Here is a 130,616-nt window from a genome sequence, read left to right on the forward strand (position 1 = left end):
TTTATATTCTACTAATAAAACTTTTTAATTTTGGATCTTATAATTATAAATATTATAATTATTTAATTATTAAATATAATTTTAAAATAATAATAATTTATTTTAAAATATATAAAATTAATTTAAATTAAATTATTATTAATAAATTCTAATAAAAATAATATTATCTAAATAAATAAAAAATTACTATCGGCTCTATCAAATTTTCTGAATAAAATTTTTTTACTGTGAAGTTGGTCCGTTTCATAATGTCTATGGTTTAAACCAATCAGGATTTTCTTCCTACATTCATCATCTTCTATTTACGAAGATCGGTGAAATTGACCCACTAAAATTAATGGTACTGCTACTTTCTTCAATTTTTGGTAGTCATGACTGGAGGTGAAGAAATTAAAACAGGATGGTGTAACAACTAACTAATATCAATGAGCTAATTTAATTATTCTTTTGATAGGTAAAATCAATGAGCTAATTTAAGACCAAGGAGTTAATAAAATCTTCACCTAATTAGAAAGGATTAAGTGAACAAAAGTAATTTCTCAAAATCTTTATAATTCTGCCTCGAATTTATATTTATTTCATTTGAGCTTTAGATTTAAAATATCAAATATAGTTACAAGTTGTACAAAACCTTCGCTGATCGGCCATTCAAACTCATTATAAATTTATTTTGAATTCTTATTTATACAAATTTCAAGGGGCTATCAAACAGAATAATTCTTTAATGTATTTCCAATACGCTTTTTATATAATATTAAAATTTTTATTTTAAAAAGTCATAATATAACAATTTAATGTACTTTTTATTTTTTAAATATAAATTAAAGAGTTGATTTGACTCTCTACAGATAGAGAATCAAACTTTATTTTATACAGATAGATAATCAAATTTTACTATAACTTTATATTTAATAGATGCACTACAATTCTCTATGCTCTTGATCAATTAATATTTATAATTTTTATTTTTTTATTAGTAAAAATTAAAAAATAATTTAAAATCATCAATACTTATAGAAATAAAAATAAAATAAAATAAAAAATATAAAGAACCTAACAGACTGAATAAATTTTTTAGTTTTTTATATCTAAATAAAAATTATGTTGTTTAATCACTGCAGATGTGGACTAAACTAAAATAGACCACTTATTATTGCATTAAACAGTAACTCCTACATACAAATTCTTACACATTAATAAACTCACACTTTAGGCGCTCACTTGCCTCTCCACAATACCATGAGCCATATTTATACGTGTCAATAGGCCGGGCTTCTTTTCCATTTTAGGGCAAATTAATAAATTGTTTTCTATTTTACTATAAAGCTGGCTTAATAACCAACATTGCAGTTCCCGTTAGTTGTAATAGTGGTAGACTTAAATATTTTGGAAAAAGAAAATACCTTGACCCAGCTTTGTTTTCTTGTAAAATATACCTTAACTCAGCTTAAATATTTTCTTTTTTACTGAAAAACAGGCTTATAAAGAGTCATTTCTTTAACCGACTCTACGAAGCACCCTTGCCTCGGTCGGCTATTGGAAAGACATATAATATTAAGTCCAATTGATAAAGAAAGAAACTTAAACTAATAAGTGGCTCATAGCACACTTAAAACACTCATCTCACTGGATAAAGTCACATGTCGTAAGGATCAATGGTTTTTGTCCACTTTTCATTAATACAAAATATCTCTTCCTTTCCTTAAAGAAAAGACTTTTGGACTTTTGGGGGATTTTTAACTTTTGACATTCTTAGAGATTTGAGAGCTTAGCGATATTGCATCTTATTTCCTAATTATGTAAGAAGGCTATTGGGCTCGTTAGGTAGTTCGCATTCTATGAGGTGGGGATCATTGTCCTTAATATAAGCTTTCACTGGATGGAAGAGACTGAAATAGAAAGAGATCTAACATGTGCGATGAAAAGTAACCAGTATCTAAAGACACATGTATATTGTAGTTATAGCCCTAAAAGGGGTAGCCCAAGTGACATATGAAAGCATCAGAGGTTGTGGTAGTATAAAGGGTAGTATAATATAATAGCAATAATAGGTGCAGTTAGGATGCAATATCGCTAAGCTCTCAAATTTCTAAGAATGTCAAAAGTTCAAAATCCCCAATAGTCCAAAAGTCTGTTTTTTTTTTTTTTAATGGAAATTGGACGAAAACCATTGATCTTTATGATATGATACTTCATCAAGTGAGATGAATGTTTTAAGTGGGCTATGAGCCACTTATTGGTTTGAGTTTCTTTCTTTATCACTTAGGCTTAATATTATATTTCTTTTCAAATAAAAGTTAAAAAAGCTAGACCTTGTCGTTAACAGGTCTTATCCAAAACTGTCAGATCACATCCACCGTGAATATTCGATAATAGATCTATCAACAGTCTGAAAACGTCCGACAAATATAAATGATGAAATATAAAATAATATTTATTTAATGCTGTTTAAAAAAATAAAATAATGATAAAATATCGACGATGTACACCATCGAAGTCTTAAAACAATTTATTAGTAAATGGTACGATTAAAAGAAAATTACTAGTGAATGGGAAGTGAATTTCCTTCCTAAATGTATCATGGGAGGTTATTTCCATTGAAGACGTGCATATTCTTAAAGCTGATCACTATGATCTTGTACTGTTGTACTATAGCTAAGTTGCTATTAAAAGTATTTTATTATGGCCAACACACTATAAAAATGTATGCGCTTCTGTCCATAAGCATATGTAATAAATAACTGATTTAATGGGTGAGCTGGGCTGCATTACCATTATCCACAAGACAAGATACAATTATAAAGGTAGTAACCTTAACTAGTGGTTTTGAGGGGTAGATTTTGGCCACCCTTTTCCACTTCAGTTTCTATTATATTTTCTTCTTGTGATTTTCATTGTTAATGTATCTCTATCAATAAATTCTTCGAGTTCCTTTGGTGGAGAAAATCTGTTGCTCCCATGGTGGAGCTTTAGAGGTTAGATCTGGACTTTGTCCCTTTTCTTACAAGATAAATCTATGGATTTATTCTTATTTCTGTGTTTCTTAGCCACCTTTTCTTTAATATCAATTGAAAATTTTGACGGTGGCTTAAAATGCATTAGTCCATTTCTTTGATATCCTTTTGGCTTAGTGTTCATATCCTTCAAGGGCTCAGTTCAATATTTTGGTAGCTTGAGGGTGCTTATCTCTATGAAAGACTAGATGATAGGGATTTCTCTCCTCCTTATTAGCTCTTTTAAACTCTTGTATTTATCTTTTGATTTTGGGTTGAGTTTCATCGAAGAAGTAGCATGCCTTGCAATTGAAGTTCCATCTCTACAAGCTCAACAGAAGGTTAAGAGTTTAGTTATGAGGTAATGGCTCTGCAGCAATGGTGGCGGTTGTGGCTCTGATGGCTGCATTTCTTCCGTTTCTTGTTAGGATTTGTGGAGTATATTGGGTTTTGAAATTTTATTTATTCTAGACTTTTTTGTCATATTTGATTTATTTTGCTTTTGAGGTTGATGGACTCTTGTACTTTATTTAAAGAGTGAATATCTCATTTTAATTGTTAAAAAAACAACTAATTTTGTGGCTAATTAATTTGAATAATTATAGTGATATCATATATTTTATTTATCGCATAATAGATTTGTAAAAAAAATTTAATATACTTTATATTGAACCTTGATAGTTATTAATCATATTTTGATGGTTATAAATAATTAAGAATGCTTTTTATGTTTGAGTGTTTATATGCAAGGAAGAAAAGTTGGTTCTTCTAAAACATTCATACCTGTGAATTTTTATTCACGGCTATAAAACATCAGTTTTCCAGCTATGAAGAATTCTCGCCTCAAACAACAAAAAGGGTAATGGCGTTCACGACATCCTTCCCAAACGTAGAAACGAGGATTCACGGCCGTGAAGAAATATTCATGCCCGTGAACCTTTATTCACGGCCGTGAAACATCAGTTTCTCAGCTATGAAGAATTCTCGCCTCAAACAGCAAAAAGGGCAGTAACTTTCATGGCATTCTTTCCAAACATGGAAATGAGGATTCACAGTCCTGAAGAAATATTCATGTCCGTGAAAAATGTCTTCCTTTCAAAACTTGAAGAAACCACAGAAGAAGTCATGGCCAACATTTCTAGCCATAAAGATGGAAATTTACGGTCGTGAACAAATCTTTCCAGTCGTGAAGAAAAAGTTCACATCCGTAAAAAATGACAACTCTCCAAAACTTCAAAACACCACAGTAGAGTTCACGGCCAAATTCTCCAGTGAAACCCAAAGTTTCTAGCCGTGAACAAATATTTCGAGCTATGAAAGAGGATCTTCCCAATCATGAAGAATTGTTCACGGCCACGAGGGTTTCCAGCTTTTCAAATCTATTTTTCACATTGATGCTTCACGGCCTTGAAGAATTCTTTCTAGTCGTGAAGCTGTATTTATGAAGGTTATTAAAATGATTATTTTTGCATTTAATGAGGGTATAATATCTCAATTTTATCTAAAAGTATTTAAACATAATTTCTAACTGTTTTAGATCTAGTATGAGCATTTATTTTAAGCCCTATTATGCATTAACTCTCAACCACTTCAAATCTTCATCTTTTTCATATTGTATTGAAGATTATAAGCTTAGGATTGAATCTGCAGGTAGTTGGATATTTAATTCTTGTATTCAAAGCTTAAAGAAAGAGATTGAGTGTTTGAATAAGAAATTAAAAGCTTTTGTACTAAAATTGAAAATCTCAGAGTGAGTTAGAGTGTGAATCTAGAAAAATACTTGGATTAGAGTGTGAACCTTTAGGAAAACACTTGGATTTATTCTTCGCCTTATAAAAGAGCACAAATAGAGCTAGGTTTGTAATTCTATTTAATAGTAAAAATCTCAAAAAAATTCTTGAAGAATAGATATAAGCATTATATATATATATATATATATATATCATAATTGATTATGATTAATTTATAACTTTTAACATATATCATTGACACTATATGACATTTGTACGTTAATATATTGTGCATATCAATTGTTCATTTATCTATAATTTATTTGAATGAAATTTTTAAAAAATGAATTTTTATATATCTCAAAAATATTGGTAGCTTTTAATAATTTTTAGCAGGGCCACTGAAATAAAAAATATTTTAAAATTATAAGAGGTTTTTATAATCTTAGAAATTCATGACCCACTGAAATGTATGTGGACATGCTCTTTCCTTTTACGATATTTTTCAAAATTTAGAGCAAAAACAATATTTAAAATGTGTTTTTGGAAACATCACACCCGAATCCCATTAGAAGAAAGAAAGGAATGGTATCCACGCACTTGGGCTGCCATATATATTTTTTATTATGAATAAAATATAAAACTTAAATCTCCTTTCATTTCTTATGGTTAAAGAAATAAATAAAAAAATCTATATTCAATGTATTGGAATAGGGCCGGTAATTTTGGCACGATAATGATTAAATGATATAATATAATACTTGTTTAATTGAATTTAGATTTAGAATAAACTGATTCGAATTATAAATGAGTCAATTTAATTTTAATAAAGAAATAAGTTATATTTAAACAGTTTAACTTGTATAGTCTGCGAGTAACATAAATAAATAATTTTATTTAAATGAGTTCATAGATTAACATATATATACAATATGTATAAATACATTTGAGCATATTTTTTTTATATTTTTATATAAATAATTTTATCATTTATAAAAATATGATTATATTTTAAAATAATAATTTAAATTTAATTTATTTTGTAATTAAATAAACATATTTTTAAAATGTAATGGTTAATTTTTATTTAAAAATTTATTTTAAAAATTAAATTTATTAAACAGTTATATGATTCAATCTATTTAATATAACTAATAAATATATTTTTATTTAGATTTGATACAATTAATCAAATAAATTATTTTTATATTATATACATATTTCCACGCCATATAAATTTTTATATATTAAATTGTGACATAAAAGCTTAGTTTCTATGCGACCCAATCAAGTGTGCCAGGCCGACCTTGCAAATCTTATCCCACACAATTTTTATCAACGAGGGACACATATTTTTAAGTTAAAAAGGTAAGACTAATTACTCGGTTACTCACACATTGTACATTTTATTCTTTCAATTTAATAAATAATAATTACAATAAATTTCATATTTTATAATTATTTTTATATATTAAAAAATAATAATAGTTAAATTATTTTAAGACATTTATAAATTGATTTAGTAATTGTTTACAAAATTGATACTACAAATATAATTGATATGCTACCTATTAGATGCTAGTTTCAGGTATTAGAATTTTTTTTAATTAAAAAATAATTTATTGGTGAATAAATTGATTATATAATAAACAATAATTATTATTTAAATCAACATAATATTCACATGTCAAATTAATTACACATGTTAAAAATATCTGATATATCAATACACATAAAAAAGTTATATCTTAATTTACTAATTATATATAATTAATATTAATAATATAACAATATGCTTTAGAATTCAAAATTAGTATATAATTAAGACACTAATTTATTAACTAATCTAATTAAAATACTATTTTCTAAATTCAAAATACTTATTTAATCAAAAAAATAACTTATTGATTCATTAATTAGTTATATAATAAATATAACAATTACATATTATTACATGTCAATATCACAATTTATATATATGTATAATTTAGTATTCATTTTATAATTTTAGTCTTATACATTAGTTGTCTCCTTGTCAGTTTTATTATATTAAGATTCTCTTGCATTTTTATTAGCTAACTCCTGTTATTCTTGTCTCCACAATTAAGTCAAATGACTAAATTGCTAAAATCATACTTGGTCATTAAATATCAACACATTTAGAATTAATTTATTAATTACATTAGAGTAAAATGATTGATTTCAATAAGAGATAGTAGTTAAGTTTGTAACAAATTAATTTCATTGTTTAACAAAAGTAACTTATTAATATTCTTTTACTTGCCCCTCAAAGCTTTTTTTCTTATGAATTAAGAACTATGATTCTTTTAATTATTCATACATGTATGAATATATCTAATAAACATTTGATGTTTGTAAATTAGTACTCGCAAGTGCACGAACCATTCTTATAGTAAAAGTGGTAAAATATCTTCCTCCAAAAACTTGAAGAAACCACAGAAGAAGTTATAGCCAATATTCCTAGTTGTGAACAAATCTTTCCAATCGTGAAAAAAAGTTCATGCCCGTCAAGAATGAAAACTGTCCAAAACTTTAAAAAATCATAATAGAATTCACAACCAAAGTCCCCAGCCATGAAAGCCAAAGTTCCCAACCATGAACAGAAAAAGTTCCCAACCATGAACAAAAAATTTCCAGCTATGAAAGATGATGACCTTTCCAACTGCGAAAAATTATTCATGACCATGACGGATTCCAGTTTTTAAAATATATTTTTTTTGCATTGATGCTTTACGGCCATGAATAATTCTTCCTACTCGTGACGTTGTATTTATAAAAGTTGTTGGAATAATTATTTTTATATTTAATGAGGGTGCAATATCTTAATTTTATCTAAAAGTATTTAAATATCATTTTTAAGTGTTTTAGGTCTAGCAGGAGCATTTATTTTGAAGCCAATTATGCATTTACTCTCAACCACTTCAAATCTTCATCTTTTTCATCTTGTATTAAAGATTCTAAGCTTAGGATTGAACCTTTGGGTAGTTGGATACCTAATTCTTGTATTCAAAGTTCAAAGGGAGAAACTGAATGTTTGGATAAGGGATTAAAAGCTCTTATAACTAAGATTGAAAATTTTAGAGTGGGTTAGAGTGTGAGCCTAGAAAAATATTTGGATTAGAGTGTGAGCCTTTGGAAAAACACTTGAGTTTATTCTTAGCCTTATAAAAGAGCACAAATAGAGCTAGGTTTGTAATTTTATTTGATAGTAGAAATTTCAAAAAAATTCTTGAAAAATGGATATAGGCAAGAGTTAGTCGAATCACTATAAATTCTTGATCCTTTGAGTTGTACTTGATTTTTCTTTTTTAATTTATTTTATTTTTAATTTTTAATTTCAATCAATTCACTATCTCTCAGTTGCTATTAAAATTACATTCTATATATATAAAAATACAACAAATTTAGGGCTAAAAATTATACTCACTTGTCACCATTAATAACTATTATTTTATATTTGAAACTACAAATGTAACAATGCATAAATACATATTAGATTTAATTGCTAATCAAATATTAAATTCCTACCAAGATTAAACAACTAATTATTGCTTCCAGTAAAAGTAAATATAACAGATATGTTTAGTTTTTGGTTGCACATGAACTAATTAATCCAGAAATTTATTTGCAATATGCTTATTCACCAAATGCCATGAGATGATTCCTTTTCTCCTTCTGTAACTGGACTTGGAGATATCTTATCATTTATAATTATTTTACAGAGTAATTATTCTTTATTCAATTTGAACCAAATCATAAAATAACTATTCCCTCGTCCAATCACACATGAAATTTAGTCATATTTTCCGCATAAGATTGTTATGGGTTGTAAATAAAAAGTGGATGGGTCACCTTTGAGCTGAAAGGATTCAAAACAATTGCAGGTGGTGACGTAGACAAGACATTAGTCCCAGTTATCCGGTTAGCTAGGCACCATATATACGTTCATTCTTTCTACATGGCCATTTGCAAGAACAGGTATACCCGCGATAACGACAACTGACTCCCTCGTCCCAATCATGTCCGTGAGCTTGTTCTCAAGATTGAAAAACTTATACAAAAAGAGATAATCTTAATTTTTGAAGAAAAAAATTATCGAATTTAACACTCTTAATTCTTTTTTGCACCAACAAATGTTCAATATTTGCATAAATTTTTTATTTTTTCCATCCCTCTTCATGAATTAATTTTCCTTTTTTGAATTTCCAAGAACAGGTTAATGGAAACTTCATATACAAATAATTTTAATTTATTTATTATTACTTTAGTACTCAAATTGCTAAATGTAAAAGTTTGAACTGTTAATGTATTTTCTATTAAGATTTATTTTTTTAGAAATGCTAAAATTTAAACTACACGAATTGTGCATTTAAGCTTATAATAGGTAATAATAAAAGTAAGACTCCAATGTAAAAATATAGAATGTCAGAAATTAAGTGAGATGCCAAAATGTAAAATTTAGTAAATAACTAAAAAGCTAAATAGGAATTCTATAATCTTTAACATATCTTGAATTATAGTTAATCTATAACTTTTAACATATAATGATGCTATATGACATTTCTATTTCAATATATTGGGCATACTAATTTTTCATTTATCTATAATTTTTTTTAAATGAATTTTTATATATTTCAAAAATATTGTTAGTCTTTAATAATTTTTAGCAGGGTCACAGAAATAAAATATATTTTATAATTACAAGAGGTTTTTATAATTTTAGAATTCCATGACCCACTGAAATGTATGTGGTCACGCTCTTTCCTTTAACGATATTTTTCAAAATTTAGAACAAAAACAATATTTAAAATGTGATTCTTTTCAACAGTTTAAAATGTGTTTTTGGAAACATCACATTCCAATCCCATTGGAAAAAAGAAAGGAATGGTATCCACCCACTTGGTCTGCCATATGTATTTTTTATTATCAACAAAATCTAAAATTTAAATCTCCTTCCATTTCTTATAGTTAAAGAAATAAAAATAATAATCTATGTTCAATGTATTGGAATAGAGCCGGTAATCTTGAAACGACCTGATTAAATGATATAACATAACACGTGGTTAATTGAATTTAAATTTAGGATAAATTGATTCGAGTTATAAACGGGTCAACTCGTTTCTAATAAAGAAATAAATTATATTTAAATAATTTGACTTGTTTAATTTGCGAGTAATCAAAATAAATACATTTAAATATATTTATTTTTTCTTCCTATATTTATACAATTAATTTTATAATTTATAATGATATAATTATATTTTAAAATAATAATTTAAATTTAATTAATTAAATATTTATATTATTTAAAATATGATGGTTAACTTTTATTTAAAAATATATTTTAAAAATTAAATTTATTAAATAGTTATATAATTCAATCTATTTAATATAATTAATAAATATATTTTTATTTGAATTCTGACACAATTAATTAAATAAATTATTTTTATATTATACATATTTTGGACGCTTTATATTCACTGTATATTTAAATTCTGACATAAAAGCTTAGTTTCTATGACCCAAATAACTGTGTCAGGCCCACCTTGCCAATCTTATCCCACACTATATTTATCAACGAGGGAAGAAAAAACTTCATTTTATTTCTCATATTTTTAAGTTAAAAGGTAAGACTAATTACTTCTTTTTTTCTCACAGATTTTAACTTCTCAAAGTGTTTCACTTAAGCTCTAGTTCCTCCCACAAATCAAGCCAGTAGACAGATAAAGAAGAAATCTTCTGCAAGTTCTATCCATCTAAAGGGTAAGCTTGGTTCTAGAGCTTGATATTAGAGACAATTTATTTATCAAAAGTAATCATCACACCGACAAGATTGAGCAATGATATTCTAGCCTAGTGCAGAGCACCTTCCCCCCAATGGCCCTCAAGTTGCCAAGATTTTTGTCATCTCAGCAACTCTTGTAACTGTCACAAGGCAAAAAAAATTTCACGGTGCTGATTTTTGAGGTCTCCTTGCATTGTAAAAAGAGGTTGGGGACTTCACTTGATTTCCCTGTATCAAGGTTAGAGGAAGTTGACGTGGAAAGTGGTGGTGGCCATCCAAGGGAAGCAAGATGGGCATGATGATTGCAATTGCTTGTGGTCTCAAAATGGCGAAAGCCCTATTGTTGAAGAAAAGAGAAAATAACAGCTCTTTTTTGTCTCAGCATCGCACAAGCTAGGTTGTTTGTGCAGACCTTTCATCCCTGACCAAGGAGAAAAAGAAACATTCTTTCCTGCAAGGCAGGAAAGGTTACTTCCACATTTTTCCCAATAAACTCAAAAGTATCCGTTAGTAAAAAGACTCAGAATTCCAACATATATATATTTCCATCACAAGATGTAATAAACTTAGAATTCTTGTAACACAAATATTCATCATTGTTATATAAAAATTCATACATATATACTTTGTAATCAACCGATATAAGTCGTGTCTATGCAACTATTTAGTAATCAAAGTTAAAGATACTATTTGTTGAAGAAGAAAGTCACAAAATGCTAGATTCTTCTTTTACAGGTATATGTTTATTCCAATTAAAGCGATACATGTTAGAGAATTGAAAATCGTTTTGAAATAGTAATAATTTTGAAAAATAAAAAATTCTTTAGTTTGGAAAAATTGTTGATTGCATTGAGTTATATTCCATTTCGTTTTGAGAATGTGATTCGAGGATTAAGGTTAAGGATTTTAACTTTTAAAATATAGTTGGTTAGATTTTTCTTTTTATTTTTTTTTAATTAAATATTTATGTGTCGATAATAAATATATTCAATAATTCTATATTTATCGGACAGTGTACACACCTTTATTTTCTGTCAAAAAGATCTTCAATAAAATAAAAAATAAAAGTTTAAAGGGTTTGATAAAACTCAATAGATGTATACAGTTTCAATGTAATAAACACAAAAAAAAATTGAGGTTGATACTATTAATTCCTATCATCTTTTTTAAAGAAAAATGGTTCTAATTCAGATTTAAACTCTAAATCACATTATATCGAAAAGAATTTGATTATCACAACTCATCGACCAAAATTACTTTTTTCTAAGTTACTATCAAATCTTTCTTTTCCTGAAAAAAGAAAAAGTTAAAACCAAAAGAAAACAAAAATTTCCCGAAACCCAACAAGTAATGATGCATTTTAGTCCACCTGCTATTGGTCACAGCGCCAATAATTCAACAATATCTACTACCAGGATTTCTATAAGAAGTACTTTGAGCAATAGCTTCAAGCGCGTTACAAAGCACAAAGCAAAACTATGGCACTCCAATACACTACTTTGCTTCTTCTTTTCACACTATTTCCCTACATCTGCAATGCTGCTGACAATTTAGGCTACTTATGCAATGAAGATAGAAGCGGCAACAGCAAAATATCAGCCAACATTGATAAGTTAATTCTAAACTCGTTTCAAAAGCTTCCTCTTCTGGTTATTTTGCTACTACCACCGGTAAAGGATATGACAAAGTGTACGGCCTAGCACAATGCCGGGGTGATGTGAGCAAGGCTAACTGCTCCCGTTGCCTCCATGAAGCAGCCAAGGATATCCGCCAAGCCTGTCGAAACCAACCTGATTCAAGAATTTGGTATGACTACTGCTTTCTGAGGTATAACCTGGACAATTTCATTGGAGAGGTTGACAACACTTTTGGTTTTCTATACATCAATGTTAAAAATGTCACAGGCTATCCTCATTTAACCAGAAAGTGAGTTCCGTGATGGATAAAATTAAATCACAAGCTGCTGTTCCAAAGAGTAAAGGGCTTGGCAAAATGGAGACTAAGTTGTCACCTTCTGTTACTCTTTATACTTTGGTGCATTGCACAGGGGATCTTACTGCAGCTAAATGTACTAAATGTATAACCAAAGCACTTGCCCATTTCCCAAAATACTGCACCAACAGGAAGGGATGCAAGGTTCTGTATAGCAACTGTTATGTTCGTTAGGAGTTGTATCCATTTTTCTTCCCTCTCTCGAGCAATTCTTCAGCATCCGCTGTTGGATCTACATATTTTGTAATACTTGAGGATTAGATTCTCAAGTACTATGCTGTATCAGAAATGAGTTTCTGTAAGAAATAAAAAGGAACTACAATGATAGTTCATAGCATTTTTCTAATTATGCTTTGTATTAATTATCCCCGCTTGTCACGATTGCAGAATCTGAGTTTTGCATGTCCGTGGGAATGAACGCCACTGTATAAAGTTGCAAAGATGGTGCTGCCTGATTTCTAATAGATAGAAAATTTGGACGCAAATAGATTAATTTTAATCGTGCTGTTAGTGACATAATAATGAGAAGGATAAGCTAATAAGAGAAGAAAGAGAGAATGACATCCTTTTATTGAATGTGAAAAACTGGCATTTTGATAGCCGTATAAAATAGAAACATCAGAAAATATGTAATGAAAAGCTAACCAATTTTAGACTACTTCAGACACTAACTCCCTAACTCCCTAAGAAATAGGAAATTATTTTCTTAACAGTCTAACTAAGATAACTAATAATAGAACAAAACTTTCTAACATATCCTCCCTTAAACCAAATGTTAATCATTTAGTTTATATCACTATCTGCACACTCCCAGCAGTCCACGTAACTTCAAGATAACATCCAATTTGAGAGGTTTAGTCATAATATCTGCCAATTGTTCTTGTGTCCTGCAGTGCACTAAGTCTACCGTACCATCCTTAGTGAGATTACGAAGAAAATGAAAACGAACATCAATGTGCTTGCTTCGACCATGCATCACTGGATTCTTTGAAAGCTTGATGGCTGAGCTGTTGTCACAGTGAATTAGTGTCAACTTATTTTGATTCTGGCCCAATTTTCCCAACACCCTTTTTAACCACAGCTTGACAAGCACATGAAGCTGCCGCAATGAATTCTGCTTCTGTAGTGGATAAACTCACTACAGGTTGTTTTTTGGATGACCACGATATAGCTCCTGAGCTCAGCAGAAAAATATAACCTGAGGTGCTCTTCCTATCTTCCAAGTCACCAGCATAATCACTATCTGAATAAACATGAAGTTCACCATCTCCTCCCTTCTTGTAGAAGATTCCAAACTCGATCGTTCCTTTCAAGTATTTTAGCACTCGTTTTGCAACTTGCAAGTGCATTTCTGTGGGGTTTTCCATATATCTACTGATTAAATTCACCATGAATATCATGTCAGGATGTGTTGCGGTGAGATACATCAGACTACCCACAACTTGCTTGTAATAGGTTTTGTCCACCTTAACTCCAGCTTCATCCTTTGTAAGCTTAACACCAAGAACAATTGGATTATGCACAAAATTGCTATTCTCCATCCCAAACCTTCGTAATATTTCTGCAACATACTTCTTTTGACTTATAAAAATTCCATTAGGCTTTTGCAACACTTCAAGACCAAGAAAATACCTCATTTTTTCGAAATCAGTCATATCAAATTAACGCTTCATTGAGTTCTTAAAATCTGCAATCATCAACTCATTATTTCCAATAAAAATGAGATCATCAACATACAAACTTACAATCAACATCCTGCCTTCTCCCTTAGATTTTATGAATAAGGTGTGCTCGTAATCACACTTCTCAAAGCCTTCCTTCAAAAAAAAAAGCTTCTATGCAACTGTACCATGCACGCAGTGCTTGCTTCAACCCGTAAAGTGCCTTTTTTAACTTGTAGACTTTCTGCTCCTTCCCCCGTTTCACATATCCACAAGGCTACTCTACGTATACATTTTCTTTCAGCTCACCATGTAAAAATGCAGACTTCACGTCTAGTTGATAAACTGTCCAATGTTTTTGAGCTGCAAGTGCAAGGACTAAACGGATTGTCTCCATGCGCGCCACTGGTGCAAAAACTTTATTGTAATCTACTCCATACTCTTGAGCATACCCCTTCACTACAAGTCTAGCCTTGTATTTGTTCACTTCTCCATTTCCATCATATTTAGTCTTATAAATCCACTTGACTCCCACTTTCTTTGACCCTTTAGGCAATTCCACCAAATCCCATGTACCATTCCTCTCTGTTGCCTCCATTTCAACATCCATGGCATGTTTCCATTTCTCAGTCTTCACAGCATCTTCAAAGTGAATAGGATCTGTTGTTGCAAACAGAAGAAAATAAGCTTCCTCGTCACCTTCAGAAAGTCCTTCTCCTGTAATATAGTCCCGCATCCATATTGGTGGCACTCTTCTTCTTTCTTCACTAGAACTTGTATACCCTTCCTCAACTGATGAATTGGAATCGTGATTTTCTTCATCATCAATATCAAAATTCATTCCAGCTTCATTCTGCTCCAGTGTTGTCTCTCCATCTAAGCGATTTTCCCATTCTAAATCACATGCAATTTCAGCATCATACTTTTTATCCCAGTCCCAACACTTGTCTTCTTCAAACACCACATCTCTACTGATTATAATCCTTTGTGAAATTGGATTATAAAATCTGTATGCCTTAGACTCGTCACTAACTCCAAGCAAAACACAACTGATGCTCTTATCATTTAACTTGCTTCTCGTACTATCAGGCACATGCACATGAGAAACACAACCAAAAACTCGAAAATGTGCAACTGAAGGCTTACTTCCACTCCATGCTTCCTCTGGAACTTGATTCTTTACCACCATTGTTGGACTCCGGTTTAAGACATGCACTGCCCAATTTACTGCTTCAGGCCAGAAAGTTTTAGGAATTTTCTTCTCTGAAAGCATGCTACGAACCATATTCATAATGGTTCTATTCTTTCGCTCCGCAATTCCGTTTTGTTGAGGTGTGTAGGCTGCTGTTAACTGTCTTTGTATGTCATTTTCATCACAAAAATTGTTGAATTCATGTGATGTAAATTCTCCACCTCTATCCGTTCGTAAGTTTTTAATAAAAAAAACTTGATTCATTTTCAACGTGAACTTTAAATTTTCTGAAAGTAGTGAAGGCTTCAGATTTTTCTATCAAAAAATAAACCCATGTTTTTCTACTAAAGTCATCAGTAAAGGTGATCAAATACCTTTCTTTGCTGTTGGAGATGCATGTTATTGGTCCACAGATGTCAGCATGTATCAACTGTAGAACTTGTGATGCTCTCCAATTGCTGCTTTTCGGAAACGAATTTTTGTGTTGCTTTCCTATCAGACAATCCTTGCACAACTTTGATGGAGACATGAGTTGTGGCAGGCCATGCACCATTTCTTTTTGTTGAAGAGTCCTCAAGCCTTTAAAGTTCAAATGCCCATATCTACAGTGCTAGAGCTGCACAAGATCTTCGGTGATTGCACTAAAACAAGTAGATGGTAAAGGCTGACACACTGCACTAAACATGAACATTCTATTTGTAGACTTCTTAATTTCTAAAATCAGGCCTCTTTCTGGATGATACACTTTGCACTTCTCATGTTGAAACAGGAAAGAAAGCCCTTTCTCCTGTAACTGCCCTACACTCAACAAGTTATTCCTCAGTTGCGGCACATAAAAAACTCCTGTAATGATTTGCACCACATCGTTCACTTTCAATCTCACATTACCTTTTCCTGCAACCACCACACTAGAATTGTCGCCTAACTTCACTGTATCTCTTAAATTTTCATCAATATCAGTGAATAGTCTTTCTTCCCGCACATATGGTTGCTGCAGCCTGAATCAAGAAACCATGTGTCTGTTTTGTTAGGTGCATCAACATCCACATAATCCATCAACAACATCTCTTCTTGCGACTCTACATAATTCAACTCCTTGGCAGAACATTCCCACTGAAAATGCCCCAACTTGTGACACTTGAAGCATTCAATGGTAGATCTGTGAGATGTTTGGCTGCCTTTTCCCCTTCCCCTTCCTCTTCCTCTGGAGCTTCCTCTACCACGACCTTTGCCTCTAAACTGTTCTCCAAAAGAAATCTTTAAAGCCTGAATTTGTTCTAGCGAAGACTTCTTTTTCATACGCTGCTCATGCACAAGCAAGCTACTTTGCAGTTCATCAATTGACAGGAGACTTGTATCGTTAGCCTCCTCAATAGCACACACCACATAGTTAAAATCTGGAGTCATTGATCTCAGAATTTTTGCTACCACTTCACCATCTCCCTTGCTCTCCCCATTTGCCTTCATCTTGTTGACGATGGTAAGAATTCTAGCAAAATAATCGCTGACAGATTCTCCTTCCTTCATTTCAAGAACTTCAAACTCTTTTCATAAAGCTTGCAAATGTGACTGCTTCACCCTTGTTGGGCCTTGATGTTTTTGCCTCATCGAATCCCATATGCTCTTAGATGTTTCTTTGTTTTGAATTGTCTCTAGAACAGAGCGATCTAGAGCCTGAAACAAGTAATTCTTTGCTTTTAAGTCTTTCAGCTTCTACTCTTCGATATTCTTCTTTTGCGCTTCTGTCAATGCACCTCCTTCTGCTGCTACAGGGATTCCTGTTTCCACCACACTCCAATATTCTTTTGATCTCAAGAAGTTCTCCATGAGCATTGCCCAATGATCATAATACCCATCAAACTTTGGTACAGCTGGTTGCACAAACGAACTTTCTGTAGCTATTTTTAATTAACATTCTCGTAGAAAACTGTTGTTTCTAATTCAATCAGGCCTCGTGTGAGGCTCTCATACCAAATGAGAAGGATAAGCGAATAATAGAAGAAAGAGAGAATAACATCCTTTTATTGAATGTGAAAAATTGGCCTTTTAATAGCCATACAAAACAGAAACATCACAAAATACGCAATGAAAAGCTAACCAATTTTAGACTACTTCAAACACTAACTCCCTAAGAAATAGAAGATTATTTTCTTAACAGTCTAACTAAGATAACTAATAATAGAACAGAACTTTCTAACAAATAATATAATATAAATTTTACACAAAGCTCATAAAAGAAGAAGATTATCGGGTTGAGTAGGGGCAAAACTAGGGATGAAGCCTAAATTCAGGTTTAGGTAGAGGCAAAAAGACATTATCTCCATTTGTCTCCGCTGAACTTTGCTGCAATGCACAATAAGAAACTTATCCTTGCTAGATAGTGCATAATGCTTGGCAATGGCAATATTATTGTCAAAAAAATTTTATTGGCTTCTTATAGTTGTGAAAATACATTTTCTATTTTTACTTTCTAATTTGTTTTTTTTTTTTTCACTTTTACTTGTATGGAAATGGAAAAAAAAATGGGTCAAATATCTCCTAAACTTGTAGCTTAGAGACAAATAATTTTAATTTTAACTGTTTTAACCAAAAGGCTTAGAATTTTTAATTAATGACTAAATAGATTTAAATTTTGAAAAAATTATAAGCATCTCTATTATACTCCTTATTTAAATTAATTAAATAAAATATAATTCCTATAAATATTGATTTTAATATTGAAAATTAAAATTTTTAATTTTTACATATTAAAAGATCTTTTTCTATATTATTGAAAAAATTAAAATTAACAATGGTTGCCTTTACTTCACTACCATTGTCGAATTTGTCAAACCATCATTAGAACCATTATCATCATTTTCATTAGTTTTAGTCAAACAATTATTGAATTGGTGGTTTCTATAAAAAGTTGCGTTAGAGATTAGACTTTAGAAACTTTCTAATAATATATATAGTTTGCCTATGAAAAATTCATATATCAATTCCGAAATTTATATTCTAAAACAATCTATGAATCTATTATATCATTAATTAACTTAACTTTCATATATCAATTCCGAAATTCATATTCTAAAACAATCTATGAATCTATTACATCATTAATTAACTTAACTTTCATATATCAATTCTGAAATTCATATTCTAAAACAATCTATGAATCTGTTATATCATTAATCAACTCAAACATTAAGTGCAACTTCAATTCTATTTGTTCTAACTCTCAAATCTATAATTTTAATATCTAATTAGTTTAAAACATCATAAATGACACTAATAAATATACAATATTATATCAGATTTTGTAAATATACTTAACTCATATAGAACCCTTTAAATATTTAATAGAATTCATATTAATCTCAAAATATATTCTTAAAGGAAATTTTAAATTATTTAATTAATTCTGATTGATGAGAGAATAAAATATATCTCCTTTGGATGCTCCTTCTTCATCTAGATGTTCCAAGATCTCAATTTCTTTAACTTGTAATATCTAGAGTTTTGTCTTCTAATATGTGATGTTATATATATCTTATATACACATATATTTAAAAAATTGTAATGAATCTTGGTGTAAGGCCCATTAAAACTCCAATCCAATTATTATATATTAACTATTAATTTTTTTTGGGGTGTTACATTCCATCCTTTTTATCCCCTAAACTTGACATATCCTTACCTTTCTGGAAAAATAATAATGGGTTCTCCTAATAACTTCATGGTACATAAAGATATATAAGAGAAACACTTAATAAAACCTAAATAATTTAAATAAGAATCTAATTATTCTTAACACATTCTATGTTTCAACTAATCATATAATCTTCCTAATTATCTTGCAACCTAAGCAAGTCTGCATGAATTACTAACCCAGTAATTAGAGACGGGGTTGGACCTGCCTACATTACCAAAAAGTCAATCCTTAAGTGTTAATTGTAATTCATTGGACTCTTATAAGCACATCAAACTATCAATCACTTTCCAACAACATTCACTATTAAACATACTTTGGTTTACCAAATTCATTGTCCATGAATCAATGAATTTTCTTTTAGATTTACTTAAAGTCAAAATATAAGTTTTAGCACTTAATGAGCGGTATAAGTAAATTTATAATTCAATTAACATTAAAGTTCTTTAAATCATGAAAATATTTGTACAATACGCATATATGTCAAGCTTCTAATCAATATTTTTCTCAAGCTTTTCTTAAAATAGAAATATAGGTTTGTTTTAACTTTTGCCGTTGTTTATTCATCATTATCTTGTTTTTAAATTGTTTTTCTTTTCTTCTTTTCTAATGAAAAGTTATCTATAATTTATAGAATAAAAATTTGAGAAGGAATATCATGAATTAGCTCATAAAGAAAAATGAAATCGATATCAATAAATAAAAAGCACGGATATAATTATGTAGCAACAGAATAAATCAATGAAAGATTGCATAAACATTTTACCTAATGTCAAAAGAAAATTGCACAAACAATTTTCTTTTGCTGTTGAGATAAAGAGGATATTAATTAAATAGAATGATGCATATCAGACATCAAATACTCCTCCAAAAAAGAAAAGGTAACATAAAAGAAACAAAAGACAAGATAAAAGAATGTGCTGCCCTAGCTAAACAATGAGCAGAAACATTAGCTTGTCTCTTTACATACGAAATAGAGAAGTCTCTATATTTTCCTTAACAACTAAGCATCCCGAAACTAATTTACCAAATTCGGAAAAATCCTTCCTAGGATTATTAACAGCAGTAACCACCAATTTGAGCATCCATTTCAAAGTCCACATAATCATACTGCAAAGTAATCATCCAAGGCATAGCATGCAAAAAGTTTTGAAAACCAAATAGAAAGAAATTTGAAAATGTATGGACAGTGAGAATAAATAAATAAACACATTAGATGTTCTTAAGAAATCATTGCATCATCTATAGATCGTTGGATTTTATCACAATTAAAAGTGGTACAATATGAAGTAGGTCGGTAACTGCATAGTAAACTTGAAAATTACCTGTAAATAAGATAGGTTATACGTTATAGTTATGGTACTTAGAATATCACTTTGATATTTAAATTAGTATTTAATTATATTATTTGGTAGATGGGACTCAATTGAATATTTATAGTGCTAGCTCGCAGGTGAAAACGGTAATGGATAGTGGTCTCTAAAGTAGGCGGAGTGGGGTTCATTCGTCCATTTCTTCAGACGTCGTAGCATCCGTACCGTATCTAAGATGGTGATCTGGACATGGACACGGGTAGCCGAATTACACAATAGGCGAGCCAGCAGTGCCTGGCTTAGGAGATTCTTGATTTGCTAGATATGTATCGAAAAGTATATAATTATAAAATATAATATCCACTGATACTTAATATCAAATGTGGAAGAGCAACTGGGCTTTAGCATATTAAATATTGAAAAATCGTATATATATCAAACATATAATGACTGCATATGTAAATTACTTTTTCTTTTTAGATTTTTGGGGTTGGGTTCCATCACTCTCTTAAGTTCATCGTTGCATTTTATTATTATTATTATTATTCTCAAAATTACACATATATTAAAAATAAATAAATATATTAACAAAATTATATTTTCATGAATATAGATATATAAATTCTCTTTCGTGTATGAATCATTTTAAAATTGATTATTTTTATTCATTGAAATTTCATGCCAAAGACCAGACATTAAGAATAAATTTTTTTTTATATTTATTATAAAATATATTTAACTTAACTATTAGAATATCTTAATCTTAAAAAGATGATTTATTTATATGTAGAAAAAAGCATTTGAATAGAAAAAACAATCTAGTTATTTGAGTTAGATGTGTAATTTTAATAAAAAAGATTTATCTAGACTTACACCACAACTAATAAAAAAGTGTTTAGTATTGAATGATTAATATATATTTTATTATTTAAAATTAATTAATATGTGTCAATTATCTATGAGTGTGATGTATAGATCTAATCCTACGACCAAGTCTAAACACGAATTTTCTTTTTAATAATTGTATTAGTGCTGTTTGGTTGTCTTCGTTTCAGATCTCCACATTCCACCCCCGAAAGAAGACTTTCTCGAAGCACACCGCATCTCTTTCCTCCACTTGCTACTTGGTCTACTTGTATGGTCTACTCCTCCACTTACTACTATTCAGTCTTTAGTGAGCCAAAGTCAATAATATCCACTATCACCTTCCTATACCAATGCTGATAATAAGAACTTCATGTTTCGACAATGGAGCTATGTATAACGGCTTCAGTTAAGTGTTTTAGAAGCCAAACCATGAAACTATTATACACCACTATTCTTCTTCTTCTTCTTCTTCTTCTTGTACTATTTCTGTGCACTTGCAATGCTGCTGACCCTTTAGGTAACTTATACAATGAAGGACATAGCAGCAACAGCACTGTATCAGCCAATATTGATCATCTTCTTTCACAAGTAGTTTCTAAATCTTCCTCTTCAGGTTACATTGCTACCTCCTTCGGAAAAGGCGAGGATAAAGTGTACGGCCTAGCACAATGTAGGGGTGATGTGAACACCACAGACTGCTCCAGTTGCCTCAAAGACGCGGTGAACGAAATCCGCCAGCGCTGTCCTGACCAAGCAGATGCAAGAATTTGGTATGACTTTTGTTTCCTGAGGTATAATACGGAGGAGTTCATTGGAAAACTTGACACTTCTTTTGCTATTTTTTACTACAATGTTGAGAATGTCACAGACCCACGTCCTGAAGATTTCAACAAAAAATTAGGTGCTTTGATGGATAACATTAGATCAGAAGCTGTCGTTCCAAAGAATCAAGGACTTGGCAAAGATGAAACTAAGTTGTCACCATTTAGTACACTATATGCTCTGGTGCAGTGCACAAGGGATCTTGCTGCAGTAGATTGTGCTCAGTGTTTAGCCATTGCAGTTGGGAATTTCCCAAACTTCTGCAGCAACAGGAAGGGCTGCAGGGCACTATATAGTAACTGTTATGTTCGATACGAGCTGTACCCATTTTTCTTCCCTCTCGATTCGAGCAATTCTTCATCGTCACCAGTTGGTTCTACATACGTCGTACCGGTTCATGCATAGATTTTCAAGCACCAGTTTGCTCTATCAGACATAAATTTCTGTAAGAAATAAAAATGAACTATCAACTAATGCTGATAGTACTATTCTAATTATGCATAGTGTTATTTGTCCCTGTCATGATTGCACAATTTTAGCCATCCATGGGTGTGGGACTGAGCCCCACTTCATAAAGTTGTCTATTGACACCTACTATATGGGTAATGAGATACAAGTCAGCCTTATCTTAGATGGTGGAGGGATGAAATGGATAAGAATTATCTCCGCTTCCAACTTCGGAGGGAGATGAAGCGAGATTAAGATTTATCTACTCTTCCAACTTAAGTTATTATTCCAGATTCTCTTCAGTTGAGTCAGTTTCATATTTTTTTTTTATGTTAATTTATTTGCTTACTTATTTTAGATATATTGAGTCGTTAGAGTTGACGAATTCGTTAAAATGATCAGAAAAAATGGCAATCATAGATATAACATGCATGTGGAGACAATGTTACGTAAAGCAATAACTTCAGCCTGATTAGGGTCAAGCAATAAAAGAAATAGAAGATAAAAGGTAAGCAATATAGGTAATGATATCATTTATGCATACCCCCCACCTAATAAAAAGGGTTCAAACTGAGGGCATTTCAAGGGAATCGATCACAAGACAGACCTTGAATTTGCTATTATACAATCTTTTTCTCTTACTAATTACTCTGTGCACTTCCAAGTGTAGATTCTGTAGGAAAGTTCTGCAATGCAGGAACTAAAATTCACAAGAGCCAGATATATCGGCAAACGTTGGCAGGTTAGTGCCTGTTTTAATTGTTTAGAACTGCCTTAATAGGTCTTCCTTCTGCCTCTAATAGCCAAGGCAAAGGCAAAGTGTATGGCCTCGGATATTGCAGAGGAGATGTTAGCACTAAAACCTGCTTCAATTGTATTCAAGAAGCTGCAGAATGAGCCCGTGAAATTTTATCCAAACCAAGCTGATGTTTAAATCCTTGTCTTGATGCCAGGAATTCAGTGGTTAATATAAGTGCCTATCACTAGATGTTCAAATCCTTGTCTCGCATGTCTATAATCATTTTTATAAAAGAAAATGCATGAACAAATAGTGGGATAATTTTATTTCAACAGTAATAACTTTCTCTGAGTACAACAGGTGTTATCAAGCATTTTAGCATGATCTTTTGGTCTAGCATGTACCTTGCCTTTATGTATCAGCATTAACAATTAATTGTTTACATGTATGATTTTTGTTCTTAAGTTTTAGGCATAAGTTCGTCCCAACCCCACTACCATGGCGGGTGGGAATTCCTAGTGGACTTCGGACTGGAATTGCCATCTCTATATTTAACAGCCTAAAGTAAACAAAGTCTTTTTCGAAACACGAAGTGTTTCTTATTTCTGCCACTTGCTACTATTTATGGCCTTTAGTGAACTCATAAGTCAATAATATCCGCCATGGTATCCCCACCAATGCTAATAAGAAGAAGAACCTTCAGCAATGAAGCCACAAATTGACCATGGCACTTCAATAAACAATCCACTACTCCTTAAGATATTTCTCAACTGCTGTTGAACCCTTAAGCAACTTATACAATGAAGGACTTATTAGCAGCTAACAGCCCTGTATCAGCCAATAATTATTACTTCCTGAACTTGTCTCAAAAGCTTCCTTCTCGGCAATAGCGAGGATAAGGGGAGAGGCCTAGCTCAATGAAGGGAAGATGTAAAAAGAACAGACTGATCCAGTTCCCTCCAGGCGGCAGAGAAAGAAATCCGGACCAAGCTGATGCAAGAATTTAGTATGACTTTTGTATAATTTAATGCATAAGACACTTTTTTCTTTTGCTCTTTTCTTTTCATCAATACGACACAAGGCCTAATCCTATTATTTTTGGCTCCTTTATCCCACATTGGAAAGCTAAGAAAATGAAGTAGTCCCAAGGCTATAAATAGTGGGTCTTCTCTCCTTTTCAAATTGTCAAGAAAAATAATGGACCTTATATTTTTATGGGCTAAATTATATTTCTTTTCTTTCTCTTCTTATTAATATTTCTTTGCAATTCTATTGAATTAAGAAATATTATTTTGATAATGCCCGAGGAAGTAAGCATAATTTTTGCTGAACCATGTTAAAGTTCTGGTGTTTCTTTTCTTATTGTTTATTTAATAGCTTATTTGTCGGTGGAAACTAACTTGATTTCCACAACAATTGGTATCAGAGCCAGGTTGCTGAGTGGTTGCAGTTTAAATTGATTTTCTATATCATAAAAGAATCTGGGTCATTCCGCATTGTATTTGAAAGCTATTAAATATAGATCGAAGCAGAAATGGCTGATGGTGAAAATACTTCTACACCAACCACAATAGTAGCACCAAATTCGTCAACTTCAGTGAGAAATGCAGTGGCGAGTTCCAGAATTATGGTGGAGATATTTGATGGTACTGGTCATTTCGATATGTGGCAAGGTGAAGTTCTAGATGCCTTATTCCAACAAGGTCTAGATGTTGTCATTGAAGATGAGAAACCAAACTGTGTGGAGGAGAAAGAGTGGAAAATAATCAATTGATTAGCATGTGGTACAATTCGATCGTGCTTGTCCAGAGCAGAAATATGCATTCTGCAAAGAAACTTCTGCTAGTAAATTGTGGAAAGCACTTAAGGAAAAATATCTAAAAAAGAGCAGTCAAAATAAACTCCATACAAAGAAAAGATTGTTCAGATTTACATATGTTCCTGGCACCACAATGAATAATCACATAATAAACTTCAATCAGCTTGTTGCTGACTTGATGAATTTAGATGTGACATTTAAAGATGAAGATTTGGCCTTGATGTTGTTAGGATCTTTTCCAGAAGAATTTGAATTACTTGAGACTACTTTACACAATGGGAAGGCTGAGGTGTCTCTCGGTGAGGTTTGTGCTACTTTATACAGTTATGAATTACGAAGAAAAGATAAAAAGGGTAGCTACAGTGGTGCAGCGGAAGCTTTGGTAGTGAGAGGCCATTTGGAGAAAAGAAGTAAAAGGAAGAACGGAAGATCGAAGTCCATAGTTGGCAATGTGCCTTTTGCCGGAAAAATGGGCACTGGAAGAAAGACTATCCGAAGCTAAAAGAAAAAGGCAAAGGGAAAGCTGTTGCAGATACAAATGTAGTTGAATGTGATTCTGATCTTTCATTAGTAATGATGCCATTAACCAACAATTTGGGAGCTTGGATTCTTGATTCAGGCTGTAGCCATCATATGTGTCCCAACCGGAAGTGTTTTTCTGATTTTAAAGAAATAAAGGGTGGAGTTATCTACACAGCAAATGACAACACTTGCAAAACTGTTGGAATTGATTCAGTTCAGTTGAAGAATCATGATGGATCAATTAGAACTTTGACTGATGTCAGATATGTGCCGAGTTTGACAAGAAACCTTATTTCTTTGGGAGTTCTGGCTAGAAAGGGCTTCACTACTGTCATTAAAAATGAAACTTTGAAGGTTATCTCTAGGGCACTTGTTGTGCTGAAAGGAGTTCAGCAAAGCAATAACTTGTATTACTATCTTGGTAATCCAGTTATTGGTACAGCAGTAGTAGTTTCTAGTTATAATCAGGAACTAGAAGCAACCAGTTTGTGGCATATGCGCTTGGGACATGCAGGCGAAAAATTCTTAAAACTTCTGGCAAATCAAGGATTATTGCAGGGAGTGAAAGTCTGCAAATTCAATTTCTGTGAACATTGTGTCAAGAGAAAACAAACAAGAGTGAAGTTTGGTACTGCAATCCATGATACTAAGGGTATTTTGGATTATATTCACTCAGATGTATAGGGACCCTCCAAGACAGCTTCAATGGGAGGCAAACATTATTATGTTTTCTTCGTTGATGATTTTTTCCGAAGAGTGTGGGTGTACATTACGAAGACAAAGGATGAAGTATTAGGAGTTTTCCTCACCTGGAAAAGGATGGTAGAAACTCAGACGGGCTGAAAGATCAAACGTCTCCGAATAGATAATAGAGGAGAGTATACAAGTGATCCTTTTATGAAAGTCTACCAAGATAAAGATATTATGAGACATTTCACTGTCAGAAATACACCACAAGAATGGGGTGGCAGAAAGGATGAACCGGACTCTACTGGAGAAAGCTTGGTATATGTTATCTAATGCTGGGTTGAACAGACAATTCTAGACTGAGGCTGTAACATACGCATGTCATCTCATTAATCATTTGCCATCAATTGCTATCAACGGTAAAAGACCTTTAGAGGTATGGTATGGAAAACCTGGTACAAATTATAATTCCTTACATGTTTTTGGTTCCACTACATATTATCATGTTAAGGGATCAAAGTTGGATCCAAGGGCAAGAAAAGTAATTTTTATGGGGATATCATCAGGTATAAAAGGATATCGCCTATGGTGCCCAGATTCAAAAAAGATAATCTTCAGCAGAGATGTTACCTTTGAAGAATCTACTATGGTGAAAAAGGTAGAACAGCAGGAGACAAATGGAGCTTCACAGCAAGTGGAGCATTCTCCCAAACAGGTGCAGTTTGATGGTAGTAGAAGTATTGGACCAACAATAGATCAGTCTGATAAATCTACTCCTATAGAAGAAGAGGAGTTAGAAGATGAATCAGGTGATGAAGTAGAAGTTCTAGCACAAGAACCTCCACGACAACATGAGTCAATTGCATTGAGTAAGCCAAAGAGGAACACTAGAAAACCTATTCATCTTGAAGATTTTGTAACCTTTGTATCTTCAAATGTTGATGTTCCGGCCACTTATATTAAAGCTGTACAGAGCTCTGAGGCAGATAAGTGGAAAATGGCTATGGAGGAAGAAATGCAATCCCTTGAGAAAAACCAGACGTGGAAGCTAGCTAGTCTGTCTAAAGGAAAGAAGGCAATTGGTTGCAAATGGGCATTTGCAAAGAAGGATTGATTTCCTAACAAGAATGATGTTCGCTACAAGGCAAGATTGGTAGCTAAGGGCTATGTTCAGAAGATCCCAACTGCTGAAAATCCTGCAGATATGACTATGAAAATAGTAACTGGTGTCAAGTTCTAACATTGCTTGGACTTGATGAATGTTTTGAAAATTTGAAGATGGGCGCTTCAAGCACATTTGGAGGCATTGCTAAATTTGTGATGAGAGAAAACAGAGAATGTTTGATTGGGTTAGGAAGTCACCAATATGGAGATTTGTTATTTTTTGGCTCTTTTATCCCACATTAGAAAGCTAACAAAATGAAGAAGTAGTCATAAGGCTATAAATAGTGGGTTTTCTCTCATTTTCAAAGTATCAAGAAAAACAATAAGCCTTATATTTTTATGGGCTAAATTATATTTTTCTTTTTTCTCTTTTTACTAATATTTCCTTGTAATTCTATTGAATTAAGAAGTATTATTTTGGTAGTGCCCGAGAAAATAAGCATAATTTTTGTTAAATTTCGTTAAAGTTCTGATATTTCTTTTTTTATTATTTATTTAATAGCTTATTTGTCGGTGAAACTAACCCGATTTTCACAACAAACAAAACATTAGGTGCTTTGATGGGTAAGATTAGATCAGAAGTTGTTCTTTCAAAGAGTCAGGGTCCTGGGAAAAGTGAGACCAAGTTGTCACTTTCTATTACACTTTATGCTTTGTTGCAGTGTATAGCCATTGGAGTTGGCCATTTCCCAAACAACCGCAGCAACAGGAAAGGCTGTAGAGCTCTGTATAGTAACCATTATCTTCGAGCTGTATCCATTTTTTTCCGTATCAGAAATAAGATTTTGTGCAAAGTCAAAATGAACGATGAATGGATGTTCATAAGCATTATTCTGATTATGCTTCCATTTGTCGGGCTTGTCATGATCCTACAATCTGAGCTATCCACGGGCGTGTATACAAGGTTCTAAGGAATTGTGATACCTACTAGGTAGGAAATGGAAGCTAGTCAGCTTTGGTGGGGATGAAATGGGGTCATAATTTATCTCCATTTCCAACTCACAATTTGTTCTGATTTTCTTAGTTGAGTTGTTTGAGTTTTATTTTCTTTTTCGGTGCTCGAATCCATAAGTCATTATTACAGCTATAATATTGCATTGAAAATAATTCGATGTCCCGCTGTCACTTCAGTCATTACACGCCACTGCTGTTGTATTGACTTATTTCACAATCTTCGAAATACTTCTAATTAAATTCTTTGTGTACAATGTGTCAACCAAGCATTTACATTTATGGTTTGTTAATCTAGCATACACCTGTATTGTATGTATCAGCATTTACAATTACATGTTTTTACATGTATAATTTTTCTTATATCATTTCATTTGACAAGGATTTGTTATGCATGATTACCCCATTAGCAAAGGTAAAATTCTTCTGGTAAGCCTATTAGCTGTTAACTTTGCCGCTGCTCCTGGGAAAGGGGATCGCATCTCTGACGTCAGGGATGCCAGTAGCAAAGAGAACCATCAGGTCAAACCCAAAACTAAAACCAGAGTGCTCGACTGTTCCATGCCCACGAAGATCTAAGCACCATTCATACTGCTCCTTGGGCAAGCCTAATTCATTTATCCTGCAGGAGGGATTTTACTAACAAATGTTAAATAGTCCTTATGTTAATAAAAAAAGAAAAAGAAAAATCATTGAGGTACCTGTTCTGCCATTAATTCGAGAATAAGATGAGATCAGAACATGGTTAACAACTTTTTATCTCAACTTTATATACCATGAAACAAGCAAATTAACCAACCTCTGATAATCATAGAGCTAGCAGTTTCACTCATTTATAAAGAGACTTTTATCAAGGTAAACAGGAAATTGATGGTGAGTTGTGTTTTTCTTAAGATTAAATCAGGAAAAATAAATCGGCATTACCTTTCATTCAGGACATTAATTCTTTCCTCATTCTGGCTACCTGTGATCAATGTTCCACCCTGGACAGAACAGAAAACAGTCCGAATTAAACATGTTTACTTTCAGGAGAGCAGTCACCTCTTCAAAGATACTTTGAGCATACCTTGGGTACAACCATATCAAATGCTGCAACTGTTTTCCCATCATCATTCAACCGTGTATAAAATGGCTTAACTTCTTTTGGATGGTTGTATATAATTACGGGACTCTTGTAAAACTCATCAGCCAAGTAACTGTCATTGCAGAAATATAGTTTTAGGTAAAAATACTTGCATGCGCACAAATAGCACTATAATATAAATACCTTAGTTGTTGAGCTGTTAGAGCAGTTCCCCATTCTGGTTGAGTTTCAACTTTTTTATCTACAGCCTGAATTTCACAAAATAATATACCATTATGAAGTAAAACCTGTTAGAGATTAATATGTCTGTCAATATTGTAAAGAACATGAAATCTACCTGCTTCAAAACATCCAATGCTTCCTTGTACGTGATCCTTTGATACGAACATGATAAGATTGTTTCAAGAAGATTGATTCTGCCTTTGTCGATACGTTTTGTAACAAATTTCATGTCCTCTGAACAATTCTCCAGGACCCATTTGCACAAGAACTTGAGATAGTCTTCTGCACAGTTCATTGCTCCCTGGGGGAACCACAAAATATTAGAATATTCTGCAAAAAAAAGCAAAAATAAAAAATAATAACCGCATATCTCCTTCAAACGCTTTTACTCAGATTTCTCAATAGTGCTACCAATTTATGCAGTATTTACTAACAAACAGAGGATTAATATCCATGCAAGTTTGAAATGGGAATCGGGTATCAATTAGCAATCACTAATCAGCATTAATTGTCATACCTCTAAGTCTGAAAAAGCCATTTCAGCCTCAACCATCCACATCTCTGGAACATGTTTGGCGAACACCCTTCTATCTGCTCGAAACCTTGGTCCAAATGAGTAAACATTTCCAAGAGCACAGGCGTAGCTCTCCAGATGAAGCCGACCAGAAACAGTTAGATAAGTCGGTTGAGAGAAGAAGTCTTCAGGAACATTAGCTTTATCAGCCTTCGTTGAAATTTCTAATTTCAATTTTTCTTTAGCTTCCAAATGTGATGCCAATTGATTTGTTTTGCGCAAATCCTGCTCTACAGCAAGCAGTGCCTCCCTGTTGCTTTCGCTTCTTTTGAGTTGTGCAGCTAAATTATTCTTCTCCCTTATTGCAGCCTTAATAGCTTCGAGGCTAATACCTTCCGTATCATCAGAAATTTTAGCCTCTGCCTTCTGGACTTCTTTTCCAGAAAGAGTTGTCACCCGGAACTTTTCGCTGAATCCTGCACCATCTGTTGTTGTTATGATGGGCACATGCACACTTAGAAATCCATGATCCTGGAAGAATGTGTAAGTTGCAAATGTCAGGGCACTGCGGATTCGCATAACAGATGCCACCTGTGTAAAACAATGTCAAAAATACATCAATCAAAGAGTGGTAGTGAGATCTGTTTTCTAAAATCTAAAAAGAAAGTAAATTTAAAGTTTAAAAGAAAATAAAAATCAAAGTCGTAACTTCTCGAGTTTGAACCGGGAGTAACATATTAATCCCCCCAAAGAGCATGACAGGATTGACGTTAGGCTATTAGAAGACCATGAACTTGAAATACAGCAATAGAATGAGCAACTTACGGTAGTTGTCCGTGGCCGAAAATGTGAACAGCTTCTCAACGTCTCCAATGGTACTCTCTTCCTTGACAATGGATACTTATCATCTTCTACTTTTCCTATATGAAGTATTTTCTCTACTTCAAGCCCAATTCTATGTTTATCCTGGGATGGTAACTGATTTAGGATGCCTTCTGCTAATATACAAGTTCCAATAGGCAATGGTTGGAACGGCAAAGCTTCAGAAGATTCTACTGTAACCTGAAAATTTTAAACACCACTCAGAATCATGATATTAGGAAACTGATGGTATCGTTTATTTTTCTTTCTCTTTTTTATTAGCTCTCAGATGGTATCCAATTTTTTGTATAGGACAAAATTTTAATCAACAACCATTTTAACGATATTGACATAAGTAAACAAAGATCTCCATGACTAAAAGAAAAGGTTATAAATTATAAAATATACCTGGAGACTAGCAACACAAGAACCATCACTAACAAGCAAGTTAATTGAAGGACGTTGAGCAGGTTTATTAGGACTGGCAGTCTGTCTAGATGTTGCAGGCTCCAACTTTGCACGAACGGGGTAATTCCCACCACTCCCAAAAATCTTAGCAATTGACCTAAATAAGGGTACTCTAGTATGAAGAATCTCCATGCAACTAACATCTTTATGCCCTGGAGAAATATCAGCAGCCCCATCATTATCTTGTGGCTGTGACAGTGCTGGTGCAGCATGTTTTTTCACCTCCTTGAAAGACTTAACCCACCCTCCTATCACCACTTTCTTACCCACAAATCCAACCCCTCCATCGCTTCGTTCTAATATTGTTTTCAGGACTACTCGGCTCGAGTAACTAGGTGGTAAAATCAGAGGAGCGGTGGTGGTGGTGGTGATTGGTTGTTGATGATCAGAGGTAGTTGTTGCTTTGGGTTCCTGAGAGAGGATTTTGGGATTTCGAGATTCCATAATAGGTTCTTGGGATGCCATGTTTCTTGTTTAAACAGAGAGATTAAAGAAAATTGAGATGAAAAATGAAGAGAGAAAATTGTGGGTTATTTCTTAAACTGGGAAATAAATGGATATATATATATTACATATGGAGAAGAAGATTGATATGCTTTGCTTTGGAAATGGATCGATTCATCAGATGGTGAAGGGAAGGGATGAATTGTATGGGAGATGTTTTGAAATAAAAGAAGAGCAACAGAGAAAGAGGAAGTGTAGGCGGCAAGGTTTGGTATTCTTCAAGGCTGGGTATTCGCGGGAGAGACCTGCAGTTTCAAACTGCCAACCGTTTTGTTTTAACTTTTAACCTAAAGGATAGGCCAATTTTCTTGAAAATGGGTTTTGTCTTAATGGACTCAACAAAGGAATTCATGGCCCAAGCTGACAAATCATCATACAGATTTACGATTCATCGGCAAATTATGCCCTGCTCCACCTTGCGCTGTGGTCCGGAGGCAGAGCATCCGTGCGGGAGGGAGTGATGCTTTTTTTTCTTATATTTAAATTTATAATAAAATAAATTATATAAATTAATATCATATATTTTTAAGTAAATGTTTTTATATTTATAAAATAAATTTTTATCTAAACATTGTCATAATTATTTTTATTTTAGAGTAGTGTAAATTGAATTTATTCATAAAATTAAATGAATATTTTAATATTTTATAAATATAATAGTATTTTTATAAATAATAATAAAATAAATGTCTTTAATATCTTTCTTAATTTTTTTATATATAAATTTAAAAAATTTGTGTGTTAAAAATAAATACATGTATTAAAATATAATACACATTAAAAAATTTTATATTTTAATATATATATATATATATATATATATATATATATATATTATAGGTAAATAAAATAAAATTTAAAAATTGATATTATTAATAACACTTTTTTATTTTTTTTAATTAGTCGTACTTCAGAGAATTAAAAATCAATATATTTTCGATAAATGATAAAATAAATTATCTATTAAAACTAATATAATATAATTTTTAGAAAATCTTCATATACAAAAATTTTATATTATTAGTGAATGAAGTTAATTTAAAACTAATATAATATGATACTTCCATAATCAAAAATATTACATTCTTATAATGAATATCAATATTCATCATTTATAGAATAATATTTATTATTTATTGTAACCATATTTATTATGTATTCCGTTAAAAATGTTCATTATTTTAGTGAAATATATTCATCATTAATGATTTATATATTCGTTATTAATATAGTAGTTATAGTTTTTATATATGTTTCTCAAATCATCAAACAATATTTATTTTCAAATGAAAATGATGTTGATTCTTTAGAAAAGTTAAATTTATTGTTTTTATCATTTATGAGCAATAATATTCATTAGTTTGTTAATGAATATCATGTTTATTAATTTATTCAAAGAGATATATATAATATAAATATAATATAAATCATCTTTACAGTTAGTAAATAAAAAAATGTCAAACTAAAATTATCTTATAAATATTTATATTATGGTATAACTATTTTAATAAAATAAAATAAAAAATAATAAATATTTAATATTAAAATAATAAATATTTCGATGCATGTGTTACACCTAACCGGACCGCATTACAATGTGGCATGAAGTGCATGATATAAGGCCCTTGATTCATCGTCTTAATTAAAATGCTAAACTAATAAAATTAATGGATAATGCGGAATGCGGTTGTGGTTTATTTTGTAATAAAATAATTAATTTTTTAGTTTACTTCATTAATAATATATTAATATCGTCTATTTATTTTGATGTAATTTCATATTTTTACAATTACATGCTGTATAATTCTTTTAGTAACATTTTTATATCCTATATTTTATTTTATTTACCTTTTATATATTTCAATCAATTTATAAATAAGTATTTACATTCATACTAATAAAATATAGATAATTAGTGATAAATTCTTCTATAATAAAAATATTATACAGTTATATATCTCAAAAAGTCATAAATATACTTAAAATTTATTCAAAAAATTATCTTTAAATTAAACTGTAAATTATAAAAATATATATTGTTATTATTTATTTTAAGCTCAAATAATCAGTATGTTTTCAAACTACTTGAAAATAATTATTGTATGACAATTATATTTAATTTGAGAGATATTTTATAAAATATTTAGGAAATTAATTGGATTTTTTCATTAAAATATTAAAAAATAAAGGTATAAAAAATTATAGAGTAAAAAATTATAAAAAAGATATAAAAGCACTTTAGAGCTAATAAATGCCATTAGCATATTTAACAGTAATTTGTTAACGAGCAAATCTTATGATATCTTTTTATCACAAAATAAGTCACAAGTCTAATTTTATAAATAAATGAAACTATAGAATTTCTTTTTATTTATCTCAAAAAATAAAACATTTACACTTATATAATCTCATCTCTTTCTGATTGCATTTTTGGATATGTGTCGTTTATTAGAGTTTGTATAATTGTATCTTAAATATATGTTTATTATTGGATTCTATCATATTTTGATTGCACTCATTTTCCTTTATGAGATTTTATTCCATTGCATTTTCTTTTCAATAATTTTCTAACGAAGCAATTTTAAATCATTTTTTTCTCTAAAAAAAGGTCTCATCCCTTTCTTTTTTTTCTTTCTTTTTTCATTTATTACATATTTTAAATATAACATTTTTAGTTTTTCTTTCAACGTTTAGTCCAAATGTGAAAACAAAGTTGATGTTTAATTTAGCAAATCACTGTTTTATGTTCAATGTAAATCAAATGTGTTTGATAAATAAATGTTTTTTTTTGTTTTTCATTAACAAGGCGAAGATATATCCTAGTTTATATATTACATACAAAAAGTAGTATTTTCTTTTCGCACTAATTTCTTATAGGAGTGATAATTTCACAAGGTAGTATATATGAATTTCATTTGCTATAAAAGCTATGATATTAGTATGAACACAAAATTTGAATTCTTTTTCTTATTCATAACTTTTGAAAATTGATATCAACGTATTCAAATAAAATGAATAAGAAGAAACTAAAAGGGACGAGAAGAGAGGACCACAACAGGTCTTTTCTCTTCAACCAGTATTAGTACAAATTTTTACGAGCCAGTGGGGGAGGCCTCAATTGAGCTCAATCATTTGAAATATTAATAAATTTCTTAAATAATTCTTTTAAGAAACTATAGTTTTTATTCTTCTTATAAAGATAATTTTTTGTCTGTTCTAAATTATAATCTGTTTTTATTTGTTAATTGTTAATTTAACATGTAACTACTAATTTTCTTATTTATATTTGTAACGTTTTAGAAAGTAAATGATAATAAACTTTAACGATAAAGATCTACAATTTAAAATTTTTTTGATTCACATGTAAATTAGAAGTGATCTTTGCGGCTGTAGAATGTAATTTTGGGATATAATATTATGATCTTTGTGACCTAATAACAGTTCTGTAAATTTAGAAATTTATTATCACAAGCTGAAATCATTAAATGTGCATGAAAACCAAGCTGAAATCATTATCACTGTACTGAAACCAAAGATTTGAGAATCGAGCCGAAGATAGATAGAGTTTCCATCAGGAAAAGAGAAGCTAGAAAATCACTGCCAAACCATTAAAATATTTCCTTATGCCTTGGAATCAGTTTGGGCAGTCTTTATCTTTGTTGGTTTCGGTACATATGAAGAATGGTCAGTATAATGAAAACAAATGAATGAATAAATAGATAGACTCGTTCCATTTAAAAAAAAAATATTTGTTCTAAGTTTACGTGTAAATTTCAGCTTATATAATTAATTATTATTATTATTATTATTTTCTAAAATGGCTTTATTAAATTGTTTATAAAAGCTAATTTAAAGTATAAAATATAAGAATTATTGTATGTAATAATGCTTATGTTAATAAATGCAAAGTATTATTAATAAATAATAATTAAAAACCTGTAGTATGAAATTAGAAAACAAAAAGAAAGATTATTATTTTTATAATGGAGAAAGTATATAGATTATTGGAAGCATGCGAGAGAAGAGAGAAGAGCATTCCCGATGCCTCTAAGGGAAAAAAGAAAAACAAATAAGAAAAGAACGATAAAGGACAAATTATACAGATCTAGAGCTGGAAACTTGGAGCATCTATTTGAAATATTGTGGCATATAAAAAATAATAAATATTCATATGCCAATGCATGCAAATATCCGTACTAAAGTCTCCATTTATTTCAGAAAGATTTTTTGAATGCTGACTCGGTTTTTTAGTTATTATCATCAAAATTATAATAATATCAGTAAAATTTAATTCATATGTCTGTCTAACAGTAATCTCAAAATTAATATTAAAAATAAAGTAAAATATTTAATTTAAGTTTTAACAATTAAGGTCATGTACATAATATATATATATATATATATATATATATATATATATATATATATATATATATATATAAGCAGTATCATGTATAGCTTTTAAAAATCACTTCAAAAAATTTAAAGTCTAAATTTAAAATTTTAATTGAGGTAAAAAAGAGTTTTTGAGTTTGGCATATGATTTACTGGGGGAGTGGGCGGATTCCTAGCGTGGAAACCCTGGATGCTTCATATGGTGGTTGAGATGTCTCTACTCACCCAAGAAGAGAATACAAAAATGATATATCAAAAATTTCCAAGTGAGACCAATATCTATAACATGAAATCCCACTTCAACCCCTTCAAACATATCCAGAAAATCCTATGCTTCGTGTCTGAAAATGTTTGAAAGAACACGGGGTATTTTTGTAATCCTCGTCTTACAGTCCAATGATGCCATGATTTAGCCCCAGCAGGCGATCTGTCGGTTTTAAAAATTTTCGGGACCCCTCTGAAAGTGTTTGCCAGTCTATCTTTTATGGTCTTTAATTGACCACAAAGTTCTACTCTCTCGTTCTCTTCTTCCATCTTTCCTATTTATCCTTCAAAATATATCCTCCCAAAGTTTACTCCGATACAAAAGAAAAAAGGGAAAAAGAAAATGGCTAACATTAAACTATGCAACTTCCTCTTCCTTTTCCTATGCTTTATCCTTCTTGCAGCTTATGTTATTCAAGGTTTTAATCCACCCATTTGCTATTTCTTCTTTCTCACTCTAATTTATATCTCTTTTCTCTCTGTCCCTCTCTCTCTCTCTCTGTCTCTCTCTTTGAAGTTACAATGTGCTCCTGTTTATGCATTAATGTGTTTCAACTTTACAATTATTAGTCTGGCCTAGTTTTTCTTTCTATATAGCTAGATGCTTTCTTTAACCCTCGGCTCTGCCAGGTAGCAAGCTTAATGTCTGCAGCAACTTGCATATTCATTGCCTTGGTTCTTTCTTGTAATATATGTCTTGTCGTAGCATAGATCTGATTATGTCATTGTGTTTGGTTGCCAAGAAAATAAATATTGTAATTCTTTTCTTTTCTGTGTAATTCTTGTCCACCAAAAGCTTAGATTCTTTATGATAATGCTACAATTACAATACATATCTAATGAGTAATTATTATACTTCCATTGCAGGATCCAGAACTCAAGAACTACTTCCTTCTCAACCAAGAACCAGTGCTCCACCAAATCTGCAGGTAAGAACTAACAAGCATTTTCCAGAAAGAACTGCCTAGCTACAGAGCAATTTTCTTTGATTATATGCTTTGTTTAATGATATTACTTTGTATAAAAAGGGGTGATTAATAATAATAATAAGAGAAGGTTGTATAGTTCTATATCTTTATAGTATTTTCACCAAAAACATATGGTGCTGGGGCATGTAGGGAGACAGTGAAGGAGGACAGACGTCCAAGAATTCAAAGAGATTGATGATAGGATCAACAGCTCCTACTTGCACTTACAATGAATGCAGAGGCTGCAAATACAAGTGTAGAGCTGAGCAAGTTCCAGTCGAAGGGAATGACCCAATAAATAGTGCATACCACTACAAATGTGTTTGTCATAGGTAATGGATATATATATATTATATATATATATATTAGATATATAATTAAATTGTTTTATCAAATTATATATTTTATCTGTAAGTGATCATTAGTTGAGTGATTATGGTTAATTATTTTTTCTTTTAGTAAAGAAAATACGCACTAGTATTTGCAAGAACTTCAAATACCTGTGTGGGCAACTTAGTGATGACATTTATATAGCCGTTTTGTAGTGTCCAATATAGATGCATGAATTTTTGCCTTTTCCAGATATCGTGTAATTTTCTGAGGAAGAAAAAAAAAACATGTTCTTCATTTCGTATTCTTGTGGTTCTCAATTTACTCAGCTCTCGATTTCTCTATAAAATAAAGCTGTAAGTTCATAAGCATCAAAGATTCATATGGGTTGTTTTGAATATTTATTTATATTAAAAAAAATGACAGCAGCAATGGAATTTCTAATTTTTAAAATTTTTTATCTAATTTAAATATATATTTCCATTTATATATCAAATTAATATATAAATGATTGACAAATATTTTATTTATTAATTTTAAAATAATTATGTGTTCATAGAATACTAAAATATAAAATATTTATACATATATATAATGTTACTTTTTTTATTCATTATAATATATATAATACAACGTAAATAAAATTTAGCCCTAGTATTTTACATGAAAAGATAGGCGCAAGAGGTGAAACTTTTTGTATAATGGAGGGGCCTTTTTGAAACATCTAATTCTCACCTATAATTTTTCAGATTTTTTAAATTATGTATGGGTATGCCATAAGAAAAAATTATATATTTTAATTTCAGACTTAAGTTTTTATAATGAAATTCATTTATATTATTTTTAACTAATAGAGATATAATACTAATTTTAAATTCTCAGCTAACAACCAAAAAAATTTAGTGAAATAATATCAAAACTTATAATAAACAAGACGAGTTTTAATCTTTAACATCTCGTATAATTAAATATATATTTCAGCATAAAATGAAGTTGGATTTATACACGCTTTACATTCACATGAGATATAAAATTAACCTTGAAACTTCATTTTACAGTTTAAGTTTTTTATTATGAAACCCTCTTTATCATGCAATTACAACAAGTATGTCAACAAGTGCTCTATATACTTGAGCACGAAACTACTATTTGCTTTTTACTGCAATAAGAAATAAGAGTCTCCCACAAAAAAATAAATAATAATAATAGGCAATTGTATTTGTGGTATGTATCACCTGCCCAATCGGCATACAAAAAATACATATGATAGTCGTGAGGACTAAGCAATGAAGTGAAGAGCATGAAATAAGATATGCTTGACCTAGTGAGTAAGAAGAACTACAGTGAAGTGAATATTGCGACGAAGTGCAGCCATGACTGGGCTAACAATATGAACTATATAAGCCATGTTTTTGGACGGTGGCAGTACGATTAACAAACCTTCCAATCAATTTCCTGTCAAGAGTAGAATCATTCATAATTGTTTACTCTATATGTGAGAGTTTAACATTAACCTCAAGTATATAGAGTGTTGGCAATTTTATTATCTATCAAGCTGGCGCTGTTTAAATGACACAAAAAGAAAATGAAAGAAATTGGCTCCCCATATTTTAATTTAACTCGACAGTAGATTTTCCTTTGATGGTTTTTCTTGGATAGAATGTGGATACAAATTCCAATCCCGAAGAACTAATGGCCCAAAGGAAACGCATCTCTTTGTCACTCATGAGAATGGATCAATCCAAGAAGAAGCACTCGAGCAATTGTGTCGCATATTGGTTCTTGCTGGTTGAGTAGGGTCAGCTAACACTATGCATTACACTATTTAATCCGTTTGATCATGTAAGCTTGGATTTGACAAAACAAAATCAAAGAAAAGAATGGCTGCTTGATTTGAGATTACTAGAAGTAATAATGATAAGCTTATGAAGGAGAGAAGGGACACTTTTTGGAAGGGAAGATGCACAATATAAGATTCTGCAAAGTTGGGTACATGAGAAGTGGTCCCACAATTAAGACATAAGCTAACAAGAGATCACATGGCCAACTTGTTTGAGCCCATTTATTGTATCTTTTTTTTTATATATATAAAAAATGAAAATTCTCCAAGTGGCAAAGCTGAATAACTCTAATAACGCCAGAAGTTCATTAATTAGGGCACTAAGGTCCCAATTTCACTACAAATATATACAAAAGCAATCGTGCTGCCATTGCATTTTCAATCTTGAATGCACCTTGCCGCCCCGAGGCATGACACAAATCTCTTTCTCTTGGGAAAATTCTAGTGCCCATTTCTTTTATGTGCACATGCTAACTCTGCATTGCTTGGACGGTTGGTAGGTCTTTTGTTTGTTGCATTGCTTATTGCTTAATGAGTGGCTGTACCGAATGTTCCATTAGGTTTTAGATTCAACCACAAGACTTCTCTCTATACTTAATTATATATATATACGCGCTATTTATCACGTAAATCCTTTGTTGATATCTCTTACAGTGTTGTTACTATCGTTTGTCATTATGCTGTGTTATAAAGGCAGCCTCGCAGCCTCATGTTATTCATTATCAATATATACGAACAACTCCTATTCCTTACAAATTTCATCACCTCTTCTAAAATTACTTTTGGTCACACTTTAAGCAATGAATCACAGAACAAATACATACCTGATTTTTAAAGAAAATGATAAATGAGTATTTTATAAAAATCGATGGAAATTAATTTTTTGTTTTGCTTTACTTATTATTTTACAAAAGACATGATAAGTTCGTGATAAATGTAAAAGCTTTTAGTTGTCTCCATTTTTTCTTTCTCATTTTTTATATTTTATTAAGATTTTATCTTTTAGTTACTTTTAAATCACAGTAGTTTTTTTATTTTATATTAATTAGTTTTACTAAATAAATTTTGATGTATTTTTAAGAGTTTTATTGTCTTCCGTTATAAGAGTATTGAATTCTTTCTCGATAGAATACAAGTGTTGAGTTTTCCCTCTATAGGAGCAGTAAAGAGAAAGAAGACGAGTTGAATATTTTCTTTCCATAAAATTTTAATATATTGTTATGTCGATACGATTAATGATTGTTAGAGTAAATTAGTTTATATATGTCTTTTAACTTTTTATATTTATTTTTATTTTTTATAATAGAATATATTTATTAATTTTCATTAATAAAATTTCCTTATTTCTTCTAAAAAAAGAGTTGGTGAGAAATCAATATGATAAAATAACATTCAAGTGAGTATAACGGTGGTAAAGGAATCCAAATTATCAATTGGTTACGATCACGCATTTGAAGCCTTTTGATCTCTTTTCCCTTATTTATGTATTGAAGGAAAAAAGAGTTCCTTATAAATCTATAGGAAAATGCGTTAAACTTTTAACGATCCTTTTTTTCTTATTTTTTTATAATTTTGAAAAAACGATTTTTTAATATATATGATTTTTTTTTAACTGTATTAAGATATTCTTTTAATATTTTATTAATATTCTTTTAGTATATTTATTTTACCGTTAAATATATATTTTTTATTTTATTTTAATTATAACTTTATATATTTTTAAACTGTATTTGGTATATTTTTTATATTTTATAGTATATTTTTTAAAACACACATTTTCATGTACTCAAAACACACTAGTTGTATAAAAAATATATAATATCATTTAATTTTATGAATATCAAATATAAAAATAATAAATTTAGCTAAAATATAAGTTAAAATCATATCATATCCATATCTCATAGGTATACTTTTAGTATTTTTTTTGGACGAAATTCTAAATAAATTCATAATAATACAACTTAAAATAAAAAAAAAAACTTTCAGTATCTTTTAAGTATACTTTTAGTATTTTTTTATGAGATTCTAAATAAATAAAAAGTTTTAAAATAAAAATTGAATTTATAATAATATAAATTAAAAATAATATCTTTTTGATATTTTATAGGCATACTTTTAGTATCTTTTTTCTGTATTTTTAGGTATATTTTTATTATATTTTTCTCACAAATTCTAAAAAAATAAAAAAGATATAAAATAAATACTGAAGTCACAATAATATAATTTTTAAAAAGAAATCCTTTGAATATCTTATAGGTATACGTTTGATATTTTCTTTGACAAAATTCTAGAAAAAGTAACTGTATAAATAAAATATTTTGATAAAAATTATAAAAAATTCAAAAAACAATCCACCATGAAAATTCTTCAAAAGAAAAGACTTATGGTCTATATTAGAGAGAGAACCTTCATCTACCTCTACAACATTTGTTTAAAATATTTCTCTCATCCTGTATATGAATATTGAGAGGAGAAAGAGTAAAGTAAAATTGAAGAACAAGAGATCATTTATGAAATTTTGCATGAAATTATTAGAAAAATGAAAATAGTATTGATTATGAAAAGTGTTAGAATTCTCATTTATAAAATTGTGGAAGTTTTTGAGTTGGAATATTTTTATTTAATTATATCAATATTAATAACTAAAGGGATGATTTTTTCAAGATGATATCTATTTGTAAGCTAATACACTCAAGCCAGCCAGCCAGGTTGCACCAACCCTTTCCTAGACCATGAGGGCCAGCAGAAATTAAATGGAGCCCAAATTTTGTTCAGTTAGAACCGAAGCTGAAGTCAATATGGGCCTAAAGGTCTAACCCAATCTAAAATTGTATTTCAGCCTTGGCATTTGCTTCTTTTCCCCTGGTCCAGACTACTTTCTTTAGAGTTGGATATTTTGACCGAGTTTCTTTTAAAAAACAAAAAAGAAAAGATTCTATTCTTATTAGTGAAAATGATTGACTGTACATAATCAATTTTTCCTTCTAAAAAACAAAAAGAGAAAAGGGAAAACACAATGCACTTTCACGAGTCATTACCATGTCTAGATGGACCATTTTTGGCCGACACCGACTAGTCTAAGATTCAATGAGTCTACTTGGCTAGTTGCCTTATGCTTTTTTTTTTTCCTTAATGGGAATAAAATTTAACCTAATACTTGGTTCCGTAGCCGAAATTTAGGGAGTCAGATTCCTGTGATCTTTTTCCCTTCAAGCGATCTGCTCAGAAATTTAGGTTGGTTCACATGTCTGATTAAAGAAACTCGCTTTCAGTCCCTGATAAAAAGATCTTTCAGCATTTTGCGATTGACTGTGATGCCATACCACCACAAATTAGAGGTGACCGTTCGATTTTTTTTTCTTTAATTTAGAAACTAAATTAAATATTCGATTTATTATTTCTTAATTATAACTGATCACTTAATTAAAATAACAACAACTCATTTGAAATAAGTTTTTATTAAAAATATATGTCAACCTAAATGTTTAAAAAATATCTTTCAAAAATTACATAAGATATTGTAGGAATTTATATTTATATTTATCTAATATAATATATAATATATTTATATGTAGTAAGAGTATGACTAATTAGTACAGTTAATCGTTATTTTTAAAAAAATAAAAATAAAAAAATCAATGATTAATTAAATATTTTAAAAATTAAAATTAAAATCAAATAATGTCATTTCGATTTGTTGGATTTGTTCGGTACAAATCATAAAATGATTAAAGAGGAAATCACGATAGGAAAATGAAAGACAACAGGTTTTATATTTCTCATTTACAAGAAATTTGGACGAAGTGTTAAAGGGAAATTTGTTATCATCAATATTTAAATAAAATCTTAAAAAATGAAATTGATGGATTATTTTCTTTTTTCAGATTTTACTTGCTGGACGATCACTTTCAATCCAAAAAGAAAAACCAGAAAGATCGAGTTCCGTGAAATAGGAATCTATATGGAAAGAAGAATTTATCATGTGAATCGTTCATCTCTAAAACCATAACATGTTCTCTTGCTTGGTAATGTGAAGAGCATAATAAATATTAAAATCTGCATAGATCTTTTTGATTTTCCCACTTTTAAAGGTCGTAATCATGCCCGTGAAACTCGGGTAATAAACAATGAGAAGGAAGAGGGTAGGTACCTCTCGAGTTTGGTAATGCTTTTGACAGCGATTGATATTCAGAGCAATGCAGATGGGGATGACGAAGATGATGTTTTTTTTTTAATTTTAATTCGAGATGAGATCATCTTCTACTACTCAGCTTCAGATTATTCCGTTGTAATCTCTATCTCTAGGTTTAAATTTTTTAGCCGTTTAATTTAAAAAATGTGAACAAAATCTTCCATACATAATCTTTAGATACTCTTTTATTTTCTCAGTAGATGTTTTTTGAAATCTTGAAACGGCCACTGCAGCATTGCTGCCTCATGACCATGTTACCATTGTTTTGTTTGTACTTTCTTTTAAATCATATTTATTCTTTACTTTCACCTTTTTTATTTTGTTATATAATAATGGAGGATATAAAACTTCTCAAAAAATATATTAATATTAATTTATCAAAATTAAATAATATAAAAATAAAAATATAGAGCACAATGCATTTAAAAATGATCTGCAATGAGTTAAAAAGATAAAATTTTAATAAAGAAACCAAAGTGACTGAGATTTTTCTTATTTCACATATTGGAATTCTTCAAGACTATTTCCAAGGAAAATGATAAAATTTACTATGGATAGTAAAGAAAAAGGTAGGTAAATAAGTGAAATTAAATATATATATGAAAAATGAATTGACAATTATATCAACATTTATCAAATATGGGAGATTATAGAGTTGAAATTGAAATATGACCATTGATTTTGAGACACTGGATAAATATATTAGTAGTTAGCATTCAATAGTTGAAAAAGATTATGTGACGTGTGTAAGTGGATCTCCACTCATAACTCTCATTTATTATTTATATATACATAATTAATTACTGATTCTTATAAATATATATGTTCAAAATCAAATTATTTAATTGACCATTTATATGAATAAAAAAACAATAATAAAATGAATGGCAAAGTTCATAGTGCACAGTAAATAATGTTAACCTTAAAAGAAAGAACAATAAAAACCTTCAGAAAAACTCTAAGCAAAGAACAGACAATCATCTCAGTTTTTCTTTATTTTATTTTTTCGTTCACAGTAATAGACAATTTATTCTACGTATTCTTTGTTTTATAATCATTTGATCAATTATTGAGATGTATTGAAAAATGTTAGAAATAGAATTGAAGTCGTTATGATAATTTTCCAATGATTTAAGAAAGTCAACTCAAATTTCAACATTTTAATTTTTCTTCCGTGATTCCTTGGACTTGTTATTTTCTTACAGCAAATAGTCTTAAAAAAAAGGTATACTCAAAAACACAATCGAAGAAATAGATTCGATCATATATTTCTCCGAGGATGTGAAGGATAGTGTTTGTTAATGATGTCTAACGTTGAGACCATTTATATCATTATAGTATTTCATTAATAATTGATTTGGTAAAATAAATAAAAAAGATAAATAGAATCCAAAAAATCTTAATAATTAATTGGAAAAGTTACGTGGCATGGGATATTGCCTTATATTGTCAACTTGCCATCATATTGACGTCATAAATTGAAGAAAATAAAAACAAATGTATTCGTTGGAAAAATATTAATAATTCAATATAATTAATTAAAAGCATATGTTAAAGGGAAAACGAAAGCAACCAACAAAATTGCAAGGGGAATAACAACCGCATCCCTGAAGTTTATTCCCAACAATTTGATTCCTTACTAAGATTGGCATTGTTTGAAACATGGGAGAAAACTTTAGGACATAACAGAAATAGATATGGAAACACAGGATCTCCTTGCATAACACTCCTATGTGGATTAAACAGAATTTAGGGCTAACTATTTAACAAAGATTAAAAAGAAATCTACATGTGTTGATACTAGGGCTGAGCACTTATCGGTCCAATTCGGTTATTTATAAATCATCAGTACCATACCAAACCTCGGTTATTTTAAAATTGAAGGTACTAGTACCGTACCAAACATAAAAGGATCTAATACCGTATTGTACCAATTTTACGGTTCAATACAGTTCGGTTCGGTGTTATTTTCGGTTCTAAAAAATTTAAAAAACACAACTTTAGTCTCATTTTTAATCAAATACATTTAGAGAAAATATGATTACCAACCTAAAAAAGTAGCATGAAAATCTGAATTAAAATTATAATCACATTCTTGAACAACCTGTTTCGCAATTCAATCACTTGCAAATACAATAATTCATTCAATATTCAAATAAAAACTATTAAAATATATATTACTGCTAGCATAAAAATATTTTACAGATAGCAATCATTAAAATAAATAAATTTACAAACTTTATGTAGTACTAAAATACATGTCCAAAATTAGCAAAGGAATGTTATTACCTCCCCTCAAAATTAGCACTCCACATTTAATCTTGGCATAAGGGACTCACTAATCTCAGGATCTTGAATAATTTCTACAATAAAAGTAAAAAATTACGTCAATAAGACTTAACAGTATCAACAATAAACAAACATATGTAAGAAGTAAAGAAATGTTACCTGACTCTATGCTTTCAATATCCTCTATTGATTCTTCTAGTTGGATAGGTTTATTTGAACTTCTAAGCCAATATTGACAACAAATGAGGACCTTTGCTGTTGTAGGAAGTAAAGAACTTCTGTATTGTTAAAAGATGTTTTGACAATTTTTTCTCAAGTTTTGTTTGATTCTTTTCAAAAAAAAAATTAAATTTATAAATATAATTTAATATTTTTTTATATTTTAATATTAATTTATAATATTTTAAAAGTTAATAAATTAATTATTTCTAAATATTTAATTTTTTAAGTTTTATTAGTATAATAATATAAAAATTATTTTCAAAATATTTATTTCTTAATTTTAATATTTATATAAATTAATACTTTTAGTATAATTAATATTATTATTCTTAAAATAAAAATATAATATAATTACAAATTAATTTATTAATAAATAAAGTGTAAATAATATTATATTTATATAATAATATCTTTTTATAATTTTTACTAATTTATATAGCTTTTTATTAAATTAAGTAATTTTTTAATTAACTTGTCAAAAATTTCTAGATAGTAAATAAATTTTAAATCTAGTATTATAGTATGTATACTAGATTACTAGCATCAATATACTATGTGACATATTAATATATATAACTTATATTTTTTACAGAGTATAAAGTATATTATAATATTATAGTTATTTTTAATATGTATTATTTTTTGTATTTCGATAACAATTGCTTGAATTATATAAATGATAAATATAAAAGATTTTTTATAGAGTATATGTATTATTTTTTAATATATGTATTATTTATGTAATATAAATAATTATTTATAAATATATGTAAAAATTCGGTTCTACGGTTTGGTCCGGATTAGTACAAGACGGATCGGTTCTGGTACGGTTACGGTACGGTTTTTACTAAAGAACCAGTACCATACCGTAATAGTAAAAAAATTCGGATCGGTTCAATTCGGTTATAAAAACTTTCGGTTTTTTCGATTCTGGTACTTTTCGGTACGATTATTCAGTTCGGGCGGAAATTACCGAGATCCATGCTCAGCATAGTTGATACACCTTACATGAGAGATATCCGGGAAGAAGCAAAACCTGATTTTATACTATTAATTTTAAAAATGACTATTGAATTCTGTTTTATATTTTGATTATTATTTTTTAAAACGAATACTAAATTTTAGGATTTTTAACTTTTAGAATAAGAAAAATAAAAATGGAATTAATCAAAGAAGGATGGATTACTATTATAATTTAAATATTTTAAGAATAACATTTACAGTATTATGGTGAATGATATGCCAAAAAAAATTGAAGAAAAGACTGGCATACATCAGGTCAAAACTTTAAGAGGGGTCGCTTTAACTAAAGGCCACCATAACTTCTTCTCTAGTGAACTCCTGAAAGAGAAAACTAAACACTAATTCCTCTTTCTTTATTATTAGATTTACTATGAAAAGAGTTGGTATTAAATAAAAATTTTATTTATATAATATGTTTACACTGCAATAAATAAAAATAATATATATATATATATATATATATTATATTTAAATATTAGATAATTAAAACATACAATATTATTTAAAATTAATGAATATATATTAATTATTTATTTATATAATGTATAAATTGGAATAATAGACTCATATCAACTCAGCAGCATCTGAAATATCCCTATTATCCTTCCTCCCATGCATTACTCACCACCATCCCTTAATTATATTTTCCTCAAATATATATTTTCTTCCATGATAAGGAAAAGACTTGGATAAGAACATGCGAGTAGGAGAATGATTAAAGCATGACATGCTATGATTAAACTACCTTGTACTCTGGATAAAGCATTATCCACCTCAAAGATCTTACAAATCTATCTCAGATAGTTGCACTCCTTGCTTCACCATTATTCCATCTGAAATTCAAATTAGTATAAGCAACATCGTCCAATCTGTAAGAGCCCCATAAAAAGCACGCGCAGCTTCCGAAGGTCTCATGTTCTCTCTTCACTAACGTTTCGTCCTTATTTTAGTATTATTGATATTGTCAACTCAAGCTCCATCCTCTTCACTCATCTCGCAATATATGAAAAATTAAAAATTAAAAAATACCATTAAAAATTAAATCCGAACGTCCATAAAAATTATAAAAAAAAAAAAGAAACTAAAAGGTGAATATCCTAAATAAAAGTGAGCTTAATATTAGAAAAATAGTCTTATTGTTGAATTATATGTTCATTTATTTAAAAGATATTGTTTTTAATTATGAGATAAGTTCTAATTTAATTCTTTTTTATTATTATTATCAAAACCGAACTACATGAATAATTTTTAAATGGTAATTTTGTTAAATATTAACATCAAAGTTTATTGTTAAAACTGAAAACAAAAGTTTAAATATAAGATTTATTTGATAACTAAAATTTTTAAAAATATACTAATTTAATATTTTGATTATATAAATTATATTTGTTATGAAGAAGGAGCACAGTTATGAATGCTGCCGCACCCAACCCGACCTCCCACTACCTATTTTCATTTTCAGTCCTGACAATGGACCTGAACACTGAATTGGGAAATGTCGTGAGAGTTTCAAATTACCACCTCTTGTTTGGTCTTTCCAAATGGCTGTCAAAATTGATTGCACCTTCTCATTACGTACCCCTAACACTCTCCATCCATGGGTTCCTACCCACACACCCAAGTCTCTTTTGTACCTTCCTTCTCTTTCTTTTTCTTTTTCTTTTTCTCCAAAAGACTGATATTTATATCTATGCAGCATTTCTGGCTCCAGCAAAACACATCCCATCTTTTAAAGGCTAATATTCACTTTTTTTTCTTCTTGCTATCAAGTAATTTGAAATATTATTTTTATCATGAGGTTATTAAAATAATATATTAGATATTTTTTCATTCAAACTTTAATACACAAGAATTAAAAATTTTATTTTTTTACAATTAATACGACTATGTTTTAATAGGGGTTTTGATGCATGCACAATAATTCTTTCAAAAGATACATGTTCAGGAAGTCAAAAATTAATAGATTTATCAATCTGTTTATAAATTTAAAAATTTAAAAATAAATAAATGAATAAAAATTAATTATAAGTGTTGGTATTTATATTAATTTATAAATAAACTTAAATATTTCGTATTAAACAGAAAATTAAAAAAATATATATATATATATATATATATATATATATATATAGAACTAAAAAATGATCTAAGGGAATATATTAACTACAAATAATTAAGACTTGCTATTAATATGAAACATTCCATAAATAATGTTGAGATGGTGTTGGGACGGAGAAGACGCGGCGGAGACAGTGGCAGCGACACTCTGACAGTAACGGACTCGACTCTGCCACTTCGTTTCGCGACACAATAAACATAGCAATGAATAGAAAAGAAAAAACTAATTTTATTATTATCCAATCCAATAACTGAGCAGCAGAGCAGAAATTTCAAAAGAAAAAAATGACCAGCATAAGAGAAGTAGAAGAAAAAACAGAGTGGTCCCCCCAAGACCACGAGGCTAGCAGGTGTTGTGGCACGAACCCAGTTGGACCGACACGTATCTTTCCCCCTTTAACCAGAGGTCCACTTGTCCCTCCCCATTGTGACCTGGCCCAACCGGCTATAGCCGGTTGCCCTCCTGCTTCTCTGCCATGCTCAAGAAAAAGCTTAAAAAAAGAATGTACTCTTTTCTTTATTACATAGAAACCATTTCTTTCTACAACAAAAAAGATAGAAACCATTTCTCTTCCATGCCAAGCTCCTCTCTCTCTCTCTCTCGATTTTATATCTATAAATATAACCACCTTTCTCTATAAATTTGCTTCAGTCTTTATCTTAGTATATTTGGGTACATACTCTTTTCTTTTTTCTCTCTGTTATAGCTAACCAGCTCTCTCTCTCTCTCATCTCTTGGAAGTGAAAAGACATAACAATATGACTGGTGTGTCATCAGAAGGTGGTGAAATTGTTTCTCTTGATCTTCTCAAGAAGAAGATGGCTGATTTTTCTAAAGAAAGAGACTGGGATCAGTTTCATAGCCCAAGAAACTTGCTTTTGGCTTTGGTATGTTTTTCCTTTTGCCCTCTAAATAAAAAGGTCTCGTTTTTCTTTTTCTTTCTATGTAATTGTTTTTATCAATTATCTTCTCTTCTCTGCCTTTCTCATTTCATCAATTTTATGGGTGTTCTTTTTCGTTTGTGGGCTTTTGTTTGTTTTCTGGTGAATCCAAGGAAGAATCAAGAATATGATGAGATAATGGAATTACTCTATAATTGCTGTACTTTTCTTTCGTTTTCTATGTGAGTTTTCTTTTTCTTTTTTCATTATTTGACTTGAACGGATACGACTAAAACCAGTTGGGATTATTTGAAAATGTTATTGATTTCTTGTTCTCAACTCATTTTGTTAATGAAAAGAACCGACTTCAAGTTGGCCTTTTTCTTTTGTTTTATCTTTCAATTACTTGCTTCAATATCAAGTTAGGGTTCTTAAGCTCTTTTTATCCATGTCTGATACCTTTCTTTCTAATCTCTAGTCAAACTTGACCAACTGTGCAAATATATCATTTTTTTTTTGTTCGTTTTATCGTAGAAAACCTTTTTCACTATCCTTTTAACTTATCTTTTGGTTTTTTGCTTTTCTGTCGTAAACCAGAAAATAAAACAATTTTCTATATGGTTTAAACTCATATTGATTGATTAAAACAGGTAGGTGAAGTTGGAGAACTATCAGAGATATTTCAATGGAAAGGAGAGGTACCAAAAGGGCTTCCTGATTGGAAAGAAGAAGAGAAAGTACATCTAGGGGAAGAGTTATCTGATGTTCTGCTCTATCTCATAAGGCTCTCTGATATATGCGGTATTGACTTGGGCAAAGCTGCTCTGAGGAAAGTTGAACTCAATGCTATCAAGTATCCTGTTGGCATGTCTAGAGGCTCTTCCAAGAAATACAACAGCATCAGTAATAATAATAATAATGGCACTGAAAGCATTTGATGACAAATCTTTAGCCTGCCCTGAAACATATTATCCATAGCTATAAGACCTTTTTCTTTTTCTTTCTTGACCTTTGTGTTCAGTTTGTGGTTATGCTTATGATATGGACAAGTGTTTAGCTATTTGTAAGGGTGTTGTTTTCTGATGGGTAGGGTTTAGAATTTAGAACAGAGCTAGTAAGTAGGAGGAGGAGGAGAGGAGGTTTCAGTGCATGGAGTGGGCATTTATCCTTCAGCAGATTTTGTTACTGTTTTAGCAGCTGAATCCGAATCAAATCCCTCTGACAGATATTGTAGTAATATCATAAGATGTTTCTGCTTTCTTCACTTTTGGCTTCTTGCTCTTTTATCTTTCCTATGCATTTTATTTATTTATTTATTTTCTCCGATCATGTTCTGCTATGCTTTTCAAATCCCTTATTGGATGTGAACATGGCAACAATGGGTTAAAAATTTGATAGTAACTTAAAAGAAGTAATGTTGGATTCTCAGAGAGTTTGGTTTTGGGATTGACAAAGGTTTTTGGAAAGTTTGAAAATATTTCTTCATTCCATTGTCATTCAGTTAAGAAAAGAAAAGAAAAAAGTTAAGAGAGAAAGAAAATCTATCAATATTCAAGAATAATTAATGGTTGAAGAATTTTTAAAGTGTAATATGGGTTACTTTCTTTTGTTAATTGAAATGTTAAAGGCACCAAGATTTTAATAAAAGAAGAGCTTTTGATGATCCTAGAGAGCATCCCAATAATCGATCTTATTTCATTCTTTATTAAATTATAAAAATAGTTGTTTTTTATTTTATTTTATCTCTAAATTTATCCATATTTTAATAACATTCTAATTCAATTTATTAATAAAAGCACATTGTTTCACTCTTTAAAAATAGGTGAATTTGTATTCTTCACAATTTTTTAGAAACAAGTGGTGAATTAAAAACCTAGTTGAAAGGTCGTATTTCAATAAATGAGGAAAAATTAAGAGTATTCAGTGTTGGAATACCCTTATCCTTAAAAAAAGAGAAACACACAACTCTAAAAAGAGTATTTTATTTTTAAAGAGGTTTAAATTTAAACTTTTTTGTCAAATTAATTTACATATTGCTCTATTTATTTTATACTATTTTTTTTGTTTTATAGTAATTATTTTTAGTATTATATTTGGAATAAAAAATAATTTAATAGACTTAATTATAGAAGAAAATAGTTAAATAAGACTAGACTATTCTTCTGTAAATATTGTCAAAATTTTATTAAATCTATCCAACACAAAAATAAAATAGCAAAAGAAATTACGTTGCATTGAATATAAAAAATGACAGATAATTATAATTTTTTTAATTTAAAAGAAGTCCATTAGTATAGAATGAAAGAGTAATTGATATGTTTTAGTATTTCACTCAAGAGAAAATTTTAGATATTATTTGTAAATAAATTGGTTAAATATTGAAAGTGTCGCATTACTTCTTAAATATGTGTTTGCAATGACTAGTTTATTGATTACTATTAACTACTCATAATTAAAAATCAATTAGTATAAATATAACAATTAATATATAATATCATATGTCATTATGCTATTAGTTTTATCATATATAGTATAATGAACTGAATTTATCTAAATTTTTTTATTTTAATTTAAAAAATATTTAATAAATTTAATTATAAAAAATAACTAAATTAAATTAAATTGTTTTTTGTAGATGATTTTTAAATTTATTATACTCTTTCATAGATTAATAAAATTTTGCAAAACTAATGTTAGATAAAGTTAATACAAGCATAAAATAAATAAAAAAATTAATATTATATTGAATGTATAAAGAGAAGTGCTAAGAAACCACTATCCTATATTATGTAATCTCTGATTTAAGTGCACTTTTATAAATTAAAGAAAATAATAAAAGTAAAACAAGTGATTCTTCTTCTTTAATACAAAATAAAATAGTAAAATCATATATGAATGTGCACAATTCTCTAGATGATCTTCAAAAAACATTTGGTCAAAATGAAAATTCAAAATCATTACTACGTAGAAAGTGAGCTAATAGTAATAATGCTTTAATCAATTCAAATTATGATGACCTCGTAAATTTATTTATTCCAATACTACTTAAGAAATAAATCATGCAAATTGACTTTGATGACCGAGTGGATACTCTTTTTATATATATATGAAATTTTTTATTTTAAAAAATTATATATATATAAAGTATCAACCTTCATTCTATACTTTATATTTAATAAATACATAACAAATTCTTATATATTTAATTAATTATTATTTATTAAAAAAATAAAATATAAAAAATTCGTTGGACTTAAATAAAATATTCTATATTTAATATTTTTTTAAAAAAAATTATTTTATAAAAATTATACTCTTTACAATAAATAATACTATTGAAAAAAATATAGTTAAATTTATACTAAATTATTATTTTAAATTGTCAATGTTGTATTAAACGAAAATCCTATTTCTATATATAATCAATACATTTTTATTAATTTTTATATAGACATCAAGTCAATATATAATTAATACATAATTAAATAAATATTAATTTTTTAATATTAAAAATATAAAACACTCATAGTGGATATATTATATAGTTCAAACATGGGTAAAATTTGTTAAGAATTCACAATTTATGACTTGCAAAGAAGGAAAAGATGCAGTGTGATTAGCCGTGACATTTTTCTATGAAATATAAAATACTTTTTGGTAGGAAAAAGGAAATGAACTCCATCCATTGAATCGATGGAATAGAATTAGTTAACTTTATTTTGCTTCAATTTGTCAAATCATGTCGGATGTTGCAAAAAGTTCCAAGTGTTGTTGAAAGTGTCAATTGACCAAATGGCTACTCATTTACAATCTTTTGAAGGTTTTCCCTTCCTTTAGTATTATGGACAAAATTTGGAAAAAGAATAAATAAATAAAAGACCTGAAAAGATGTTAATATATTTTGTCGGCAATATTTTAATATCGTACGTTTTCAAATAAGAAAATATTGACTTCTCTTCATTTAATGAAAATGAAAGTGAGACTTTTTATTATTATTATTTCAGATGTATTTCTTTTAATGATTATATGGATGATATATCAGTATATATATAGATAAAATTTAATTTATATACCACTCATTTATTAAATATAATAAAATAAAAATAACTCAAAGTCATTTTTCAAAAAAAATATAAAATTAATCAGTTCATATATATTTCTCTACTTGTATACCTTGAATGCTTTTTTTTTTTTTTTTCTTTATCTCTTCGACAAAATTAAGGCTCTTTATAAAATCCAAATTTCAAATTGTGGGTCTAATATAGTTATGTCTCATATTAAAAGCAAACTATATTGGCCCATTAATCCCAACTAAATACATAGGCCCATTGTTAATTGCAGTTCCTCCCTTACTTTTCTTCTTCTTCTTCTTCTTGTTTCTTTTTTTTTTTTTTTACTAGTTTTTGATGAAATTAAAATATTTTCAAACAGCTACTTATTACACAAGTTTTGGCAAGAATACGGATTGCAAAAAATAATATAAAATGAGTATGAGTATCGTTCTCATGAGGTGATTGATACCAAGAATCAGTTTTAATTGTATTTCCACAATCTAACAATATCAAATAATTGTAATTTAATAAATAACTAAAAAGACAAGATAATTTAAAGCTATTAATAATTTTATTTTTAAAAGTCTAATAAGTAAACTTAGAGCTTGGATTTGTTTTACTAACTATTATTTGGATTACAAGATCTTTCCACAATTCAAGTCATTAATCTTAATTAAGGATAAATTACTTAGAGTCTCTTTCGAGCTCATCCAAAAATATCAAAATTAATTACAGCGTATTTTCATGGTCACGTCAATTAACTAGGGTTCATTAAGTTTCTTAGTAATTTATTATTTTCCGAAAGATTTGTCTAATTTCGTAATCGAGGTTCCTAAGTTTTACGAGTCTATGAGCTGATAAATCATGCAACTTTCGTCGTTTCTAATTTATCCAAAAACATATATTAATCAGGTCTAAAATTAAATACAAGAACAAGTAAAAATATCTCATAAAACTGACTGGAAATTAATTCATTAAAAGAAAAGTAAGATTTAAACAAATAATAAAATAGCTACACAAATTCACACTCTAGAAAAAGTCTAGCCACACATAATTGTAGCAACGCACAATAACATAATTAAAAAATTAAAGAAAAAAAGAAATAATTTATTCAAACTCTTAAATTCTTATACAAATCTCCTTGATCTCTTTGAGTATATCTTCAAAAGATATTTCTTTGACAATTCTCAATCTTGAAATAGCTATTTATTCTCCTTTTTATAACTAAGACTCAAAAGGAAATCCTGTTTTGCTTTAAATTTTTGAGTTTTATATAAAAGAAAATTCATTTTTTATTCGACACAGTTTGTCTCACGGCCATATCACGTCCTTCACCTTATGGCATGGCTTGGCACACGCTCCTGTATCATTTCATGCTGAACTTTTACAACTTCTTTGAAATGAACATAAGCAAACATGGTTTGGAGCACGCACGTGTGATTTCGGTGTCATATTCTTCAGAATCCAGTAGTGGACATGGCTTATAGCAAGGTTGTGTGTCAAGCCATACTTCATGATTCTTCTTCCAGAGTGCTTAACAATGACATACATTTTCATGATCGTAAAAATAGAAAAATTTATCAAAATTTAATATAAATTTTTAAATAAATAAAAAATAAATAAAATACTAAAATAATGATAAACTTCTAATTAAATTTATTTTTTTTATAATTAACACTAACTATTTATACAAAATTTATTAAAATTCAACCTAAAAATATGTATAACCTAATTAATAAAAGGAATATATTACTCGTCAAACTCATTGAATGGTTCAGTTATTAGGTGTTTTAGGTTTAAATGTCTCTCTCTCTCTCTCTCTCTCTTTATGAATGTCTGGTGAGAGAGAATTACATTAATTGTGTGAGACCTGCAAGGGGGATATGAGCATTAATTGAAAAATAAGAGACATAGAACTTATGAAGAAAGACAACTACCCCTTCCATTTCATTTGCACTCTCAGATCTTTTATAGGCCTTTAATTCACATCCACAAGTAATTATGCTTTTAACATGACACTCTCAATGTCACTCAATATAACAACTTACCTCGTTGTTAGCAATTTGAAACAGAATCTGGAAGCTGCAAATTCTGATTTATTATTTTTCCATTCTTCAGACCTTCATATTAAATTATACGAACTTTAATTCTTCTTTTTCTTTTTTGTTGCATGATTTTTCTTTTTTCTTTTTAAATTATATATGAAAAATCCATTTATAGGATAATTTATGAATGTGATACATATTTAACCATTGAGCTTCTTGTTTTCTCTGTTTTCATTAGAAGCATCATTACCAGTTATAGTACCCCTCAGTTGAGTTTTACATTAGGGGCAGATTTTAATGGCCTTTGCGGCTGGAATTTTGCCCTAATCTGTCTTTTTTCTTTATGTCATTGTGTTTGTTTTATGAAAAATTGTGTTTCTTTTATTTTTGTTGTACTTAGCATATCTGTTATGGATGTTTTTGTGGTGGTTAATGGCCAGTCTTGGTTCAGTCCGGCTCGCCTGTTAGCTTGTGTTCTATGGAGCGTCGTCTGTTGATGGTGGTTGGCAGGAGAGAGAGATGAGGGCTGATTATGAAGGTTTTTATGCGGAGGAAGGAGCAGTCTTGGCCTTCCATCCATTCTTCTTGTTAGAAGACATTAAGGCTTGTTAACACTTCTTCCTTCTTCCTTATTGCCATTAGAGGGGGATGCAAGCTTTCTTGGCCATGGATGATTGTTGGCCTTCAATGAATAATTTATTTGCCCTCTTACTTGAGCTTTGCTAGATCTAATTATTTTTTTTGTGGCGACTAGTGATAGAGGTCGAAGGGTACACAATTCTTACTTGTGGGCTAGTTTCAAGTCCTTTGATCCTGTTGGCTGCTGCTGGGGTAGTCGTAACCCTCTGTTCTCCGGTGGTAGTAGTGAAGAAGATGACTCTAGAGACTTCTAGAACGGTGGTGATAGATCAGGGACATGACATAAATTTGTAATTATTGTAGGCCTATGGGCCGTGTTACTTTTAGGTTAGTGGCCTTTGTTGGTTTTCAAAGGCTTTAGGCCCATGTGTTTCACCCATTTAGGTTTTCATTTCTCTAGGGTTTTCAGTCATGTTTTTATGCTATTGACTAAGCCCTGGAACTTATTTTTCTTTGATGTACCTTTTGGACCTTGAGCTCCTATTAATACTAGCCTTTCATTTCTATTTGACAAAAAAATAAAAAAGAGATGTAGATTTTTAAAACATATTTGATAAGTTTTTCATTCTTTTCTTTTCCTATTCTTATTTTGTTTATTAAAAAAAAAAAGACTAATTATATATGAACTATAAGTTCATCATATATTAATAATTTTGATAACAGTTTCATTGTTGGAAAAGAATAGTTTATTATGTAGAATATTGAGTTTTATTATATTTGAATGACATGTTTATTATTATTTTTATAATTTGATACAATTTTATTGTTAAAGAATAGGTTTATTATGTAGTATCTAAATTTTATTAAATCTGAAGTAGAGATTTATTATTATTTTCACAATTTTGATAACAGTTTCATTGTTGAAAAATAATACACATTATATAGAAAATCGAGGTTCATTAAGTCTAAGGTAGAGGTTTATTATTATTTTTTATTAATTATTTTTAATAAATAAATATTAGGGCTTTTTTTTAGGGTTTTTACGGTCCTTCATTGTGAGAACTTTGAATTTTTCTTTCATAAGAGAGGTGTTGAATTTTTCATCTATAAGAATGGTGAAGAGAAAAAAAGATCAAATATGATATTTAAACAATTAGGTTTATCAAAATACATTTAAATTTTTATTTGATATTTATTTTTATCATATACTTGTTAATCCTTATGAATGAAACAGTATGACAAAAGTTTGGAATTCTCTTTGCTTCGTTTAGCATTTGGAGTCATCTCTCTACTCATCACATATATGTAACCATTGTTTTCTATTTCTTTAGATGTGCCACAATGATAATTTTAAATATTTTAAAATGATGTAAATTTTTTTAAAATGAATTATCTAAATTAAATATTCCTTTCAATTATTATTAGAACATTTTAAGATGAGTTATCTAAACCAAATATCCTTTTAATTATTATTAGAACACAAAAAATTAGATAACATGATAGTGTTTAATGAAGCTTGTACTCATAATTTTACAACCTTATCAAGACTCGTGAATTATAGAACATAATTAAACTAATCTTTAATATAGAAAATCTACTCATAAAATATTGAAGTTAAAAGGGGGAGACTACTTTAACTTTAAATCAAAAGAAAAATCTTTAAATTATATTGAAGTTAAAGAAAGCTACTTTAAGCTAAAATATTTGCAAGTTGGGATTTTCTCTTCTGATAACTTAACTTAACAAAGAAACCACCTATATCCCTTACTTCATATATAGATAAAAATTAAGAAAAGGGTGTCAAACAAAACCAAAATCAAGCACACTAGTACTAGAATCCCAGAACAATCATATGAGAAATGTCCCATGGCATAATTGGATTCCATAGTGATGAATACACCTCACCAACTAACTTCTTTTTAACTCACTTTTGAACTTCAGAAGAAGATAACCCCATCACTTCTAATCATGACTACCACAATGCCAAAAGTGAAAGAAACAGAAATGACCATGAGATAGGCAAATATTCAATTGGACACAAGCATCAGGCCTTAAAAATAAAACATAATAATTGTTATAATTGCTTCCATTATGACTATCATCATTACCATCTTGATCTACTTTCAGAGTGACCACTTTGTATATAAGTAATAACAATGAAAATTAACTACACATCGATTCAAATCACATCACTTCTGTAACATGCTCAAGGGAGGTGCTGCCATGTTTTCAAATTCCGCATTGTTAGTGGGGTGGTGCCGCCATCCACGTAGGCGGCTCCGGAGGCGGAGGGGAAGCACCATACGGCTAGGGAATAAGCGACGAGGATTCTGTTTAGGGTCAAGGCCAGTGGTTCAATGGGGAGTCGTGGTGGCTCCTCTTCGGATGCTAAAGAAGATTATCATGGATTTGGCACCTAATGGTCAATTTGTAGAGGCTTATTACCGCTCTTTACCATTTTTACGTCCTCAGATATTTCCTCTTTGTTGATTGCTAACGTTATCACTATCTTTTGGTTTTTTTCATTTCAGAAAATTCTTAACTATTATGGTATTATTATACTTAGCTGTTGGATGAGTTACACGTCACTAATATTAATTTTATATTTTATAATTTTTATAATTATTTTATATATGTAATTCATCCAATAGTAAGGTGTATTATATCTATGATAGCTAAGAAATACTTTTTGATTGTTTTTTAAATTGTAAAAATATATAAGGGTAATATCAACCCTTATAAATTGGAAAAGCAAACTGCTGCTTCCTACTTGTAGCATAAATCAGTAAAATTCAAAAAACTGCAATTCATTATCATAGGTGTACAAGTGTGTCAATTTTGGACCATAAGGAATTAAAATCCTTTGTCACCCCCCTTTAATTTTAAAATTAGAATGGCCCATGCTATTTCGACACTAAAGTTTAAGAGTTAACTATATATTGTATATGATTAAAATTTATTTAAAAACTCGGACATGAGATATGAATATAAATTGAAAGAAATATTTTAGTATTGTATACTTATTGATATGAAATTCATTTGAAAATTCTATTTATTTTGTAGAATTTAGTTTAACTATAATCAATTCTACAAATTTGATTATATAAATTAATTTTTATTTCAATCAAGACACAAAAACTTTAGATTTATAGAATTTAACCGAATACAATATTAATGTTGGGAACAATTATATTCAAATAATTACAAATCTTATACACTTAGGTTCAACTTGAGTAGCAACATGTGAAGTTAGATGAATTTCATTTATATTCTCATTTCCAATTATGAACGGATGATTTATTCTAAGAATGGAAGATTTTTTGGATTCAAATCTTCTTTTCACTTAGACATATTATCATCTTTATAATGAATATTAAAAAAAAATCTATTTTATAATTACAGTCCAAAAAAATAAGTGATTTTATTTTTCAATGTATATTAGACTTCATTTTAATTGAGACATCCATAGATTGTAATTCATAGATTGTAAAAGCAAACTCAACAAATTTTAAAACTCAATTGAATAATTTTTTTTGTGGAGTTGAAGATAACTTTACAATAAAAGAGAATTTATATATTAATTCATCATTAGAAATTTTAGAATATCTATCTCTTTAAGTGCGAAATTTAAAAGTAAAAATTTCAAAAAATGATAAATTTCCTAAAATCAATTTAAGTTTATAAATTTTGTAGCCTTCTTGTGACTTAGAATTAAGTCATATAACTAACCACATTCTTTTACACAATAAAAGACGCTGCAAATATTTCTATTTATAGTAAAATTAAAAAATAAACAATGAGTAAAAGATAGAGTAACATTTATACAAACTAATCGCTTATCCGTGAGTTGCATAACTGTTATTATTATTAAAATATTTTAAAAAATAATAGCAAACTAACTATTTTTAAATGTTATTCTTAACCTATTAAGATTTTAAAATTTTAATAGTGTAATAATATAAAAATTATCTTAAAGATATTAAATAATTGATTTTAATATTATATATATTAATAGTATCAAAATAAGTGATTTTATATTTTTTAAAGTAAATATTTATTGTATAATTAAAAAATAAATTTATAATTGAATATAATATTAAATATATAAGTGAAGATGTTATTTTTAGAATTAAAATTTTATCTAATTAGAAAACTAATTTATTAGTTAATATAATATTAAAATATAATTAATATACTATTTTTAAAAATAGAATTAGTATCATTATCTGATTAGAAAACTATTTATTAGTTAATGCAATATTAAAATATAATTAATATATAATTTTTTAGAATTAGAGTTAGTATTTAATTAAAAATATAAGTTATTAATTAATAAATTAATAAAAAAATTATAAGATTATATATAAGTTTGAATATCATGTGTCAAAAATAAGTATATATATCAAAAGAAAATCTTACGTGTCAAAAATTAAGCACGCGTATAAAAGAAATCTTATCTCAAAAATCAATATATATAAATTCTCAAAAAATTCTTAAATAAACTCAATTCATAATATTATCCATAAATAAATTGAATTAAATATTAATATAAAATATTATATTTATATTAATTAATTTATTCTTATTATCAATCACATATTATTAAAAATTAACCAATATAAATATGGCAACTGGTAAATAATACTAATGTCACTGCAGAGTTAGTTTTCTCCAAATTTTAAAATTTTGGGGAACTCTGTGACGGACCAAATTAGAGAATAAATATTATTGATTTATGGATGCAGTTGGTATTGGCTTTTGGGCTTCTGCCTCAATTTGATAAAGTCTGGACTTGGCCTCAATAGGTTCAAGTGAAATCTTTGATTTTCTTTGTCTAACTTATAAATTAAACATAATTAAATTTTAATAAAATGTTGGAACTTAAATTCTTATTTTCTTTTACAATAACAACTAATTGTGTAATTCAAAATTAAGTATAAGAAATTTATAATCCAATATCATTTTACAAATAGGCATTGTTTTATATATAAGACATGAGGCTTAAATTCTTTTATTAATGTGTAAAAGTACAAGTTAATAGTCCATGTTATTATATTTATTAAAATTGTTTATACATAATTCTTAGTTTTATTGTGTTTTTGCACTAATTTATATAAATATAATAATTTATATTTAACTAATAAAATAAAATAATTTTTTGTTTTAATTATTGATTTGCAATAATTAGTAATACCGAAAAGAAAAAAAAATCTAGTATGTTGGTTTTTATATCATCAATTACATCATTTATTCAATTTTTGCTGTTTTTCTTAAATTATTAATATAAATTGTCAAATATCAAACCAACCACATCATTCTGCTTTCCTTGTAGCACTTGACTATCATCCACGGCCATGTCTACTCTTCTCGCCTTCTACTTAATATGTCGATAGTTACTGAAATGTTTCAGTTAGGCAGCTCGGCGGAAAAGAGTTATTTACTTAAATTATATATATATATATATATATATATATATAGTATAAAATTATTATTCTAAGTTTTTTAAATTTTATAAAATTCTTATAATTAATGCAAGAATAACATTTCTCACACGCACATAATTCATTAATACTATAAAATAAAAATAGACTAAATGCAATTTACATATTTTTACAAAAAAAAAAATTATACTCCACCAAAAAAAATGAAAAATAAAAAGACTATATTATTATGTAATAAAAAATTAACTTGGAAACATTATGTTTTAATCACTTGAATTTGCCTTTTTACATTAGAAATAATTCTTTTATAGAAATAAAAATGTACCGATTTAATGATGAAAAATAAAACTAAAAACCCTAATAAACTGAGATTAAGAAATCAATAATAAACTAAGACTAAGACATAATAATAAAAGAAGAAAATCAGTAATAAGAAACGTCTTCTCAAAACCTTATCAAGTACTTTCCACCTTCACCTCCCCACAAGCAAACCACAAAATTTAATTTTTTCCATTTTTCTTAAAAAATGGCACTCATGCTCTCCTCTCAGGGCACCGCTCTGCTCCGGCTACCACTCCGCCTCTCGACTTCCAAATTTCCCAACTGTACTCCTCCTCTTTTCCTAATACAACAAAAACCCCCAAGATCTCTCTCTCTTTCTCTTTCTATTAAAACCCCTTCTTCTGGGGTTAGGGTTTCATCCTCGCAAATCCCCGTTCTACCCTCACACACCGAGTCACAACAATCACTACTCACTGATTCAACACGGACCGTCACAACAATCCTAGCCCTAGCTTTTTCTCTATCGCGCCTGTTCCTGAACCAAATTTCGTTTTTACCTAAATTAGCTCTCCAAAACACGACCAACCTGACCCACTCGGTGGGCCCTCTATTTTTCGCGGCGATTAGGGACCGTCCGAGCGGCTACTTGAACACTCCGTTGACGGTTGTAGCTGCCGGTTTGGCTAAGTGGCTTGATATTTATAGTGGGGTTTTAATGGTTAGGGTTTTGCTTAGCTGGTTTCCGAATATTCCTTGGGATCGGCAGCCTTTATCGGCTATAAGGGATCTTTGCGATCCGTATTTGAACTTGTTTCGGAATATAATTCCACCGATTTTTGATACTCTCGATGTTAGCCCGCTGCTTGCTTTCGCGGTTTTGGGTATGCTTGGGTCCATTCTCTCTAGCAGTGGCGCTGGTTATTGAGGATGCAAATTTGGTCTCACTGAGTAAGTAATAATTTTGAAGTTTATGTTATTCATTTTTTAGTAGTTGTAATACGCTTAATAGATTAGTTTCGTTTAGATTTGGGAACCTAAACTTGTTATGTTTATATACTCTTTGACAATGAAAAGAAAAATGCTTTTTTTACAATTTAAGTTTTGTTTCTGAGGTGAAAACTTGGAATGTGCTTCGTTCCTGAGAATGATAAAAGGAAGCATAATTCAGTTCGTTGTAATATCTATGTTTGCACGAGGATGTTTGCAGATAATAATTAGTGCAAGTTTTGGATTCCATGTTAATCATGAACTGAATATCATGTGATTGCGTCTGCTCTGGGTTGAACAATGACATGTTCTCATTGACAAGGCATTATCTCCAGTAATTTAAAAGTAGCCTACTGAGTAGGGATTTCGATAATTTGATTTGAATCCCTGTGTATTCAAAATGCAAGTTCAGCTGGTTCTGTTTTGATGCATTTGCTCATAATTTCACATGTCATTCACAAAGAAATTGCTTATATCATGATCTTCTAATTCTTATATTGCATATTGTGGGTAAAGTACAAAATTTTCAGCCAAGCTATTTTATCTATTTATGCTAAAGAGGAAGGGGATAGGATAAACAGGACATTGTCTTTATATATGATATATCTTATGTAAACTTTGCTATACACTCCATGAGATTAGCAAAGTAAGCTTTACGCCCACGCTCAGGGGTTGGTTCTTGCTGTTGATGTTGCAGTATTTTTACCCAAGAAAGCATCACGCCCTAGTATGCTATGTTAATTCGGTATACCAAATTTGTTACATCACTTGGGTAAAAAGGGACAAGGTTTGCCTTGGATATTTCTCCATTGTTTTACTTTCTGAGGTTGAGTGGTCATTTGCTCATCTGTATATAGCAACTCTGGTCTCTAAACTTTAAAGTAATGCTTCGGCTGTTTAACTGGAGCGACTGTTTGTTTAATGAAAGTTTCTTTATCAAACTTGGTGACGGAGAAGCAAGTTTTGATGCTAATATCTTTTAGGATGTGATTTTTTCGTGCACCTGACAAAGGAGTTAATTTAGAGAGGTTAACAGATTATCTTAGGAAATTGTTGTTAACTTGTTATAGATCCATGTCCCTATAGGAGCAGCTTGACAGCTGAAAACATCAGGTAGATTGACATCACATTCATGAGATTGGACAAAGAGTTCGTTGGAAATGGTTGGTTGATTGTGTTGGACATGGTTCTCAATGGACTTGCCAAGAGTATTAGAGTATGGACAGGAATACTGCCAGTGGATGATAAAAATGTAAAAAGGAAAAATATTGCTACCTTAGCATGTATCTGGTTAAGACGTTTATGACTTGAGTGAACATTCAAGTTATGTTTGTAAAAGTAAATGTACTCTTTAAGCATTCCACCAATTGCAATCTAACTTCAGCAGCACATGCGCATACAAGTTTGACTGCTAATCTTTGCCCCTGACATCCAAGATGTCTTTAATAGGTTGAGTGATTCTGGTTTCAACTATGAACTGCTACTGGTTGCAAGAAAGACAGTTTGAGAATGCCAAAAGATAGTAGTGAGTGGTGATGATTTCAGATGCGGCCACTGCAAGAAGATTGATATCCAAACAAAATGATAGTTGCTATAGTACATTCAATATTTACAGATCACAGTTGCTTGCTAAACATAAAGGAACACTACATAAACGAAAAGGGTTTAAGCTACCCCTGAATACGCATTGTAGAACTACAGGCAAAACTACACCTGGAAACATACTTCCAGATATACAGATCAACTGAGACTAGTCTACATATGCACATCACCAGCCCCTAATGAGATTATAGCATGCATAAACACTACTTTTTCCTAAAGTATGAAAGGAGTGTTGGCTGTTTATCGCCACCACTCTTAAGGTTCGCCTTCTTCCTTGCTGGATTCCGCCGAAGTTTTTCATTGCCATCTGGATTTAGCTCTCTATCAATTAAGGCCTCCTCATGGTGCCGCTTTGGTTGGCCCAACGTTGCATCCTCATGAGGCAATTTAGAAACATTGGATATTAAATCATGATCAGGAATCTGGCACTTTGTTTCGTCATGATCAGGAATCTGGCACTTTGTTTCGTCATGATCAGGAATCTGGCACTTTGTTTCGTCCTCGCATGGAATTGTAGAAACATTAGATTTTAAATCCTGATCATTGATTTGGTTCGACGGTGGAATATCCAGCTTTTCCTCGCTTTCATATTCTTCTTTCACACTTTCTGGAAGGTCCATCTTGACAGATTTGTCAAATGTGCTTTCCCGTGAGTTTAGTTCTTGTTCTCCTTTGATTTCCTTCCTTGAGAAAAATTTAGAGATAGTGCTTTTGCTCTCAGTCTTCACATGAATCTGCCAAATATTTCCAACAGTTATTAAAAAAAAAAAACGTAATGATACATCCTGACGCAAAAAGTGGCTCATCAACAAGTCTCCAATTTAGTGTTCATTTGCGAGGTAAATTCTGAAAATAACATTAAATTAGGGAAAAAAATGGCTAACCAACTGCACCTCTTTAACGCATTCTGGTCCATCAAAAGATGACTTGCCCATTGCAGGTGTCACCGGACACCATACCTAAAAGATTAAATAAAAGTTGCATAATAACATAATTTGATGATTGATAATCAAATAGAAGGTGCCGTGCCCCTCTTATATTTGCATCAGTTTGGCATTCTGTTTTTTATTATTATTTTTCCCGTTGTTCTTTTTCTTGAGAAAGAAAGAAAACTGAACTAGGGAGAATGAACAACTTAATTCTATCGAGCTCTTACCAAATCTGAACTTTCATAAGATTCAAGCACAACGTCATACTTAGAAGAGGAAGAACCATTAAGCCATGTGTCAGTTGATTCCTTGTCGCCCAAAATGACAGGCATCCTGTCTGCATTAACACATGCAGTTACTCAACTTTAGCAAGGATTAAGAAAGCTGAAACGCCTAAGATATTAAAAGGTACAATAAAAAAGGTCTGCAGTTTCAGTTCCTCTGTTCTAAGAAAAGATACGGTGCATATACAGCACAGCTGACAAGTTGAAACGACTATTATTTGTTAGACCTTTGTAGTTCACACACATTATCTGTGATTGTTCTATATAAATCAGTGCAAGTTACAAGAGATAAACTTGATAGACTTCCTATACATCTTCATAAGATAAGCTAATAACAAAGAGTAATCCTAAGAGGCAGAGAGGAAGGAAGGCAACTATTGACCAAGTAGATGACTTTTTCTTATCAAGCATTGTGGGGAATTTCACTCTCGCATCTGGTGTATTCCAACAAATATTCAGAAAGAAAATATGATTTAGGCATATAAAGATGCAGCGGCAGTATGTATGCTTTCTATAATTAAGTGATTCAAAATGTATCTAAAAATATAACAACATGAATCCAGAGAAACGCGCACACACACCCAAAAGAAAACTCACCATGTAACCACTCTAAAGCTGAAGATGAGGAAGTTGTGAGTATAGTGAAGGTGTAAAGTATCTCACCTGTAACGAAGTCCACATAATATGATCATTTAAAGTAAATTATTGCTGACAACTGAAACTACAATGAAAACCATCTCTCACAAGGAAATTTTTTAGCAGAACAGAAGTGCTGTATTCTGTTCGTAATCAGGTTCAGCTTCAAACTGATATATTAATGTACAGAAAAATGAACACCTAGTTAAGTTGAAGAAATGAGAATTAATAAACAGGATTTAAATACTATCGATGCAGTCTATATGCCATCTCAAAGATGTATACTTGAAAAAAAAAACATTCACCTTCAGAATTCTGCCAGGAATCATAAAGAGCAGCAAACACGAGAGGCCGACCATCCTTGAAATGAATGTAATAAGGCTGCTTTTTCGACCCATCTTTTTTCCACTCATAAAATCTGAAGAGTAGAAGAGAAAAAGGATCGAGATTATCTAATGTTCAATTTGAACATAAGCTATCATGTTTGTAATCTCTATCCTTCATTTTAAACTAAATGCTTAAAATTTTATTAAAAAGTTAAATTAAACTTTAGAAAATGGATGGATATTAGTTGGATAATAATTCTCAACTATTAATTTTAAATATAAACATGATAGGATGATGATCCAAAGAAAAAAAATATAATAATAATGACAGCAATATAAAGTTCTTATCAGAAAATAGTTATGAAGAAAAATTAAGACAGGGTTAAACGTTGTATCAATTAACTAGCAAAAGCATCTTGAGAACCAGAAAAAGATTGGAATTGTCCGAAACATCCACTTACAAAGAACCATGGGATATTTCCTGTCATTCTTTAGTATAAAATATTTGGTAACATCCAGAATGATGCAAATTTCTTATCACAGAACGGTTACCTTCGAGGCTCACCGCAAACAGTCATCTAAAACATTTGAAGAACAACATAGCTGTAATAAATAAAAATTAAGTGTAATTCAGCAAATAAAACACCACTTTGCCAGAGACATACATACCCTTCTGCTGCTACGAGACACCGGCTTTTAGGAAGTAGTCGGCGAAAAGAAGCCTTTTCACCCACCGACTCGGACCGAGCATTGAACTGGACAAACACCAAGTAGTTTACTAACATTACTATTGAAGACCGAAAATGTTAGCTTTATCGTTGTTCAATAATAAACCCTAGCTAACCGATAAAACTCTCACTTGATTCACCGAGTATAAACTTGAATAATAAATTAACTTAAATTAGTATCGTGTACCATTTTGTAAAAATCAGGTTTCTCAGTTTTCTTAGTGAAACTAGGAATTAACCCCCAAGTCATACACTGAACAAAAAAACCGTCGCCACCATCGGATCCATCTCCTTCTCTACAAACAACAGGCATATTCGATCCTGGTGAAACATTATAAGACGGCCGCCATCTGAAAAAACACAATCTGAATCCCTAAATAATCGTTAAGAATATATTCTTAAAGTTAAATCGAGTGTTGAAAGAAACAGAGAGTACCGATCCATGTTGACCGACCGGACTGGACCGGTAGTGCGGTGACAAGCCCTGGGGATGTCATCGGCTCTGAGAGTACAGCGAGCTCTGCCACACATCTTTCTCTCTTGCGTTGGCTGACCGTCGAGTTCCCTGCCTGTCGGGGCTGTCCCTGCTACAGTAGCGCTATCCTTTTTCTGAACCGAATAAGGGCGGGAAGAAAGTGCGAGGGCAGTTTTTTGGTAGTGCGACTGGTGTTGGCGAGTGAATGTTATAGAAACTAATTGAGGACCGTTGGATTAGAATTGAAACATTCTCGAGATTGTATTTACGGTGACTGATTTAGGCACGTCTATATGTGCGTCATGCTTAATAAAAATATTTGGAAAAACTACAGCAAACAACCCATAATTTCTTTTTATTTTTGGATTAAAATTCATTGTCGTTGAAATTGAAAATAATAGTTAATGTTTCTATTATTTAATCACTAATATAAAATTACTAATTAAAATTTATTATTTAACTAAAATATTATGAGAAAAATATCTTAAATTTAAAAATAAATTATATATATTTTTATAATCATTCATTTTTAAATTAAAAATAATTTATACTATAAAAATATAATTTAATAAATATTTTAATATTATATTTTTTAAAATTTTATATTTTGATATTATTAATGAAATAATATAAATTAAATATCAAAAATATAAATATATTTACCATAATAAATAATATTAACGTCACAAATATGAATACATATAAATTTTATTATATAAAAATATATATTCTGTTAAAAAGAATTTACAAATGATATAATTTATTATAGTAAAAATTTATTTTATTTCTAAATATTTTAAATTAGAATAATAATTTTTTATTATTATATAAAAATTAGTTTTATATAAAATATTAATATAAAAAGACTTTAATCTCTAAAAGCAGTTAAAGGTGTCGTGTTGAATTTTTCAATTAATTTAAATATTTAATAAAATAAAAATAATTTAAATACTAAAATATAAAGTTAAAATAATATTTATATAATTAAAATATAAAAATTATTTAATTACATAAATATTTATTTATGAAGTACAAATATAATACTGCTATATTATATTTGCAAAAATTATTGTATATAATAATATAATATAATTATATTAATAATTTATTTTTATAAATAAATATTTTTCTAATTCTGTAAAGTGATATATTATTTATATGTTAACCTCAATTTTTAATAAAAATATCAATTATATATTTAACATTATTTTATATAAATTAATTAACATGTAAATTAATAATTTTTTTATTTAATTATTATTTATATATTCAATATAGTATCAATTAAATTATACATATAAATAACTTAATAAATGATGGGTTTTAATTTATATTTTGTGAAATTAAAATTATTTATAATCAAAACATAGAAGCTTTAATTGTTTATTTGGGAAGAAAATAAAAAGTAAAATTGTTCGTAAATACCTGTGAATATTTATTTCCGGGTTTTAAAGTTTGAACCGTATCCCCGTTTGGTCTGGCCGTTTGAGGTATTCAACCTCTTTCTGAGTCCCGAGCTCTGCACTTGATTCCGCAGCTCTCGTCATGCTTTCCCGCATAAAATTAAAACTGCTTCAGACCTTAAGCCCTCGCCTCCGCCTCGCCGCCAAAGATTTTCGGACCGATTCCAGTCCAAACAGGAGGAGGTCTAAGTCGCCAGCATTTCAAGCTAAAAAGGCGGATGAGAAATCGGAGTGGTGGATAGTTGACGGAGAAATGCACGAAATCGGAGATCACGTGCCTCCACGCGAGCGTTTTGTTATTCCAAGAGATAATATCCCAAACAAGCGCCGAAAGCAGCTGAGGGAGCAGTTCATGCGCCGTACCCGCCTCGTTCTCAAGGAGTCGGTGCGTTATTAGAATTTTCCACTTGCAAATACCTTTTAGCTACTTCTGCTCAAGTTTATTGAACTTTTTTACTTTTTTTTTTTTTGGTTTCTTATGAAAAATTATATCACAATTGTCGCTAATTTTAATCGAGATGATAGATTGGTAGGGTAAGGTTTTAATTTTTGGGTGTAAGCACCATGGTATTAAGTGAAACAAAGAAGTGGATATGCATTGTGCTGGAGTCTCGAGTTTTTCAAATGGAATTGTAATTGCTTTCATGTCCTGATATGTTCATTATACTTTGAAGGAGCATGAGCCTTGGTGCAAAAGATATATGGAACTATATCAGGAACTGAGAGAAAATTGGGAAAGGTTGTACTGGGACGAGGGTTATTCTAAAAAAATTGCTCAAGATCATGCAAATTACGAGTCTGCTGAGGATGATGATCAAGATTTTAACCCATATAGGTTTGTCTTCCATAGCTGTTTTCCATTTGCGATTTGCTAGTTACTTTTACATCTTTTCAGGCATTTTTACAAGATTATACATATAATGCTCATTGATCTAGGAAATTACAGTGGATATAGTTCTTATAAAACAAGATATTTACAAGCAAGCAAAGCTATAGCTTTGGCTTTTAAACGTGCACATTTTCATCCTTTTGTTGGGTTTCTTTTTTTTTTTTTTTTCTTTTGGTGATAATACAGCAACAATCAGTGTAGCTGATAACATGTATATAGTGTTTTTAATCAACTACACTAAAACTCCTAACCCTACGAGGGAAGAGATCCTTAAGGCAGCAATAAGTATGGCATATGTTTAAGTACCAACGCTGCAATCATTCCCATTAAGCAAACAGACAATTGGGTAACTCTAAGAAATAATCCAATAATATTAGCTCAATTCCATTTTGAATGACATAAAGACAAAAGCATAGCTCCTTTATTAATTTTTTCTGTTCCTTTTGGATGATAGCAGCTGCAAGTCAAGTTTTCCCTACAAGATTAAGAAGTTCTTTGGATATAATTTCTTTTGTCTTGTGTTTGTGACCACTTAAGATTGATTAGGAAGATGATCAAATAAAAGTTGAATCACTGCAGTCTCACAAAAAGCATGCTATTTCTTATTCTATCATGTACTTTGGGGGGACAGCAAATAAAGCCTTGAAGCTTTTTCTGGATTACATACGTCATATCATAAATAGTGAACTTTTGAAAATTCTAGGCCTGCCATGCTCCACTGCTTTCACCACATCTCTTTGAAAGTCTCTGCCAGAGTGTTGGTTAGTACATTTATCCATTCATTTTAGGAAATTACTTGTTATATTAAGAGTTTTTAAAAAGATATTTTCCTCGTTTTGCTTGATATATGCCCATCAGGGTTCACATGTTATGGGTTTTGACTGGAAGAGCCTTAGTCATTTAAAGTTTTGCTTGTATTGCAGGAGCAGGCAATCTGAGCAGATGAAGGTATGAATTCAAATGACAAAATTTCTCTAAGGATTTGAACTGGTACTAGTTAAGACGTGTAGATTTATACTTTGATTTGTTTTAGCAGGTATAATCAATCCCAACTGGATTGGGATTGAGGTTGAACTGAGTTGATTTATTTTTCTTTCTAAATGATAAAATTAAAAATGATTAAATATCAGCATGAGGTATATATGCTTGTATCTTTTTCTTTCAGTTGACTTTTGTTCACTATGCTTGTTGATTGTTGAATTAACCTAATGTAATATTAGGCAAACTCTAGCAGTTCGCCAGTATTATTGAGATACTTGTAAACATGTCGTGGAAAATAATTTTTAGGTATGTCAATAATGAAATGGCTTGCAATTCTTGAGACCGTAACTCACTGTTATTATTTGCATGTCTAATGTTATGTGTTTTAAGATTTTTGAAACATTTTCATACTTTTTACTGTATATATGTTTGATATTCAATGTTATTGATTGAATTATGAATGCAGGATCAGGGTCCTAGGAGAAACAGACAAGGTGATACATGGGAAAAGGTCAGCCAAATTAGGGACAAATTTGAATACGATAGAGAGAAAAGAATGAGGGAGAAAGGTACGATGAATGCACATACCTTTTCTATGTGTTCTTATCTACTAAGATTCCTTGGGCTAAATTGATTGTGAATCCTGCTTATAAGGTTGAATAAAGAACCAAACACATTAGAAAATCAGTATCAAAATTGATTTCTTTATGCATTTATCTGTCAGTTTGTCAGACCAAGGCTGCATCTTGAAGCTTAGCTCATAAATCCAAATCCTTTACCTTACTAAACGTGGAACAAATACACCCACAGCTTTTAATTTACAATATATCCCAAATAGAGGGGACTTTCAATTTCAATTACAATTCTTCATGTTGGCAATTCATTGTGAATTTCACACTTGCACTTGAAAAGTATCACTTCTCAAAAGGAGGTTGTAGATTTTGCTGGAATTGATCAATGTGCTGAATAATTTGTTTTCTTTCATAGTTTCAAGATTTTATTGGTAGATATACTTGAAACAGGGATGGTGATCTTGAGTGCCTGAATAGTTTATTCAAGAGAAAATATATTCTTGATACTACGTAGTTCGGTAGTTTGTAAGAACCAAATTCTTTTATCAAGCAGTGTGGACTGGTTGTTTCAAGCACACAAGAAAATGAATCTTGAGTCTGGTTTTATAGTGTTGTTCAGCTTAAACAACTGGGCTAGCTAGTTTAATTTTAACTGAATTGTGTCTTGACTGCAAATTTTATGTTTTTGTAATCCCAGCATTTGCACCGATGAACAGAGGAATGGAACTACCTGACCCGAATTTCCAGAACCAGCCATTAGACGCCAGAAGATACTTTCCTGGTGAAAGGGACTGAAAAGAGGCGTTCCCCTCAAACTTTAATGCCAAAAGTCGTCCTCAAAACCTTGGGAAGAACCACAATGGAGATCTGACAGAAGAAGAGCATTAGTTTCTTTTTGTTTTTGCTCTTGAAAACTGCGGCCATCCATTGATTGAATATTGCCTCGCTAAACAGGAAGCAAAAAGGTCCTCGGTAATGCAAGGATGGTGCACCACTTTTAACCTGTCTGTCATGAGTTGAGTCAGTAGGTCGACTTACTAACGGCCTTGTCAAAAAATGAAAATGCTTGTTACAGCTAGTATAGGATTTATTTTATTCTTGGCACTTAATCATATGCTTGTAAGATTAATCTATCACTTATAATTTTATTCCAATTCAATGTGCATTGAGTGGCAAATGCAGAGGATGATATAAACAGAAATACAGGAACTGCATTGTATGCACAACTATTACAGCCTCTGATTGAGTGGAGGCTTTTCAGGGATTTATAAAGGTTTGGAACCGCCACTCCCTGATTGGGAAGAAAACTTCAATTATGAGATGAGCTTTTTGGAGGTTCTTAAAAACTTCTAAACCGTTGTAGTTTAAAAAATTATATTCTACCTTTAAAAACTTTTATTTACATCAATTTCTTTATAAAATCTTACATTACTTTATTCTCTTTCAAACAGTGTTAAAAGATTGTATTTTTGTGAGTTACTTCCGGAGTATTATAATTGAAACGGTTAAATAGACTATGCAGTTATGTAATAGCATTAAAGTTTAAATTTCTTTTACTATTTTTTATGGACAAAAGGGTCAATCTGCTTAATTTTTTCCAGCAAATAACGTTTGAAGTTGTGTGCAAGATCAAATACACCAAAATTTAAAAATAATATTAATTTTATTAATTTATTGATAGAATATCTAATGATGCTCTATCTAAGAGCGTGTTTGATAAAATTTAATATTCAGATCTAATTGATAAAAAAAATAATAAGTTATAGATTTATTTGTTAAGAAAATTAGAATTGGATTTATTTAATTTTTAGAAAATTAAAATTTGACTTATTTAATGTTTGTCATTTTTTAGTCAATTAAATCTAAATTTTAAATTTTATCAAATATACTATTGTTTAACGCGTCACTATATATTGTATCAATAAATTAATAAAATAAATATTATTTTTAAACTTTGTATTTTAATATAAAACCTAAAAATCTAATATTATTTCATTTCTTAAAAAAGTTTAAATTAAGTGTATCCTGTTCTTAGACATAATTTTAGGAAATTTTTGTTGAAAAAGTTTAGAGTGAATGTATTTGGCTATTTGTTTAAAAAATTTAAATTGGATATATTTAACCGTTGGAAATAAATTCAAGGTCAAATTGATCATTTGTCTATGTTTTAATTTTTTTTAAAAGATATTACTAAATGTATTTTTATTATTATTCAAAGACGAAAAATATAGACTAGTCTCAATTTTCAATTAAAGTGCAAGTGAATTCTTAAATTTTAAAAAAGTTTAATTATATTTTTAAAGTCTCGGGTATTTTTGGAGCTATTTCTGTTTATTTTACCATGTAATGCCATGACATTATTAGTTTTAGTACTAAAAAGTCGTTTTAACTCTTTTCAACTCCTACTTTTTTCATGTAAAGATGCATTAATGTTGCTTTTAATTAGTAAAAATTATAAAATATTTTTTTTTCTTTATTTTCGTTAAAACAATCAACATTATTATTATTAGGTAAAAGAAGTAGAAAGGATAGAGTTACCTCAAGTATATAATTCTTCTATTTTTTAAAGTTTATATGCTTAAAAGTTAAAAATTTAACTAGTCGTTTACTTGTTGCTCGGTCGTTATTATACTTCGATTATAAAATCAAGTTTATAAATACAACTTAATAAATATTTAATATTTAATATTAATTTTATAATATTTTAAAAAAATAATAATAAATTAATTATTTTTAGAAATTTTTAATTTCTTTTTAAAATTCTAAAATTTTATTAATACAATAATATAAAAATTATCTTAAGAATATTTATAATTTAATTCTAAATTATATAAATTAATATTATGAATATAATTGATATTGTTATTTTTTAGAATTAGAAATTATTATATAATTAAAAATATTAATTTATTAGTGGACATAATATTTAAAGATATTATTTTCTATAATTAGAATCATTAATCATTATCTAATTAAGAATTTAATTAATTATTAATATATTATTTCTTAAAATTATAATTAGTGTTCAATTAAAAATATAATTTATTAATCAATAAATTAATAAAAATTACAAATTACATATAAATTTTAATTTCATATGTCAAAATAAATATTAATGTTAAAATAAAAATTTTATATATTAAAAATATGTTAAAAAAATTTTAAATTTTAAAAATTAGTATATATATATATATATATAAATATAAATTGTACTTAAACCGAAAGCTGGCTTATTAAAAATAAATTATTCGGGAAGATCCATGGACCAGTGTAATGCACCATTTCAAAATTGATAAGGTGAGTCGAAAAGTACAAACTTGAAATGATTATACAGGGTACAAGCGGCCTAAAGCACATGTGTAGTACGAAATTCAAAAACTAATAAAACAAGGAGTGAAAGAAAGAGAAGGAATATACACACAGGATTTACAAAATCCATCACTACCAACTCTCAAAGAAACTACTAAAACCAGGCCGGCGCCAAAGCCTCCTCTCTTCTTTAACGTGCACGCTCATCTTGAATTCGAAATGAAAGAAGATCTACACAACTGATTAATCGAAACCATCTTGATTTTGAAACAGGAAAAAGAACAATCGGAATGAGCGGGGCTCGATTGTGTGCGTTACTAGGAGAAATAGGATACGAAGGTGCAAATACATTGGACGCTGACAGCTTTGAATGGCCTTTCCAATACGACGACGCACGCCCTATCCTTGACTGGATCTGTTCCAGTCTCCGCCCCTCTAACGTCCTTTCCCTCGCCGAGCTTTCTCAGTTAATTCTTCACAATTTTTTTTTTAAATCTTATTTTATCTAGTTTTTGTTTTGATAGTTTTAATTTCTGTATTATAAAGAAGATCTGCTAAGGTGAAATCAAATGTTAATGCATTTTCCTTTATAATTTTCCTTTGCCTTTTCACGCCACATGATAATCTTGAATAATTTGTAGCTTTCTGTTGCTTAGGTGTGAACAGTTTCTACAAGAAGGGAAGCTATTAGAGGTAAGAGGAAAAAAAAGAAGAGAAATGCTCTTAGAGTGTGTTTGGAAAGTCTTAAAACGCTATGGTCAATATAATTGAATTCCATTCAGTCAATTCTTGTCTATGAATAGTTCATTATTGCTGTAATTTAATTCTTTCAACTTAAATTTTCTTAAAAGAAAAAGGCATTTTGACAGATATGATATCTCGTGAAGAAAATGACATGATTTTGCAAGAATTCAGTTTTGTTGCATAAAGGCTTTAATTCGTGAGTGAGAGAAACTTCATTGTATAAATTTTCTGCATGTTTTCAATAAGCATAGAGATTAGTCATGGTAGGTTGATAAAACTGTGCACAAATGGAAAATTCAGCTTGAAACCATTGGCTAAGGTGGTGCATAAGGAACATTTCGATCATGTTAATAATCATAAGTATGGAATTTGAAGGATGTATTAATGGAATATCATGAACGAACAGGGAGAGGATTTGGACTTTGCTTATGATAGCATTTCAGCCTTTTCTTCCAGTAGAGACAATCAGGAAGCAGTTTTTGGAGCTGAAGAAGGTTTAAAAGAAATTCGGTAATGGTTTCTCTGTGTCCCACCTTATGTTTCTCAATCTCAGTTTTACCCCTCGTGTTTCTCTTGGACCTTACCACTACAATTGATAGGCAAAGCGTTGTTAACCAAGCCAGTTTGGTTATTTGAAGTTGTTTTCATGTTGGAAATATGTTGGTTATATATATACATAAATGTAATCTTGGTTTCTGGTCTTAGTATAATTATCTTCCTGTAGGTTGTGTAGCAAATGAGGGATGGCCAAAGATGCAGTTATAGTTGCTCTGTGAGATTATGGGTGCCTTTTGATTTAAATTCCATGGCATTTCTACAGCATGTTAAATGCATGTTTGATGAATTTTATCACTTGAATATGGATCTCAAGGGAGAGAAATACATGATAATTGCTACAGAACTTGTCTTTGATTGGAATTCCTCAGCATTCAGAAGATGCTAAGGAATAAGTTAAGCTGAAATGTTTAATTTATATACTTGTATCTGGAATTGGTTTCATTGAATTGTTATTATGTGTCAGATTCTGCTTATGGGATTTACAGGAGAAAACTTGTTAATGTAAGAGGTGATGTTACTAATTTTGAAATTTGTGGAAAGAGAATTGATAGCTTGCAACATGGTCCCTTTGTTTTGAACATGCATTTTGGATCTGTTTCTAAAATTATTTGTTTGAGATGAATATCTAGTTGCTAGCCACATGGAATAATGTTAATGAGAAGTTTATTATGCCAAATTTCTCTTTTAGTTTCTATATTCTTATGGTGGATTTAGAATCTCAAAGTAGTCTGTCAGTAAATAACTTTTCCCTTCAAGCTTGATGACTTCTTGTGGAAATTTGCTTTAAATACTGATGGATTTATATCCATCTTCAGGGATGCAACTGTAGCATATAGAGCTGAAGCTCTAGAGTTGCAGAGACAGCTGAGGCATCTGCTGTCTCAATTTGATATGCTCACTGCGCAGGCCTCAGCTTTGATTCAAGGGAGACGGGCTCGAGTTGCTGCAACATCTACTGTCAATGGATACCTTACAGCAATAGATGATAGTCTTTCTGCACGAAATTTAAGAGTATATGCTTAATTTTCCATGCAGTAAAAAATTCTCCTCTCTGTCTCTCTCTCACCTGTAAGTTTTGCGTTGTTTATGTATTTTTTATTCTTTATTCTCATAGATGAATGAAGTTCTTGGAAGAATTGTATCTACTGCGGAAGAGTTGGCTCATTATCATTCTGGAGATGGTAATGCTCTTCCTTTCATGTTATTATTCTTTTGTCTTCACTGTTTGACATTTTTGCATCGCCATTGTTGTTTATTCTCCTTAAAAGCACTTTATGTCACATATGTTAATTTCAGAGATCAAGTTTCCATTTTGAAACAGCATATGTTTGGTTTGGTCCTAGGTTAAACACAAAGTCATCTTGGAGCTTTTCTGGTTAAACATGAGAATTGGTATTTAGTTTAGTTTTCTCAATCAAGTTGATGCGGCGGATGTTCACTCTTCAGTGACTAATAAATTTGGGCTAAGGTTTGAAACCTCATTATAATGGAAGATGGGGCTTATTCTATCTCTTAACTTCTCTCTCTCTCTCTCTCTAGCTTTCTAGGGTATAAACTCTTGTAGACAAATAGGTGTTCAGGTGGTGTCCAAAAGAAGGACAAAAACGTCAAAAGAAATACCCGAGGCACTATTTTGTGGCAGAGAATTGACTACTAGTTGTCAGGTTTAGGGTTAAATTTCATAAACTCCAACTCCAATGGCTGTAAAAGTAGGATTCCATACGCATGCACACAAGAAAGAATTGCTTCATTTTTTCTCTTCTAGTGACTATTGTTTTGTTTCCATGCAGAGGACGGCCTCTACTTAGCTTACTCTGATTTTCATCCATACTTGCTTGGAGATTCATCTTGTACAAGGGAAATAAACCAGTGGTTTTCTAAACAACTGGACACGGTATGTAGTGCTGACTGTTATTCTCTACAATGTTGAACACACCATGTGTCTATATCTTGGTTCTAGTAGGAACTGAAATTTATATGGATAAAAAAGATATCCTGAACCAGAGGAGTGGTGTAGATAACAAATCCGTTGATTCTTTTGACCACTCTGAATTCTATAGTCTAATGTGGATAAGATATGCTACTTCTTGAGAGATAGGAGAGTAATGCTGCATATTTTGCATCTCTTCCTTTTCACTCGGTTGTTTCTTTCCCTGTAGTATTACTCTAGATGTTTTGTGCTACCGCTATTAACTATATTCAGCCTTAATCTCAATTTGTAAGATTAAGCTAGATGGATTATTTTTGTCTATTTTTCTTTCCTTGGCTTGTATATTAACAATAGATAAGATTGTGGCAATCCATGTCTATGTCATCCTTGATCTGGTGTATAGTTTTTTCTCTCCATCTGAAATTTGCTCATTTGACTTTCCAATCATTCTACACCTGGACCTAATCAACCATCTCAATAACTATCACTGATGGGTGCAAATGATTGACTTCAAGTGCTTTAAAGTCTTATGCTGGTTGTCACCAACTGCAAAGCTCTTCCTTTATTTTGCTTTGTATTGGCCATGCTTGATTTAACCAGGGCTGAAGTCTTCCATTGGTTGAGTTATTTGCCTCAGTGATTATATATGTTACATTTTATTTGTCTTATGCACTAGACTCAAGATTGAAACTATAAATGCTTAATCAAAATAGTACACATCATAGAATTTATGCAATTATGGGCTTTAAAATTGCTGTTACCAGGGTCCTTTTCGACTAGTTGCTGAGGAGGGAAAATCAAAATGTTCATGGGTGAGTCTTGACGACATCTCAAATATTCTAGTAAGAGGTATTCTTCCTGTTTGCTTTTATCCCTTAATTGGAAATTGTTTCTTCTTCTTTTTCTTCATGTTTTGCTTATGCTATCATCTGTTTGCAAGATGTTATCAAAGCTTATTTTCTGTATATTTGTTGTTGACTATAGAAACATACACAGCTAATATAGTTAGATGCTGCCATCAATGTGCTATGTTGTTGATGCATTTTTTTGATTCTTATGTGCAATTAAATATGCTTGATTTGAACATTCATGGGCATCACTTTTACAAGTATTTATCTACTTTGGTACTTTTCGAGTATTTATCTATTATGGTATTTACCTAATTACTTGTTTTCCGACACAGCAGATTTAGAAAAATCTCATCACCAACGTGTATCTGAATTGCAACGACTTCGCTCCATGTGTGTATTCTTTTCTTAATCTGAATTATTCTTCCTCCAAACTTTTGTGTATTTTAATATCATTAATTTCTGAAATTATGCGGCTTTTCTTTATGATATGGTTGCAATATCAATTAAGAGGTTGTTATGAGTGCTTCATGCTTTATGCTTTAGTCTCATATTGAATAGGTTTTCAATTATGGTCTAGACATTACAAATTTTAGGTGCTTTAAATCATTGTTGTGGAAGAAGTCAAGAGTAGAGTGGTCATTTCATTTCAGTGGGTACTATAACCTGGTTTATCAAAAACATTTCACAGGAAGTGTACGGATTGGGAAAGGGCTCAGAAGTACTTACATCTCGAATTAATGTTAAGTAGCATATTTAGTTGTTATTCTATCAATTTGGTCTGTCAATTCATCCTGCCTCTCCCTTCCTTTCACACTCAAGAGCAAGGACATGCATGAGCTTTGATGCACCTAAGATGTTGGGTGCAATATGGCTTTTGATTATCTGAACGTGCTCTTGTCAGTAGCTAATTTGTTTCCTAAGTTATCCTGAAAAAAAATTTGGCCCCCCTGTCTTCTATTGAGGATGAAAAGATATGGATTTTACTATTCTATCTGATAGAGTCAACAGAATGTCCCTCTGTTGTTGGTTATGTACAGGCAGCCTGCTCACCTGACTTATATCCACTTCACACCACCTTGTGTCTTCTTACTGCAACATTGTGTCATTTAAACCCAGTCGTTGATAAACCATTTACTGAATTGACAGATTTGGAACAAGTGAACGACAGTGGGTTGAAGCCCAGGTTGGGAATGCTAAGCAGCAAGCCATTCTCATGACACTTAAATCTCAAATAACTTCAGATGAAGCTCACATTCATCTTGATCTTCACACTCTTAGGTAAAAGTTTAATGTTTTACATTCTTGTCCTTTTCTTTTTATTTGAAAATTTTAAATAGTTTCGGATGAAGCTCGAATTAATAAACAGAATTCAACATTGATGCTTCATAGATACATCTCCAGCCATCTCCCACCTTCTATGAATTCTCTATTACAATTCTTAAATGAGTTTCCACCCTTCTTAGAGAAAATGACCATCTAACTGAATCATAGTGAAACAAGAGCATCACATTCCCATCATTCTACTTCAATTGATTGTAGCATGTGTGCCCAAAAAATTCACCTTGATTTAATCATGTATCCAGGAAGCTGGATTCCTTTCTCCATTCACATACACAAGCCAGCAACCTTATATACCAGCCTATGAATTTTATTAGGTTAATATCTAGAATTTCTGGTTGTATTTTGTTCCTTTTTCTTTTGGTGAAGTAGTACTTTAGTGTGTTATTCATTTTGGCTACTTTTGTACTTATTATGAATGAGCAGGAGAAAGCATTCTGAACTGGTTGGAGAACTTTCAAATCTTCATCACAAAGAAGAGAAATTGTTATCTGAGGTTTGTATATAGTTAGGTGTTTTCTATTTCTAAATTTTCCACAATTATATTCTAAATTTTACAAGAAGCGCCAAGGGATTTGAGCAATATAAAGAAAGGCATTTGCTTCCGATTAGCTGCATGTCCAATTTATGCGTAATCCTTATTTATTGATTCATATTACAAGTTTATAAACACAGAGATTCACCTAGATTCTGGGCAATAGATATAAAGCGTACGAATGGGGTCAAAACTTATTATCGTTAGTTGCCTTGAGTAACCAAAACCTATGTTAGCAACTATGAATAATAAATCATATATCCCAAATACAGTATGATTGAGGCCTTGAAGTGCCCAAATGAGAGTGGTTGAAGCTGAATGTCATTCTTTTATCAGTGCAGTAGAAAATCATAGCAAAGCACATTCAATCAGAGGTAACCATTTATTTAGGAATGTGGCTATAAGCCATGGGATGAAGTGCAGAGTAAGGTTGGTGGTTGTGGAGTTCAGAGAGAGAGTGTAAAATCACAAAAATGGATGTGGAGGTGGTTTTGTAGATCATGTTGTAATCGGATCAACCAAAAAGGTGGGAATTTGGTAGTATAGAATAGCCTTAAGCTCGATTGACTGAAGTTTGAAGGACCATGATTAGATGGTATTAATAGGTGTGCTGCACAGATTAGCGATCAATTAAGCAATGACTGTTGGAGAGAGAGAGAGAGAGAGAGAGAGAGAGAGAGAGAATACACAGGAGGAAAGAAATTAAAAGAAAAAAGGTTTCATAACAACATGGGTCCCACTTTAGTTGCTGCATGTTTTATTTCCCTCATCCAATTCACTTGTTTTCAGACGCTGAGCACGCATATTTATTATTACCTATAAATCATTGTATTTCTCTTTATTCTCTATTGATCCAACCTCAAACTTTCAGACTATCCCAGATCTTTGTTGGGAGCTGGCTCAACTTCAAGATACGTACATTTTGCAAGGTATCGGATGGTAACTTATCTGTTTTAAAACTTGCAAACAATTTATAGTATGTTTTTATTTTTATGATTCTGATACTGCTTTTTATGAAGTTAGTATGATGTAAAAGTATACACTTGTAGGTGATTATGATCTCAAGGTCATGCGCCAAGAATATTATATCAACCGACAGAAAGCGGTATTGCTGTCAACCCTGTACTTCCATATGTTTGTACTCTTTAATAAATGCTGGACATCATGTGGCTGTTCAATTTGTGTGTATTATGTTATTCTACAAATGGGTCTGGATCTATTTATACAAAGGTGTTCACAATTCTCAATTTCTTTTTGCAGTATATAAATCATTTAATCAATCAGCTAGCAAGGCATCAGTTCTTAAAAATAGCTTGCCAGTTGGAAAAAAAGAATATGCTTGGAGCATTTTCTTTACTTAAAGTTATTGAGTCAGAGCTTCAGGGGTACCTGTCAGCAACTAAAGGCAGAGTGGTACTATATGCGTTTCAACATCATCTTTACATACATACATACATGCATACATATATATACACACACACAATTACATATTCGAAGTTCCATAAAAAGATTACTGCATCTATCATTTGTAATCTTTCCATTCTGTTTACATTGTAATTAAGATGTCCATGCCTATTGTTATTCCACATTCAGTTATGCCAGCGTATCATATCTGGGATTGGATTGAAGTTTTCCTTTATATAGCCAGGATACTGTAAGAGATAAGACATAGTGTAAATGAGCATGTGTGGACTTGAATTTTCTATTTTGTTTCTGTGATCTTAGATGTCTTTTATGTGGGACTTTTCAGTTTTTGGTTTATCTTGATTCTGTTGCTATCGTAGGGTCGCTGCCTAGCACTGACTCAAGCTGCATCTGACATACAAGAGCAAGGAGCAGTGGATGATCGTGATAATCTTCTGCACGGTGTTAGAGACCTTCTAAGCATTCATTCAAGTAATGACCAAATAACCTTTTCTTCTAAGTCATATTGATATTATTCAATAAATAAATGACTGCATCCGTTAGACTTTGCATGATGACGAGATTTAACTAGTTAATTTTTTGTTTTTAGATGCTCAAGCTGGATTATCAACATATGTATCAGCTCCAGGAATTGTACAGCAGATTTCTGCTCTTCATTCAGACTTGATGACACTACAGTCCGATCTTGAAAATTCTCTTCCAGAAGACAGAAATAAATGCATTAATGAACTGTGAGTAATTTATTTCGACTAAAGGATCCAAATTATTACAACTTTTTCTTATTCTTTTAATTTGACTTCAACCCAACTAATTGGCGTCACAATGTCTTCTCATGGTCTGTTGCATCATGAGCAAGTGTGAATAGAACATCAATGGATGCAAACACTGATTTCTTGATCTAATTTTTGAAACTGATAGATTTTAAGAATCTAATGGCTTTTCAAAATATGGATTTTCCATGACTTTGATATAGTGCACCTGTTCACATAATTAGGCTAAAAGATCCAATGCTAACATGGGGATCCCGTGTTAGAAGATGCAAAAGGATAGTAATGCCTCTGCCCAAGGAGTTGTGAGTGTAGGGAATTTAGATAATTACCAGGTCCTTTTGTTAGATCATACATTCTATGACAGGGTCTGTTGTCTGTTTCATGGTAATTATGTTGACAATTTATTTGAGGGGAAAGACTGGAGGGCTAGACTTTGAGTGGATATAGACCTAAACACATTCAATCTGAATGTAATATTTGTAATTCATGTAAAGTCTCATGTTTGATGTTGCATTTTATATTCTTCTTGCCAAATACATTTGTTCCTGTGTGCGTGTATTTATTTATGGAGGTTAGGTTTTCTAGGAGAAAAAGTAGTTAGCAGGAAGAGACTTTGCTACTGAGCTCTCCAAGAACTACGTTGATGCATTGCTTACATCCTGAATATGGCAACTGGAGTTTAGAAGCTAGAGGATTGTGGTTGTTACAGTGAACAAAATTTGATCAATGCCCGGAAGAGAGACTGATCTTTAAGATGCAATAGTAAATAAATGATTTGATAATTTATGAAATTTTGGACTCAATGGACTTCAATATTAGAAACTAGAGCATGTGAACTCCTCATTAAGAAGTAATTGCAAATATCATTCTTTTAAAAGCATGAATATAACCTGTGATGTCAAACAGCATTTGAGAAATTTTAATTTTCTAATCTGTTTATTCATAATAGGTGCACGCTGATTCAGAGTTTGCAGCAATTATTATTTGCATCTTCTACTACTGCACAGCCAATATTGACACCTCGGGTAGGACTTCACCATTTTAAAATCTTGTTATGTTCACTTGGATTTGTTTGGTAGTTTACGCTCTTATCACTCAAGTATTAATCTGTAGTTTATGTTCACTGGGTGATGAATTTAGAAGTTCAAACCTGCATATTAAGTTTCAGTCGATAGCTTTATTGGGATTTTAAAAGAAATTATCTATCTGAAGAGTGAATTGTGACTTGAACATGTTCCACTTTTATTTAACGAGTTTGATATTTTAAAAAACCTTTTTCAAAAACTTTTAGGTAATCCTTCAGGATTATGGAACCAAAGCTACTATGAGGATGGGAAATTATCTGTCGCTGAACCTTAATATGAACCTGACTGCCAAGTTGTTTCAACTCATCAGCCCATTTTAAAATTTCATTTTGGAGCAGCATAGCAATTGGTCCGACTTTGTTTAGAAAACTGTCAATTTCAACTTTTGCAAGAGTCCTGACATTCTTGTTTTAATCTATTGTAGTCTTAGAAGGGCCACCATTGAAGAGAGATTATGTTCATGTGTTGTTCCTTCTAAGGGTGTCGTCAACATACTTGTATAATAGACTAAGTGATTGGAATAAAAAGACTAGCATTTTTTAGGTTGATAAGGGCTGTGATTGAGCAGCCATGTTGATTTTTTCTCCTGTATTTTCATCTTATCCACATTCACGAAACAGTTGTGTGCTCATGTTATCACCTTTAGGAATCTTGTTTTCTAATTTGACATGTTTGCTTCATGATGCATGCTGCTTTTTAGCCATTAATGAAGGAGCTTGATGAAATGGAAAAGATAAATGCAAAACTCTCTGCGGCAGTTGAAGAGGTGACACTAGAACACTGCAAAAAGAACGAGGTAATCTTGATTTGGTTCTATCACTATCAATTTCTTGGGCAATTCTTCTAGTGATTCAATCAATGCTTCTGCTCTGGTGGATCCCTGCCAAGATCTACAGATCTGCTTATTGAGGCTTCTCTTATTTCCCACCTCGGGAGTTTTGGAAACCTATGCATCTCCTTGTTATACCAGGATAAGATAAGTTTGAATGGAGTTTGGAATTAATGTGAATGACTGAGAAATTTGCCTTTGGATACAAAGATTATAAAGTTGCTAAGAGGAGGCAGCATCACATATCAAAAACAGTTGAACTATAGTTTTAAGAAAGAAGATAGATCAGGACTTAGTTCTTAGGCCAACATAGTAGCACACTATGCATAGCATATGCAACACTATCCGTTTCCTTAAGCAAAGAAATATGTCGAGTGGAATTGTCCCAGTCTGCCATAGATAAATCACTTTATTTCACATTTTTAACCGCACCTTCTGTGCAACCTAATCTATACTGGAACTGATTAGTGCCATCTGAAGATCCATAGCATATTAACATCAAGTTATGTAATAATATTTCCTTACTAGCTACTAAACTGCATCTGCACTTTTATGCCATGTAGATTGTAAAACATCACGCACAGGAGGTGGGACTTCAGAGGCGTGTGTTTGTCGACTTCTTCTGCAATCCTGAACGTTTGAGGAGCCAAGTTAGAGAGTTGACTGCACGAGTTAGAGCTTTGCAGGTCTCTTAATCTATATTCGTTCTTTTGTATTCTACCTCCCTATTCTTTTTTGTTTCTTCTTCTCTTCCCACCAGCCAAAACTGGGGATAAAACAGCAAAGGGAAAAAAGAAAGGACTGCTGAATCATTGAATATATGTAGATTAATGTCCCTGCCGCTATTGTAAAATGGTTTCAGTGACAAGGTAACACTTTTAAGCAGCTTGAATACGTTGATATTAATCATCCATTTGAGTTCCCCTTTTGCTGCAAACATGTACTCCTAGCCAGCCATTCCAAAACACACCAAAAATAAGAAAAGTATGCATAGCATAAATATGAATACACAGCATATGGAGAAACCACTGCTTTGTACTCTTTTATGCGACAATGGATACAACTAGAAGCAGAAGCAAAGACATGCCAGACCTCCCGATTGATCAGGCAGTTCAACCCCCCCGCAGTTGGCAGCAAATATTTTTAGTCCAAATGTTTGATTTCTTATGTTAGAACTAAGGCAGCCTACCTTATAGAGCTTTACTTTATTTCCTGCATTACACTCTTGAAATTTTACCTTATCTGTAGGTGTCTTAAACTAAAATTTATATAATATTAACATAAAATAAAGAATCTATATTCATGCATATAAGGGACATATGTCTATATATGTATATAAAAAAGTTGAGTACTAAAAATGCTTTGTCTAATACATTGACTTGTTGATTGAACAAGATTAGCTTCTATTCTTATATAAAACCATTCCTAAAAAATATTATATTTATTATATTTTCGTATAAATTAATATTGTAATCTAATTGTAAAATATAATATGTTGGTTATATTTTAAATATTATTTTAATATATTAATTAGTCATATTTCTTAATTAAATTATGATTTTTAATCGTAAGAAACAAATATTAATTATATTTCTATTATTGAGCTTTTTTTATTAATTTATTTTAAAAAAATTTATAATCAAAATGGTAAAAGTAGTGTGCGCGACGCCATATGGATGACCAATTATCATAATAATTTAATGATTTTCTAGTGGATAATTATAAGAACACGTGGCTCGTTCTTTCAGATAATGATTTTTCTTCTTTTCAGAACTTCATTCACTTTTGTCATCAAGATTTTAGGTACAACGTAAAATCACAAGATATTCCAAAGACATCCAATTGATATAAAAGAGGGCCACCACAATAAATAGGCAGGACTCGTCTTTTTCGTCAAACACATATGCGTGGTTTGAACTCTTAACAAAAAGCCCAAAAAGAAAAACTAAAGAGCTTAACACTATGTTTGAGAAAAAAGATAAAAGAAAGGTAGGGAAAGAAATGGTAGAAAAAAAATAAGGAAAAGAATAAAAAGAAAATAATTAAGTTTTTTTTTTTTTCTGTTTGGAAAGATGTGAAAAGGTGGGGAAATTTTTTATCCTTTTTTTGGAAAATTATAGAAAATAAAGGAAAGTTTTCTTAACTTCAAATTATTATTTCACCCTTAAACATTTAGTTTGCTTTTTAAATGTTATGTCATTAGTAATTATTATTTTTAATTATAAAATTAATTAATCGTTAAAATTAATTAATGGGATATTTATAAAAATAATATATTTTTATTTTATAAATTATTAATGTTACTTTTTTATAAAAAAAAATAAAAAATAGTTGATGGACAAAAGATAATAACAACATGAGCAAAAGTAAATAAAATAAAAAAAATACAAGCTGAACTCCATTATTAAAAAGTTTATTTACTTTAAAAATAAATTAAAATATTTTAATATTAATAAAATATATTAATTTATTAAATTATTATTAAAAATAATATATAATTTTATTTATTAAAATTAATAAATATATACCAATTATTTATAAAAGTATAAAATAGATAAAAAAATTTACAACTCATATGGCTCCGCTTGATTAAAATTAAGTCCATTTGTAATATTTGGTGACGTGTCTCTCTGAGCTGGATATGCTAAGCTCATTTCACTCACGCCATACAGACATAGTCCCAACCATTGTCCAAAGGGGAGAAGAGTAGCTATCAAGACACGAAGGAGCCAAGTTCGAAGAGCCAGGCGGCACCCAAAACCTTGAGTAAAGGACTACCCCACTGTCTAATTATCCACACGTCCCATCCCAAATTCCAAAAGCACCATTTTACTTACTTGGCCACTCACTCATCATTGGGCCACTTAATAATATCATTCATTTACTCATAAAAAGTCAATAAATTAGTACCGCTTATCTCTTTTGCTCTTATCTGTTCTTGTCTCTTTCAATATTTAATTACATTATTCAAACACGTTTTCTTCTCACTTTCCCTCTCTCGTCTCGTCTTTGATCTGTTCTTTATCGGATGGCTGAAAAGTAATTAAATCACGAGTCTCACAAATTTATCTCTCCAGTCTCATAAAAAAAATTAATTTACTATGTAATTCTTCTCACATTTATAATTATTTTTTAATTATTGATTCATCATCGAAATAATTTTCATAAAAAAATAAATTAGTACCACAATGGTCTTTTGCCACGTATAGAGATATTATGTCCGCATCCGAAGCACTAATTTTGCATGACATTACCAGCGACAGGTCGCATCACTCTTGAATGACATTCTTAATTTACCGATTGGAAATCTTAATCGCCTCGCGTTTTCATCAAGCCACATCCCACAAATATATAAAATACTATTAATGATAATTAATTAATGTGTAGCGTTCGTTTGATCTAAAAACTGCTTTCCTCCTATGATAATTAACGGTCTACGATAATCTCTTTCTAAAGCTTCCGAGTTACGTTCTTTTCACGTGAAAATTAACACCTATCCTCTCTTCACTATACACACATTGTGCATGTGCCGCGTTACGCCCCTTTACTTTTTTTATCTGTTTTCTTTTTCCAGAAACGCTAAATATATAAATATAATTAAAAAAAGAAAAAAACTCGAAACAGAGTGAAACATCTTATAATTTGTTCTTATGGCTGTAATTATCTAGTACGGACAAACAATCCACTATTTACAGCGTCGTCAAATCCAACGAGACGACACTTGACTCCGTTACCGGCTGCTCCGATCATGGTGGGGTTACTCGATATTTGATGATGATTGGAGGTCCGACAGTACGGACCGAGCCATTTGTTTTGCATGTAACGGTTTTTTCTCCAAGGAGGAAGTGAAAGATCTCTACTCTTCAAGGATCTCTTAGCTGCGTCGCTCATAACTTTAATTATTCTCTTCAAGTCTTCATTTTTACCAACAAAAACTATAGGCAAAGACTGCACTTGCTTCCAGTATTCCTTTGTTGGTCTCGCGATCTCAAATTGTGAAGCGAAATCAAGATCGATTATGTACCTGTTTGATAAAACTACGGCGTCTATAAACTCGTAGTTTCCTGCATTTAGTCCGCCTGAGGAGTCCCATTTGGTTTTGCAAATAGCTGCATTGTGGCCTAATTCTCTCAAAAACGACATCACTTTACGTCTCAACACTGGTTTTTGATTTCTCCACAACGAAAACATTTCCACTCCTTTCAGAACATGAGATAGCAGCAGATTTCTATACAAATCCATTTCAGTAGTAACACAGAGTGATTTCACAGCATCTACCGCACAATCCGAAACTGAGTCAACTCGATCAGAATCCGAGTCATAAGTGTACGACTGTGTTTCGAGATCTTCATCGACCTCGAGAAAGCCATGAACAAGTTCAGATAAGCAAGGTGAGTCATCATCAGCTGAGTGTTCGCTGCCGCTAGTTCCGTAACTGAGTTGGCCGCCAATCAGTCGAGCTTTTGCATCGTCGTCAAGAGGATCAGTGACTCGCTTCCCTCTCGCACAAAAACCAGACATTTTCAAGGTACGATATGAATGCTGAAACTTCTTCCTCTGGAATATAAGGCTTTGTTTGGTGCAGTTTAATTAAGAAGCTCTTTGTAAAGGAAATGGATATTGAAAGAGAAGGAAGATTTAGATGTATGTTATATAATAAGATTAGATAAAGAAATTGATTAAGTATTCAAAGAAAGTATAATTGCAGTGGTATTTTATTCGGAATATTCGGAATGAAGCGATTATTTTGTATTAGGTTTGTTTGTTTTGATGAGAAAGAGTTTAAAAAAGACAGAAAGTAAGATTTGTGGAAAAGTATATACGGGATTATATCCGACTAGAAGCGCAGATGGCATGGCATATCCAACGGCACCTGGCAGCTTTATTCGCGGTGACGTGGATGGATATGATTTGCTCAGACACGTGGGGTCATCTTCGATGCCACGTGGTCTAAACGGATCCTATAGGACGCTTGAAAGATATGGTGGGTGGGGTATGGACTATGGATCGGATCCAATACAAGGCAATGGCTTTGCCTCTTCAAGGCAGCGAAGGGTGCAGATTATGAGATGGGAATTTGAATTTTTCGATTCAATTGACTTGTGACTTTTACGATTGACAATGTGATTTTTAGTTTTCCTTTTTTCTTTTTTATAGGAATTGCTGAAATTACAAGTAAAAGAAAAAAGTTTTGTACGGCATCTAACATAAGTGGTAGCTGTAAGTACTAGCGAGTAGAATTTGGTATAAACCAATACAAATCAGATTTTTATTCAATTGGTTATTTCTTTATTAAAACTGTTCTTCTTTTTCTTTTTCTTTTTTTCTTTTTTTTTGGGTTTGATTCTGTTAATGATATTCTAAAACTATTTTACATCTTAAGGTACTAACTCAGTTAGGCATGAAAATTTAACTGGTTTGAACTGTATACTGAGTTTATTTTTGTATAATTAAGAGTTATTATTTTAAAGAAAATATACAATCTATTATTGAGTCTATACCCACTATTTGTATAAAAGTAGGAAAGTATGCAGAATTGCAAATCCGGATGTGGAGATGGCTTTGGAAATCATGTCGCACTGCAATCAACCAAAAAGGTGGGAATTTGGTTGTGGGCACAGGAACAGAAGAACAGCCTGTAAGTTCGAGTAATTGTAGTTTGAAGCTGGGGGAAAGCCACCTTATGGAAAAGGGGTAATTGCCTTCTTGTCTAGTGGAAAAGTATATTCCGGCTTTAGTATCATAAGAAAAAGTAAATGCACATTTATCCTCTTCAAATTCTGTCTTCGCCATAGGTCTGAAGGGTCATGTTTAGATAGTAGTAACAAGTCTGGTGCAGAGGTTAGTTGGCAATTAAGATGTAACTGTTTGATAGTAACACTAACAAGTTTGATCCGACATTGACCAATTAGTGAAAAGTTATGGAAGCCAGGATAGAAACTGTATGGCATTCAGAGGAAACCAGGCAAGAAAGTAATTGCCTTTTGAATATTGGCTAAGTGGTGCTCACCAAAAAATAGGAGGGAGAGACACAGTGTGAGAGAAGAAGTAGAAGACAGAAAGAAAATGGGTCACAGCAAGGAGTCAATTTAATTGTTACATGTGTGTATTCTCTCACAAAATTCACCTACTCAGGCACTCTCTACCGCATATTTAGGTTCCTGGATTGTTCTCAGGGTATTGAATTTATAATTATTATCTACTGATCTAACCTCAAATTTTCAGGCCGTTCCAGATCTTTCTTGGAAGCTGGCTCAATCCGAAGGCACACACGTTTTGCGAGATATTGGATGGTACTTAAAAACTGTTTTTAAAATTAGGCAGACAGTGAAATGTCTGTTTTTATTTTATGATTCTATTGCTGTAGATGATCACAATCTCAAGGCTTTGCGCCAAATAATATCATACTGGACTATGGCTCTATGAATTCTAAAATATAACGCTCTCAGTTGCAGCCATGTCTTGGTCTCTCTCTCCCTGCAGGCCCTTCTTCCTATACTGCTCTGTTCTGTTGTCTCGGTCTTGAAGACAACAGGAGTGATCTGAATTTCAAAAATCACTTTTGTTATTTCAATGTCTTAATGATATTTTAGTTTGTTAGAGAGGTGTATGACATTTGGGGCGTTCAATATGTGAGTATTACTACATTACATAAATATACCAAATTACTTGCTTCTTCTGCACTATGCTTTAATTGGATCTATTATTAGATGCTCAAGCTGGATTATCAACATATGTGCCAGCTTCCAGGCACTGTACTGCAAATTTCTGCTTTTTATTCAGACTTATTTTGTATGTATTGATGGATGAAAACAGTAATCGTTTTTGTTGAAAATTCATATATTTATCCAATGGCTTGATTTTTAAAGTATGAAGCGTGATTTGAACTATTTTTCTGTTCCAGTTTTATTATCTGCACTGAAAATGATCTGTCTTTACATAAAACTTGAATGCCAACTTGTTTCAACTCGTCAAGCTGGTGGTGGTGGCCGGTCTACTTAAACTTCCATTTTGGTGCAGAGCTATCCGACTATGATAAACAAACTGTACGTTACAGTTTTTGCAAGTGTGTTGACCATTCTTTATTTTGATCTTACAACAAGAGAGATTCGTCTTCATGTGTTTGTTCCTTCAAAGCGATGTAGGGACCTTATAATATCCGGAAGATATAACTTGGAAAGATTAGTCCAGCATTTCCAGCTAGATTAGGGTTTTGCATTTTTCTCCTACTTGAATTAGGGACCTTATCTTTCCTCTTGTGCTTTAATCTTTTTCTTTCTTCAGAGTCACAAGTGCTGATTTTGACATGTTTGCTAATTATGCTGATTTTCTAGTCCTAATGAAGGAACATCACAAAATGGAAAAGATAAATGCAATACTCTCTGAGCAGTCGGAAGATGACACTAACAAGTATATGATTGTTTGAATATAACATATGTTATATGAGCCCATGCAGAGGTTCCTCTTATCTCCCACCACAAAAATCTTGAAATTGTCGGTCTAATGCTAAAGACTGCAGAAGGGGCTTTGGACATTAAGATTAGGAATGGCAAAATTCAGGCTTACCGTCCTAATCCGCCTTTATTACGTGGATATGAATAATAAATGGATAATATAAAAATTAGATGAATTATAAAAAAATAATAAATATTTATACAGGTTGGGCCCCTTTATATATGAATAACCAATGATAAACACAATGAGCTCATTTTCAATTATCAATACTAAAACTGCAAGAAGACAGGTTTACGCCATTTAAATAGATTTCTTCTATTAATTTGTGACTTAGACACAGATTTAACCTACTTTTTGAACTTTTTAAAGAGTCAAATCAAAGGTTGTTGTATCTTGTTGATCATTAGCTGTCCCAAAAAAAAGCCATTTTAGCTACCTTTGTCCTGCATATGGATAAAATATGGTCCTGAAAATGTGTTTCAATTTACAAAATGCTACAAAAACTTGCGCATTTCTTTTTTACAATTTATCTTTTACTAATCGTAACAAAATATGTTCAGTAATAATATTACAAATTGTACCAAGCTTGCAAAGAGTCATGGATTCTACCTGTGGTTTGTACGAATTGCTAGAAATGGCTCCATCGATTTTTCATGATGTAGCACTTAAATCGGTACATCACTGGCCCAACAACTGAGCACATGACTCAAAAGCCAACTCCTAAATTACACCCCTGGTAGACAGTGAACTGAAAACTGAAATCATATGCATTTGTATGCCCCATGGATTGTAAAACATCCTCGAAAAGGCATGACTGTCAAGGGGGATTCTTTGTTAATTTCTGCTACAGTCCTGAACGTTCGAGGAGCCAAGTGAAAGATTTGACTGGACGAATTAGAGATTTCCAAGTTTCTTAATCCATTTATTCATTGTACCTCTTCTTCTTTTTCTCCACCTTCCATTTTCTTTTCTTCTTTTTTCTACCGCAAGCAAATTGAGGGACGAATAGGATACTCAACTATGAAATCTATGCGGACTAATGTCCTGGAGGACTTATTACCTCTTTCTTTTTTATGACGGCTCAAAAGCTTTTACTTGTTATACCAAGAAACACTTTAGTTGGTACGTTGATATTAGTCCCCATGAATGCATACATTGGAAACACGGTGATAGATCCCGCAAACTTTGAGAGGGTCTGGAAGAAAGTGTTAAATAATTGTTAGTTCATAGAATTGTAAAATAAAAAGAAGAGTCTATCATAAAAGACGCGGGATTCATATCATTCAATTTTGATGCTTGAGCCAGATATAATTTCTAGTAAAAATTTTATATTATCCTTCGTTATAATATTAAATTTGGCCATTACAAATAGTTTTTCATTCATAATTTTTGAATTTAATTTTTTAATTCTTGCGATATTATAATTTCAAACTTTACTGAAATATTATTTCTCAGACTAGCCGAAATCCGATCTCAAAACTATGTGATTTTTACTCATATTCTATCAAATGGCGTAGAGAAACCAGTATATGCTAGCTGTCTCTCTTTCCCTCTTCCAATTTTGTTAAACTAAATGTACAAGACCACTACGGGTACACATTAGAGCAGAGGCTATGGCAATAAATGAGTGAAAGCCAACTGTGTAGTCATGGTGCTTGAATTAATTATTTTTTTGCTCGGAAGGTTAATTTATTTCAAAATTTGGCATTATCTGGTAGTGGACTTGGTTTTCGAATTGTTGGTTTCCGGAGTTGGAGATGAAATCATCTGCAAAGTATTGGATATATATACGTTGTTTTACTTAAATAATGGCAGCAGGCTCCACAGAGAAGATCAGGATTCATCTAATTTGTCTTGTGCATGAGGTCTCGTTTATCATTTTTGGCATACAAAAGGTCCACTTTTGTGCATTGAACAGAAGAGAACAGAGTTCTTATCCTATAGAGGTTTATCGGTGGCCCGGTATTCATGGTTATGTACCTTCTCTATCTGTTATTTTCCAGCCACCAGAACCGTAGCTTTTGGACTCACGTTGCAGCCAAAGATCCCTCTCTGGAATGTGACTGAAAAACAACCCACATACCAACAAAGATAGTGAAAACATGACGTTTCAGCTCTATGCACTAGTTGTGTCACAATCACTAATTCCGAGTCATCTTCAGAATTTTTTAGATTCATGTGCTTCTTCTCCTTCAGCTTGTCCTATCTCAATCTTACCAACCCACAATTAAATAGAATGGTTATTTTTGGTACGCAATAGATATTCCCACCATTTATATAATCTCATTAAGTATAATATGATATGCATCCTCACAAATAGTACTATAATGATTCCTTACATAAATAGTGTTATAATGATTAATTAAATAATTACTTTTTTGGGTCCCGGAGTTGATTTAGCTCGAGTTGAGGGAGAAAAAATAAATAAAAGGAAAGGAAATGCAAGTGTTGGTGATTTACAGAAGATGGGAGGGAGAAGATACAAAGCTATGAATTGGATTTACCAAATCTACTGTTTACTGTTTATCAGGAAAGGCAAAGGCAAGCCTAGCAAACCTAGATAAGTGAGGTTTCCCGTCAGAGAGACTGCGAAAATAACAAAGGCTACTGTTGCTTTTATTGCTAGTATCTAGTAAAGGCTGTGGAGACTTTTGTGTTGTAGTAGCTCGATGGAGATGGCACCTAAATGAGCCTGTGTGGCTAGTTGGAGAGCAAATGCAGCTCTTTTTTTTAGAGATGGCAGTGCAGTTGCTTTCTGTCACATTCTTCTTCGCCATTCCCTTTACTTGATTTGGTGGATTCTTCCTCCACTTTCTACCCCTGGTAATAAACGCCAAAACAGATTGCAAATTTTAGGCCTCGATCTAACTGCTGAACTGACTACATAATAAAAATTTATTAAAATTTTTTACTTTTTTTTTTATAAAAGAGATGGGTGTTGAAGATTAATCATCTGTTCATCCAGATATTTTAAGAAATTACAAATAACGAAAAGAATTCATGCATGAAACGACATATGTATGGTCATATGCTAATTCTACCCATGTAGGGAAATGAACTTATGATGACAGTAATGAATGCATGCAGGCAGTTTCCATCATTGCCAATAGAATTTATATGCAGTACTCATTCTCGATCACAATTAGGAAAGACTGAAAGGATCGATATGCATTAGACTGCAGTTAATGGAAGCAAGCAAAATTGGACTAACATCCATGATAGATTTTGTTAAGCCTATACAGGATTTTCTCTGTTTAGGCCTCCAGGATACCATTATACGAGCTTCTCCATGCATGGAAAGTTTTCCTTTGTTTGATGCATTATCTTTCAGAAGATTTTGAGTTGATATATTACAATCTCATATCATTTAGTTAATTTTGCTTAACAAAAAATTTAGATATGGAGCAAGTTTCCTTGAGTGCGTGTACAGAAGGAACAAAAAATAATAATAATAATAAAGCAAGACAATAGTTACAATAAGCAAAACTAATCAAAATATGTATAAATAGCATTAGCATACCACACAGTCAAAGATGGCGTTGGATCAGAAGTATCTTCCTTAGTCTGCAACTGAGCAGGAATTGTTAATTGAATTAGAAGTGGGAAAATCGAGGAAGAAAATGGATAATAGTTACTAAAATTGCAGAGGCAGAAGTAGCAATGAACGCAAGAATCGGTCAAGAATTCATCAAAGAGTCATAGCTCTATTCTTATGGTATCTTCCTAATATAAGAAAAGAAAAAGATTTGGGGGCGATTGTATAGAATTAAATAGATCTTGAACCTTATATCTATTCTTGTTTTAATTAGTTTAAGAAAGAAGGAATCGATTCAATTGTCTTTTTGACATATGTATATAAATATACAGCAAAGACTCTTTAAGAAGATAGAGATGAAGATTGGATGGATCCAATGAATTGAGAACGCGTTAATGCATGCAAATCATGGGAACTTAACACTTGTACAAGACAACATTTGATTTGGGTGCCTGCTTAACAAGAATCATGTTCTACTTTGGTATCTCTCTTTCTCTCTACTCATGGCTTCAAATTAATAACAAGATTTCCTTGATGTTGTTGCTGTTAGCTAACCAATTATGAAAAATGATTATTAATTTGTGTCCAAAATATAATTCTATATTAATATATTAAAAATAATTATAAATACTTACTTGCGCTTTGCCTAATTATATATGCATTTCCGTTCTAACATTTTTAGAGTTAGTCATTTTCAGCTCACATGCATGTCCCATTCCACATGATAATTCTTTCATTAATCTTCCATTAAATTAAAATATATAAAATTGGTCAGAATACCGAATTATTATTTTTGTCAAAAAAATTGAAGCATTTTACATTAGAGATTTTGAGAGAGATCCGCTATATATAAAAAAAAAAAAAAAAAAAGAGCAATTATCAAATTATAAAATAACAAAATATTGTGGACCAATAATTAGAATAAACATAAAATTAAAACTCTTATAAATATGGATAATTCTAGTATGTCGAAACGCATTCGTAGATAAAGAAAAAAAGTTCAACATAAAAATAAAAAAATATATATTTTATGTAATATGTGAAAAATAAGTGTTTGAATATTATATCTGTAAAATTTATTATTAAGTTAAAAAATTTTATCATTATGTTTTATGAGATTTTACTTTATCTTATATTTTTATTTTTATTTTGATTAAAAATTATTAAGTTTATAATAAAAAATACAAAAAATTTTATAAAATAAATTAAAAATTAAATAATTCAATAATAAAACTAGATTAAAAATTGCATTTTGCATATGATATCTACCCATATTCATTTAAAATTATGAATTTAGGAACTTCATTCTCATTCACAATTCTAATTCTATTTGTACATACATCACATTCATATAGCTAGAGCCAGAAATAGTCAATATGCATGCGCAACCAGAAAAACACCTCTATTTTTCTTTTCAAATTTTTATTTTTTTCTTGGACTGAAAAAGCACCTGTATTTGCCAATTTATGGCTTATCCTTTTATCTTTGCATAATTTATTTCCTTTACAACCCCTTTTCATTTTCTAAATTGCAGATTCAAGTGAATATGTGTTAACTTTTTCATATTGAAATTGCTCCTCTTATGGCACCTTTCCTATTTCCTTTTTCCTACATTGACATCACCGTGCCTCCTCTCTCTTTCTCACTTTAACAAATTAAATATCTTATAAATGCATGTAATACACATCCACATTTTATTAGAGCCGAAAAAAACAACAAAGTTATATTGATCTTCTTCGATTTTTGAGTCTCTGTTTACAAACAATTTGCGACAGGATTTTGTGATAAGATTTCGTAGAAGCTGAGTTACTATACACCCGCGAAGTTGGTAGAAATTTATTAAAAAAAATATTTTATTTTTAAAAAAAATATTTTATTTTTAAAAAAAATATACGAGGAAAAAAATAAAATAAAAATAATAATAGAATCGAAAGAGATATTTTATGAAATTTATTTATAAATTTTATTTATTTTAGTAAAATTTAATTTAATTTAATTATAATTAATTCTATTCAAATTTAAATGTGTAATTCTAAATTAATTTTCTTTTTATTGGAAGCATATAAATTTTAAATTTGTAAATAAATTATATAAATTTTATAAATTTCAACCAAACACAATATAAGAATTTTGAATTAAAAGATTTTAAATCAAAAATTCTATAAAATTTATGAATTTAATTTAAATTTATTATTTGAGAAGTAAAAAAGTTAGAGTAGATCCATAAACTCTCGCCCTATAAAATTTCTCAATTTTAATGTTTTTCCTTAGAGATGAAAAACTTTAAAATTCACCATTTTAAAAGAATGACAAATTGTTATATGTTTTTTTTATTTTAATATTGTCCCTCCTAATAAATTTATATTATCTTGAAAACTATTCTTTAACTTTAAGAAAAATTCACTATTTTCAGCTAAAAATCAATTAATTTTGCTTTCCCTTTTCCATTTTATAAGTTTTCTCCATTTTCAACTTTTCATTAATGGTTTTCAGGCTAAAAACATGAAACAAGACCATACAAATTATACTTCATAATAAAGGGAGTCACGTGATCTCTAACATTACAAACCCAATATATACGTATATGTATGTCGCAATCAGTCTGTGAATTAATGAATTTGTTCACAAAATAAGTATGAATGGTCTAATTGGATATTTGTTTGATATTGATGGCTTTGACAAAAACAAAAATTTAAAGGTAAAGAGAAGAAGAAGAAGAAGAAGAAGAAGAAGAAGATGCATATACTCAATAGTCCTTTTTTCTTTTCCTCTTGCTTTTGATCTCATGCAAAGGGAATATACATAACCCAACAAGAAATTAAAGTTCCTCCCTCCAACAGCCTTTTTTCTTTCCTATCTCTTCCTATTGACAATAATATAGAAGAGATTCCCTAGCAAAAGAAAGGGAAATTAACACACTCCTAATTAAATAGATACCGATAGTAACAATCCTCCACATATTCTAGTGGAACCCAATTACATAAATTAAACATCATATATAACTAATTAATTAATTTTAAGTATATTCTTCTCAATATCCCTTGTATGTACCCATCCCTACAAGCTTTCACAATACACAAGTTGGCAGCAAGCAGCTTGAAAAGAAGCCCAAGCCTCTCTTCTGCAAAAAAAAAAAGAAAAAAGAAAAGTAAAATAAATATCCAAGAAAAGAAGAGAAAGAAACTTTAGTCAAAAGCTAAAGAAAAGATTAACCTATGCAAAGGCTATGATGAAAAAGAATTAAAGAAAAGCAGAGCTACTAAATTTTAATTATGGATGATAATTAAAGCCAACTAATTAATAAAGATTAAAGAGAAACAGATAAAATATTTTAAGAGGAGTATGGAGAAGCCTGCCTTTTTGGGTTTTGCATAAAGAAGCTCTGGCGGAATTTTGTACAAGTCTTCATCAACAGGCTTGGGAGTTGGCCTGCTGGCCATCAGATTAGAAGTGGGACTTGATGCTTCTTTCATGTCACTGACCACCCAATTTGGCTGCTTTTTCTCTTCTTTGACTCGAGGCTGACGTACTTTTGCCTGCATTCACCAACAATTTCCTAACTTAATTATCACCCATCTTTCGAAAATCATAATAATGATCTACGAATGAATCATCATCATCATCATCACCACCACCACCCTTCATGATCTTACATAATATTTTTAGAAACTGTAGTTCATTTTTCTAGTAAAATTTTCCCCTATACATAGCCATCATCACGTGCCTTCTATATGAAAGTTAAAAAAGAAAAAAGAAAAAAAAAAAAAAAACTCCCGTGGCTCTTGGTCCCCGACCTAAAAAGACCCTTTTTCTTTTCTGCTTTTCTTTTAATCAGTATCCCTTCCCTTTTCCAATTTTCCAAGAATTTGAAAGAAGAGAAAGAATGCCATCCTTTTTTCTTGGTTACACATGTAAGAATTTCTTTTGCTTGTTAATTTCTTTTAATGAATCTTTTCTTTTCTTCCTTTATCCTTTTTCTTTTTTCCTTTTCTGTTCTTCGAGTTTTTCGCATGAGTAATGAATAATTCAGCGTTCAAAAGCAGTACTACTATGACCTAAAAGTTTCAAGAACAAGAACAAGGCACATTAATTTCATTATGTTATATATAGTCAGGTAAAATTAAACAAGAAACTTAGGTAAGCTAAGCTTAAATTATAATTGATATACGTACGTACCCTTCGACGAGGAACAACAATCATGGCAGGAGTGACGACATCATTCTCATATAAATCACCTGCAACATATAAATCACGATCTTCAGAGTAACTGTAACGAAGCAAACCAGCTTGCCTAGCTGACTCAAAGCATTGAGTGAACGGCAGGTCATTGTTCCAATCCCAGCTTCCAAAAGCCGGTACATGGTTTCTTGAATAGTAGTAGTCCTATACATATTATGACAACAAAAGGGTCATATAATATAGACTTACTAAGAATTATAAACGAGAAAACAGAAGAAGAGGAAGAAGAAGAAGAGAACAAATTGAAGACTCACTTCCATGATTTGTTGAAGCAAGCAAGTAGGAGAGTGTATATCAGCTACCAAGAATCTTGAACGTTGAAGATAGACTTGAAAGGTGGTATTTAAAATGCGATATCTCTTTCTTTATTTCTTGGTGCGAGCTGCTTGCCTGGCTGTGCTTATAAGCGTGGGCACGAGACACACTCCCAAATTTAAAAGGGAATGAAAGAAAGATAGAATAGGGAAAAGTAGGGTCTGGAGGATCCAAAGGAGCAATTAATAAAAGGTAACAAGGGTAAAAAAGAAAAGAAAACTACTCAGATAACGAAGTTGCACAGTAAGAGACAGAGGGACAAAGAGGTGAGGGTTATTGCTTTTCTTTTGGGCAATTCTTTTAATAATATTCTATCTGTGATTTCTTTTTTTCTTTATATTAAATATTCCTTAGCTTGTATCAGGGTTTCTGCTTTTACCTACTTTGTCGCTGATCAGATGTATATTCCAATGCATGATTAATAATAAAGGGCAGTTGGGTTTTTCTTCTCTCTTTTATTTTTTTCTTTTTTTGTCCTTGGGGTTTCTTTTTCCATCCTCCAAGCAATACAAATGCAGAAAACCCATCAGTAACAGTCGAATTGTGGCACACTTTATTAACCCCACACGCGTACCAGAATAAGAGCATGGTGCTTTGAGCTTTTGCAATACATAAGGCTAATAGGGTTGGATATAGGTTTTTCCTAAAGTAAGACTAAGAAATATTAATTAATTTAATCACTGGTGAAGTCAGTTTTGCATAGTCAACGCCCCCAACCCCCCAGCACCAACAGAAATCATCAGCTTCGAGGCTACTGTTGTTGATTTTTGGTGAATTTCTATCTCCGAAAAAGGTCACTGTTACCCTAGCCTGAAAGCTATTTTCTCAGCTAGGGAAGCAGGGAAATTATAAGTTGGATTACATTTCAATGAATCATACATCTGCATGTATTTATTGAATATAAATTCTTTGATCAATTTTAGTTATATTTTACTGCTGTTATAATATGTTAATGGGTCTACATATATAAATTTACTGCCATTCACTTCATGCCTTCTCTGCAGCACGTTATATAAATTCAGCCTGTTTGCCATTGCTAAGAAGGGTAGTAGTATCAGTACATGTGCAGAGAAGGCATGGACTTTGGACTTCGAAACTACAATTTAAATACTATAAATCTTGGGGATTGAATATAATTGAGGATTATAATAATTATATTATTGTAGCAAAAGAAAATTGATGATTATGGTAGTGATGGTCATTTAAGTGAGAGTAAGGAAAATGGGTTACATTAATTAGGGGCTGGGGTCGCGTTTGCCATTGACAGAGGGAGAAAGGGGCCACAAGTTCAGGGGATTTCAGTCTCTTTTTTCCACATGGAGATTGAAGCCATTCCAGTTACAGGTTAGGACACGGCCACCTCAAAACCAGAGCCAGAAACTGTTAAATTTGAAGAAAGTAAAAGAGAAGATAGCAACCACAAAGGGGCCCCTTTCCTTCCCACCTTCTTCTGCTATTATGCCATGACCAAACATTGAGAGCTTCTTCTTTATTCCTCATTTTTTGTCGTTTGCATGTTGCTTTTCCATTGCCTTGTATTTTCAAATTAAATCATATATAGTTATCTTCGAGAAGAGATTAAATCATATACAGTTAGCACTTCACTCGTTTTCGAATTTTGAATTTTATATACCATGTACAATTTTCATTTTCTTTTCTTTTAATTTTAGGCTCAAACGCAAGGGATCGGCCTTTATCTTTTTTCATAACATATTTCTTAACTCCGACACCAATAGTCTGTTTCTAATGGCACCACCGCTAATTCAAAATATTGAAAATGGTCTATTTGACTAATTTAGCAAATTTTATGTTGACAAGTTTGATATTCATCAGATTTTGAACAGCATCTAATTTTGATTTTCATTAGAAATGTATCGCAATTTAATTGGAATTAGTTAGGGCGTGAATGTTGCTATTATTTTAATTATAATTATTTATTCGATTTGAAAAGTTAACACCATATTTTTATTTTAAAAATTTATATAACAAAATTTAATTAGTAATAACATATAATAAAAACTTAATAAATAACAAAGTTGATAGTATTAGGATCGAGTTTAATATTTTAATTTTTTTTCTACTAGGATTTTTACATTGTAAAATTCTTCAACTTTAGATTTTTATATTTAATATATTATTTTTAAAAATAAAAATTATTATTTAATTATAAAAGTATTTACATAAATTAATATATGAATTATATTAATATAGATTAATATAATAATAATTACACATAAGCAAATAAAATAAATACAATAAATTTAAAAATTATATATAAACAATATCACCACATAGGAAAATTTATATTAAATGACTGAAATTTTTTATATCTCAGCTTTTATATATATATATATATATATATATATATTGGCCAAGAAAAATCATATAAAGAATCAAATATCTTCTGAATTTGTAGCTCGAAGCTAGATGAATCCAATTTTAATTATTTTAAAAATAGATCCATATTTTTCTAATTAGATAGTAAATAGATTTAAATTTTGAGCAATAATAGAAAAATGTCAGCAATGATATAGATAATGGTTTGGTAAAGTCGACGATGGTAGTAGAACAGACAATGATTACTAATTTTGATTTTTCAATTAAAATAAAAAATTTAAAATTTAATTTTAAATATTAAAAATTAATACTATTTAAATTTTTTAGTTTATTAATTTAAATAAGAAGCGAGATAAATATGCTTATAGTTTTTTCAAAATTTGAATTTATTTAACTCTTAAATAGAAGTTATGAGCTAGTTTATTAAATAATTGAAATTAAATTTATTTAACCTCAATCTACAAATTAAAGGAAGTATTTGACCTTTTATCCCTAGAGAGAGTTTTCTTTTTTCAACTTGTAATTACTATACTTTGAGGTGGATTCTTCTTGACTATATTTTAGATTAATAAACTTAATTATTAGATGAGTAATATACATAAAATAATTATAAATTTTAAAATATGTGTCATTTTCTTATTATTTAAATATAAAAAACATTTAAAATCTGTGATACTCATCTAATAGTAGGCCAATAATTGAGAAAATTCCAATAGAGGTAGGCACTCCATAACTCAGTTATTAAGATTAAAAACACTAATAAGATGGATTAGCAATTAGAGATGTGGGCCAGTAGAGACCCAATATGTTTTCCGGATAGGACTCAAGAGTAAGCAGTTTTGAGGGCCAGATGAGAAGTTCCAGCCCATATTATTGAGGCATCGGTTTGTTGTATTTCTAGGCTCTGGAGTGGGCTTAGTTTTCGAGTCGGAAGATAAGTGGTCAACATCCTCTAGTAATTCATTTTGGTTCCTTTTGAAAGGTCATTTTGGTCTTTCAGTAAAGAGGATTTTCTCTCCATCGTTATCATAACCCTTCTTCTTCTTCTTTTCTCTCTCTTCGTTCCTTTTCATTTTTGTTTCTTTTAAGGATTGTTTTGTCAAATTTCTGCCGATTAGGAGTTTTTGTTTTCTTGGACTGTAGAGAAACTTTTTCTTTTTTTTAAGAAAAATAAAATTTTTTCATTTTCATTTAAAATTTATAAAATTTGTTGCTTCATAGAAACTTTTTTATTTTTTATTTAGATAATATTTTAAATATAAAAGGTAGACTTTGAATAAATGAAGTGAGAATTTATTTTTAAAAAATATAAAAAAATATGTCTAACTTGTTTTAATTTTTTTTTTTTAAACTTAGTTATAATTTTGAAACTACAAAGATTTCTTTACTTACAGTTAGTTTTCTAAAAAGAATTTCAAATGAAAACAGAAAATATAATTTTGTGTTTATTTATGATATTTTTCTAAAATAAAAATAGAAAACAGTTTTTTATATTTTTAAAATTATAACTAAATTTTAAATTATTCTTGAAAACAAGTAAAATATGTTTTCTACATTTTTGTTTGTATAAAAAATCATTTGTTTTCAAATGAAAACGGAGTACTTATTCCAAGTTTATAATTTATACTTAAAAATATTATTTAAATAAAAAATACAAAATTTTCTATAAAGTAATCATGTTTTACAAATTTTATAATTTTTTTATGAAAATGACAGTTTTCATTTTTCTTAAAAATTAAAAAATAAAAATGAAATTTTTTTCTACAAGTAAATATTGTCCTAATACCCTAAGAAAAAAAAAAAACTCCTTTGCTCATAAGAGACCTTTTGTAAACTGATATAAATGTTTCTGCTTACTGAAATTTTATTTTGATTTCAAGAAAATAAAAAATGAAAATAAAAAAAAATCTATACAAATAAACAGGCCTTAGAAAACTGTATTTTTTATTTTCATTTTAGAAAAATACCACATGTAACCACAAAATTCTATTTTTTTGTTTTCATTTGAAAAATTTTCTAGAAAACTAATATAATTTTCTCTAAGTAAACAGGACATTAGTTTCTCTACTTCTATTACAGCCTTTATTACATTTCAAAGTATAAATGAGTCAGATTAGACTTGCAAAAAATTTAAATTTTATTTAATAATAACTCAATAAAATTTGAATAATTTAAACAATAAATCAAGCTTAGTTTGAATATTATAATATATGACCACAATACAAGGTTAGTTAAATATTCTACTTTCATATAAAAGAGTATATTTGTCATACATATATAAATATTATTCAAGTTAATTCAAAGTTTAGGTCATTTGAATATATTTAATTTTATCTAATTTAATTAAAAATCAGTAAGAATTTCTTATAACATATAATGATAGTTGAAAATTTTAATCGAACTAGAATATAATAAAATTAAATTCGAGTGTAAGTATATTAATTCATTTCAAAATTGATTATTAACTTTAATTATTTTAATTCCATAACATTTGTTTGTTTGGTTCTAGAATTTTGAATTATTCGATTCACAAATTAATGTAATATAGTTAGAGTTTGATACAGAGTTTTTATTCAATTTTTAAATTTATTACTTAGAATTCTCACTAGATTTTATTTGTTATTTGAGTAATTATTTTGGAGTAAAATTGTTGGATCTTAGTATGTAGACATCCATTTCATTGTCCACTTTGCTTCCCATTCGAATTTCAAGAGTAACCAGACATGCCATACATGTCTTTTGTTTGATCCTTTCAATTTGCGACTGTTCTAACACCTAAAACGGACTACAATCATTCCTTACAGATGCCAAGTCTTCTATCCCCTTCATTAAGCTGAAGGATATGCACAAACTAATAAGTGGGTATGGTAGCTTATTCAAGATTTTGATTCAGAAAAAGAATTTATTAATAAAAAAGGCAGTAAATGGCTAGACCACTTGTAAGATGCGTAATTTCTTTGTGATGATTTTTAAGAGAAATCTCAGACAATTTGACATATGAGATGCAAAATATTGTGTGAGAAATTCTAAATTAAATAATCTTTTGCAATCCAACTTTAGTGCAAAATTTGAAGTGGGCAATTGGGCATAGCTAACACAAGGAATTATATATTAAGAAAAGAAATTGATAAAAGATGAACACTTCTTAACTATAACCTACAAAGACACCAACTTTACCCACAAACAATATAACAGAAGGCATACAAACAAAATTTATATATTTGCAAAATATTTTTTATTTGCCTTTCCAAGCCAAAACAAGCAGAGGAAAGCATAAAACACACACACACACAAACCTTAATATAATGAAACTGAAATAACAACAACCTTAGTTGATTTTTAATTGAAGAAAAGGGTACTATTATTTTTTCTTTCTTCTTCTCTCCTAAATCATGTCACCTTCTTCGATTTCTGCTTCTCCTTCTTCATCAAAAGTAAGTGTTGGTTCACTCTCGCCCATAATTGGTGACCCCGCAAAATCTTCCTCTCCATCTTCTTCTTTCACTTCATTGTGTATTGCTTCTTCTTCTTCTTCATCGTCATGCACTACAACTTCAGCTTCTTCGCTCGTCGCAGGCTTTTCTTCAATAACAGCGGTTTCCTGAGTTGGTTTTTCGACTTGGTCGTCACTCACCTCTTTGGTGGGTGCTTCATCCTGAAATACCATTAACAATATACGTTAATTACACCTTTTATTTATTAATATGTGATGAGTGTGTGCACCCTATCTTCACTATCTAAGTGCTTAAAGAAAAAAGAAAAAGAAAAAGAAAGGAACCTGGATGGAGGCCATGGAGAGAATTGAGCTGAGCAAAGAGAGAAATATAGGAGACAAAGTTAATTAAGGGAAGCAAATAAAAGGGTCAAGTAATTAAGGGTTTAAACGAGCAAGCAAAGCAAAACCAGCTATTGAGACAGAATGAACTGAAAGTGGTTTAAAAGGTATTAAGGGTTGAAGGATATTTATAATGTAGCAGCAGCAGGTGCCATTGTTTCTGCTCCCCAATTGCATACACGAAACTTGATACTTACAAAAGCAAAATGAATAGTTGCCATTAGTTTGGAAGAGGCTACATATGTAATTCACGTTGAATTCTCCACTGAATGATTTATTTTTTCTTTTTATTTTGACCTATTTGGATAATAATTTAGGCTCTGTTTGTTTTGCGAAAAAAATTTATTAGAAAAATATCTTTTAAGTTTCCCTGGATTTAGAATATTTAAGAAATAAGTTAAAAAAAATTTGTTCTAATTAAAATAAAAAATCTTATGTCATATTTTTGAAAAACAAGTTACTTTTTTATGATTCAAATTAATCCTTAAATTCATTATAGTCATATTTTATTATGCATTTAATTTCAAATTAGCAATTGGAACAAAATAACCCAAATAAATTCTTAAAATCTCCCACAGGAAATGTGCCACAAAAATCAAGAATTTAGATATGATTATATACATGTATATAATTTGCATATTTACAAACCTACACATAAACATTGTTTCTCATTTGAATCTTGGTGCATTCAATAATCAAAATTGAAAAATCCTTTGATGCTTTTTATTATATAAATTCTGTAATTTCCTACGCAGGTAGGGACAGAAAATGAAACGAGGCTAAGATAACCCAATTTCAACTACTAAATCTAGATTAGTTATTTTGAGTCGATGATTTAGAAGCACGCAATAAGGTGGAACCCCATTGAGGCACCACTAAACCATAGTACTCAGAGGATAGAGCGAATCAAAAGGGGGATTGTAATTTACAGTCAGAAAATAAAATTACCGATTTATATGGACATATTTTAATTACTATGTAAATTTAGGTTAAAATTATATTTGGTTGAGATTCATTATATTTGAAAAAAATAAATAAAAGAAAAACAAATAAAACTGGTAAAATTAAAAGAAATATTTTAGTGTTGTGGAATGTATTTTCACTAATATGAAATTTTGTTTGATAATTCTATTAATTTTATTAAAATTTAATTTAATTATAACTTTCATTTCATTTAAATACATAAATTTTAGATTATAAATAAATTTTATAAATTTTAACTAAATACAATAATGATTAAAGCTAAAAGTTAACTAGTTAGGATTAGTGATTGATATGGAATTCGCATTTAGATATGTTTACAACCCATTAGCTGATTTTTTTTTTTTATTTTTTTTTTTTGAAATAACCCATTAGCTGATTAAGAAAGCAGAAATCATCCATCAGATTTGGAGTCACTGGGGCGGTACAGAGATTTCCATCTCTAAAAGAAATTCGGAGAGAGATTAGTTAGTGAAGAAAAGGAATAAAGAGGGAGGAGAAAAAGCAACTAATATTCATCATTAACCATACTTTTCAGTCACTTGTTCGAACCAATTCTAGTCCACGTTTCGACATGTTAGTGGGTATATTAGCTCAAGTTGCATGGGTGGAGGAATTACGTGGGTGGGTCCAGACGAGTTCAACTTCAAAATATGCAAAGGAGATGGATGGCTAGCTAGCTGGTGCGGAAGATGTCTCACTTCTCTCCTCATCACTTGTTAAGGTTCTTCAGAGGTTGACGTCACTCTTCCATTTGGGTTTTGGAAATTAAATTCTTTATGCTTTTCTTTTGAGAAAGTTTTTCACAGAATGAGGAGTGGGGAATGATGTTGGGGAAAGCCACGGCCATGGGTTTCTTTTCCACTTGCTCGACTCAATCTGGAGTATCAAAACCTTTAAACTTGATTTTTTTGGTAATGTTAATTAAATTGAACTGTGAGAAGCATAATGGAAGCCAGAAATGAATTCTCTTTTCTATAGTTAACCGATTGTGGTATTAATGTTCTCTTCTGATATGTGTTTGTTTGTATATCTAATTTTAATATTAAGGTATAATCCATGAATAAATCCATTTAGATGAAATAGAATAATATGTCACCGAATTCATTATTTAAACTGTTTCTTTTTTGTGTGTATTTTTTATAAACCAGCATTTATATATTGAAATTTTGACATTTCTTCGTCTCTAAAAAATTTCTCAAATTAGCATATGTAACAAATTGGAATTATCTTTTATATTAGAAGTTGAAATTGTGTTATTTAATTAAGTATAAAAATTAAAATTTAACAAATTTAAAAGAGTTATACTGTTAAATTTTTAAGCTATGCTGTAAAAGAGATATTTTTTTTAGTGTATCCCAATGTGAATATATGAGCTTGGATGTGTATAATTTTTGAAATAAAATCTAATTTAGCCATTAACTTTATTGTTCGAGTTCAATTTAGTCATTTTTTAATATTTTAGTCTAAACTTTTATATATTTAGATCAAATTAGCTCTATTTTTTATAAAAATGAGAAAGTGAGTTACACATTCTCTTAAAAGAATGTGAATAGAATCAAAAATAAAAAATATTAATTTGAGCCAAATATATAAATATTTAGGCTAAAAGGTCCATGAATTTAGAAAAATATTAAATTGAGCCCGTGTGACAAGATTAGTGGTCAAATTATACTTTATTTCATAATTTTTTAGATTCAAACTTTAATTACTTGGCTCTTCTTGTGGATTCCGTCTTCAGAAAATGCAAATGCAATGATTTCAATTACCTCTAATCGAAACAATACTCTTTATATCTGTCTTTCGATTAAATTATAAATATTTAATCTTTTATTTAAACTTATTTTATTTGTGTATTCCAATAATATTTTTTACTTTTTATTTATTGGAAGGTCAACAAGCTATGGACTACACAACAGAAGATATTCATTTCTTTACATTCACCATAAAAGTGAAAACTCACGTACTACGGAAGAGAGGACTCGGACTCAATATCTCTCATTTCCAAAAGTAAACGCTCTTGCCACTTGAAGCTCTATTTTATATAATCCAACTTTTTATTAATAGAGTAAAAATGAAAAAAAAAATGCATAAAGAGATAGAATCTACTCTTAAAGAAAGAAAAGCTAAAAAAAAATAATATAATATAATTAAGAAACATCCGAGAGCTATTTTTTTAATTCAAGGAGAGAGAATGTGGTTTTTAAATTATTTTAGAAAAGAAAATAAACTAGAAAATTTTTGAAATTCTAATTTTTATATATATTTTTTATAATAAAGAATAAGAATAATATAAAAGCATGATTTAATTATGAAATTACAACTTTTAAAAAATAAAATTTGTCAAGAAGCAATTAATTACAGGTTACTATACTAAATAAACTATTTCACATAGACAGAAAATTATTTCTTACAGCAAAATATAGTGACTAAATGAAGTTTTAAGAAATAGAAAAATATTAATTTTAAAAGAAAAAAAAACTTGAAAAATCTAATAAAACAGTTGAAAATGTAATAAAATAGATATTCTTAAAGATAAGGATGATATGGAAAAAATAAAATGAAATGTTATCATTGTATAATTCTTTTGATAATGTGATGGATCAAATTCATATAATAATTTTATCATATAGTAACAAAAGAAATTCATTTTTTGATAAAAACGAAAAAGAGTGAAATTGTGAATTGAGATTGAGGGTAATACAGAAGAGGATAATAATTGGGGCACATGCCCTGTTGCGCAATTGTCGAGCAAAATGCATTTCAAGGACAAAACAGAAAATACAACATAATTTATTTATTCTTTTTAAAAGTAAAGCACTATTCAAAGAACTGCTGATTGGTGATACAATTAGCAAGTCAACTTTGTAGAGTATAATCCAAAATCTGACAATTGGCAAGTCAATTTTGTATTAGATTGGAAATGGTTTTGGTACATTGATTCATATAGATTCTTTACTCATTTATCTCTTCTACTAATTCCTCTCCAAGAACCCAACTTATATGGTATCATATCAACATCAATTATGGGGTTTACAGGCATATCTTAATTATATATCATTACCAAATAGCTAAAGGACATGTAAAATTATTTATTCTTTCCAAGACAATCCTAACCAGGCGAATTCCTGCTCCCGTGATCTTGAATACTGCCAAAATTCTTCTTCACGGGCTTAAAACTTGTGGCTCCTATCTCCACCCTTCTCTCTATATAATAAACGCAGATTTCAGTTCATCAAGAATTACTAAGCAAAAAAAAAAAAAAAAAAGAAAAGAGAAGGAACTTGTGATATATTTACATATACAGGATGGAGATGATTATGGCTGGGAAGGTGGTGCTAGTTGTGGTCTTAATGGTGACTATGTTTGAAGGGTCAAGGTCATTGACATTGTGTGATATGAACGATGATGGGCTTTTGGCTTGTAAGCCATCAGTGACTAAGCCAGATCCTGTTGAGCCACCATCACCAGCATGTTGTCAGGCTCTTACAGGAGCTAACTTGACTTGCTTGTGTTCTTACAGGAACTCACTTATGTTGCCTTCTCTTGGTATTGATCCTGATCTTGCTTTGGGTTTGCCTTCCAAGTGTAATCTCACCCCTCCTGCTGATTGCTAAGGTGAAAGCTTTTAGGGGCGAGTTCTCCACGAGATACTTATTAGTATTATTTGTTTCACCAATAACTGCTCAAGAACTCGTTCTAATTTTCTGTAATGCACTGCTGAATTATGTGAAGTTAGGGGTCTGAATTACTTTGATAGCATTTTCTTTTCGTATCATTAATATTGGTCGCTGTTGTTAAATGATTCATTTTGTCTACTGCAGTTCAGTGTTACTTTGAGATTTCAGTGATTTCAATTCTTCGTTGTATAAAGAATTTACATTTGAGCTTTTGACAAACCATCTCCTTACAGTGGCCATCAAAATTATTTGGCAAAAAACACTAATTTCACAAGACAAAACCATCAATAAAAGTAGCAATTTCTCAATCTGCAAAACAGGCCAACCTTCCAGCTAACTTAGTAACTTACTGTGTCTTAGTTCTTATTCTTCACTTTCTATATAACAAAGGCAGCTTATAAGTACAAGAACACTGAAAGCAAGAAACTGATCAAGCATTAGATGTTTCAGATGGCAAGAATTGTAGCAATGATCTTGTTGGTCAATTACTACCATATTATAAAGCCAAGCCAAATCCTGTTGATCTACCATCACAAGAATGTAGCCAGGCTCTTACTTCCAGGAGCTAACTTGACATGCTTATGTACTTTCAGGAATTCTTCAATCATGAATTATCTCGTGTCTGATTCTGATTTCGCATAGGATTTGTCTTCCATATGCAATCTTACCCTTCCTACCGATTGCAGCCTCACCACTCCTGTTGATTTTACAAGCCAAAGATGTAACTGAGTTTGAATGACACAAGTCTACTGCTTGTAAACTATGCCAAATTCTATCTATCCACCAATAGCGGAATGTTGCCTGGCGCTTACAGAATTTAACATAACATGACTATGTTCCTGTAGGAATTCCCATGCATTTTCTAATCTTATTATTGATCTTGTATTAGGTTTGTTTCCTAGCCATTAATTGTTAATTAAGGTAAACTTACTTTTCCCTCTAGCAATCATTATTGATGAAAAACTATAGACTTATTCAAACTTTGGACTTGGATTTTGTCAAAGAAAAACGTTGGACTTAGGCAGGCTTGGGCCAGATCAGTCGGACTCGACTTTAAAAACTCGAAATACATAAGCCCAATATTATCCTATACTACCTTCTTCAAAAGTAAAATGAATTTATAATACTCCATTGTTATATTAACCTATTTTGTTAGAAATGCTATTTTGATACTTTATAAATGTAAGTTTCTTCTTCTTTTTTTTTTTTTATAAATTATTAATTTATTAGTTTCATATACATTTTTATAATTTAAATTATCAATGAAATCATTACATATAACTTTTTTATTTATTTACATTAATTAAAATTATACAAGTAGATTTTATAATTATTAAATGTATAGAAAGCAGCCGATAACATATAAAAAATAATATATTTTATTGATTTGTAACCAATTATTAACCATTATTTATATAGTTCATATAATAATAGTACTACATATTTTAGATAGTTGAAAAATTCTCATATTAATTTAGCTTTACATATTTATTATTTATATGTTACCAATAAACTTAATATACTTCTCCAATAAAAAAATTAAATATAAAAATGGCACATATTTTCCGCTAAAAATGAAATGTAAATGAGATACTATAAGTTATAAGAATATACATCTACAAAAACTACAAATTCTTATATTATAAAATTATAAACATATCAAAACATGTATTAGTAAATATCAGAAGTTATTTATTATTAAGATATTAATATAGAAATGTATGGAATACAGTAATTGACTAATTTATATTTTAATCAAATTAATAAACTATAAAAATTAAAATAATATCAATTGAGATTTATAAGAGACATTACAGTGGTCCATTAATTTCATATGTCCTGATCTCATTTATATCGATGAGACTCGCACTATATGAAGGTGGGTGAACGTAACGTATAACTGTTTTTTTTTTAAATAAAAAAAAATAAAATAAAATAATATATAGTTGTTGTGAACAAGAAATTTACTGAAAAATGTGGTATGTCAGGAGAAATAAATGTAAATTAAAATACCTGCAGATTTAAATTACAGTTGGATAGATATTAATTGATTGCATATTAAATATCTGCCGCATGCATATATATCGTCCGGGCTAGTTGGATAAGAGCTTTATTCATTTTATATAGTTGAGTATTTATTTAATTTATATTAATACATAAGTAATATTTAAAATTAATATTTGCTTTTATATTTTAATACTTGATATACAATTTACATATTTTAATATCTATTTATTATATATGTAATACACCTCTAACATATAACCCGTATTTATTCAGATGAGGAGCTAAAATGGTGGGTCTTAGGTACTTCTACAATTAAGATGTTTTTTCTCATGTCTTGTATTCTCGGTTCCGACGTATCTTGTATCAGGTTTTCTCACTTAATCCATTTATTAATAAAATGATATATTTATATATAAAAAATAAAATACTTCTACAACTAAATTACTATTGAAATACACTTCTTAATATAACAAATATGAGGTAACTTGAACTACAGTTAGATTTTTCCTGGAGTATCCAGCTTTGAAGCTACTTTCACATATCAACAAGCATTCCCCTTTCCAATGCAAGCATTTTTAGTTGTTTCTAAAACAAAGTGTACTTGCAGCAGAAGTTAAAATCTAACAGAACGAAAGTTGCAAATAAGGAAAAGCTAGTTGTAATAAGTTAGCTTAACTATGATATACCCTTCACTTTTACTAACCTATTGTGTGGTAGTACAAACCTGGCTGCGGTTGATTGCATGATATAGTTTAAGATGCTACGATAAGTCTCAAGGACAATGGAAAGTAACTATGCTTGTATTTTTATTTGTTTCTTAACATCTATGATAAAACTATATGAACACAAAAGTTACCAGAGGATCAAGCTAAGTGCATAAATTGGAGATGTGTTTATTTAGAACAGAACAACATACAATAGAAAAGACACATGAACTCAACATATCGTTTCTCAGAGAGCTCATGAAGGTTCTCTCAAATGAATTAGACTCCCCCATGCTGTAACAGTTCTGATAAAATGAAGATCAGTGCCTCTCTCATGTGTTTATCAGCCCATTTCTTCAAAACAAAAAAACTAATTTATAGATAAAATATTAAATAACTTATCTTATCAGTAGTAGTCATGCAAAATACCAAATTTGTCAAAAAGCTCATATTTATATTCTGAATTCGGATAATGAGCTTTGTCCGACACTCAATACCAACCCACGAGAATCCCACACCTAAGGCTAAGCAAAAACCAGTGACTCTTTTCCAGTGGCTGAAGCGTTTGGGACCACGCTATCAGCATACCTGCCCCGCCTTCTCCCGCCCCTACCAATAGTCACTCTCAAATAAAATAACCTTTCTAATGGGTAGCAGCAACAGTACGCGTGTCCGCATATTAATTGCTGCCGCACCAACAGAAAAGTCATGGTCTTCTCACGCTACCCATCTCTCTTTCTCTTTCTGTCCGACTTGGCCCTCGTTTATTGTAACAATAAACAAAATCCTCCTCCCTTCCATTCGAGCCGAAGCCTCGAAACAATATAATAATAATAATAATATGTTTTATTATGAAAATCGTTGTGATTGTAAGGATAAACAAACAATTATAATTATAAAAGCAAAGCATGAGCATGTCGTAGAACGAGGAACAACAAGAACAAGGAAACAGCCACACCCGCGGCCCGAGACCTTATCTACTAACTAAGCAAAAAGTACTGGAAGATGGACGGGTAGAAGATAACATCAATTAAAATTCAAAGTTAATAACTGACAGCTGTCGGCTAAAATATATCCACCGCCAAGTCACTTTTTTTGTTACCAAAATAACCATCCCAAAAAGAAGGTCTACGAGAGATTAAATAGCTGAAGAGGCCAATCTCTACCACCGCCCCCTCCACCCCTACTAATCACCATCTATAACTACATTGCTAGAAACGGTTTTTTTTCCCTGAAACCAGGGTCCCACCGTTTCATTTAACGAAAAAAGCAAAAGATGACTGGCTACAACTAACTAGGAGAGTCAGGATAAGTCAGATCAAGCGGCCTTTAAGCTTCCACGTCTGCAGTAGACTTCTTAGCCAGGGATGCAATGACCCAGACGAAACCATACGGATCCTTGACTTTGCCTACGCGCTCAGCACCACCATAGTACGCGCCGTCGCCCTCAACAATCTCGCCTTCCGCAACAGCTCCAGCAGCTACAGCCTTCGCAATAGCAGCTTCAACGTCCTCAGTCACCAATACCAGCGAGATTCCGCTGGCCAGAGACTTCTCTCTGCTCAACCAAAACGCACGAAACGCACAATGAAGAACTCTTCAAACAAACAAAATTTAAAACAAAAATGTAATAAAGAGATGGATGTACAATATAGTAACCAGCAGGACCACCGCATGATCAAGTGTGGGCCATAAAATAGTCGAAGATAACAATATAAAGTAAATGCAACGAGATTCATCGCTAGAATTTAAAAAAAAAAGACACAAAAATTGGCATCATGGAGAGTGGTCAAACAGTTAGATTTATCAGATAAAGACAAGATCATTATATTTTGTTGAAACATGGCTTAAAACAAATCATGACCCAAAGAAAATCTTGTATTTGAGCAGTTACAGTATGATAAGAGAACTCAAAGTTAAGTACCAAAAAAAGAAAATAGAAAGCTGATACAACATGCAAATAAAAAACCCTAAGAATACAGAATATATGCAAATGCGTACGAGGAAAGGTAGCAGCAAATATGTATAATCAAAAAACAGAAAACAGCATGTAAGAGTTTCACGCGTTTAAATCATTCAAATAACTAAAAGAACAGGGTGAATATATGCTAAAACAACGATTTAGAACTTTAAAAAATGCAGAAGTGGAACATCAAAGATTAAACGTAAAGCACAGCAAGATCTGAATACAGATAAAAAGCTATTAGTAAACAAAGTTGAACGACAGTAGTGTAAATATATCGTACGAGCGCGTGGAGAGAGTACGTACGGTGCAGAGTCATCAGATAGGTCAGAGACAATAATAGTACTGCCGGCGAGCTGGAGCTGAGCAGAGATGATATGAGGGAGCTCCTGCTCAGCCTTACGCTTAGGCTGAGTTGTACGGCCAGTCTCAACAGCGCCAAACGCCACTTTATAGAACTGAACAGCTTCATTTGCCCTGGGTGCCTCCACCAGCAACTGCGGATTCACGGCGGTAAAAGTGACCGCTGCAGCAGCTTTGGCGGAGTCCCCGTTCTGGCCATCTTGCTGAGCCATTTGATGTCTCTCGCAGAGATGGTGGTTTTGTAGAGAGAGGAAAGCCCTAACAGTTAAAGAGAGAAGAGAATAAAAATAATAGTGGAAAATGGATAAATGAGATTGGCGTGGGGTGCCAGTGTAGGGATTTTATAGAAGCGGGGAACCGGAACCGTTGGCTTCTTGTAAGGAGAAAGCCGTTAGTTTGTAATTGCCACTGGCTTTTGGCTTAATATACAAACAATGCCCTTTCGCGAGGCTCCCGTACCTTTTACTCGCTAATAAACTACTGATAAATATCTATGAATATTTTACGTATTTATAATATTAAATTTATAAATAATATTTTTAATATTTATTATTAATAATATATAAATTATTTTAAAAAGTATATATTAACTAATTTTTAGTATTATATATATTAACAATTGATATACTATTTATAGAATAAAAATTATTGTATAATTAAAATTTAATTTCTAATAGATATAATCAAAATTATTATCTAATTACAAAATTAATTTATTAATTAAAATAATATAAAAATATAATTATATATTACTTAATTTTAAAATTAATTTATATTTAATATAATAAAATATAATAAATATATTATTTTTATAATTAAAATTATATCTTAATTATGAATGAAATTTATTAATCAATAAAAATATTATAAAATTGTATAAAAATTTAAAATTTTATGTGTTAAACATAAATATATATATTAAAATAAAAATTTATATATTAAAATATATCTATAAATTATTATATAAATAAATATGTATTAATTAATTATTTATTTAATATATTATATCAGATTTATCTAAAAATTTTATTTTTTTATTTTTGTGATTTCTTTATTATAATAACTTTTATGTTGAATCGTATTGTTGAAATCAATATCGCCAGTTATATTGTCCGTAAGTTTTATAAAAAAAAATTGGCAATTATATATATTTTTTATATTTACTTTCTACTATAAATATTTTTATAAATTATAAACTAATTTTTATTCAAAAATAAAAATTAAAACACATATGATATATTTTATTTTAAAAAATAAACAATAAAAAAAATCAAATAAAAATTAGTAGTAAAGGTCTATTTTAATTAAAAAATACATTATATAATAAGAATTTAAATTCTTAATAAATATAATAACATTAATTTCTGAAACAAAAATAATATTTTATTAGAATGCAGCACTTAAGTCCCAAGCGTTTTAAAAATAAAATTTATTAATCCACTATATTTAATAAGAAATTTAAATTCTGTTTATAGGATTTCAACTATTTAACTTAAAGATAATGGCTAAGATTTTTTATTTAATGTATAAATATCTAATTTCAAATAAATATAAATCGTTGCTTTTGAATTAAATAGTAAATATAATTTTAAATATAATTTGTTTTGTTTAAATAAATATTAGATAATTTAATTTAAATTCTACAACTTAAATTTAAATATTAAAATATTGTAAAAAATAATTAATTAAATTATCAAACAATAAAAAAAATACAATTCTAAATCTTAAAATTAAATAAAAATACTTAAAACTTAAAGCCCTCAAGACTAAAAATTCTCAATAATCAAAAATCAACTTGCTATTTGAGCTATTAAAATGTATAGACGGTGAAATTTCTGAGCACCTACGAATTTACATAGTTATTGAATTGTAGCCTTTTAAAATGTATAATAAAATGAATAATTAGATTAAAAGTGAGAGTTAAATTATTAGTAGATATACAGTCAAATTTTTTATATTTAATACTAAAAAATAATAGAAATTTTTTTTCTTCAAAAGAATAGAAAATGAAGTTTATTCCTTCCAAAATTATTAATCAGTCAATTCTTTAATTTATTAAATATTGATATAATAGATTATATCTTTCTTGAGTGGATAGATTGCCTTACTTTGTTTTATTAATTAAGTTTTAATAAAAAAATGATATTCTCTTTGATTTTTTATTTTTCTGTTTTGCACTTAAACTGTTTCAATTTTAAATCCTGTTTTTAATACATATAGATGAACTACACTGACTTGGGTTACTATTAAATTAAAGACTAGACTCATTAATTTAGACTTTGTAATTTGTTCAGCGATAATTGTGAAAGAATTTTTACTCATATTTTTAAAATTTATAACCAATAAAGATTGGTTGATTGGTGATGGAATAACTAACACATATCTAATAGTGTTTTTTTTTTTATTTCAAAAGCATGTTTTTTTTATAATAAACCATATTTTAAGAGATATGTTGTAATACCCGAAATTTTTATATATTTAATAATGAGTTTTTATTTAAGTTAATTTTAATTTTATTTTTATTCGGTTTAATTGGAATGATTTAAATATAAATTTTAAATTTTAATGTTAAACAAATAAATGAATTATTTTTCTATACCCAATTAGTTGAAATTTTAAGAATTAATTAAGTAAATTATTTGAAGAGTAGAATATATTTTTGGTTATTCAAATTTTCTCCAAATACATATTTATATAAGTAAAATTATATATTGGAAAATTATGGTAGAAATTGTAAAGGATGTTTATAAAAGAATTTTAGAAAAATTGGTATTATAATTGATTAGTAGTATTAAATTTTAAGTTGGAAATTGATTATTTAATTTAATTGTGTGTAGGATTTAATTGGAGGATTATTTTGGAATAAGGATTAAAAGTTTAAGTTTATTATTATGAGGGTTTAATGAAAATTTGTGAGTTTGGTACTTTCGTAAATAAATATGTTGGTCATGGGTATTTATGTAATTATGTAATTTCAATAATTCAGATTTGACCCAAATTAAATAGTTAAGGGCTTAATTGAAAGGATAGAGAAAAGTTTAGGGGTTAAATTAAAATTCTGCAGGATGAGATTGTAAGTAATTAAGGAAGTGAGGAACCAAATTGTGATAAGTAGAAGTTTGGGGGCTTAATGTCGATATTGAAAGAAAGAAAGAAGGAATGGAATCGGGGAAGAAGAAGAAAACGAGAGAGAGAGATGTTGGGGGAGAGAAGCGGAGGAAGGGGGCGGCCAGTGGCACCAATGAAGGAGGAAGTTGGCCGAAGCTTCCTTGCCGTGACGGTGGTCGATCTTGGCCGATCGACTCTTCTCGGCCTTAGCTTTGTTTTGGCGGCGGCAGTGTCGACAATGGTGGCCGGAAATGGAGGTTCACGGTGGAGAGAGAAAATGGAGGCAGCCGAGGTTTTTGGGCATTTCCGGCGAGCTTCGGCGAGCTATGAAAGATCGGAGGACATATCCCGATTTTCCTCAGCTCAAGCTTCGAAATGGCACCGGTTTTGTGGCGATCGAGCTCTGTTTGCGAATCGACGGCCGAGATCGTCCGAAAATCTCTCCGGATGATCGGGTGTTAGATCGAAAAATCGGAAGCAGGGATCGTCATCAACGCGTCGTTGTGAGTCCGATGGTGTGTTCGGATCGTCGATCGGACTCCGGCGGCCGGAGGCGAGTCGACCGAGCGATCGAGCGTCTCGGTAATTTTTCTCTGGACTGTAATTTTAGAAATTCTTGGTTTAATTGTGTGTCTAATGGTTTATATTGAGTATTTGATGATTTTTGTGAGTCAAAAATAATTGTCGGTCAGTTTGCCGGCTTCGTATTTTGTGTTGTGTGGCGGAGTCAGGAAATAGTAAAGTTTGGGGACCCGACTCCCGTTGTTTGAATTGTTAAGTATTTGAAGTGTTTTTTTGGCAGGTCCTGGACCCGTTTTTACGGGGGGTAATGTCCGTGTTGTAGGGGAGGTTTTGCCGGATTTTCGGTAGAATTCTCCCAAGTCGAGATTCTTAGACAGTCAGTCCTAGGAGTCTAGACCTAGGATTAATGATCGATTGTTTCAGCGTTTTGATAAATCGTTTTCCGTGACTAGATTGTCCGTTTGTTCGGCTCGCTCCAACCGAGGCACCGGAGCAGAGCTAGGAGGTCGCCCGATTCTGTGAGTTAAAGTCACATAATCTCTACACTATTGCCAAACCTAATTTTGATATGTTATCTTGAAATTCATATTTAATATGATTATTAGTATCGCAATATAAATAATTTCATTTAATTATTATTTGCTGAGATAAATTTCAATATTGTTACTAGTAATATTATATCACTATTTTGATAGTTAATGTTATATTCACACAATTGTTATTATTATTTTTTCACATATCGCACGTTGTTTCCTCGAAATTCTGATTCTTTATTTCGATACGTGTTTAATAATTTTGCTAGACCATGATTATTATTATATTTGTTGAATGTGATTTGGGATGAGGCTTTAGTAGAACATGCCACCTGGTGGGTTGCATCAGGACCGCGTGCGCACCGATAATGATCAAAGACAGGTAATAAGGTTATTATGGATTTGTTTGCCCTGATCGAGCATTGCTCTCTGGGCTGAGTTCAGTTGATTGCCGGAGTTAAGGTCCTTGATCGAGCAACGCTCTCTAGGCGCCAGCTTAATTGGAATTCAAGTGTTCAGGCTGGAGGTAAGGATCCTGATCGAGCTTGCTCTCTGGGCGCCAGACCTGTTGGATTAAGAGGGCCGAAAGGCTACTAGAATTTGGGGTTAGGGTTCTACTGAGCCACTCGTCCCGTAAAAGTAAAAATATATTTTTATTTATTTATTTATTATGGTATGATTATAGTATGATTAGTATTTATATGCATGGTTTGCTATACTGATTTGAATAATTAAATTTTCTGTGAAGACTGCAATAGTCTCTAGATTATTTGATTTTAACTCACTCTCGACCGATCCTCAATTTTTTTTTCGATGCGTGATCATAGTCTTCCTGCGACTCTTATTCAGTAACCCGAATCCTTCATTATCGGGTGATGTATTTGATTTGGTATGTAAATTGGTAAATCTTAGATTTTCCGCAATAGTAATAGTAGATGTATCAGTTGTAAATTTTATTAGTTTCGGGTCTCGCCTAATTTTCCTGGTAGACCGAATTTATTATGTAAAATGTAGCTATTAAGATAATTTATGGCTTTAATAATATTAATTTGAGATGAAATTTATTTGAGTTGTGAGTGTCAGGCTTATTGCGGGATTCGGTGGCCTTACGCCTACCCATTCCCTAGTGCCGGTCACGGGCTCTCGGGTGGGGTCGTGACATATGTAAACATAAAGAGTAAAATATTTTATTTAAGTATAATACATTATTTATATTTTATTCTTTATTTTACTTTTATTTTCATAATTATTAAAGATTTTAATTTCTCAACTATTTTCTTCTTACTATTTACAATAAAAAAATAAGAATTACAAATATCAATTAATTATGTGTATAAAAATTTATAGTATATTTATTAAATATAAAAAAGAGAATAAAATTTAATTCTTCGTATATAGAAAGTCAAACTAACTCTCTATTTTATATTTAGAAAATATAAAATATTTTAAAAATAAAGAATTTGCTATATGTAAATAGTGCATTAAAAATGTTCTTATTTTTATTGTTTTAAGAAAAAACAGACAATTCTTTTTTCTCCATGAGCAAGAGAGAACACTTTCTTTGTGTTGATAATGATCTAAAAACGATAAGTAGTTAAATTGATATAAATTTAAAATAAATAGGTACTAATTATAAAATGAGATATTTAATAGAAAAGTAAAATATAGTTATTTAAATAAGAAAGTTAATATTAATTAGGTATATATATGTGTGTGATTTTATCTTTTCTATGCAGTTTATTATACTTAAAAAAATATATAAATTTTAGTCATTTTATACTTAAAAAAATATTTTTTTTAAATCTTACAAATTAATTTGTATCTAAAGATACATATATTTTTAAATTTAATTTATTAAATAGGTTATTGAGTAATAAAACTTAGTTAATTGAATTAATATATTAAATAGATTATGTTAATGTTATTATTTTTGTGTATATATGCGTCTCAGTATATATATAGTTAGATATGACACCACACAATTGACAATTTTATTACGAGATGTGTTCATATTTAGTATTAAAATTATATAAAAAAATCTATTAAATATTTTAAGGGTTATTGTGTTTGCTTTATCAATTGTTTAAAATATGAGTTATTACATTATTATTATTTGATCTCTTCACAATTTTAATATTTATTTTTAAGTGATGTGTTAAATATGATCAATCAAATGCATTCCACAAATTGATTTTGTCCCATTGTTGACGTGGATAAAATTATTAATTTAATTTGTGAAGTTTAATTTTTTAAATAAAAATATCCTCGTATGTGAGGAATGTGTGATATTTATGTATAAAAGCATTTTGAACATTTATAAAAAATAAAAAATAAAAAAAGAAAAAAGAAAAAGAAAAAGAAAGAATCTTCAATCTAAAGTAAGGATGAATCTTGCTAAATAGAGTAAGTAATTAGATAATTTATTGAGCAGGGGTAAATATGGGAGAAGGGGTAACTTTCAAACACACTTCTGACACATACATGGGACAAAATAGGATTTTCAAACTTTTCAAATCGGGGCTAAGGTTTTATGCGTCCTTTTCTTTCCATTGGGGAGAAAGGGCGGTTCATCTCTAATAATTTTTTGATGTTAAAATAATAGATTTTCTTTATTTATTTTTTACTATTTCCCCGGTACTTGGATTGGTCTAAGCCCATAACAAAACTTGTGTTTCTGCTATTTGCAGAACAGCAGTAGCTCAACCAACCAATGACCTTTTGGCTTTTTATTATCCAGTTTCTTAAAATAAAATATTAATAAAGTACTTTCTATTATTTTACTCGGGGAAAATGTGCCTTCGCACTTAAAATTAGCTTTCAGCTACAACTATATCTTTACACTAATTTTATGGATATTTGACATATAAAATAGTTTTTTTTTTTTTAAAGTTGAATTTAGTGATTGACTCCGACATATGAATTCAATTTAATCATTTTTTAATTTAAATTTTATATATTTAATTTAAATAAATTTTATCTTAAAAAATAACTCTTAAAAATATATAATATTATTTAAAAATTATATGATAATTTTGATATAATTAATATAATTTAATAATAAATACCTATTATCATTATTATTATTACTGAAATCGCTCTCACATCTACTGCACTCGGCACCACTACTGTAACTATTTCTTTTACTATTATTATTAAGAAAGACTATTATTATTAAGAAAGAAACAGTAAAACAACATAGCAATATTTATTATATTATTGTCTTTTGTTTCAATATCAATATTCTTTTTAGTATAAATAATTTAATATAAAAAATTAATATTTTTATTTTTTATTATATCCATTCTCATTTTAGAGACACCTTCTTATTTTTATAAAAGAATAAAACTAATTTAAGTTGAATATATAAAAATTTAACTAAAATATCCATAAATTTAAAAAATGGTTAAATTGAACTCAAATAATAAATTCAAAAAATAAGATGCCTATTGCAGCAGTAACTTTAGATATTAAAGTTTTTCTCTTCTCATTAAAAATCCAATACTTTTTATACCATAAGCCTTTCTTTCTCATCCTTTTTGCATTTTGAAAATCAAAATTGGCAAGTTACAGGTACAAGAAATTCAAGTTGATAACATGCCTTCTTCTATATATAAATCCGACCCTGAAATAGCAGAAGCAAAATACAGAGATGTTAAGAGAGAAAAGACTGGCCCCACTGCATAAGATGGGAATTGAACCAACGTGGGACTCATCGTAGGCATGGCGACGAGGTGGGTTGCACCAGCTACCATTGTCGTTGGGCTGAGAAAGTTTAGAAGACAGATTGGTTGCTGAGGCTGAGTGAAGTGTTTGGCATAATTTTAACTGTCTTTCAAATGGGTCTCAATCTCCAAATAATTTATGCCAAGTCAACTTTTATAAAAGATAAATTATTTCAGAGTTAGTTTCCATCAATGGAGGAGCCAATATAACAAAAAGAAATGTTTTACAAATTCAATGTCCGTAAAATTAGTTGAGAGGTGTATTTAAATCTCGAAACTAATTTTAGAGGCGAAAATGTACCTTACGATGGCAGAAAACAGTTTCTATAATTCACAGACCACAAAATAAAAAAATTTCCTGGTTTTCTAAATTTATTTTAAAATAAATGATTTGGATTTAGAAAATAAAATTAAAATTAAAAAATAAAACTATGACAGTAAATTTTTTATTTCGGTACCTAGTATCTTCCCATTCTTTTTGGTCTATCTAACACTTTAATTAGACTTGATTAGAGTGTCAATTAGTGCCTAGTTAATGGTAATGGTGGTCTGGCTTGGGAGCTTCCATATTTTATTTAATTATTTACATTTGTTTTCTAATAATAGTTTGGTGCTTTCAGATTAGGATGATAGACGGGCTTCCTTTGGAGTTTGGTCTATTGGGCTCTGGTCGATATGTATCTTATCTATAGATAAATGTCATCAATCCAGTATCTTCTGTGCCTAAAACTGCAAAACCCAAAACCCCAATTCACCAGTGGCAAAGATGTTGCAGAGCATCTTTCACAGTCGTTTATCACACACTGCTACTACTACTTCTACTCTCCTTCCTACTAAGAGCCCCTCTTCTCCATTTTTCTTCACTTCTCAATTTTCCTTTCACCTATATTCACGGTGTCAGCAGTTAAAGCAACCCAGAAGAGGCAAGAATAAGCAATTCTTGGTGTTGTGTGCCAATTCTGAGGCGGGTGTTGCTGGTGGTTCCTTGGGTGTAGAAGATGGAAGAAGAAGCAGAACTGAAGAAGAATGGAATGAGAAAATGGATTCTTCCCAGTACGAAGCTTTACTCAAAGGTGGAGAACAGGTCACTTCTGTTCTTCAAGAAATGATCACTCTTGTAACTCTCTATCTCTCCCTTTTTGTTTTCTTTTTTTATTATATACATGTTTTTTTTTATGTTCTAGAACTTTGTGCTTATACCGTTCTCTATCTCGTAGTCGGTTTTAAAATACAGTTCATTGGGTTTTCACTAAATTATGGTGAAATTTACTGACGAACTTGTAATTGATTCTAATGAGGATTCTCATTCACTTTATCCACATTATAAATCTTTTTAAGCCTAATCACAGGCTTTTGGGAGGAACTGATGTGAATGGTCTACGGAGATATATTTTAGGAACAATATATGCACTCTTTATTGGTTATGGATATTTATTCAAATTTCAACTTTTGGATGCATAGGATTAGGAGATTCCTTTATTCAGGAATTTAATTCATGAATTTTTTTGCTGTACAATTTAATTAGTAATTAGTCAAGTGTATAGTTTATACTGGATAATCTGCAAATAATGTGTGATTTATGTTATCAATGTTAGTAGTGCACCTTTATGGGGTATATTATCTTGTAATACTTCAGTAGAAAAACATGCAAATGCACGGAAAAAGTATCTGACTCTTTTTTGGCAAATTCCACTCAGATTTGACTGTGTGAATTGGAGGGCATTTGTGCATTTGATACTCAGTCTCTGTACTGAATATCTTCTATCAGATGTTAATACTTTCATATGTCATGGGATAAAAAAAGTTCCTTGTTGAATCGGGTGAAAACTTGTTTCCTTCTTGAAGTCACACAACTATCCTTAATTCTGGCCTTTTTGAAATTTTCTCTATGGATCACATAATGCCAAAAGTCTGGTTCTTATAGTAGATCCTTTCATTTTATATGTTCAATGCTTGCTATGTTTTCAAGCTTAAAATACTCCAGCCTTTTAAACTCTAGTTGCTTACATTATCCTAATTTGCGTTGTCTATAATTTTTGGGGCTTTTAATGATATCAAGTTACTAAATCTTGCATGTATTTTAAGTTCAAATAGTTCAAACATATTATTCTTGGTGCTCTTATTCAAATATGGAGTCCGATGATGATTATCTATGCTGTTTCTCAAATGCATTTACAATGGCATAGTTGGACGACATGAACATGGATGAGGCATCTGAGAAGGTGGCAGTTGAATTGGCTGCACAGGGAGTCATTGGAAAAAGAGTGGATGAGATGGAAGCAGGGTTTATGATGGCCCTAGATTACATGATTCAAGCTGCTGAAAAGGACCAAGATGATATGGTAATTTTTGATTTTTACAGTTGGATTGCCTACATTTTCTGCACTCTTCTTTACTCAATCTTGTTGCATTATATTTAAATCTTTAGCAGATTTATTTAGATACACGTAGGATGGCTTCAAAACGATTTTAATTTCTTCAGAAAACTCCAATTGCCATTATATGATTCTAAGACCCGTAAATAATGCTTTAACAGTGCAGTTGTTCTATTTATCTGCAGCAAAAAAAAAATAGGACTATTATTATCTTGCATTAATATTTTCAAGGCATGGATATCTGTTTATTATAAATTGGTCCTTCCTTAAACATTCTTAAGCCACCTGGCATGGGAATTACTTTTTTAAGTTCTAAAATATTGGTTTCTCATAGACTTGTAGGTCCTATTATTCTCAGGTTTCCCATCAACCTGATCTTGTGTGCTAGTGAGTTTATGTTGTTGACTTCTATAGTCGGATTGTACCAGGCAGTTGTGTATGCCACATAAACATTCTGATGAAGCAGCTTGAAACCTTTTTGGCATTGTTGGTACATCCAACGTTTCAAATGGCTGCTGCACCTTTTGGCTTGTGCTTGTCCATTTTAAAGTTGGCAACCTATGATCAAGTCTTCTCCTCTTAGATTATATTGGGATGTATCTATTTGTTGCACGGTTTTTGTTTTTCTGTTGCAGTCTTATTTTCTTTCCCTTCTAAACGGGAAGATGAGTGTAGGCTTAAGATGTGGATATTGATGTACGTAAATGGTTTCTTTTCAGCGTAAGTCACTGTTGGAAGTGGTCAAGGAAACTGTATTGTCCCATCTTACAAAAAAATGCCCACCACATGTAAGGATGTTTCTTGAGACTATTTGGTCCTTGTTCTGGTTAGAGGTCAGTTGATAATATTATGAGCTGAAATATTTTATATGTTTTTCATTTCAGGTTCAAGTGGTTGGCTTGCTTTGCAGAACTCCTGAGAAAGAAAGCAGGCATGAACTACTACGAAGAGTGGCTGCTGGTGGTGGTGCCTTCGAAAGTAAGAACGGAACCAAAGTACATATTCCAGGGGCAAATCTAAATGAGATAGCAAACCAGGCAGATGATTTACTGGAGGTAATCAGCAGATACTGTGTTATAAACACCATCCTGCTCTTTTTGTTTGATAATTAGGCTGGAAGTAACTTTAAACTTATCGCTTTTTTGGTCCACAGTCAAATCATCTGTCTTTTAAAATACCACTTCATTTCTATTTGGGACTTTTTGCATTGTTAGCAAAGTTTTCTATTTGGGATTTGTTACATTGTTAGCAAAGTGTTAGGCAGATCTAGCTGAGTTATTCTGTTTAACATCTATGCTTAAATCCCGGTTTACTTCTGCTGAAATTGGAATGATATATCGCCTTAATCAGTTTTTGCAAGGCAGCCATTTCAATTGTTAACCATTATACTTTTCTGGTCTTATTACTTCTTCAGTCAATGGAAACTCGGCCAGTTGTTCCTGATCGGAAACTACTTGCAAGGCTTGTATTAATCAGAGAGGAAGCTAGAAATATGATGGGAGGTGGAATCCTGGATGAAAGAAATGACCGTGGTTTTAGCACACTTCCTGAATCTGAGGTCTGTATTCCTTAATCATGATATTTTAACAGGTTTTATTTGTTTGTCAAAATTAAGTATCATATTCAGTCCTTACTTCATATTAAATAAACACTATGTCAGTAGTTTTTAATGTTCGTGGTTCGACTGGTTTGTCGTCTATGCATGACTATGCACCTTGTTATTGCAGGTGAACTTTTTAACCAAGCTAGTAGCTTTGAAGCCTGGGAAGACTGTCCGCGATATGATAAAAAATGTAATGCTAGGGAAAGATGAAGGAGCCGAAGATCCAGCTACTGAGGAGGAGGACACAAGGGATGAAAGTAATACAAAAGGAATTGCAGGAAGGGTATGTTTGACTTCACTAAATGATTGTGCATGGGTGTGATCACGCATATGTGTGTGCAGATAAAATTGTTGTTATGAAGTTTGATTATTTATCTTTCCCTTTGATTTGTTTATCTGTTCTTTCACCTGAATATTAATTTCCTTATTATGGTTCACAGCCAAGTGTAACAGGACGAAAACCACTTCCTGTACGCCCAGGCATGTTTCTTGAGACTGTCACCAAGGTACCTATTCTTTTGTCTGTTTCTCTTTTCTGTGGGTGAGTGCATGCATATGGGTTGCTTGTAAAGTTGTGATAATGTTTAACTGTAGTGTGCCTCACAAGATTTTGGCATCTCAAAAACTAAATATTTCTCATGTTGTCTTTGTTGCTTGTAAGTGCTCCAGTTCAACTGATTGTCCCCCACTAACTTGTGCATTAACAAATGCAAGTGCAGTTTTGCTTGAAGAATAACTGACAAATTCTGTTCTTGGACTCTTTAGGTGTTAGGTGGCATATATTCTGGAAATGTTCCTGGGATTACAGCACAACATCTAGAATGGGTAAATTCTTCTGTTCCCAATACAACTCAATTCTCACTCTCTTTTTGCACTCATATAGCATTCAGTTATCCATCTTTCTAATTTTCATGCTAAAATGGAAATAAAAGCTTTTCAGTGTCGTCTATAAAATAGCAAAACTACAAAATGGCTTCTCCTAAAGAGTTGCATTAGTTTATTGAATTTCAAAAGCTAGCTTATCAATTATTAGAGCACCAGCTCTCCTCCCAGCCAGAGAGTTTTGTCGCATGTTTGGATCATGCATGTTTCTTTCTTAAATGTGGTCACTGAGCT

At 30.5% G+C, this 130,616-nt stretch overlaps 18 protein-coding genes and 1 pseudogene across 26 annotated transcripts in view; 10 read left to right on the forward strand and 9 right to left on the reverse strand.

Moving 5' to 3' along the window:
- The first annotated feature begins 11,395 nt into the window (after positions 1-11,395).
- Positions 11,396-12,870, forward strand: LOC8266759 (annotated as a pseudogene).
- Positions 12,871-13,558: 688 nt separating this feature from the next.
- LOC125370648 (secreted RxLR effector protein 161-like) lies at positions 13,559-14,161 on the reverse strand. The gene has a single exon (XM_048376947.1). The coding sequence runs from the start codon at positions 14,159-14,161 to the stop codon at positions 13,559-13,561; it is 603 nt and encodes a 200-aa protein (XP_048232904.1).
- Positions 14,162-15,987: 1,826 nt separating this feature from the next.
- On the reverse strand, positions 15,988-16,904 carry LOC107262360. The gene is made up of 2 exons (XM_015727738.2): positions 16,441-16,904; positions 15,988-16,375 (listed from the first exon to the last, which is right to left on the reverse strand). Exons 1-2 carry the CDS (start codon positions 16,902-16,904, stop codon positions 15,988-15,990), a joined length of 852 nt encoding a protein of 283 aa, XP_015583224.2.
- Positions 16,905-21,567: 4,663 nt separating this feature from the next.
- Positions 21,568-22,819, forward strand: LOC8266758 (cysteine-rich repeat secretory protein 55). The gene has a single exon (XM_002533010.4). The coding sequence runs from the start codon at positions 21,630-21,632 to the stop codon at positions 22,473-22,475; it is 846 nt and encodes a 281-aa protein (XP_002533056.2). The 5' UTR covers positions 21,568-21,629; the 3' UTR covers positions 22,476-22,819.
- A 5,719-nt stretch (positions 22,820-28,538) lies between these two features.
- LOC8266755 (asparagine--tRNA ligase, cytoplasmic 2) lies at positions 28,539-32,289 on the reverse strand. Its single transcript, XM_002533008.4, has 8 exons — positions 31,489-32,289; positions 31,045-31,281; positions 30,223-30,810; positions 29,821-30,006; positions 29,667-29,731; positions 29,466-29,595; positions 29,324-29,382; positions 28,539-29,021 (listed from the first exon to the last, which is right to left on the reverse strand). Exons 1-8 carry the CDS (start codon positions 32,011-32,013, stop codon positions 28,838-28,840), a joined length of 1,974 nt encoding a protein of 657 aa, XP_002533054.1. The 5' UTR covers positions 32,014-32,289; the 3' UTR covers positions 28,539-28,837.
- Positions 32,290-36,906: 4,617 nt separating this feature from the next.
- Positions 36,907-38,306, forward strand: LOC8266756 (EPIDERMAL PATTERNING FACTOR-like protein 9). Its single transcript, XM_002533005.4, has 3 exons — positions 36,907-37,130; positions 37,579-37,640; positions 37,830-38,306. Exons 1-3 carry the CDS (start codon positions 37,055-37,057, stop codon positions 38,013-38,015), a joined length of 324 nt encoding a protein of 107 aa, XP_002533051.1. The 5' UTR covers positions 36,907-37,054; the 3' UTR covers positions 38,016-38,306.
- An 11,911-nt stretch (positions 38,307-50,217) lies between these two features.
- LOC8266766 (dCTP pyrophosphatase 1) lies at positions 50,218-51,842 on the forward strand. The gene is made up of 2 exons (XM_002533004.4): positions 50,218-50,584; positions 51,229-51,842. The coding sequence occupies exons 1-2, from the start codon at positions 50,456-50,458 to the stop codon at positions 51,514-51,516; spliced, it is 417 nt and encodes a 138-aa protein (XP_002533050.1). The 5' UTR covers positions 50,218-50,455; the 3' UTR covers positions 51,517-51,842.
- A 7,587-nt stretch (positions 51,843-59,429) lies between these two features.
- Positions 59,430-60,123, forward strand: LOC125370721. Its single transcript, XM_048377298.1, has one exon. The coding sequence runs from the start codon at positions 59,457-59,459 to the stop codon at positions 59,742-59,744; it is 288 nt and encodes a 95-aa protein (XP_048233255.1). The 5' UTR covers positions 59,430-59,456; the 3' UTR covers positions 59,745-60,123.
- A 3,000-nt stretch (positions 60,124-63,123) lies between these two features.
- On the forward strand, positions 63,124-64,070 carry LOC8259733 (ylmG homolog protein 1-2, chloroplastic). The gene has a single exon (XM_002527200.4). It carries the CDS (start codon positions 63,222-63,224, stop codon positions 63,900-63,902), a length of 681 nt encoding a protein of 226 aa, XP_002527246.1. The 5' UTR covers positions 63,124-63,221; the 3' UTR covers positions 63,903-64,070.
- A 1,465-nt stretch (positions 64,071-65,535) lies between these two features.
- Positions 65,536-69,167, reverse strand: LOC8259686 (abasic site processing protein YoqW). 3 transcript variants are annotated; one of them, XM_048376480.1, is made up of 9 exons: positions 68,906-69,167; positions 68,657-68,819; positions 68,411-68,496; positions 67,721-67,833; positions 67,377-67,442; positions 66,723-66,832; positions 66,451-66,525; positions 66,049-66,300; positions 65,536-66,018 (listed from the first exon to the last, which is right to left on the reverse strand). In XM_048376480.1, exons 1-9 carry the CDS (start codon positions 68,998-69,000, stop codon positions 65,770-65,772), a joined length of 1,209 nt encoding a protein of 402 aa, XP_048232437.1. In that variant the 5' UTR covers positions 69,001-69,167; the 3' UTR covers positions 65,536-65,769. The 3 variants fall into 3 exon arrangements, with proteins under 3 accessions (XP_048232437.1, XP_048232436.1, XP_002527247.1); XM_048376479.1 differs by having other exon boundaries at positions 65,536-66,300; XM_002527201.4 differs by having other exon boundaries at positions 65,536-66,300; positions 66,460-66,525; positions 68,906-69,165.
- Positions 69,168-70,385: 1,218 nt separating this feature from the next.
- LOC8259687 lies at positions 70,386-74,014 on the forward strand. 3 transcript variants are annotated; one of them, XR_007216604.1, is made up of 6 exons: positions 70,386-70,792; positions 71,082-71,242; positions 72,000-72,057; positions 72,155-72,286; positions 72,744-72,846; positions 73,547-73,642. XR_007216604.1 is itself a non-coding variant. In XM_048376481.1 (6 exons), the coding sequence occupies exons 1-6, from the start codon at positions 70,490-70,492 to the stop codon at positions 73,642-73,644; spliced, it is 813 nt and encodes a 270-aa protein (XP_048232438.1). In that variant the 5' UTR covers positions 70,388-70,489; the 3' UTR covers positions 73,645-74,014. The 3 variants fall into 3 exon arrangements, 2 of the variants coding, with proteins under 2 accessions (XP_048232438.1, XP_002527248.2); XM_048376481.1 differs by having other exon boundaries at positions 70,388-70,792; positions 72,155-72,244; positions 73,547-74,014; XM_002527202.4 differs by lacking the exon at positions 72,000-72,057 and having other exon boundaries at positions 70,392-70,792; positions 72,220-72,244; positions 73,547-74,014.
- Positions 74,015-76,216: 2,202 nt separating this feature from the next.
- Positions 76,217-87,129, forward strand: LOC8259688 (AUGMIN subunit 3). Of its 2 annotated transcripts, none has more exons than XM_048377119.1 (18): positions 76,217-76,624; positions 76,815-76,851; positions 77,309-77,412; positions 78,276-78,471; positions 78,575-78,641; positions 79,251-79,354; positions 80,155-80,239; positions 80,574-80,631; positions 81,388-81,519; positions 82,006-82,075; positions 82,986-83,043; positions 83,164-83,219; positions 83,375-83,527; positions 83,899-84,010; positions 84,129-84,270; positions 85,259-85,334; positions 86,095-86,190; positions 86,787-87,129. In XM_048377119.1, exons 1-18 carry the CDS (start codon positions 76,449-76,451, stop codon positions 86,916-86,918), a joined length of 1,854 nt encoding a protein of 617 aa, XP_048233076.1. In that variant the 5' UTR covers positions 76,217-76,448; the 3' UTR covers positions 86,919-87,129. The 2 variants fall into 2 exon arrangements, with proteins under 2 accessions (XP_048233076.1, XP_048233077.1); XM_048377120.1 differs by having other exon boundaries at positions 76,219-76,624; positions 80,577-80,631.
- Positions 87,130-89,846: 2,717 nt separating this feature from the next.
- On the reverse strand, positions 89,847-91,015 carry LOC8259689. Its single transcript, XM_015724218.3, has one exon. The coding sequence runs from the start codon at positions 90,742-90,744 to the stop codon at positions 89,884-89,886; it is 861 nt and encodes a 286-aa protein (XP_015579704.1). The 5' UTR covers positions 90,745-91,015; the 3' UTR covers positions 89,847-89,883.
- A 5,069-nt stretch (positions 91,016-96,084) lies between these two features.
- On the reverse strand, positions 96,085-97,374 carry LOC107261901 (the record flags this gene model as incomplete). Its single annotated transcript, XM_015724219.2, has 2 exons — positions 96,085-96,498; positions 97,199-97,374. Coding segments are annotated over 2 exons (480 nt in total), but the record flags the coding sequence as incomplete, so codon positions are not given.
- Positions 97,375-99,956: 2,582 nt separating this feature from the next.
- Positions 99,957-102,376, reverse strand: LOC8259691. Its single transcript, XM_015724223.3, has 4 exons — positions 101,707-102,376; positions 101,390-101,596; positions 100,570-100,749; positions 99,957-100,334 (listed from the first exon to the last, which is right to left on the reverse strand). The coding sequence occupies exons 1-4, from the start codon at positions 101,710-101,712 to the stop codon at positions 100,281-100,283; spliced, it is 447 nt and encodes a 148-aa protein (XP_015579709.1). The 5' UTR covers positions 101,713-102,376; the 3' UTR covers positions 99,957-100,280.
- A 4,917-nt stretch (positions 102,377-107,293) lies between these two features.
- LOC8259692 (protein rpi-1) lies at positions 107,294-108,054 on the reverse strand. Its single transcript, XM_002527207.4, has 2 exons — positions 107,883-108,054; positions 107,294-107,759 (listed from the first exon to the last, which is right to left on the reverse strand). The coding sequence occupies exons 1-2, from the start codon at positions 107,895-107,897 to the stop codon at positions 107,490-107,492; spliced, it is 285 nt and encodes a 94-aa protein (XP_002527253.1). The 5' UTR covers positions 107,898-108,054; the 3' UTR covers positions 107,294-107,489.
- Positions 108,055-112,151: 4,097 nt separating this feature from the next.
- Positions 112,152-112,777, forward strand: LOC8259693 (putative lipid-transfer protein DIR1). The gene has a single exon (XM_002527208.4). It carries the CDS (start codon positions 112,229-112,231, stop codon positions 112,535-112,537), a length of 309 nt encoding a protein of 102 aa, XP_002527254.1. The 5' UTR covers positions 112,152-112,228; the 3' UTR covers positions 112,538-112,777.
- A 3,546-nt stretch (positions 112,778-116,323) lies between these two features.
- Positions 116,324-117,992, reverse strand: LOC8259694 (uncharacterized protein At5g48480). The gene is made up of 2 exons (XM_002527209.4): positions 117,581-117,992; positions 116,324-116,869 (listed from the first exon to the last, which is right to left on the reverse strand). Exons 1-2 carry the CDS (start codon positions 117,847-117,849, stop codon positions 116,641-116,643), a joined length of 498 nt encoding a protein of 165 aa, XP_002527255.1. The 5' UTR covers positions 117,850-117,992; the 3' UTR covers positions 116,324-116,640.
- An 8,162-nt stretch (positions 117,993-126,154) lies between these two features.
- Positions 126,155-130,616, forward strand: part of LOC8259695 (protein PEP-RELATED DEVELOPMENT ARRESTED 1, chloroplastic) — a 6,315-nt gene continuing 1,853 nt past the window's right edge. For 3 of the 4 annotated variants that reach the window (XM_025158808.2, XM_025158807.2, XM_025158805.2), the window contains exons 1-8: positions 126,155-126,639; positions 127,709-127,864; positions 128,617-128,685; positions 128,782-128,952; positions 129,312-129,455; positions 129,625-129,783; positions 129,941-130,006; positions 130,266-130,325. In XM_025158808.2, coding sequence (XP_025014576.1) covers positions 126,289-126,639; positions 127,709-127,864; positions 128,617-128,685; positions 128,782-128,952; positions 129,312-129,455; positions 129,625-129,783; positions 129,941-130,006; positions 130,266-130,325 — 1,176 coding nt within the window. In that variant the 5' untranslated portion in view covers positions 126,155-126,288. The remainder of the gene's footprint in view (positions 126,640-127,708; positions 127,865-128,616; positions 128,686-128,781; positions 128,953-129,311; positions 129,456-129,624; positions 129,784-129,940; positions 130,007-130,265; positions 130,326-130,616) is intronic. The other variant, XM_002527210.4, reaches the window with a different exon arrangement.

Source organism: Ricinus communis, chromosome 7, assembly GCF_019578655.1.
Source record: "Ricinus communis isolate WT05 ecotype wild-type chromosome 7, ASM1957865v1, whole genome shotgun sequence".
Classification (NCBI taxonomy): Eukaryota; Viridiplantae; Streptophyta; class Magnoliopsida; order Malpighiales; family Euphorbiaceae; genus Ricinus; species Ricinus communis.

Excerpts from the sequence above, each read along its gene's own strand:
- LOC8266756 (XM_002533005.4), top strand. The coding sequence starts at position 37,055 with ATGGCTAACATTAAACTATGCAACTTCCTCTTCCTTTTCCTATGCTTT. Across the intron at positions 37,131-37,578 it reads TGCAGCTTATGTTATTCAAG|GATCCAGAACTCAAGAACTA; the intron begins GTTTTAATCCAC and ends CTTCCATTGCAG. Across the intron at positions 37,641-37,829 it reads GTGCTCCACCAAATCTGCAG|GGAGACAGTGAAGGAGGACA; the intron begins GTAAGAACTAAC and ends TGGGGCATGTAG.
- LOC8259687 (XM_048376481.1), top strand. The coding sequence starts at position 70,490 with ATGCTTTCCCGCATAAAATTAAAACTGCTTCAGACCTTAAGCCCTCGC. Across the intron at positions 70,793-71,081 it reads GCCTCGTTCTCAAGGAGTCG|GAGCATGAGCCTTGGTGCAA; the intron begins GTGCGTTATTAG and ends TATACTTTGAAG. Across the intron at positions 72,245-72,743 it reads GGCAATCTGAGCAGATGAAG|GATCAGGGTCCTAGGAGAAA; the intron begins GTATGAATTCAA and ends TTATGAATGCAG.
- LOC125370721 (XM_048377298.1), top strand. The coding sequence starts at position 59,457 with ATGCTCAAGGGAGGTGCTGCCATGTTTTCAAATTCCGCATTGTTAGTG.
- LOC8259689 (XM_015724218.3), bottom strand. The coding sequence starts at position 90,744 with ATGTCTGGTTTTTGTGCGAGAGGGAAGCGAGTCACTGATCCTCTTGAC.
- LOC125370648 (XM_048376947.1), bottom strand. The coding sequence starts at position 14,161 with ATGAGGTATTTTCTTGGTCTTGAAGTGTTGCAAAAGCCTAATGGAATT.
- LOC8259691 (XM_015724223.3), bottom strand. Across the intron at positions 100,750-101,389 it reads TTGTTGTTCCTCGTCGAAGG|GCAAAAGTACGTCAGCCTCG; the intron begins GTACGTACGTAT and ends TGGTGAATGCAG. Across the intron at positions 100,335-100,569 it reads TTTATGCAAAACCCAAAAAG|AAGAGAGGCTTGGGCTTCTT; the intron begins GCAGGCTTCTCC and ends TTTTTTTTGCAG.
- LOC8259694 (XM_002527209.4), bottom strand. The coding sequence starts at position 117,849 with ATGGCTCAGCAAGATGGCCAGAACGGGGACTCCGCCAAAGCTGCTGCA. Across the intron at positions 116,870-117,580 it reads CTATCTGATGACTCTGCACC|AGAGAAGTCTCTGGCCAGCG; the intron begins GTACGTACTCTC and ends TTGGTTGAGCAG.
- LOC8259733 (XM_002527200.4), top strand. The coding sequence starts at position 63,222 with ATGGCACTCATGCTCTCCTCTCAGGGCACCGCTCTGCTCCGGCTACCA.
- LOC8266766 (XM_002533004.4), top strand. The coding sequence starts at position 50,456 with ATGACTGGTGTGTCATCAGAAGGTGGTGAAATTGTTTCTCTTGATCTT. Across the intron at positions 50,585-51,228 it reads GAAACTTGCTTTTGGCTTTG|GTAGGTGAAGTTGGAGAACT; the intron begins GTATGTTTTTCC and ends TGATTAAAACAG.
- LOC8259688 (XM_048377119.1), top strand. The coding sequence starts at position 76,449 with ATGAGCGGGGCTCGATTGTGTGCGTTACTAGGAGAAATAGGATACGAA. Across the intron at positions 77,413-78,275 it reads GAAGGTTTAAAAGAAATTCG|GGATGCAACTGTAGCATATA; the intron begins GTAATGGTTTCT and ends ATCCATCTTCAG. Across the intron at positions 83,528-83,898 it reads CAGCAACTAAAGGCAGAGTG|GGTCGCTGCCTAGCACTGAC; the intron begins GTACTATATGCG and ends TTGCTATCGTAG.
- LOC8259693 (XM_002527208.4), top strand. The coding sequence starts at position 112,229 with ATGGAGATGATTATGGCTGGGAAGGTGGTGCTAGTTGTGGTCTTAATG.
- LOC107262360 (XM_015727738.2), bottom strand. The coding sequence starts at position 16,904 with ATGAAGGAAGGAGAATCTGTCAGCGATTATTTTGCTAGAATTCTTACC. Across the intron at positions 16,376-16,440 it reads GTAGAGTCGCAAGAAGAGAT|GCTGCAGCAACCATATGTGC; the intron begins GTTGTTGATGGA and ends TTCTTGATTCAG.
- LOC8266755 (XM_002533008.4), bottom strand. The coding sequence starts at position 32,013 with ATGGCATCCCAAGAACCTATTATGGAATCTCGAAATCCCAAAATCCTC. Across the intron at positions 30,811-31,044 it reads TTCGGCCACGGACAACTACC|GTGGCATCTGTTATGCGAAT; the intron begins GTAAGTTGCTCA and ends TGTTTTACACAG. Across the intron at positions 29,596-29,666 it reads CTAACAGCTCAACAACTAAG|TTACTTGGCTGATGAGTTTT; the intron begins GTATTTATATTA and ends CTGCAATGACAG.
- LOC8266758 (XM_002533010.4), top strand. The coding sequence starts at position 21,630 with ATGGAGCTATGTATAACGGCTTCAGTTAAGTGTTTTAGAAGCCAAACC.
- LOC8259686 (XM_048376479.1), bottom strand. The coding sequence starts at position 69,000 with ATGTGTGGCAGAGCTCGCTGTACTCTCAGAGCCGATGACATCCCCAGG. Across the intron at positions 68,820-68,905 it reads CGGTCGGTCAACATGGATCG|ATGGCGGCCGTCTTATAATG; the intron begins GTACTCTCTGTT and ends GTGTTTTTTCAG. Across the intron at positions 68,497-68,656 it reads AACCTGATTTTTACAAAATG|TTCAATGCTCGGTCCGAGTC; the intron begins GTACACGATACT and ends GTGTTTGTCCAG.